Source organism: Astatotilapia calliptera, chromosome 7 (genome assembly GCF_900246225.1).
Source record: "Astatotilapia calliptera chromosome 7, fAstCal1.2, whole genome shotgun sequence".
Classification (NCBI taxonomy): Eukaryota; Metazoa; Chordata; class Actinopteri; order Cichliformes; family Cichlidae; genus Astatotilapia; species Astatotilapia calliptera.
The window spans coordinates 26,898,283-27,042,461 of NC_039308.1; the positions used below are offsets into that span (position 1 = coordinate 26,898,283).

General features: G+C 40.2%; 1 protein-coding gene and 3 long non-coding RNA genes across 4 annotated transcripts; 2 read left to right on the forward strand and 2 right to left on the reverse strand.

Annotated features, from left to right (window-relative positions):
* Positions 1-4,917: 4,917 nt before the first annotated feature.
* On the reverse strand, positions 4,918-109,408 carry LOC113025907 (matrix metalloproteinase-17-like). Its single transcript, XM_026174149.1, has 10 exons — positions 108,835-109,408; positions 55,292-55,424; positions 54,944-55,079; positions 35,233-35,519; positions 22,372-22,548; positions 19,774-19,876; positions 18,040-18,122; positions 17,227-17,379; positions 16,636-16,893; positions 4,918-6,846 (listed from the first exon to the last, which is right to left on the reverse strand). Exons 1-10 carry the CDS (start codon positions 108,976-108,978, stop codon positions 6,521-6,523), a joined length of 1,800 nt encoding a protein of 599 aa, XP_026029934.1. The 5' UTR covers positions 108,979-109,408; the 3' UTR covers positions 4,918-6,520.
* On the forward strand, positions 68,224-69,201 carry LOC113025909 (uncharacterized). Its single transcript, XR_003272842.1, has 3 exons — positions 68,224-68,261; positions 68,958-68,981; positions 69,078-69,201. It is a non-coding gene; the product is annotated as an uncharacterized LOC113025909 (long non-coding RNA).
* LOC113025908 (uncharacterized) lies at positions 87,612-89,022 on the reverse strand. Its single transcript, XR_003272841.1, has 3 exons — positions 88,730-89,022; positions 87,951-88,039; positions 87,612-87,751 (listed from the first exon to the last, which is right to left on the reverse strand). It is a non-coding gene; the product is annotated as an uncharacterized LOC113025908 (long non-coding RNA).
* A 30,853-nt stretch (positions 109,409-140,261) lies between the features above and the next one.
* Positions 140,262-141,750, forward strand: LOC113025910 (uncharacterized). Its single transcript, XR_003272843.1, has 4 exons — positions 140,262-140,871; positions 141,029-141,181; positions 141,468-141,551; positions 141,653-141,750. It is a non-coding gene; the product is annotated as an uncharacterized LOC113025910 (long non-coding RNA).
* Positions 141,751-144,179: the final 2,429 nt, after the last annotated feature.

Consider the following 144,179-nt stretch of genomic DNA (forward strand, 5'->3'; position numbering starts at 1 on the left):
TCGTGCTGGTGTAGCTCTATCTATACTATTCATTTATCTTTGTGATTGATCAGTGTAGAACGACGTGGCTGGTTTGTCTGAAACACAAGAAAGAGAAAGAGGAAAAGAGCTTTCAATCTTTATTTGCACAAAGTAAAGCTGTTCTCCATCCTAACTAGCAGTAACACTGACCTTTGAAGTTACCCACATATTGTAGGGCAATACATACTTTTGTTTGGATGGCAGTGTTTTCACTGTTGCTAAATTGTATTTGTACTTCCAGTGATTTCAAATTAGGAAACTGAGTTACCACTCATGCAATGATATTAATGTGGTGTAAATGTTAGGTGAAGTGAGGCCTCAGTATCCACTATGTCCTCCTTTTTCAGGAGCTTTTCAGAATCCATGCTCCCAATAAAAGTTTTTTTTCCAGTGCAATGTTTGCCAGCATCCGGTAGAAGGCCATCTCTGTACAATTTATTTTCTTTTTTCTTTTAAGTGTAACATATGACATGTACAGTGCTGACTCTGTGAAGAAATGAGCACATTGCACTTAGTTTTCCTACAAGAAGGGGTTAAATGTCAGACTTCTTTACACTGAAAGAAAGGGACACATTTGAAGAGCTTTGCACTGGTTGTTAGCTGTAGTTGTAATGGATGAAGCTGAGCTGTATTTGGCTCACAACCTAAAACAAATCTGACACCCATAAATTATAATATGATCATGACATGTGGAATGTAACTCTGGACTTACGGAATGTTGTGGACAGGAACCCAAGTCAGAAAATGGTTTTGTATTTGTGAAGTGAATTAGCAATAAGCTCATGCCTGAACTAAACTTAGTCTATTCTCTCGGTTAAGTTGTTTTGACATCTCTTCTTTTTTACCAGCAGAGGGTAGCACAATACAATAATAGGTGGAAGATTTTCAGGAAATCCTACAGCAGGTATCACTTAATTTCTATATCTTTTCTTTTAGACAGCTGAAAAAATAGAAGTTCTCTCACAAGCATTTGTATTGCTTATTCAGCTTTAAAACATGAATACACACACACACACACACACACACACACACACACACACACACACACACACACACACACACACACACACACACACACACACACACATATATATAAAATTAGGGAGACTTGACTGAGATGCAATGTTGGAAACAAACAGACAAGCAGAATTATGCGATCCTTATTTTTTATGTGATCTTTTTCTTTTAGTTTAGGAATAATTTGAAATAATAGTGTCAATATTACACACGTTTATATTTATTTTCCCTCATTGTGTTGCAATTACAGTAAAGGCTGTAATTCATAGATCACATAATGACAAGAGCATAGCTTCTGCAAAGATACACAATGCACATTTAGCACATTTCCAGCACCAATCTGGTCGTAGCCTCATTTTAGACTTCAAACTAACTGACTGACTGAGCTCAACCTACGGGGCCACAGTCAGTGTAAACAGGTGCAAACACCTTCTAGTGTCATTTCCAATAAAGATAACCCTCCATGGCCACCAAAAGAGTATCTTAGATATTTAAATACACAGTTAATGCTCATCATTTTGTCCAGCTTGCTGAGGGCGTGACAGAGATAGATATTAGGATTTGCAATTCATGAATCTTTCATGGTCATTTAAATCCAGACTGTATGTGCTGAATCTGTCTAAGGGGTTTTATCCTTTATAAAGGCTGTTACCAGTTCAAATGCCTTCCATGCAGATTTCCATTGTGGTTCCAAAGCAACTGCCTAGGCATCCCATTACCTTGTACCATCTCCAGTGACTCAGATGTTGTTCCCTGTCAGGTGTTTAGAGGTCTGTGTTGTGTATTCAGCACCTGTGCCTGATTCAGTGGCCCTGCTCTGAGCTCTTTGATGTGTGTGTTGTGTGTGCGTGTGTGTGTGTGAGAGAGAGAGGACAGGCGAAATGCAAAATGGACAGCCCCAGTCCATTTTGCTGCTCCTCTTCCCCATGACCACCACCTCTGAGTCCACAGAGGGCTATCCTGAAAGCTAAAAACCTTCACACACACACACAGAAATAAGCACAAGCACATTTCTGTGTGGGCTTAGTCAAAAGCCGCTGGTAGGAGCCTGGTGGAGAATTTATAGTGAATAAGATTTCACACACTCTCCTCTCACACACTCAAATTAAACTCATAAAAAACAAAAAAACTTGCTTCACAATGCCCTTTTCTCCTTGCGGCATCTTGTCATAGATCTAACAACCAGCATCTCTTTGAACACAACCACCTATAGTTTTGAGGATGCCATTTAGAAATTGTGATTTTACAGGATGTTTCTTGTTGATTAGTACTTGGATCTTTTTGTTATGGGAGCATCATGAAAAAGAAGCTAAAAGGAGCAAAGAAAACACAAGAAATATGAGCAGTAAGAAGGAAGATGGTTAAAATCCCCAAACTCTCTGTTGTCAACATCTATTATAGTTCCCAGTTCTAAATTACAGAGTCACGATAGCTGTGCGTGCATAATTTTGCTGTCTGATGAGGGATTGTTGCCAGCATTGTAGATGCATCATAAACTGTATAAACGCTGAATGTAGCCCCTCATGTCAAAAACATACAGTCTATCGTCTGAAAAATGAAGCCAGTGTGAATATGCCCTAAATCTGTATTAATTTCTGTGGCCAGCAGGGGGCGACTCATCTATGAGATGACAACACGACTTCTCCTGGAACTCTTTCTGGCTGTTTGTTTGTCTGCAAACTCTTCCACCAGCATCAGGAGTTGGGCAACCAAGCTTGGCACACAGGTACATCTTAGGCCCCTGAAGGTTCTTATCTATATCAGATATTATGACCTCATCATGATCCCCAGCAACCACCTAGCAACTGGCTAAAATTACCTGCTTTTAATATTGATGTATCTACAACACAGAATTCTGTTGTTTTAATTTCACAACAGTAACATTTCATCTAACGCCACAAAAGCTGAATTATGAGATGATATATTACAACACATCATGTTGCCCAGCAACCACTTAGCAACAGGTTAAAGTGACCCATCTTTGGTACATAAACAACATCTGCCCTACGTGTTTGTGGTATGAATCACTAGTGTCAAGTCCTCTTCTGTACACATATTGTTAATTACACTTCCTTTTAAAACACAGCAGATTATAATGCAGGGTATGTTTGAGGCTTAGCTACAATGTGATTGAAATGGTGATATCACATGGGTGCTCCATAATTTGCTGTACCCTTTGCTCCTGACAGCAAGATTGCAATGGCCAAAATCCTAAAGACAAGTCTTCAAAGCAGGAGTACACAAATATCGCAGTAGCTACATACATTTTTTTTCATAAAGTCTGAGACGCACTCATTTTAGGTTTCACCTTCAACTTTTTAGAAAAATCGTCCATTGTTTAGATAAAATAGTTGAACACCTGGTTTATCACTCCTTTGTTTGTGAAATGAAAATAAAAAATTAGGCCCAAGTAGTAATTAACAGAATTGTGCTGCTTCTATGAACGACTACTGATGCAGATTATGTGCTAAATCGCTTCCTTATCTCTGCCATTGCCCCTCTGGATTTTAATTTTTCTCCCCACCTTAACATCTCTTTGTCTTTTCCTGTGTTTGTTGGTGATTATGATGTTTTTTCTGGGTGTCAGTTTGCCCTTTTCTAACCACTTTATCAGTCAACTACAGCAATCTGTCTCCACATGTTTCTCTTTTTACTGTATGTGCTCTTCCTGTAAATCAGACCGCTGCCAGGTCTCAGCTTTGCAAGCAGTTCATCCAGTCTTGAATATTTTAGTTACAGGGTTATTGATTGGTTCTGCCGGGCCCATCTGGAAGCTTAAGCAGTGAAAGTGCCATATCTCAACGGTAGAAGACGCTGCGTGGACGATAACTCCTAGGTTTTTTTAAACAACCATATTCCAATAATACTAAATCAAATACATCTGAATAGCCACTTTCATTGTTATCAGCCCAAATGGGACACACACACACACACACACACACACACACACACACACACACACACACACACACACACACACACACACACACACACACACACACACACACACACACACACACACACACACAAAGTGACCCATCCCTGCTGCATTTGCCTGTGGGTGCAGGTGCTCTCCTAGTGGCTGGTGAGCCACACCAGTTAATTAATACCACTGGAGTGTGTCAAGAGAAGGGAAGGAAAAATGCTGTTGTTGGCAGAAAAGTGAATGAGTGACTTTTTAAACTTTTAAACTTCATTTTACCTCAAAACAGACTAAAAGTTACGGGTCTGCATTCTTTGGGGTTGGACTGCATCCGTAGCCTTTGGGGGGAATACACAAACAAACATTCATACAAATGGAAACCCTAACACAGGCGTGGATGTTTGAGCCTGCGTACTGTATGATGAGGATGCTGGTGAAATGCATGTACGTGTATGCGTGTGAGTCTTTCAGGACTAGACAGACTTGACATCCTGTTGACTTTGATCTCTTCGCTCGAAGTATCTGAGGTGGTAAATATTTTCGGATTTGTGACATTTTCTTCCTCTGATACTCTTTCCTCAAGAAACACGGATATACTGCGTAATCCTCTGTGCCAGCAGATCTCTTTATAAACCCATTTGGCGTAAGTGTGAGGTGTGATTTGTTTTCCTGATGAACAGCACTGACCATTACAAGAGAAGACACATTTAAGAACATCAGACAGAGGGGGAGCAGCTCCCAGTTGGTGTCTGCAAGCTGTCATGTTACCATCGTCTGTCTTCAAGCCTGGGCTTTTCTTCAAAAACACAAAAATAATTACACACTCGGTCCACACAGTAGCAGAAATAAGCACTCAAAATAACACAGGGCACTCGTGTGACAAGAAAAAAAAAGAAGTCATTCACAGATATGTTTTTTATTTTCCTATAAAAATATTTTACAATAGAAAACACAGCTTAAAATATACACAGTCCACTTAGTGATGCAACAGCTGCAGAACCCTTCAACTCAAATATATCAGTCTATAGGTAAATATATCTTTACAGCAAGAATAAATTCAGCGGGGCTACAGGGAACTGTCAGTCACCAAAAAAACCACTCTTTGAACTCTATGAGCTGATCAAAGTAATGTAAAAGATACTGAATTATAAACTGATTTCAATAGTAGATACAACTAAACTGAGTGGAAGGAATGCTTATAACCCAGAGGTGAAAATGAGCAGCTGTTCCTCACTTAGTCCGATGATTCAGGCATGGAAACTGGTCCGTCCACCTACTCATCCATGCATCCGTCTACCTCTCACAGCAGGAGTAGGAGCATTCAAACATTAATGCTCGTTGCAAGCACACGAGAGCACAGGATGTTCGTATGTGTGCACGCAGTGGGGTTTATTAAAAGGTCGGTTCCACAAATAAAAAAAAAATCATGTTTACCTCTGGTGCTATGCTGCCTTGCAGGTAGTTTTGGTTTTATCTCTCCAGTTTGAGTAAAATAGAGATGAATGGAAAGCAGCAGTGCTTGTGAACACGCAGAAAAATGACTTACTTGCAAATTCAACAGTAGTGTATCTTTTCAGAAAGTGTTCCTTTTATTCTGAATAATTTACAGGTCTTGTTGCAAACTGGAACTAATTTTTAACACCAGAAAATCACTGTGAGTTCTGTAGGTGGTCAGAGCAACACCACCATTATTATTTTGGCATAGAAAATGTATTGTGGTACTAAAATCTGTGTGTGTGATGTTTGTTTTTGTCTCTCTGTGTATGGACAGACTGCTGCATTGTCCCCAATTTCCCATTGGGGACAATAAAGTTAGCAAAATCAATCCATGTACATAGCTGGTTATAATCTGAGTTTGAATATAAAAAGAAAACATGGTTTAGGTTATTTAAAACAAATTTTGGGCTGATAATGGATCAGTGCTCATTTTTATAATGGGTGTATTCCTTTGCACTTGCCTTCAAGTCAAAATAAACTTAGTATGTTTGTCATGTGATGATTTGCTGCTGTAAACTTAAAAAACATTTCTATTCACTTACAATTTTTCCTTTGCAGAGATTTGGCCGTTAATCATTTGCTGAAGCTGTTTTCACACATGCACTGTGGCCCTGAACTGAGCACAAGCATTTTACATGGATCAGACAATAAACAGTCTGTACCCAGCCAGCTCACTAAAACAAAGTCCATGCGATGTCTGATTAGGTGCATGTGAGAATAGTACATGTAACTGACCAGTGGATTACAGTTAGTTGGCTTTATGTGTCCTGCTCCCTTTCCAAAAGCAGAGTACCTGAAGTATCTGTTTGCTGCATGAAGAAAAATTATGACAATGCACCGGATGAATCTCCTCACTTCTTCTCTTGTGCATGTATGAAAACAGCTTGTAAAGCACTGAAAGCTGGGTGATGCCCATAAGAATGACTGCTTGATGGCAGTGCCCCTTGAAAGTCATGATAAATAAATAACAGCAAATTTAGAGCAAAAAGATACTAAATTATATAAGAAGAATATTTTCCAGTTGTTGGTTTGTTCACTGGCCCTCTGTCCCATGCTTTAGCATCATAGCAGTTCAAAGCGGAGAGCCAGCGAGAGCGTCCAGAGAGGCGGCAGCAGCCAAACGAGGGACGGGGATGGGCGGACGCCTAAAGGCGAGGCGGTGTCAGAGGTGCAGGAGCACACCTCGTATCCGTTCTCTGCGTGGTCTGGGTGGCGGTGCACGTTGACTCTCGTCTCTGTGCTTTTGGGCTGTGTGTCCGGAGAGTCCGACTGCATCTCTGTGCACAACAGCCAGTCCGTTGCGATGAGGCGGGGGTATCCTGCCTCCACCTCCATGTCGCTGCCTGGCACTCGCCAGTACTCCTTCCCCTTAAAGAAATAGGACGAGCCTTCGGAGACACAGATTAGAAGGTGGGGATTAGTGTGTGTGTGCATGAACTACAGATAAAAGAATACAATACTAGACTTTATACTAATGGCAGTTCAGAATTGTCTTTGCTCTTCGCTCAAAGCTCAATAAGCAGAGAACACATTAAACACCAAGGGCTATAATTTGTACCCAGCGTGCTAAGTGTTTATGTTTAGCATTTTCACTTATTACCTTGCCCCACAGTACATCTGTTTGATAAACCAGAATGTGTGTGAACCAGGTGTCTACATCCATCATGGAAAATTATATCATTTAATTTAATATAACAGCTGCGTTTTCCACCAGTGTGCCTTGGAGAGGAAACTCCGCTGCAGTTTACAAACTTGCATGGACCGTAGCACAAAAACTATAAACCTGTCTCAGAAAAAATGACATTTATATACAAACTAAATGACCACAGCAAAAAACTGTGGAAAGAAATGCAAATTTGCTTGATTTTAACAAAAATATCCATGTGATATGAAAGACGGCATGCTTATTTATGCAAGTTGTCTCCTGGAAACTCTGGTGGTCATACTCCAGCCATCGCTCCGATTACCTTTGTCAGCACTGAAGTAACTGGTGAAACAGGTAATTTTTTAAATGTACTTTCATTTCAAATTTTATTTAAGAGTCATGAATCAAACCAGTAAAAATGGGACTCATGAAAATATACATGGAAAGTATATAAGGCAAAAACAGAGTTTGTATAATTCTAATGAAAGTCAAATATTGAAAATTTATATTTGGCATGACCACTTTTACTCTTCAACACACCCTGAAATATCTTAGGCAGCTTCATTCAGAGCTCTTCTCTGGATGCTGACTGCCTTTTCTTTCTTTCAAGATGATCCTATATAGCTACAATAAGAGATCTGGGGGTGTGGGGAGGCCAATCCATGACTGACAGTGTGTGTTTTTCTATCCAGGTATGCTTTTACTGTTGTAGCAGTATGCTTGGGATCATTTTCATGCTGAAAAATGAAGCTGTCAATGTGCCAATCAGATTCTCTCTACATGGTATTGCATGGTGGATCAAAATCTGATGGTACTTTTCTGGATTCATAACACATTTGATCATCACTGTTGTACCTTTCTGTCCTCCTCTGTAGATAATCAATAAGATTTGAACCAGTAATTACAAATTTGGATTCATCATTCCAAACGACCTGTTGCCACTGATTTCCAGCGCACTTTTTGTATAATTTGTCACACCTCAGTTTTTTCCTGCCTTCATTAAGAATGGCTTCTTTACAGCCAACCTTCCAATCTTCTATTTTTGATGAGGCTTTAGCAAACAGTACATGGATCAACAGAGGGGTCAGATGAATCACTCAGGTCCTCAGTCAGGTCTTTGATGGATTTACTGTTTCTTGGAGACTTTCGTTTACTGTTCATCTGCAGTAAAAACTCTGAAAGAGCTTCAGAAATCCTGGAGAACTGCTGCTCAAGATCACTATAAAAAAATTACAAGAATGCCTGGTTCCTTGCACGCAAACTATGTACTATACTTTCATATTAGATATTAACATGTGATCCTTTTGAAGAAATAATTAAGTAAAACTGACATGCACTGGGTATGTAGTATAAAGTGGATTTTGTATTTGCCTTTGCTGTTCAGACCATAGCAATGCCTTATGGGTGCTCTTGACATAATAATTGAACTGTCAGTTGATTGCTACTGATATACCCACCACTGTGCCTGTCTATTCACTACAAGGCACTTAAGTTAATTAGAGTCACCAGAATACCAAATGGGCATTGGCACTGTGCTTCTGATGTAAATGCCACTTTGCTGAGTGCCATTATGACAAATATTTTCAGGGTTTATCAGATGTGGTATTATGAATGATAATAACATACAAAGTTTGTGGGCAATATTTTCCTCGCACGTTCTTTTTTCTTGCTCTATTTCTGATGCGGCTATAGTGAATGCACTCATTGAAATTGTGTTCATTTGAGACAAAAAAAATTGAATTACAGAATTAAATGAAAAACTTAACACCTCCGAATGAATGCATTAATATGTGCTTAACGTTTGTAGTTTACAAACTCATAATAAGCTTCCTGATCTCCCACAGACTGAATTCGTTATCGTGAAGGCGCCCACCTCCTCCAAGGCTGTTCACCTGATTCCTATGAATTTTTTTTATTAACCAGTGACTATGACAAACAAGCAGAGGGAAGTAAACATGTGATAATGGTGTGGCTCATTAATAAGTAAGTGGCAAGAGATAAACAAGTGAAGGAGTTTGAGCAAAGTGAAAAATGTTTTCCCATTGTTAATGGCCTTGGAGCTCGCCAAGTGCAGAAGAGCTCCAAGAGCTATAGCTTCATAACTCCGGAGTGAATAGTGTTTGTCTGTGAATGCTTATTCAGACGTATATATACCTAAACCGCATCTTATTCTATCACAGTGTGTGAGGAAGTGTTGGAGGAAGTGGGGAAATGAGAAGAAAGACAATAACAACAAAAGATAAGGACTTATTAAGGCATATAGGACCTGTAGCCATAATAGAAAATGCTTGATATTGTCTTCAGAACTGCTTTAATTATTTGTGGCATAAAGAGAAAGTGCCAGAAACATTCTTCAGAGATTTGGGTCCATATTGACATGATAGCATCACACAGTTGCTGCAGATTTTTCAGCTGCATATTCATAATGTAATCTCTCGTTCCTTCACATCCCAAAGGTGCTCTACTGGATTGAGATCTGATAGCTGTGGAGGCCATTTTACTTCAGAGAACTCATTGTCATAATTGAGAAATCAATTTGAGATGATTTGAGCTTTGTGACATGGTGTGTTATCACCTCAGGGAACAGGTACGCTGTGCTCACAAAGGGATGGGCATGGTCAGCAACAATACTCAGGTAGGCTGTGCCATTCAAACGATGCTCAGTTGGTCCTAAAGGGTTTAAAGTGTGCCAAGACCATATCCCTCACAGGATTACATCACCAGGAGCAGCCTAAAAAAGGCAGGAATTTATCCATATTTTCATCTTGTCGATAACAAATCCAAACTAAAATTCACCAGTCAAGCTTCTTTCAATTTCCTAATGTCCAATTTTGGTAAGCCTGTCTTGGCCGACACGAGTGTGGTGTCGTGCTGCTGTAGTCCATCTGCTTCAAGGTTCGACGCATTTTCTGCATAACTTGGTTGTATTACTGTTGCTCCTGTTTTTATGCGTATACTCATTTTGAACGTCAGCAGCTCGTGTTGAACATGTACTGTGTTGTTGCCATGTGATTTGTTCATTAGATATTTGTGTTAATAAGCAGCTGAATAGGTGTACCTAAAAAAGTAGCCAGTGAGTGTATATCTGAAGTAATGTACTGCCTGCATTGCTGTCACTTACTGTATGTTTTTGGTTATTGCACTAATGTTCATATCCATGCATTGTCCTTAAAAATGCATGCCAAACAGCTTTCATGTCAAACACAATTTCTGAAGTGAAATAAAAGGATGAGTGTCTGTACTCCCAGGACGCTTTGCCTCCATTTTCTACATTTTCTCAGGTCGAAACCTAGATGGAAAAATGTGGCAAGACCCACAGCTTTTACAAGAAATCCTCATTCTTATAATAGTGCTGCTCCTGAAATAAATGCTTTTGCTTTGTAGTTTGTGTTTGTGTTGGGTAATGAGAACAATTAAAATGCCTAAAAAGTGCAACGCAAGTTGATGTGGCAGCTGTGCTGGTCTAGCAGTTTTCCTCTAAGTGGGTGAAGGCTCACAGCACCTAGTAATCCTTTTCCTGTGCATAATCATGAGGATGTATTCACACTTAGCTGCAGCATAGTACAATAAAGAGCCCAAGATGCACTATCGTGCATGGAAACACACCTATGGAGTTTAATTCTTCTGAGTACTCCCAATCTTTACCCTACCTACACAGCCAAATTACAATCCTAAAGCAGCTCTCTGTTTGCAAAAAGCGTAGGCCACAGGGTCTTCACCTTTCAAACATGTCCTCACTTTCTAACTTTAAGTATCATTTTGATCTTCACAAAGAGAATATAGTACACATTCTACTTTCTCCTCTGTCACAGTTATTGGAAGATCAAACTTGTACAGTAGGGCTTAATGTCACTTTGTCTTTTTCAACTTGTTCTTTCTTTCCCTCAGAGATCAAGCGTCCTACAGCTGTCAGAATCTGGAGAATACACTTCATGTCACTGAGTTCTGGCTAATAATACAGCTTCTTTGACTGAAGATGAGTCATGAGCTGTGCAGAACAAATAAAGTTCATGAAGACAGTGAACCCTTTAAGTTTCATCCACCGTTATAGGTTATATAAGCTTGTGACTCTATGCAGACTCGTAGTAATTTTCACCTATATAAAGGGTGTAAACTAATTAGGTGATTTATATGATATGTTATGCCAGTAACTTATCTTGAAGGACATCTTCTGAAATATGTGAATCAAAGGATGACGCTGTTATACTTTTGTAATTAAATCGTGTAAAAAGATGAAAACCCACAACACATTCCTCAAGCTTCCCAGTGAGTCTCTCGCCCCCAAGGCCATTAATGCTCACTAGGCATGTAATTTCTTTTATTAATCAATTAAAAATACTTTAACTTCCTTTGTGCTGCTTAGCAAATCTTTTCTGAAACAGGAATAAATAGTAATATTTATTCACAACCATTTTTTGCTGTGTATTAGAACACACTAATCGGCACTTGTGTACCTTCATAGTGTCAGTGAGGTTGATTAAAGATGGACTGCCCTGCCAAAGTTCATGATAATGATAGTGCACGTAATGGTGTGGCTCTCAATTAAAAACAATTAAAACAGCTCCATGGACCAAAGGAATGAAGCATGTCAGAGTGTCTTCACAGTTAACACCTTTAGCTACTATTGTTTCATTAGTTTTGGCCTTTTCATTAACAACAACAACAACAAAATAAATAAATAATGCATGTCTGACATTATGCAATGAACTGGCAAAACTGAACACAAATATAATTGGTCTCATTGGTCTCATATTTACCCTAATGACTGCTCTTGAGTAAATGCTGCTTTTAGTCACTGCAATTCTTGGCTGTGTAATAATCCACACTTATCAGCATTTATGTACCATGATAGTTTTGGTGAGGCTGAAAAAATAAAGACTGCCCTGCCAAAGTTCATACTCATATTCCCCTGATTGGCAAATGGTTAGTTACTTGGTGAAACTGCTTGTTAAGAGGTAGATGGGGTTCCATCAAAAGGCTCACAGACAGCATGCAACACACCGACTTGTCCCTAAACACTTGCCGACTGTCTGTGAAGCCTGAAAGTTGAAAAGCGCACAACAAAGCAGAAACAGATCATTCGATAGTGACCACATAACAAGGCTTTTGATGAGCTGTTCAACAACAGCTGGGGAAAAGACAATTTTACTTATCCAGTGGTCTCTAGGCCTGTGCGACTAAGGCCTTAACTCAAGTTGATATTTTGACTCTACTAATTTGACAGTACTGCAGATATAGTGTTAGCTGGTTTCTGAGAACTTGAGTCTAAGATCAAATCCATAAAAGGCAAGACTATTCCTGAGTGCTGTACTGATGTCAGCAGCTATGATTGTTTTTAGAATTACAGAAGCATTTATAGACTTTATGTCCTCTTTCCCTCCATTTTTCAACCATTTTCTATGGTTTTACTGTCATTACCTGTTTTTTTAAAATTCGTATCACGTGAATGAATCTATATTTCTAACAACTTTAATATCTTTGTCCTGAAGTCTTATATTCTCTATTACTTACACATTCTTCGAGTATTTCTAAATAATTTTTATGGCAAGATGTCACCACGTGTCCTCTTTCCTCTTTGGTGTCGTATCACTCTCTTTCCCTTTGTCTGTTTCAATCTCTATTTCCTGTCTATTCACACTGAGATGGTGAAACAAACCGAGAACAGGCTTTGATGTGACTTCAATTCCCAGGTCCCATGGTTTGTATATGTGCATTTAGGCAAATGGGTTTCCAACTTGACTGCTTTTATCTCAAAACGATAAAAACAACAACAACAACAACAACAACAACAACAACAACAACAACAACAAAAAAACCCTCCAAAACAATCTTCATCCAAGCAAGTGCTTTAGCACCATTTAAGAATTATGAAAATTGATCAAGGCACACTACTGCGACTATAAAAGCAAAAACCAAAATGGATTTAAATTTGGCAATTTTTGCAAAGATAGTTGGATCTTCTCCCCTGTGTCAGCCTTTCAACTTGAGTTTCAATTTTAGTAAAAGGAAATCAGAGAGAGCCAAATCTGCCAAGTAGGGTGGGTGGCAACCTGTAGATGCTTCACAAGGAGACAGCATCGAAGAGTATGGTCTGTTTTAGGTTCATAACCACCCCGTAAACTCTATCTAGACTAACCTGTTTACACGTGTGAACACCTTTCATTCACAAGTGTTCTTTCATGTAAACTGCACTTGCATGGGGTGGTGTAACAGGGAGCAGAAGGTTTGTTTCTTGTTGAAAATTCTGCAGAGGAAGAACAAGTACCCTTATGTGTACACACACACACACACACACACACACACACACACACACACACACACACACACACACACACACACACAAATATACAAACATGTGGGTAAACTCATCAAAGAGCTCAGAGACCTCCGAGTCTACAAGCTTGGAAGACAGAACACAGACCACTGACAGGGAAAAAAGAGCTTTGCTGTATTTACATGCGCTGCAGGGTTGGTTAGAGACATCCTGGCTTCCACTGAGCATTCTCAAATTTTAAAAATAAGTGTCTGCTTTTTTGATGGATTTTCAAAATCCAAAAACACTCTCAAGCACCATCCAGAGCCTAATACACTGACAGAAAAGAACTGCTGCTTTTGTTTGAACACATGGTGTTCAGGCGATTTTACAACTCTTAACCAAGATGCAGGAGTGATGTGTTGTGACCTTGAGTCAGCTGGTACAGTGGAGCTATACAAAGTGATTACACTGGGCAAGCTCCAAGGTTTGACACTGCGAATATGAAGCAGTGTTGGCAGACAAGACCATGTGTGCAACGTCAATAACAGATAAAGGTTAAAAAAACAAACAAACTCCCAACCCTCTATTGACACATGAAAAAAATTAAACAAATTAATAAACAAATGCAAATGTTCTTCTAATCTGTATCCTACAGCCACACCAAAACAATCATGGATGCATCCAAGGAATGCCAAATATAAATAAACTAAAATCAAATAGGAGCAAATGGTGGAACAAAATGCATTGCGTGAATAATGAAAACTCTTAAAGGACACGTATTAGGCTTTTGATTTGTCTCGGAATCTGAACACTTAATCCCCAGAACATGCTTAAATTTTTAAATCCATGGAACATGCTTCACTTATTCTGAAAGATCCATGACAGAAATAATAGATCACAAATTGCACCGCAGGTTACAGGAGTCAGCTGGACAAAAAACAGCCTGGATGTTACAACATGACTGGCTGTGAGTACTCCAGAGGGCAGTCTTACATTATTCATGTAAGAATGAAGCATACATTTTAAGACTGAAGAATAAGCAAAACAAAAGGTTTTGGTAAAATAACCATATTCTGCCAAACGACACTTAAATTCAACGACAGTGTTGGCAGATGGCTGCCCCTCCCTGACTCTGGTTCTGCTCGAGGTTCTTTCCTGTTAAAAGGGAATTCTTTCTTCCCACTGTCACCAAGTGTTTGGCGTATTCTCTTTATTATTGTAGGGTCATTGTCAAACAATACTAAGTGTTCTGTCGTGGGATGGAACCATCTAAATAAAATGTAACTGAAATTGAATAGAATTGGTAATGCACACTTGCAGGTAGTTATTTATGTAAAATATAAAGATAATGAGGAATTTGAAGCTGATGAGGTGAGCTTGGAAACATTATTTGGGAAGGGTAAATTAAAAAAGTCACAGCAATTTGTCTACATTTGACTTAAAATGATAAATGTTAACATTTATAATGCAAAAGAAGAAGGTAAGACAGGACCAAAATCACAAGGATACTCTCTCTGTGAACTACAAAGCTGTACATTTGATTTTATAGCAATCTATAATATCTCTACAGTATTTTTTAAAAATTAAACAATGTGGTTTTTGCCTTCAGACCTGCATCAGTTCTTTGGGGTACAAATCCAACACGGGGCTAGAAACATACCTCAGAGATTTTGGTCCATATTGACATGATAGCATCACACAGCTGCTCCAGATTTTTTCAGCGCCATGATGCAAAATTCCCATTCCACCACATCCCAAAGGTGTCCTATTAATGGCTACGGAGGCCATTTGAGTAAAGTGAACTCAATGTCAAATTCAAGAAACCAGTCTGACCTAATTTAAGCTTTATGACATTGCATGTTATTCTGCTGGAATCAGCTATAAAACAAATACCTACACTGCGTGTAAAGGGTATATGCTCAGTTGATATTAAGTGTCCCTAAGTGTGACAAGACATAAAAAAAAAAACCATTACACCACTACCAGTCTGAATCATTGCTACAAAGCTGGATGGCTCCATGCTTTCATGTTGTTTGCACCAAATCCTGACCCTGCCATCTGACAGATCAGGATTTACTGAGGCTCATGACACTTTTTTTTGTTACATAGTTGTATTGAAGGCAATGCTAACGTGTTAAGAGTTTGCTTTTTGCATATGTTAAAGAAAAGTAAAGGGCTCCTAATAGAGGGAATCAACTAGGAACCACAACATTGCGTAAAAAAAATCCCACGACGAACTATTCAGTGACATTTCAAGACATACTTCTGAATGGAAGTGGTGGAGTGACTGGCTCAGTGAATGACACTGCCATCCTTATGCCAATAGCAAGGCCTAAAATTTCATCCAAGACTTGAAGCTGCATTCCTAACTTGCCTAATTGTTCTGTTGTCTCATATTCTTCTCAAACTTTATTCCGGTCTAAGGACTTCCCCTGAGAACGGTGTTGCATAGTCTTGCCTTAGGCTTAGAAAATAGCACAGCAGACTACTGGTTTGATGCTGTGGTGGAGTGTTACGACTCTATTTTTCTCAGAGAAATGTAATCATTTTTCACTGAAAGAAACTGACAGGCAATTCATCATTTATATGTTGAATCTAATCAATCAGAGTGTCTTTATAATCAATTTTTAATCAAGACAGAAGCGGTCAAAAATATGTCACTGGCTTTACTCTGAGGACATTCTGACTCTGGGTGATTGATTAAGGTGTAGTTTTGATCATTTTTTTTGAGGATGATGTAAACAATTTGCTTTGCAGATTTATTATCAAACATATGGTTATTTCCTTAAAGGAAATAAACTCTTTAGTGTTTTTCTTAAATTTCAAATTATCATCACTCACTGTAAAGCACTGCAGAAAGAAATTTTAGGTTCTGCGTCTTCTACCTCTAGCTCTGTCTTAGAGCACTTGAACACTTCAGTGTCTAAAACAAAGTGCTCAGCTGACTTTGTTTTAGTTGAAACTCTTGGATAAGGACAAGATGTCCATGTCAAATTTCACAGTAAAGTAAATGGTTAACCAACTGGTATGCATACTGTGCTATGCAATTCTAATCAAAGTCACATCATTATTCTGTACATGCAATCCGCTATCTATCAAGGACATGCACTCACATGCACCCACACATACAACAGTGCATCCATCAGGGAAGGTCTGGGGTTCAGTATCTTGCCCAAGGACACAACTGTGCCAGTGTCAACTTTGCCTCTCTTTTTCATCATTTTATCCACATAAGATGGGCGGGCAAAACTGTGTAAAAAAAAAAAGATTACTTACCATCAGACCACCTCATGGCATCATCAAGTTGTGATGGCAGCCCTTTCCAGAGGTTGCTGTCCTTAGGGTAGCCCAGGTCCATTCGTCTCAGGTGGTCATCGTATCGCCAATAGCGGTTGTCCTTAAAGAAGTAGGTTTTGTCGTTGTGTAGCCAAACAAAGGCAGCGTCCACACCCTCCAACGGTAGGCCAAAGTCACTGATGGGACGAGGGTAACCTTCCTCCACAATATTGTCTTTAAATACCCAGTATTTTAAACCTAAAGAAAGTTAAACATAACGAGTTAAAACCTACTTACCAATATGATGTTTTATAAAGAAAAGACATCTGAGAGGATACATTTGAAAAGAAAATAATGAAAGGAAATAATTAAATTTAAAAAAAACCAAAACGCACACATATGTTTTTTTGTGTAGTTTTTTTGTGTAGTCTTAACCACAGTGGTAGCTCAAAAGTTGTAGCTTGTTTATGTCCTTCTTTTCAATACTTTAAATGTCATTGCCTAACTCCTCTCCTACTCACATAGACTTACAAAATACACAATTTCCTTAAAAATCCCACCTGCTCTCTTCCAATGTTTTTGATACTGTACCTTTAAAAAATACAATTTTGTGGTCCCCAGGCCTCTCGTACACTGCGTCCACACTATCCAGATTGGTTGGGAGGCCCCGCCAGAAGCGATGGATCTGAGCAGGACGCAGAGACACCAGGTGCTTCTCTCTTGTTAGTCGCCAGAAGTATTTCCCTATGAAGAACAGGTTCAAAATAAGAGGAACAACACTATTACTTCTGCTCTAAATGTCCTTCCAGACTTAATCATGTAAAGTGTACAAGAAACACAACAAGCAATGACCTACAAGTGACAAGGAGCAGCCCTAGTTTGAAAGGTTTGATATTTGTGGCAGGAAGACATAATACAATTATTAAAGGCTGCTAAGAGCTACAGATAAATCTAAATATTCTATTAATTATCTACAAACGTTCCATGTCCTTGATTTTAAAGTGTGACAACAAAAACAAATTATATTAAAAAGTTCTATAAAAACATCGTTAAAATTCAGTAGACTTTACTAACACTGCTACTGCAGAAGGTATGCAAGTCTGTTTCTTGTTTCCGTTGTCAGTGGGAGGCTAGGGGTCATTCCTCCAGAGGGCAAGCATGAAAGGGTGATGTAATTTTTATACTGAAGTCTCTCAGCAGGGCTCAACTGGCTCAGTCGGGTATCTACAACTACCACCTCGCTCTCATTCTCTTTCCCTTTCTCACTTCTTTCATTTGACTCTTTCTCCACTGCTGCTCTTTTGGCTAATTTCTCGTTTCTTTTCTTTTTTGTTTTGGGTTATTTTCCCTCCCCTCATAGCTCTGCAGCTTTGCATATCTCTTTCACTGTTTGTGCTGTTGTACCTTTGAAAAAGAAGGCCTCTCCTCGTATCTGGGCCACTGCATCAAAGTGACTGGTGCATCTGTCTGGGGTATCTCGTGCCAGCCTGAGAGAGATGGGAAGAAAGTAAGAAGGGAAAAACAGCGTAAAATGAGCGATAACAAGGATCTGCTGGATTCTAAACTGGACATTTATAAAGCTTTAGACCTCTAGCCACCACAGAAAATGTTGTATCTCGGTTCTAATGACTCACCTCTCATTTGCAAAAATTTCCTGTTGTGAAAAGTGAAAAAATTATTTGACCGATTATATTGCGTAGCTTTTTACTGACATGCGTCGACCCCTTCTGAGAAATTTTGCACAAGCTGTTCCTGATATCCTCTCAGGTGCCTGTGCGTGAATCACTGAAACCATGCTAAAAGAAGTGAGGTAGCTATCAGGCTGACATGGTGAAATCCCTCGGTGTGTTTATCCCCAAGGTTTTTAAGTGATTTAAATCACTGACGTGGCCTGCATGCCAATGATGAAGCCATTAGCACCACAGGGCTGAGAGTGAGAGCCTGCCAGGCCTTATATTACCAACAAAGGTCTCTATTCAGAACTCTATTAGCGCTACACCACAGTGCAGTGGTCAGTATTGGTGCCCTTGTCGGGCCCAATCTAGCTTTTTCCACACATCATGACCTGACCAAGGCAGCAGGAAACAATTAATGAAGCTAGTGGACGTCTGAAACTGGCGAGCAAACGCTGCTAAATGTTCATCTGTGGTGTTTTAGCATTACCTCACTGTGTGTAGTTGTATTTGTACCTCCACCCATCTGAAACTAACTAAACTCTTTAGACCTTCAGACTAAAGTTTCTTCAGGTTTGCTTTGTTTTTGGGGGCTACCCCAGGCTGGGGTTGAGTGGTTAGGTTGTGTGTGTGATGTGTGCGAGAGAGTGTATGTACTCTCAAAATGTATAAATGGACAAAATGCAGTCTAATTAAGCTTGATAACCTAAAGAAACTACAGGTTGATAGCTGCCCAACTGTCTTCTGAGAATTGCTTAATTTGATGGGCAAGGTTCCATGCTCACTCTTGGCTAATTTGCTTTTTGGTACCTTACAAGTTCTATCAAGTCTCCCCCTCCCCGCAAGAAAATTCTTTTTTACAATGAATGTAAGCCTGCATAGATTCATTACACTACGTCTCAGTGGAAGTAACAAAAACCTGATACAATTATAAAACAATCACAATGCAATTATGTACAAAGAATCATCCCAAAAACTGAAATCTCTTTGTAATGTGATTCAATCCAGTGAAATAAAACAAATGAATACCACCTGCATGAGGCCTGTGGATGTAAATTCATTTATTGTCATGACTTTAATAACACCATTTTTCCACAACTACTGTATATAAATAGACAGAATGCACATTGAGAAGATGGTTTATTTGCTTCTGCTGAGGCTTGTTTTCACTTCAATCAAAAAGCATTTCAATAAGTTGTGTCCTGAGATGAACTGTGCTTTGAGTTTTATTGACACAGACCCTCTGGCCATCATGCCTGCTTTACTAAATTTATGAAATTAAGATGAAATGAATACTGAAATTGGCTTTCCTTCTTCCAAACAATGCAGCTAATTTAGGTAAAAGAGACCTTAAAACAACTACTAAGGAATTAAGTGATTTTTATGGACTGCATTATTATTAGAGTGCCAGATCTATTTCTGTTGCATTTAAAAGATAACAGATACCTTTTATACTTCTACTTACATGACCGTGGACCTGTTTTCAGGAAGATCTAGCAGGACAGGAGGCTCGGCTGTCTGAGACGAACTGCCTGGTTGATTTGTGTGGGACACTGAGTCTCTAACACCTGGGAAAACAAGACAAACATATGTAATAACAATAAATCCCTTATACTATTTTTGATAATTTATTTAGTTTCTTTTGTTCTCCATTTGTGTCTTACATTTCATATGACACATTTTCAGTCCCATTGCCACAGGATCATAATGGCTTAATGCCATGGTGACCATATTTTGATTTCCAAAAAAGAGGACACTTGCACCAGTCATGAAGAACTTTAATAAAACTGTTTACTTAAAGAAAACTTTAACGTATTTAAACTATGCCTTCTCTGTGCAGTTAATGAATGGTGAAATAAAAAATGTCATATAGGCTTTTACAAGTCAGCAAGTGCAAAAAAAGAGGACGGTTGGTCACCCTATTAATGCCAATAATTTGGCATTAACATCAGCACAAAAATTGTGCACCGGGAACTTCGTGGCATGGGTTTCCAAGCACTTCCTGTGCAAGTGTGTGCAGGGATAGACAATTAGATAACTAGATAGAAACAAAAGAAGATTCATCACTCAAAGTGAATTAAAACTGCCCTGAGGGCAACCTATGTGGTCTCATACTATTCTAGAGGACAGTTTAAAATTGTAAGATGTAGAAAAAGAATAGAGCCCTTGAGTTCAGTTTGCACTACTGAACTCTATGCCATCAGCTTGATGGTTGCAGCTCTTACTGCAGTACAGAATGTGGATCACAATGGATTTTTTCTTCTTGTTCCAGGTACTCATAGGTAGAACACAGTCTGAACAAAACGGGTTAGCTTTGATTTTAATGACAGAAAAAAGTTGCCAAATCATTCAACAATGGAGGAGTCAAAAGTATGTATGACTAAAATAAATATGTGAGGTTACAGTGCTATCAGTGCGGACAGAAAGATATTTGTAGGACTGGTCATTGGTTGGTTAGGAATAACCACGGGGGTTGTGATCACCAACATTTTTTTGGATCCAAAGTCATCTCAAAATGAGGTAGTTTGATCATTTCCACGTATCACAATATTCCCCTTCAACAGGATTCAGCAATTCAAATCACACGCCACCATTATTTATCCCCGCACTTGATTGTGTTTTTCTAAAAGTCATCATTTTCTTTCTTTCTTGTCTCACTGTCACTTCCTGGATCAGGGAAAGGTTTGATGAAGTCACATGGCATAATGAGGTCCAATTAACTCCATCCATGTTTTCATTAAATCAATAACCTTGCTCTGCAGAGCTCATAAATTGGTGCCCCCTGCATGAGATGAGGCTGCTGTATCTTCAGTCTCCTGAGCTGTCACAGCCACTAGTTTACTGCGAGACAAACATAATTACAGCCAAGGATCATGACTCACGGCCAGCAGAGAAGGATTCTATGAAGGGTCGGAGACTTCACAGCATTGATCATGTTTGACACTGCTTGTTACTAATGATGATTCATCAGGTAAGCAGATAATTTTGTGAGTATTTACTGCAGCACATATTTCATATTAATGATGGGAAAAAACAAAACTATATTTCCAGTAAAGAGGCTTAGCCAGGAGCATAAAATTGTTCAATATAATTATGGAAATACACGAAACAGCTGACTGTAATAGGAAAAATAAATTAAGCAGTTCTGATTTAGGTCATATATTGTTTCAGGCCTTGAGTCACCCCTCATTTCTTTATGTTGTGCCAGGAAATGGGAAATAGGTGCAGTGACCTACTGAAATGTGCAAATATGCACCAACAACAGGTGCAGATGCAGGTCCTGTGTCAGGTCTTTGCTGCCTTTTTCCTTATTTTCAGGACATGACAGTGCAATTCATTTGCTATAGATAGTTTTTTAGGCCTGCTACTTCTACTTTTTTATATGTGCAATGCGTTGTTAAGGACACGCTGCACACTGTGCTGACACATGTCAAGTTCTCAGCTAATTCTAATCACCTTGTTGGTGCAAAAATGCCATTTTATGCCTGTTGAAATGTTGTCTCTTGTGTGTAACCGGGTCACAAATTACATATTGTTATAATTACACAAAATGTGTTCTAAACTCCAGGATCCCCAAGCCTGTAGTTATCTTCATTGTCAGTGAGAGCCCCTCCTCATCCTTTTCTTCTTCTTTGGTGCAACCCTATAAATTTGCAGTACCCCTTTTTGGTCTCTCCCCTTTTCTACAATTCCCCTGCGGGAGAGGTTGGTATCATTTATTGTCCAACACTAATTATATTTCTATCCACCCTGCCACCCTGATGTTTCTAATTGTGTGTTTTAGTTCATTATTGGCATCATTATGCCTGTCTTTACTTGCTGTTATGATCCTTTTCATAGTTACACAGCCAGTTTGCTTCAATGTTTATGGATTTGTGCTTTTCAGTAACACCTGAGGCAGATTCAATAAATGGAAATTTGTTAGGAATCAAAGTAATTTACTTTTCTGGCTCATCTCCCTGACACACACACACACACACACACACACACACACACACACACACACACACACACACACACACACACACACACACACACACACACACAGGCGCCTTTTACATACCATAAAGCTGCCAAACTCTGACTTTGTCTTCATAGGGTAGATCATATTTTAGAGGGTCTCCAACAGGGCCCTGGTAGTACGGTCTCATGATGGACTCCATTGCAGAGGTGTGGACCAGACCGATGGCATGACCAAACTCATGGACTGCGACTGCAAACAGATCCATGCCGTGAGAGTCTGAAAGAGACAGAAAGGAGATTACACAAAAAATGAAAGTAAGCGCACTGTTAAAAGCCTCGTTTAGTGAAACATAAAGAAGAGAAAGCAAACCTCTTTAGAAATGCACTCTAAAGGTCAAAGGTCACTATACACAACACAAGTAATGCTCTGTAAAATTGCTACTATTATGACTATAGTCCCTGTATTTCGTGCATGGTTATAGCCATTATTTAAATAATATACAAACCACATTTTTCTATATGTAAGAACTCGCTTTATCGTGCTCAAACTATTAGTTAATTTTTGTAACAGTTGACTAAAATAATAATAGACCACTCCCATTTGTTTTTCAAGTACATTTGTGGAAGGATTTACTGCTGCTTTGCATTTGATTTTATGACGAGATAATCAATTAATGTGTAATGTCACAGCTTGCAGATTGCTATAAAGAAGTTGTTCTAGGTCTTCAGCTGCAGACACTGATCATGTGTAAATGGATAATCTGCTTCTTCCTCCATGGCCAACAGACTGTTTTGATTGGTCACACATGTTCAATTAGCATTAGCATTCAGTGACAGAGAAGGTGGCATGAAAGACTTTTTGGTAAATTGCTTTGGAGAGATCCACAGCGATGGTCGCCAATGTGACCTTTCTGCTATGGGTCTGCACCCTTAATTGACCCTTTTCTTTTTTTTTTGTCCAACTTGTGGTGCAAATTGAGAGGCATGACAGACAGCTCAGGAAGCTCTGAGTGTTGCAGGTGTGTGGTATAGTGAGATAACTATGGTAATACTGCCTGAGTCCCTGGGCCGCCAATCAAAATCTTAGTGCGGAAAGACACCTAAAGAGGCTGCAGGCTATTAAAGCACCTTCCCTCCATCTTCAGCTAAAACATAAAAAGAAAAATCCTCCCAAACCCCTTGTCTGACTCTGTGAAGCAAGACAGAACCTGGGGCTTAGAGATTTAGATTTCCAAAAATATGAAGAGGTACCGTGTCAAACCAAGCTAGCTCAGAGTTCCTTGGTGGCTATGTGCGCAAGTCTGCATTCAGTAAACCATAGGTCGGCCACGGCCTGGGACACGCACTCGTGCTTACAGTATTCACCTGGGGTGGTCAGGAGGCAAATGCCAACTCTAATCTACAGAAGCACATGTTGCAGGTGAACAATAGGAAGGAAAGAAAGGGAGAGAGAGTGAGGGAGAAAGGGAGAACAGGGACTCAGAGCACAGTATGTACCATGTCATCGCATTTAAGGTCCACGTGAAGCAGACATAATAGACATAATGACTGAGGACAAAGTCAGGGAGGCAAGGATTGTGTGAATGCACCAAATTATTTTAGAAAAGCAGAGACTGAGACACATAGAGAGAGAGAGAGAGAGAGAGAGAGAGAGAGAGAGAGAGAGAGAGTATTCAGTATGGCTCTTCAGACTGTTACATTCTTAGGGATTCAATCTTTGTTCTTCCAGATTCACCACTGACCCATTAAGCAGCTTTTTTATCAGTCCAAATGCTTTCATGGCATGGAGCTGAGAATAGAAATTAATAGCTTCATTTGGTAGACCTTTCAACCCTCTCCTGACTGTCAGTTCTCCAGTCCACAAAGATGAGGATCACAGGACTCTGTTGCTTTGATCTTGGTCAAGAAGATCCATAAAAAACATCACAGCTCCTTAGTGGATGCCCTAAAGTCAGCCTATGTCAATAGCATGAATATCTATAATCAGTACTTCCTGCTGTCTTTGCAACTAGTCACAAATCCCTCACTCAAGATTTAGTAATTAAGCTAATTTTACTCTTTTAATGACCAAAAATAGCTTGTAATAACTCAATCATTGTCACTCATAGCATAAATACAACTATTTGTAACTGGACTATATGAATGCACATAGGAGACGTGTTTGCCACAAAACAGTATGCACTTTTAGGGTTAGCATAAAATACTCAGTGCTATTCTAGCTGGGTTTACTTTGATACGATCCTCTTCTCATCTTTTGCTAATTTAAACACGGTGAAGCTTATGCATAAGTTTAGTAATGAAAACGTGTAATCACTCACTTGCCTGCTTTCCTGGTTGTTCGACTGCTAGTCTGTTCTTTACACCACTTCCACTTTCCCACACTGTCAAAGTCAATACCGACATCATTACTCTAGCCCAATCATCCTCTTGCCCGCCTTCAGCGAGCCAATCAGCCTCCAACAAGTGTGCTTTAAATCTCAGTGCTCTTCTGTCACTATGAAAAGAATAATCTTAGAGATTCATTAATTTCTGTATCACAATAAATGTTATCTTTAAATACAGTTGACAATGTTTCCCCTTAACTTATCCATTTTATTAAGTGTCAGGTCAGTCTTTAGAGTTCAAACTGATTAGTTACATCTGGAAGTTGGGTAAATACCCTGAAACAACTTATTTTTGGAAAAGAACTAACTCATGTGTTAGATACCTGTAACTAGTTGTTAACATCAACACAACTATCTAATCAGCACACACACAACAGCTCGATGCATGTCGACATGCAGACACAGTCGAGATGACTTGCTGAAGTTCAAAGTGAACAAGGTGATTTAGGGAAGAAAGGCAATTTAAGTGACTTTGACTGTGGCATGGTTATTGGTGCCAGACAGGCTGGTCTGAATAGTTCAGAAAGTGCTGATCTACTGGGATTTTTCCACAGAGCCATTGTAAGGTTCACAAAAAAGAGAAAATATCCAGTGCATTGCAGCTCTCCAGATGAAAATGCCTCGTTGATGCCAGAGGTGACAGGACAATGGCCAGGTTGCTTTGAGCTGAAAGGCAACTCAAATAACAACTCATTACAACCAAAGAAGGACAAAGAGCATCTCTGAATGCATGACATGCTGAACCTTGCAGCAGATGGGCTACAGCAGAGGAAGACCACTGGGTGCCACTCCTGTTAGCTAAGAACTGGAAACTGAGGTTACATTTCTCACAGGCTTTAAAATTTTTTTAAAAACTGTTGTAATTATTGCTGTCACATTCAGATGGTAGGATCAGAATTTGGTGTAGACAAAGTAAAAGCGTGGCACACTTTGGGCCAATAGAAGCAGTTGAGCGTTATTAAATGCTACAGCCTGCCTGAGTACTGTTGCTGACCATGTTCATCCCTTTATGACCACAGTGTATCCATTTCCTTGTGGGTGATAAAGCACCATGTCACAAAGCTGTTTTGTTGAAAATGAAAATGACTTTGCTGGAGCAAAATGCCCTCCACAGCTACCAGATCTCAATCCAATAGAGCATGTTAGAGATGTGAAGGAGAGATTTGCATGATGGATGTGCAGCTGACAAATCTGCAGCAACTTTGTGATGATATCATGTCAATATACACCAAAATCTCTGAGAAATGTTTCAATCTTGTTGAATCTGTGCCATGAAGAAAAGGGGCCCAAGCTGCTTCTACAAAGTGTACCTAACAAAGTAGCATATCTGTATATGCCCCTCCCCCCCTCAACGCTTCCGTCATTTCCATGTTTTGCCTCGTGTTCTGTCAGTATGTTTTATTTCCCATCATTAAATTTCTAATATTGTGCTCCTAGGAAGTACAATCCTCTCTGAGGTTACTGACTTAATCACTAAAAAGGTTTTGCGAGGATGCACTTCATGCTCAGGACTTCCACACTGTCTGTAATGGTATTGGCTCACAGCCAAAATTCAGTCCACCCAGGCAAAATGCTACGCTTTCCCTTGTTTGGGCCACACCAGAAGAAAAAAATATCTCTCTAGCAGAGGTCAGAACGTTCTTCCAAATATCTGCTGCTCCTCAAGCTGACATCCATCACTGTAATCACACAGTGACATCACATTTAGCACAGAACACTGTAATCCCTTAATGACCTCCAATACGATCGGTGAGCCCCGAAAGCCCCGTCCACTGCTCCAGTTATTCAAACCGAGTTGTTAGTAACCAGACAAACTGAACACTCAGATAAGAGACACAACCACACGCAGAATGAAACTCTTTCTCGTGTGTTTTCCTTCTTTATATTGGTATGTTTTCTATGACACATTGAATTCTGATTCAAATACATATATGAAGTGAAGTGGCTGCTTTAGAGAAGATTTTTAGTTATATTTTGTTGACTCTAAAGGAAAAAATAAATAGTGCAATACAATACTCCAGTGGACAAAGTTTATAATTGCTGAACTCTTTCACACCATCCCACTGTTACGTGTACCTGTTCTAACTTTATCGTTTGTTTATTGTCTGTGGAATTTGATCCTGTTTGTATTTCCCGGCACTGAATTGTTCCGCAGCATTGTTTGGTGGGTTTTTTCCATTTTCTTTTCAGTATTTTACTTCAGTAACATGTTATTGTTAACATACATCAGTCTGGAAATGTGGTTTGAAAACCAGGGCACAGATAAGGCACGCTGTAATGTAAAGAGCAGGTTTAAAGAAAAAAAAACCTTTAAATTGCAGTTTCAAATAATGCTCTATGAATGTAATAGCACAATGTAGCCGAGAGAGACTAGAGTTTGATATTTTCAATGATTCTTTCATGTTTTCTGTTCTCTTGGAGCTTGTAAAGTATACACTTCCCCTCCTCTCTGCTGCCAACAAAACAATAGGAGGACGGGTAAAATAAAGTGTAACGATCATTGAAAAAGACACAACAAAAATAGGGTAACATGCCCAATATGCCAACCATTCCTCATACAGAAACATAAACAGTACACAGAATGTGTGCATGTATTCCCAACACACAAACACACACACACAGAAAAAAAAATTGAATGTCATGAAAAATTCACCTGCCTAATGATGCTTTTGTTTTAGTCAGGGTAATCAGTTTGTAGAAGCAGATTGCTGGCTGAGTGATAATTAATACAAGCAATCTGCTGCCTGTCAAAGCAAAAACAGCACTTCCAGACCTCCGCTTATTTGATCTCACCGAGATTCCACCTCTCACGACTCCTAATGGATGCCAGAACCATCCATCTACACAGCAGGGGTGAACTGGCCTGTTAAATGTGGTGCTTAATTTCCACTATTCAGCAGCATCATACACATTAGGAATTGGCCTTAGCAGACCCAGATTTAGGGTCCCGCTGAGAACAATGCACCGGGAGATGGGGGAAAGGAATTAGCAAAGGCAATTACTCAGATACGGATTTGTCTGATAATGTTCATTTTTCTGAAGACAATTACATAGCTCCACAATCTGCTGAAGCGCCAACACTCATTTTTTACCTTGTGGGCTGACCTAACACGCTTAGATCTTCCCAAGGGATTATCACGCCTCTGAAAAAGTTGCTAAGAGCAACAATTTATGATTCTGATAGCTTTGCCTGTTGTCTTACAAGCAGACGGATATGTAGTTCAGCAGTGATACCGGCATCAGCTAAGCAATGCCTTGGAGACAAGCTAGGCAAGCTGATGACGCTAGAGCGGGATGCAAGATAGCAGCAAGGGGGAGACTGGCAGAGTGTGACGTGAAGAAATTAAGAGCTTTTTAATTAACTTTTTTCCCTGAGCCTCACAACACCAGCCTGGCAGCTTCAATGTGTTAGAGAAGGCAATTTTAACAGCTAAACAAAACATTAAAATCTGGACGTGAGCTGAACTGTGCACCCAGCACCACAGAAGAAAAGAGAATTCATCGACTCTGACTTTCTTTGGGGAGCTGATTAGAGACATTCAGGAAGAGTTTCCTCTTTAGATGCTTAAAAAAAGTAGTTTGTTGCTTTACAGATGAAAAGTCTTAATGCACTAGATGCAAAGTTTGCTCTTGAGGAAATTCATCACAGTGCAGGAAAAAGGCCATTTTCTGTACACAATAATCCTCTCTGAATTATTTATTACAGGCAAAAATCAACGGCATTCCCAACATTAGCACGTAAAATATATTGTAATGCATATTATATATATATATATATATATATTTTTTTTTTTACTGTTAACACCATTATGCTTTTTAACCAAATGGATAGTTTTTTGGAGGCAGGTTATGAGTGAATTTGAGTCATAAAGGTGAGGCCCCACTGCTGACCTCTCCTCCTGTTGACCAAACCTACATCTACGCAGCTGCTGATGCCTCTGCCATCATTCCACACACACATTCAAACACACGCTCAAGCCACACTACCAGCATCGTCTGCTTGCCTTGCCATTGCAACAGCCTGGTGGGAGGTCTAATTGGAGCAGATTGAGCTGCTGTCCTGCAACATATGGTTTGCAGCCCTGACAGCAGAAAACAAAGGAGGGACATCCACAGAGGTCCTGGCCCCATCACAGACTCACCAGCTGGGTTAGACAGCCTCACACACCAATCAAATCACCATCTAAAGCCTCCAGGCTGAGGTCAAAATGCATCCCGAGGGTGCTGAATCTTTTTGTTCTTCTTCTTTCTTGTGGACGACAGTTATGAGAATGAAAATATGTTAACCCAGCATTATGGGTGAAATAAAAAAACACTCCAGTATCTAAGTTCAGATTTATGATGTATACGATTCAGTTCGTGCTTTTATGCAAGTCTTGCCAATGAATACAGCTTAATAAATTTCATATGGAAGCACAGTTATAACCCTCGTTCTCCAAACAACTTTTACTCAGACTTCCAAAACATCACAATTTTAGCCTTTAGCATCAGTCGCAAGTGATCTGGGAAGAGTCATTATTCCCTAGCAACTGGTATTTGCCAGGGCGATGCCAACTGCTTTCTAGGCCTGTGTGGCCAGGGCCTTATTTCTTAATTCACAACTACCGCAGTTAGTATGGGTTTGTGGACCACACAATGTAATGTACTGTAATGTAATTCAGTGCAATTTTTTAAACAGTTTAAAATTTCCATTGTGAATGCTCAAAAAAAAAAAAAAGAGCACTTTTGGACGAATGAGTATCTGAAGTTAGATACAATTTATCCACCATTATATAACAAGTCATCTGACAGGGGAAGGTACACACTGCTAATGTGATCCTAAATGCGTGGACCAATTTTTGTGCTTAAATCAACAACTGCTTTCAGCTCCCTAATGGGTTCAGGGGTGCACATTTCATTATTTTTGACACTTATTATTCAGTCTAGAAGTTCACTCTCAGTATAAATGATGTCTAAACACACACTGAATTTTTGGACTCTCAACAATCTGCCATGACATTTGGAGCTTCAGTACAGTTTCTTATTTGGTTTAATAATATACCAAACATAAGAGTATGTTTGCATTGTGTATCTTTGATGTTTAATGGAAAACCTGAACACAATGTAAATGAGCAAGAGGTTATTTGTGGAACAATTACAAACAATACTATCTAAATTAGTCAAGCACTTTTTATTAGTGTTATTGATTATAAATACAAAGTGATTATTTTTGTGCTTGCAGACTGCTTGTTCCCAGGCAACAGCCCATAGGAGCTACCCGCATAGTGAAGCATCTTCACATAAAGTATTGGTTTGTCATGTGCATATAGTATAACTAACATTTTCTGTACAGTGCATTTCACAAGATAATGTATACATAACCCCGAGAAGCACACTGATCGCATCATTATCTCTATGCGGCAAAATCGCTCCTATTGTGAGGGCAGGTGCTTCATAAATTCTGTTTGCTTACACTATTTTGCTTCCAGCCTTGGAAGAGGTTTTCATGTCAAAGTTTGTCATGAATTCATCTTTCATCCAGCAGATACTCTATTTGGGAATGCTGAGGGTAAGGTGATAAAAAGTTAGAATAGGTAGAGGCTGCCAAGTTGTGTGATTCTGTTTCTCCTGGAAGGGAAAAGGCTTCACTTGGAATTAGAGGAGGAATAATAGCATCCTCACACATCAAAAAACTTTTGGCACTCTATCTATTGGCCTCAGGGACGTTTTAGCAGATGGTGGTATACACAGCATGGCAGTAACAATTACTCTTCCCCTGCTGAGGAACTATTTGCAATTTTATTAGAAACAAAAGACTAAATACAGACATCAAATACCCACAAGGAGCAGATATAATTAGACAAATCAAAGTTAATTTGATTCCTAACATTTCGCTGGAACAAGTGAGGGAACACGAGTCTTCAATAACACAATTTGATGGGAGATAGATCTGTGACGAACTAAACTTTTTACCACCTGGAAACCGCATTTCATTTAAGGTGACTGACAAGACTGGTGGATAATTCTTTATGTCATCACAAACACTTATAGAATTGCAGAGACTACACGCCAAAACAAAGCTGACAATTCAACATGCACTACCACTTTACACAGTAAGTGCGAGTTTGCAGGTGTGTAATAAGGTCATATTTGATTTTCTCATTAACTTCTTTTTTTCTCAATCTTTACACAGCTACTTCCGTGTAACACTGTGCCTTCACCAGAAAGTATGCACTGGTTGCTCCCATTTATACTTTTTATTAAGTGAACTACATTCAGCATTGTCCCTGAAGGCATCCTGTATATACATAGACACAGCACTAAAGCTGGTGCAGTACAAATGCATTGCTGTCACTACATCGCCTGTGTAGACATTGTATAATAGTTTCTATGCCAAAACAGCCTGTTCTCATTCCTGCGATGTCAAATAATGCTGCTTTGTCAAAGCTGCTTGCGTGTTTCAGTTACGCACAACTTGTCCTTCGGCAGCCGTGCATGAGTCAATGGATTATGGCATTAGTAAAATAGATCTGTCAATCCCAGCTCGTCATTTTTCAACTTGAAGGGTTTCTGTTTTGAAAAAGCATGTTTTAACCCAAACAATAATCTTCCCCTTACATTAAATAAGTAGTGGTTTAAGTGTAGTAAACAAGTAAATGAAAAGAAATTAATCTGCAAGTGGAAAAAAGCAAAACTATGTGCAAAACGCAAAGCTCTAGATGGGATGGATCTGGTTGAGAAAACTGTGCCACACCTTCAGCTACCTGACTTTAGCGGTCTCTAAAACGCTACACTGAAAAACAGACTTGTGTAACGAAGACACACGGGTGGCATTTGACAAAAAACCAGCATGTGATGCCCAAGGTAGCGAAAGTATTGGTCAAGAAGTTGAGAGCTTGTTTAAACCTAGACAATTACTAGATTTAGGGAATTTTTCCTCATCCCAAGACAATAGACACCAGTTGTGGTGAGTGACCATTGGAGAGTGCAACCAATTTCACCCAGTGACGACTGGCAAAGAGGGTAGTGCATCAAACTGCCAAATGGCCATTGGTAAATAACCACAGCAGCCCATAATTTTCATGGACGATGCTGACTTGTCTGCAAACATTTGCCAACTGCTCACCAAGAGGAACCAACAATCAGTATTTTGAGTTTTGTGAGTTGATTTGTGTTTAAGTTCTGTTTAATCCTTTGTCATATTGTTTCCCAGTGCTTCTGAGTTTACTTTTGCTTTTGTTCCTCATTAGATTATATAATATTTAGCTGTCATCTTTTGAGATCCCTGTTTCACCAGTCAAATCCCTGTGTCTGTCTAGTCCCTCTGTGTTCTCTCTCCATGGCCTTTATTTAGTTCTGTCGAGTTTGCATGTCTTATTCCATGTCTCAGTGTTTGCTACTTCCTGCTTTATTTTGATAATCTTTTATTTTGGGTGTGTTATGTTCAGGTTTGCTTCCCTTATTTCATTAATTCAATTCAATTTAATTATATAGTCTCACATTAACATTTGCCTCAAGCCCCTTTATATTGTAAAGTAGAGAGTCTACAATGATAGGCATTAGTTAGATTCAGGCTACGTCCACACAAGCACAGGTATTTTTGAAAGGCAACTTTTTCTGTGTGTTGGGTATGGAAGAGGATTAGGGCCTGGAAGAGAATTTCCAGAATTCTGAGAAAAAACTTACTTTAATCTTAGATTCTGAGATTAAAGTCAGAATTCTGATTTTTTTTCTCATAATTCTGATTTTAATCTCAGAATTCTGATTTTTTTTCTCATAATTCTGATTTTAATCTCAGAATTCTGATTTTTTTTCTCATAATTCTGACTTTAATCTCAGAATTCTGAGAAAAAAGAATTCTGAGAAAAAAGTCAGAATTCTGACTTTTTTTCCTCAGAATTGTGGAAAAGATATTGATATTGAAGAATGATTCCACCTCACTGTCTGTCCACACGTAGGACTCATTTCTGTTTCTATGCGCCATCTTTGTTTACTCTTTCCCTCCCAGGCTTCTAGACTTCTGATTGGCGAACATTTCTACACGGTCAAGTCATTTTGGAGGATTGTGTGAAGCAATTGTGCCAAATATTTATCACATGTTTTCTACCCCCCCTTCTCATCAGTTTTTACTGTCCATTCATCTTTCATAAAGAAGGGACAGATGCAGGCATAGAGTAAAGGAGAGAGGAAGGTCATTTTAAGTTCAGTCATGCAGATGAAAGGACGAATAAAGAAAGCAAGTCAGAGAAAAGTAGAGTTAATGATTTATGCTGTCATTCGTGTGACCGTGCTGGGACAGTCCCTGCCTGATGATGCATTCAGTGGACTTGATTGCTCCATCCGCTTATTTCATCCAGATGAGAGGTCCTTTAATGCTTTCCCACTTGCCAACCTGATCTACTTTCTGTTTTTTTTTCTTTTTCTTTTTTTTTCAAGCTAAGGACGTTGGACGTAAAATGAGGATGATGCTAAGTGACTGGCATGTTTAGGGAACTTGACCTTGTGGCGACTATTTTGAAAAAAATAGTACACACAAATATTTAATTTGTGAGGGGACACACACACACACACACACACACACACACACACACACACACACACACACACACACACACACACACACACACACACACACACACACACAGCATAGAGTCTGAGGTTTACACATATTCATAACACAACAAAGACACATATGGTTCAGCAAAAGTGCAACAAGAAGAAAGGTGAATGAATGAACATATGAGTGAATAATGAAAAAGTGAATGTAAGTGGTTTTGAGACAAAACACTGGGCGAGATTTTCCAGAGCTGTCTAAGAATGACGGATATCTCTAATATGAGCTCATTTATTTTTGATTGGCAAAGCTGATTGAATTCCATTCAGAGCCACTGTCAACATGTCCTCATTTCAAACTCCCACATCTCCCTTGGCGGGTAATCAAGCACTTTGAAAACTGTTTGATGAAAGAAATTTGGCCAGATCATTCAAGAGGACACTGCATAAACAAATCTATTAAACCACACAATTCAGAGCAAGAAACACACTGGATGAACATGTTTCACTGGCTAAATGTGTGGTGGTGACAGTATTAACACATCGGAAAACAGCTAATAATCAATGTGACTCAGGTTAATAATCCATTTTGATAATGACTTAAATAGGGAGTGAACTGAAACAGGACAAACAAACAAATAAATAATGATGAAACACGATATACAGCCAGTAAATAATAGAGTGCCATTTTTTTTTCCTTTGAACTGAGGTGAATGCAGAAGTGTCAGAGTTCAAACAGCCAGTAATAAGCAAATTAGTTTGATGTTGATTTCTAGAAGGTTTACAATAACCAGCAAATTGCTAATCAGTTTGGCAATTATAAACAAGTGGCAACATCCAGAGCCCTGTACTACAATTTGATTTCAGTATACACAGGATGTCTTCTGCTATTTGGCTTCACTTACCCTAACATTGGCAATTAGGATAAGTGGTCACACAAAGCTGGTTATCAACTTGCTAAGTCAGTTGCTAAGTTTATTGGCAGGAGAGCAACTGTATAATATAGCGTTAAAAGGGTGCACTTTAAGCACCATGTTTGCTAAAACGGCTACTATGTTAATAAAGTTTAGCCTGTTTGAAGGAGAGTTTTAGTTGGTGCTCTTTCAGATGTAGCCTCAGTAGTGTTTAATGGTGTGAGAGCAATGATTAAATATAGACTTCAAATGTTGGGTTAATCTACAGCAACTTGAATATAGGTATCTTGCTTTATGATCATATATTAATGCATATAGGACAACAAAATATCTGTAAAATTGTTTTCTGCCTACAGAATAAATAAATATTGGAGTAAGGTTGTGTGTAAGAATCTATATTTAATAATGATGGTTATCAGGGGAACAAAGAGACATTAAAAACTCTACTGTGCAGAGAGATCCGTGTGGTCTTCCAGGAATTGTGACCTTGTTTTCCAGATAATTGATTGGTCAGTAGGTTCATAGTAAGAAGTGATCCACCTACGTAGTAGAGATTACATAGCGCTATCCCTCAAACTACTCAGATAACATGAAATCAAGGAAATAGAAAGTGGCAAGAATACCTCATACTGCCACTTACCCAGTGCTTTGTGTTAACCCCTTACAGAAGAAATAAAAACATTTAGGCCTGGTACAAAAACTGTTTTTTGACATCAAAGTAATTCCACAGTTTGGAACCTGCAAACACTGGTCACCTATGTTTGGCAGTCAAGATCTTGTAATAACCAGCAGAGATCGAATAACCAATGAAAGTAGACACCCAGGCACTGAAGGGGCCCTTGACGTACAGTACTTTGGCAATTTAAAGTAATGAGCAAGAGTACGATTTTAAAAATCAATAAAGTATTTAACAGGCGGGCAATGCAAACTGAATAGATAGATTTATAAAAAAAAAGATCTATAAGTAATGAATTGTTTGCCTGAAAAGCCCCTTTTTAAATTCAAACATTAAACTAATTTTGAACATTAAAAAAGGAAATTAAAGTGTCTTATTTTGTGTTGCTGGCACCAAATAGTTTATAAATATAGCAGATGCCGCAATTTAAAATAGCATACTGCAACTTCACTTACCTGGAGATCTGAAGGTCCAGGCTTCGTCATCATCAAAGTGCGTATCTCCAGCCGTAAACCTCTCTCCAGGGAAAAATGCATGTGCCACTGTGCCCCCCGGCCCATCAAAGGGGTATCCATCATTGTGGTCAGCCTTGGTGAAGTCGATCTGAATGTCTGCATTACTTCCAGCCACCTCGTGAAAGTTAAGTGGTGCAATGTCGCTCCAGACCTTCAAGGCGTAGTACATGAGGGCTCGAACAGTGTCCCTGCCCAATAAGGCAGAATCCTTAGGGAAAGTCCGCACTCTGAGAGAGAGAGAGAGAGAGAGAGAGAAAGTGGAGAAAAGAAGTATATCAAATATAATGAAGGAGAGGGAGAAGAACTGTGTGAAAAAGGAGTTGAGGTGACTAATGAAGAAAATGGATGGGATGCTGACAAAAAAAGTTGATAATGGACAGGGTAACTGTGAGAAGGAAAAGACTAGACCTAGCCACAGCTATGTATATACTGATACAAGGGTGGATCCTCATTGGTACAAGTCATGCCTGTGAGCTAAAAGGTCAACCTTTTATTACTCTTGGGTGTTCATGACATATAGATGGGAGAGCCCTAATTAGGTAATCTCACACACATTTCTAGCTTTACACACAGTAACCTGCCCACCAGCTGTTCAAACCTTCAGTTTATGAGGGGCTACCAATCAAAACAAAGCTGCCTTTAAGGGAAAAGTGAGGTTGTTTCACTGGCTCCACTGAAATGCTGCATTGAGCTGTGACTCATAAAAAGCTACTCTAATGGAGTTCAGCATAAAAATACAAAACTAGAAACTAGCATAATAGGCCCCTTTTGAATTAAAACTAACAATCTTGTTTGAGATGGTATCCTCAGAAGTAAAATGAATAAAGGACTGGTGAGTAGGTGATTAAGCACACGAGGAAAATTTGAAAAAGGAAAAAGAAGCACAAGATGTAGGGAGCTCTGGACTGCCTAAGAGCATGAAGATCGACTAAATAATGTCTGCCACCTGCACAAAAAAATCCTGATTCTGTGATTTCACTGGAGTGCGTGTGTGTGTGTTTTAAACTTAAAAAATAAATAAATATATATATCATGGTTAGATGCTGCTGCCACTTATTACGTCCCAATATCTGGAGAATACAATGTGCATTCGCGACATTGGCATCAGCTGTTGGGAACACCTTACAAGCCTTACCCTGTTCTTACATTTCTCTATTCTTCATTTACCAATCAGTATAACATCTCTGAAGTCATTCCTTTCTGATAGCTACAGTAGAAACAGCACAGAAATGAACAGAAAACCACTCAAATGTCAAACTAAGTTTGCCCACCTCCTCTCCACCCATTTCCCCTTTCCTCTTCATTCTCTCATTGTCTCTACGATCTCTTTTCTTTTCTTTCCATCCATCAGCCTTCGCCCCCTCCTTCATCTCTGCTTCTACATGATGCACTTACCCTCTTTGTCCCTACAAGCGCACTTTGTCTAAATACAAGAAGCCATTTTGCCATTGCAGGCTGCTCTAGGAAATTTAATCAGCGTGTGATACTGACAGAGTATAAGAAGAGTGAATGCCACCTTATCCTCCCATTACAACTAGCTTCAGGCTAGTATCATGGATAAGTAAAGGAATAACATGCCAATACATTATTTATTTATTTATTTATTTTTATTTGTGTGTGTGTTACTGCTGCATGTATTTTCTCTTACATCATTGTGGAGAAATTATGGCACATTCCTGTTACCATCCTCGACGCCCACAGCTTATGCACAGCTCTCTTAAGGTCCCGCCACAACATTTCAATCAGCACGGTGGTGCAGTGGTTAGTACAGCAAGAAGGTCCTGAGTTCAATTCCACTATCAGGCCAGGGTCTTTCTGTGTAGAGTTTGCGTGGCTTCTCTTTGAGTACCCCGACTTCCTCCCACAATCCAAAGACATGCAATTAGTGGGGTTAGGTTAATCGGCGATTCTAAATTGCCTATAGTTATGAATGTGAGTGCGAATGGTTGTCTATCTCTATGTGTTAACCCTGCAACAGACTTGTTGACCTGTCCAGGCTGTACCCTGCCTCTTGCCCTAAGACAGCTGGGATAGGCTCTAGCCCCCCCGCGACCCTGAATTGGATAAGTGGACTTTCTGTTGTAGATTTGCTGCTGTCCCTGGAACCCAGTTGAAGCTAAATTTTAGCTGTCAGGCAGATTGCCTTACATTTAACTCTTTAATACTTTGCACGACCATGAGCTACTCTGTATACAAAGTCAATGATGTGACACAGGACAGAAGCAGTAGTCAGTCACCTGATCTTAACTCAATTGAGCATGCATTTCACTTGAAGACTAAACTTTGGACACGAAGGCCCACAAACAACAGCAACTGAAAGCCGCTGAAGTAAAGGCCTGGCAGAGCATTAAAAAGGAGGAAACCCAGCATCTGGTGATGTCCATGAGTTCAAGACTTCAGGCTGTCATTGTCAGCAAAGGGTTTTCTGTCATGGTCCCTGTGCCTGCCCAGCCAGCCCAGTGTGGCCACAAATGTTTTTGGTCTGTTTTTTCCATCCCCTCTCTTGCTCGCCTCGGTTCCTCTCTCCTGTCTCTCTGTCCTGGCGGAGCTCAGATTGAGCTCCCGCCTGTGGCCCACACACCTGCAGCTGATCACCTGTGATTCCACATTTGTTTGCCATCTCTTCTTAAGGCAGGGGCACTGAGCTGTACGTCGCTGGAATATTGAGGCACTCTAGTTAGTATTGCCCGGTTCTGCAGAATGCAGTCGTTTCTTGTGCTTGCTTTGGAGTAACCCTCGTCTCTGTGAATAGGTTTCCCGGGTCTATCTCGTACCGTGACCCCTGGACCCCTGAGCGTGAGAGGAACTGCCTGGTGTGTAGGGATGGGTACCGGTATCATGATGGCACCGGTTCTGACATAAACGGTAGTAACCAGACCAAAAAGCAGCGCACATTTTGGTGCTTTATTTCGGTGCTTTTTTTTCCTGAGCTGTGATACACTTTAGATTCTTGCCAATCATTTTAGATTTCCGAGGATAGTAGGCGGGGCCAGGTACGTACGTTCTTGTAGAGCAGAGCTACAGATTAAAAATGCCCAAGGCAAAGCGGTCAAAAGTCTGGCTGTACTTCACAGCAAAATATGCAAACTCAGCAGCCTGCAACAAGTGCTTAAAGCCGCTCTTCTCTGCGTGAGTAGCTTAATATTGTTCGTGTGTAATTCACGTTGAGTAGGCTAACCACGTTATTACACTAATGCATGTAAGGTGAACTAGCAAACATCATCATAGCTACATGCGGCTGTCTTCTTGTTTGATGGCAGATACTCCCTTCACCCTGGCCAAAAAGGCTAAAATGACCAAAGAAAAAGTGGAAAACAGCTAAACATGAGAGGTTTTTGGACAAAGTTTGTGTTAATTTATTTATTTATTTTTTTCCCATTGTTTAAGCACTGCTTCCAGCCAAGAGTGATACCATATCTGCCCTATAGCTGCAGAAAAGGCTAACATTGTTATCTTTTTACAAAAAACAGCTAAACATGAGAGGTTTTTGGACCAATTGTCTGTTCTCCATTCTTTAAGCACAGGTTTGAGCACCGTTTAAGCACCGGCACCGTTTCAAAAGTACCGGTTTGGCACCGGTATTGGATAAAACCTAAACGATACCCATCCCTACTGGTGTGGAGTTGGTGTTGACAAGGAGCGGAGCGAATGTGAAGCCTTTGTGTTTCCCAGACCCTGTGGACTTTGAACCACAGTGTTTATAGGGCACCCGGTGTGGAGAAATAAAGAACTGTTTAAATCGCATCTCTCAGTCTGTGTATTAAAAAAGAACATTTTATTTTCAGTTATTTAATTTGTCGAATTACTTTTGAGCCCCTGAAATTTAAGGGATTGTTTAAAAAGGAAAAAAATGCTTTAGTTCCTCACATTTTTATGCAATCTTTTTGTTCAAACCATTGAATTAAAGCTGAAAGTCTGCACTTCACCTGCATCTCAGTTGTTTCATTTTAAATTGGGGGAAAAAAAAGTAAAATTAGAAAAAATATTTAAACACCTAACTGTATTATTTTAGATAGACCTCTTGAATAGTTTTATATAATAAAGTCCCAGTTTTCCATGCTGGGAATTTCCTTGAGGCAGGAATGACATGTTAAAGAAGACGATTTGAAAATGCAGATAGGCACACATCGTCGTGTGAGACAAGCTCTGGGTAACACAACTTTTACACGTACCTGCGCCAAAGCAAAAATGACCATCTGTCAGACCACCTGCATTGCATTCATTTGTGCTGCAATTTACATGAAAGAGGAAACAGAATCCATAAAAAGGCAAATGTGGGTAAATATAAACCATGCCGGGGAAGTTGAAGGTGAACACCTTTAGAGTGAGCTGAACTTCAGCGGAGCTGTGGCTTTTCATTAAATCCTGGATAAACTGGCTTACAAATTAATTCTCCTTTACTCAAGGGACACCACACTGTTTTTCTGTTTGGATGATGTTTTAATCCACTTATAAAAAAAATCTCCACCACAGATTTAAGAAAATAGGCTCAACTGGTCCTATGAGGCATGAAATTAAAATTGCTTCTACATCACATACTATAGATTTGATCAACACGAAATGTCCACATAGGCAAGAGATAGGCAGGTGACAGGGTGCACAGCGAGGGAACCTACTTTACTGGCATTATGAGGGGAAAAAAAAGATTTTAATTAAAATCAAAGCATTAGTCAGTTTGTTTAAGCTATATACTTATACTCTAGTTTTTCTTTTAATTTATTTCTGACAAAGTGGTTGCTCAAGAAAATGTCCGTCCAGACCAGCCTTGCTGTTAGTGCCAGTTATCTGGACTGCTGCAAGACACATAAAGGCTTAAATCTACAGGATTACAACTGTTCTTTTCCAGAATCTCAGTGTGTTACTTGCCCCTCTTGGCCTCGTCTGCCCTTTATGCTGCAAAAATCTAGCTCCACAACAAAATCCTTGGTATGTATGAACAGCTTAGACAAGCTGATCCAGTTATCGGCCTGCCAAACTCACAATGTGACAATCACTGTAAACATTTAGGTCACAAATAAATTCAGAGATGGAGCTTCTGTCACTACAAACAATTCCAAGAAAGAAAAAAAAACCCCTCTATTGTCATTCCCATCTCTTCTTTTGTTGAATTTGTCACCTTAAAAGCCAAATCTCCTGTCAAGCAAACCTTCTGTTTGACATTTGTTTCAGTTCATACTTGAATTCTTTATGATTAAGGACTTGCTGATCGATGATGACTCATTCCTCCGACTGAATCGTTTCCCCTTTGTTTTGCTATTCAAGAACGGATGAAGAACAGTGGTTCATTATGATCATTTTTAAAAGTTCATTCATTTTTCTTGTTTTTCTTTTCTCTACATTCTGGGAGCTCCTGGGGCAGTTTGTTCTGGCAAGTCCTTCGTAGCCACACTTTTCTATTGATAATGGGCTTCTGGCATATGGCATTTTCTCACATTTAGTGATTTCAACAGCTTTGTCTACTGTCCATTTCAAGTATATCTCAGTCTCATTCAGCCTTGCTTTTAAATTCTGTAATTGCTACACCAAATAAAAGGCCTGCGGTGCTCTGAGCCCTGTGAATTAGAAAGACACATACTGTTTGTCCTCTTGTCTGAGCACTGAGGCTGCTGTGTGAATTCCTGCCAAACCTGACAGCTTATCACAGAAGTTTGAACGTTAATACATACCCTCTACAAATAAAGTTGTAATTCAGGTGAGCAATGCTGACTAGCAGCGTGTTTGCCAATGTGCAATGGGAGTCGGACAAAGACACTGCTCTTGTCTCCAAAAGTAAAACGTGTGCTTGTGGACTAAACTTTGTTAAGCATTAAACAACTTAAAAATACAATTCTACATTTTGTTTTTAGTAATTTCACAAAGTGACAAACTATTTTATTTCAGAAGTACACACTGTCCAATCTTCAAACAAAAGATACGATAGTGAACAGGATCAAGGGAGGGAGTGGATAGATGATCATCATCATAAGAAAAAACAGACACAAACTATAAGGGAGAGTGAGCAAAAGGGAGCATAACAAGCAAAAACACAGCAACTCTCCTATTACAGAAATATTTCTGACAACTCCCTGTGGCTTCATCTTCCACAGTTCTAACTTTAGTCAGAGTCAAGCAGCCTATTCTCTATGAGAATGACGAGTTCCTTATGTTTCAGCGTTTCTCGGGGCTACTACACTCAGAGGGATCAGTGATCACATAGACACATTTCCATCTCTGACAGAGATGTCTCCTTTCCTCATCCACCAAAAAATGTTCCTCACTACAAAAGCTTTTTAAAAGCTGCTTCTGTTGCAGGCTTGTAAGGCAGCACGGAGGTGCACGAGAGAGGGAGCGTGCATGAAAGAGAGCGAAAGGGAGGAAGCAGATTAGATACTATCCTCTTAATGCCGGCGATACATGGGTGTGAACTGAGGAGTAGAAAATTAGAGGTTTGAGGATGTTTCTTTTCTTTAGCTGGCAGTTACACCAACTTAGCACAAAATAATGAAGTCGTCACTGATAAATGGAAATATTTAAGAAAAAAAATGGTTCATGTTAATGTCTTTGTAATCTTGCAAAAATGACATTTACATTAACTGAGAACTGATGGTGAAATGCGAGTTCTGCACAGAGCAGACGCAAGCTCCACAACTGGCCCCACACCCTGCAAAATTAAACCCATTTTTAAATTATTTCCCTTTGAGGAACTGGCTAGTTCCTCAAAGCATTCAGAGAATAATGATGATAATCAATGAACCAAATTTAAATAAGGTAATCTTCCCTGGCATGTTCATACTACAGATGTCATGCTGCCAGACATTTAGTAGCTGGTCACAGTACACAGTAGACTTACATGGTTCTTCATATCCAATTCAATACCAAAACAAAATGATCATCCCATGTACTCAAACATAAACTCCTTTATTAAAAACTCATTGACATGATGGCAAGACAATTACTATAGTTGTTAACATTATATTTAGTTGAAAAGACAGAGTGAAATTTTAATGATTATGACTGGAAACATTTTATCCAATGGTTAAAATGTTGATTTCACAACGGCAGTGCCAGCTGTAGCAAACATTGGAGGATAACGTGAGAAGGAAAATATTTTGAATGTTGTTTCTGAGAACGGATACTTAGTCAACTTGAATTCTTTAAACACATCTGGATGGTGGTCTTCTAAGTGCTTCACTAAATTGGAATATTTTTCTCAGTTAGTCCAAGAAACGCAGTAACATCATTTGTACATTGCCTTTTGCAAATCAATTTTCACACCCTAGTTACCCCCACCTCAAATGCAAAATACTTCCATATCCAACTCTGGCTTTCTTATCAGCTGTACTAGCTGCCATCTTCCAGATGTAGTTTGTGCTGCGCCATTTGTTGTTTTTCTTTGTACAACGTTAGATTAGAGTACGTATGTTCACATTTTGGACAGAGAGGACAGATGGTTTGAAAGAGGAGTGAAAGAAGCCATCTATGTCCACTGTGAGCGACCATCTTTGAACAGAGGCGGGGGTTTACGACACCAACTCTCTGCCATCTATAATCCAGTTTTGAGATCCCTTCCCAGACGCCTTAACGCCCACTCACATCCTGGGCCATCTGACCTCAGGAATTCGCATGATAAGGTGGGGCCAGGTTTCACAATGAACACACCCGAAACTGGCTGATTGGGACCCACGCCCAGTTTCCCACCTTGGCTCAGGCGATTAGAGGATCATCAGGGGGTCCTTTTGTCCCTCTGTGGGGGTCACTCCCACTAGGTTTATATCTGGGACTCTCCACCATTTGACCTTAGAACTGAAGAAGCTTCTCGGATGAGAGGTGAAACGTCTTCAAGCAACTTAAAGAAGTCCAGACGCTTTTCTTTGCAAGCTCCTTTGACTACGATGACCTGGATGACTGAGAACCTTCACAGACAGTACGTATGTAACAACTCTTTAGTTCCATGTATTGTTTGTTATTGTGTCTGATTGGCAAATTCCAGTTAGGTTATATTGCCACCTATTGACAGCTTGACAGCTCTTCAAAATTAAGTGGAAAATCTCTATTTTGCAAAAATACTTTTGTACATCCAGACATGCAGTATCCTCTGCAAGCGCCGCTCTGACCACCCACATTGCACGCCCCGCAATTTCACTACAAGTATGTGCATTAACAGCAACTTCTGTATCAACTGGCTAAGATTTCACCTGGAGGACCATCTTCAGTGATGACAGCTGGTCTGTGGCTAAAATCGAGCAGTTTGCAGCAATTTTCTATTGAAGAGTCCATAGTTTCCAAGCCAGAAGGCAGTGTGTCAAATGTGGAGACTAGGAAGGTGCTCATCGGTTGCGCACTGTGAATTGCTGGCCACAGGGAGAGACTGTCAACGCGTTCTCACGTAGCAACCTGAGGCGTCTGAGGGAGAACATTCAGCAGAAACAACTACAACTGCTTTCCATCCTGCCATTGCGTGCCTGCACAAAGCACATTGAAAATGCAGGAGTTTTTTTTAAAGTTTTTTTTTACGGACATCAGCACATACAGTAACTTAAATTTCTTTTTTTGGACTTTGTCCACTAGCAGTAAATTAAAAATAAGGTGGACAAAAGCAGGGGCCAGGTACTGCCTCTTTTTAACTTGGTAACCTGGGAGATTCATGGCCAAAGACTGGCCCATGTCATTTTCTCATGGTAGAGAAATGTATTTAATTTTTTTTAACAGTTTCTATCATAATAGTTCACAGTTTATTTGTGCTGCACAATATAGGTAATTTGTCTTAATAGGCTAAAATTAGGCTGACTTATGAAATGACTTAATTCTGTAAAGACTGTCCCTTTACTCATGGCCTCTTTTTATCGGGATCAGAAGCATTGTGCGGGCATATCAGCAGCACTGATGCTCCAAAAACATGCCATTAAAAGTTGTTATGCAATATTACACAGATCATACTGGGACCTTAAAACAATGTTTTCCTCTTAATATCTCTGATTCATTGGTAGAACCCATCTGATCGACTGTGATGCAGGGGTTGCACTGCTAGAAGAATTGAAATTGTGAAGAAAATAAAGTAATTGTCAAAATAATTTTTCCCCACCAAACTGGCCCAAGAGAGAGGAGAACGTGCCCGGTGGCGCCAGAGTCCGGCAGCCTTGCCTCTGTCAGTGTGCCCTAGGGTGGCTGTGGCTACAATGCAGCTTGCCATTGCCAGTGCGTGGATGACTGGATGTGTGAAGCGCTTTGGGGTCCTTAGGGACTAGTAAAAGCGCTATACACATACAGGCCATTTACAAGGGTGGACGAAAAAAAAAAAAAAGAGATATTAAAAAACCAAAAATGGATGGAAAATCAGGTTAGGTTTTTGATTTTTAGAGGCTGATTTCCTGAACCTTTTGATCACACCTCCTCCTTTTTGATAATTCAACATAAGCCACAGGTTATTGGAAGTTTCCGGATTACTGGACTGTGGACTTTTAAGTCTCTAAGGTGGTGGAAGAAGATAAAGGAATTGGGACCAGAAGGAGCACATTGTGCTTATTGCAACGAATTAGGAATACCTGATTAAGGCTTTGAAATTTGTTGGATGGACAGAAGGCTGATTAAGTTGAGTTAATTTTCATGACTAGGTTAATTTCATGGCATAATTTGGACCTCCATTTGACAAATAAGTAAGAGCAAACTAGACTTTGTGCAGGGAGGTGTGTATCTGTGTCCATGCTGTGTGTGTTAACCCAAACTGATACAGGCAGGCGCGCGCGCGGGCACACACACACACACACACCTACACACACACTCTTATTACATTTCACCTGTTTGACTTTTAATTTCCGCATATTTCTTAAAGACCTTTGCAGGCAAAAACACAGAGTGATGATTCAGTTGAGGACAGGCAGGGAGGAAAGTGGAGCGAGATGGCAAAATGCAGAGTGAGGGAGAGAAAAACATGAAGAAACCTCTAACGCTCTTTTGCTGTCCCCCGCCTTCAGCCTCTCAGCAGGCTTTTACCTCCTGTGGTTTTGCTGCTCCACAGAGACATGAGCTGACATCAAAAGTGATGCTAAAAAGTACATGTGCACGCAAACACACAGGCACACACACCTAATATTCACCTCCTGTGCTCCACTACCCTCCGTAGACATAAGCTGATTACCCTGCAAATTGAAAGCTCATATAGCAGATGGTGATTCATATGCATTTTAGATGCACACATGTATAATGTGGCTCAAACACTGAGACACAGACTCACAAAAACGGGAAAATATTCCACAGACAGACTCAGACTGTGTATTAAACCAAAAAATTCTTAGATATATATCTCTTACACACACACACACACACACACACACACACACACACACACACACACACACACACACACACACACACACACACACACACACACACACACACACACCATGTCATTTAGGCTGAAGATGAAAGTCACTAAATTAAAAGGCTCTGCGTGAGTCTACCCTCTTCCAAATATATCGGTCTCTCCCCCTTTCAGTCTGCATCTCCCTCTTTTCTCATTCTCTTTCTTTCCTGTTTGTTGCAGTCACCGACTCTACGATGCTGATGTGAAATCTCAGTCCCTAATAGGATAACGGTGTTATAGTTATTCTTAAGGATCTACCAAGCAATTTCACAGGTTAGTGGCCTCAAATGCCAGGAGAGGGAAACAATTTCAGAGAACTTCGCAGTGCCAGAATTATGACAGGTTATAGCTTTCAGTGTTGTGATTTCTTTCAGTCTCTTTTAACCAGCTTTTAGTCTAGATTCGATCAAGCTCTTTTCTATAATCATCATTATTACTGATGCTTTTAATCCTGTTTTTATTCTTTGTCATTTCCATGTTTATCTTTTCAATTTATTTTTTATTTCATTCTTTGGTTTGTGCGTCTTGTGTCCTGTGACCATTCATCAGTGAAGCCCTTTGAACTGTGCTAACCCGTATGACAGGTGCAATAGAAATAGAATTTTATTGATTCATTTGTTCTGGGAGGCACGTTTGCTCTACAGTATAGGCATTTCTCATATATGTATATATAAGACCAATGCAAGGTGCATTCTGCCTGGGCTGAGAAGACAGTTTATTACTGATGGCATTCATTCCGTCCAGCAGAGTAAACCTGTGTTTGTGCAAACACCATGTACAAACCCCCCTCCCAAAAAACTTTGTTTTAAATTGAGATTTAATTTATATGTCTTCTCGTCTCATACAGACTATCCGTGAATTGTGGTATGGGTGATCTGTGTGGGAAGAGAGAACGGTCTTGGATCATCATGCGATGAGTTCAGAGATCTTTAAGGATGCTTAAAATTGATTAAGAAGTTTAAAGAGCCTTAAACTCCCACCTAACAGATTGCATGTCATGTTTTAATAATTTTCTGATAATTTATACATAGTTATATATATATATATATATATATAAACTAAACTATAAAAACTATCTTATCTTATCTTATCTTAGTTTTTATAGTTTAGTTTATATATAGTTTCTAGCAACCAACCGCTTCTAGGAGGTCAGTGACCAGTCTCTAGGTCTGCGAGTCTGCAATCGATTTCACAGTGACTGCCAGCAATCTCCAGTAACCACTGACAACCAGTCAGGAAATAAACATTTTTCCCTAGCAACCACTGGTTATTAGTTGGTGACCTACTGACCTACTCCAAACCTGTGCTACTGGGGTCTTAATATGTAGAATGGAATTAAGTTTGCACATATTTCTCGCATCTTTGTCACTTTCCTCCAGTGCCACCACTGTTTGGAATCTCTTTTGTTTTTTTTCCATTCTCATGATGAGTACTGCCGATGAACAGTAGCATTATATGTGCAGATTTCTTTTTTCTTCTTCTTCTGGTTCCATTTATTAAAAGAAATAAAGATTTACTGCTGGCTGAGTTGTGAAGGGTGTCCGAGGTAGTTATATTTAGATGAGGAGGAATTCAACAGCATGGTGTCCTAAAAATATGGAGCTTTTCAATGCTTGTAATGTTAGTGAAAGCAAATCCTGTCCTTTTCTTTAATATTTCGAAGCTGAAATCCAACCACATCTTTATCTTGTATCTATCTTTTAAAAACACAGCTCTAAGAATCAAACAAGCTCTGTCCAGACTAGTGTTTTAGCACAATGTCAGGAATAATCTCTGTCTCTGAAAAGATCACAAGATCATTCACATGCACTGGGTATGCTGGTGCAAGAAAGCAGATGACTGGTTGACCAGATGTTGGTTTGCTTGATTTGGCATCATGGAAAACGTAGGTTAGGAGTCATAGCAAAGCAAATAGGGTGAGATTATCTACTGGCAGAGGAAGGCTAGGAATGGGAAACTGATCACCCCGAAGGAAGAGGAAAATCAGTAAAAGTATGTGAGAATAATTAGTGTATTTTAGCTATGAGACCCATTAAGGAAAAGTGAATGTGGGTGTCAGCATTTTCACTAGATCAGCACTGTTTCTAAAAGTCTTTATTTGGATGCTAGGCGTAAATGTATAAAAAGTTACACATTTTAAAACTAAAACAAATTAGTATGGCTGTACCCCAAGAGGACATAAATATAATGATGATACATCGCAATACGTAAAGAGAATGATGCCATTGTGGACCTACATTCATTTTTGTGGTCATTAAGGCTGTGTTTGGGCTCCTACGCCGCTCGTTCTTGTACTCTGTTCATTTACTTGATTAGAAAGATGATAGTGCAAGTCTAAAGAGATGGATGGGAGTTGGTGACTTTGCAATCCAATAAAATCTAGCTCCATGATTTAATGAATGTAGAGGGGGAAAAAATGCAATCTTGCTCTTCATGTTTGCCTCTTCTCTTCTTTGTTATTCTCATCATCCTCCCCATTTAGTTTTTTGTTTTTTTCTTAGCTCTGCTCAGCTCGCTACACCTATCTGTTTGAGTTATCAGTGGGACTGCTAATGACTGCCTGGCTGTCTGCTGTGATAATGGGCTAACAATATGAGGTAATGAGCTAACAGTGAGCTGTTACACAACTAGGCCGTTGATGTCTATAACATACTTGGGTTGAGTGAAGCGTGGTGTGTCGGCGTGTGTGCAACAGAAAAAGGAAAGAGGTAAGCAGGAGTTAAATTGGGATTAAGGGCTCACGCTTAGCAAAGAGGCTCTCAAAGGAAAAAAAAAACACATAGCCAAAATCACTTACTCATTTCTATTGTGGAAAAATGCATTCTTTAATTCTAAGAGGCTAAAATAAATAGCCTAGCCCCTTATCTTTATTCCTTTGCATGAAGTATCTGACACCCACCTCTCATCACCTACTCCTAGCACATTTCCAGAACATAATGATATGAATGATGTGTGTGAACAAGCAGGGGAGACTGTGAAGTGCCAGTCAATCAGATGCCGTCAATGTGCTGAGGTGAGCTAAATCAGGAGCGAGTGGGCGAGTCTCTGCTTCTCACTGTAACTTTATGTGACGTTTTAATTAAAGAGTCCATATATAACGGTGAAGACCTTAGCTTGATGAGGGACCCCGAAAGAGTCACAAATGAAATGCTGCATATAATGAACGTGTATGTCTATGAACACCAGTAGAAAAACCAAAGTTCTGTTTAAGCATTAACCGTGATTCCTTCGTTAAAACTTGAAAGGATGTGATTAATATTAATATAGTCTTCAGTAGAAACAGATACTGCACAATCATTGTTAACCAAGCTTATGATTTTGCAGAACATGAAACTCCTGGACATATCTCAGTCGTGGAACTTAAAAGCTATAACCATTTATCAAAACCATTTCTTTCTGTATGGTGATTTTTACTGTTTGTATATCAGCAATATCAATAATAACAATAATAATAATAATATTTATTTATTGATGTTCTGTTGCTATTACAAGCAGTTATTTCTTGCTTTTGCATATTGTATGACAAAGACAAAACTGAACCATTACAGTCTTAATGCAAGTACGGTAACTGTGCATTAAATATGGCAAACTTTACTATATTGTGAATCACTTTTAATTTAATTAAACAAAAAAAGCTATATCCACGCAGGAAAAAAATTCACAGCAATGTGGCGACTAGAGACTCTTTAAAAAAGAGAGAGAGAAAAAAAAAAAAAACAGAATCAGCATTGAGTGACTAAAGAATAAGGATCCCATATCCTGGGAAGGATACTGTTGACTAACATATAACCTGGTTGTAAATAAATTAGAAGGTTACCTAGGTAACTAGATCACGGAATGCCCAATTACGACCAGTCATCAGCAACAAAGTTATTTGTGGCTTAAGGAGGTACACACCCCAGCCTATCTGTTCAGTGTGTGACAGCTTTGGACCCGTCAAGAGGGTTCGTTTGAGTACTGTGATCGCTGGGTGCTGTCTCCTGGTGTTAAGTGAACTGTTTCCTGACCACTACTGAACCCTAATCTACAACTGCCTGGGTAAAAATCTCTTTATCAAGACCATCCATCCATTTTATTCTACTTATATAATTGAGGGGGCGACTGGAGCCCATCCCAGCTGTCATGGTACACTTTGCCAAGGTTATAGATTGTCACAGGTAGAAACAGCCATACACACAATTACAGTAAACTTAATCCCCTGCATGCCTTTGCATATTCTCCCCTGTGTCCCCACTTCCTCCCATATTCCAAACTCCACAAAGAAAGGCTGCAGACTGGATTCAAATCTAGGACCTTCTTGCCGTGAAGTGACACCACTTCATCCATACACCACAGTACTGGCTATTGTTAATGCCAAATATGTGAGATGGACCAGTGCTTCATAAAATAAACCCCAAAATGCGAGTATGAGAGAGGAGCTGAGCTGCGGGGACAAATTGATCCTGCTGATTACTAAGTGCAGTGCGAGCACAGGCCAGCGGGTCAGTGGTGAGGGGGGTATAGCCGTGACTGGTGTGGGTAAAGGCTAATTTAAGCTTTCTCCTGAGGTAGCTGTACAATGGACCATAACATTTTGAGTTACTGAGGTAAGCCAAAGGAATTTTATAAAATATTATGTAATATTATCACTTTTATTTTATAATTGTACTGTTTTGTTTCAACTCATTGTTTGAAGTCCCTTAGACTCCAAAGCTGTATGTTTTATTTAATGATCAGGTTTTTTATTTATTTATATTTTCCCTTCAGATATCTTCACCTTTACTTTCTTCTTGCTTTATTGAAATGGAATATGTAAGAAGAACCACTTTGCCAAAAACACGATGTTCTTCTTCTAGGTTATTTTGACTTCTTGTGAGCAATGTGTATATTTATCCTCTTTATTTTTAGTCATCTGTGTGGTTAGCATTTTGTTGTTTGCTCTGCTCAGATTAATGTAACATCAGTAAAGATTTCGCCCATACACAGTGACATTCTCACTGCATGATGAAATAATTCAAATTAACACTGCATGCTGCAACATGTAAATTTCAGATATATAAATATTATTCTTTCTTATTTCTTCTGTTCTTCTTGGCAAATAAACATTTTATATGACTGTCACATTACATCCAACCCATTAGCTGATAGCCACACATTCTGTTATTCACTCATGAAATCTAATAAAGCAGAGGTACAACAAATAATGTGATAAAAAAACCCAACAATTTTCTAAACCAAGCAGACAGGATATTTCTGTGCAAGCATTACAGCTTCAACCGAAAACACCCAATAGAGGGCAGTTTATGCAGAATTTCAATACTTTGTTATGATAAATTACTAAAAATCTGCACCTTAAAATCTCTCTGGATCTGCACTGACTGCTGTGAATACAAAGGTGTTTTATGGGCTGAAGTCGAGGCTCTTATTTCTGAGTAGAGTGAGCTGATGTTTGATTGACAGAGGTGCAAAGAAGAGGCAAAAAGAAGAAAAAGACAGTTAAAGCCCACCAGGAGAGAGACATGCACATACACCTGTGAGTATGTGCATATTTTGTATTTTGTCTATGCTTGTGTGCTGGCTTTCCGTGTTTCAAATTTCATGTGTGTATTTCATATTATGCACACACACTTTCCCACACAAGAGATTATGGCAGCTCAATGTTGAATGAACGCTGATAGTGTGGGTAAATCACAGACCAACCATATGTTTCACTGCTTCCTCCTACACGGTCTAACAGTATTCTCTGGTTCCTCACATGGTCACGGATGACCAGACCAACTTTATTCAAAGGCAGCCTAAAGAAATACTCTCCTCTTTGCTTTCTTTACCAGTTCTAGGGTTATTGTTTATTTATTGGGTGGCTTGCAAGAACCCTAGCAAGACTCTGATGGGAGGTGTTATGAATTGTATTGCATTGATTTGGGACCCACAATGCAGACTTGAAGATTAACTTAAAGTGAACAAAAAGCAACCCTTTACTGAGGCTAAAGATAGCAAAAACCTACCAACAGAACACACACATCCAGACAACAATACAACATAACAAAGAACAAAGGCAAAATCAGGCTCCAAATGGAATCACATGGGTCACACCACGGTAATGATACACAGCTGAAACTAATCCCAAAAAACAAGACGGGAGAAGCAAAACAGAAACATTTGGTGTACACAACACACGGTTACCAAAATAAAAGAGGATGTAATAAGACAAAGAAACACCTAACACAGAAAGAAAGATTTGGGGGAAACAAATAAAACAAGAAACGAAATACAAACTGTGAACATAACCCACATAACTAAAACTAATTAACAAAATAAGAGTCTAACTGAAAATGTTAAGTAACAGACATTGAAAGTCCAAACTCAACACTGAGTCAAAGACACAGGACCATGACAGCAGGTCAATGGTTACTGTTATCCTCAAAGCATTTGAAGTATTTCTGTTGACTGAAACCAGCATAGCTCATCACTTCTCCCATCTATAGCCATCCAAGTAAGGTTCCACTGCAGCTAGTAATTCAGTGAAAGTCACTCATAGGGTTTTTGACTTAAGATTTGCTCTTATTTACAACATTAAAAAAAAATCTAAAGGCTACATTGATCAGGTTCATTATGTTTCAAAACATTATTAGAAATCACTTCAATACCTTTTGGACTCAACACAAAAAAGCATCACAATTTAAACTACAGAATTTTTTTTTAAAGCACACCTAGGGCATTATCCACTCTTGTTGGATGGCATCTTCAAACAATTTTCAGTTTCCTGTTTACCTAAATACAATACTTTATAAAACCTCATAATTCATGACAACACAGGGAACGCCTGAATTTAGCAACAGTTAAAGGGAGACTTATTGAGCTTATTTCTAGAGTAGTCGGAGTGCAAAGGTTTGGTATGCCTAAAGCGATGACCATGATGAGGTAAGCACATAACTTAGGAAATCAAGTGTTCAGAGTAGTTTGAAGCATACACTTTTGGCTACTAACATTTCCATTTCTAAATATACTTTGGTTTCCTTGTTATTTTGAAAAAAAAGAACAGCAATTATACACTGACCAGCCACTTTATCACATAATTAACAAATCACACTGCAGCAACTCATTGTATTTAAACTTAACCTAACCCAGACCTTCCCAAAGTGTGGGGCCCGCCGCAGAGCCATGGCACCGTATGAAAAGGAAAAAAACAAAACGCTTGGACACTGCTAGCACAGGGCGCCCACAGAAATGCAAAGCAGGAGATGAAGCATAGCTGAATAGGTTTCCAAACCAATTTCATTCTAGCCAAAGACTAGAAAATATGGTGAAGCATATCTTCCCTTTGGTTTCACCTGCACAAGTGCCGAGGTAGGTCTCCACTGCAGAATTGGTTTTCCCTTGGCTCTTCAAATCACGGACAAACAGTATCCCACAGTTGTTTATGTTTTTAAACCCATTTTGTACAGAGAGGCATTTTTTAAAAAAATGTATTGATAGCAATGTTGAATATTATTACACAGGAAAACAAACAAACAACTACACGTAAAATAATCACACCGTGATGCCTCTGCCTTTGTAAATGGAGGGACAGTAACTGCGTGTAAAACCTGAACACAGCCAGATTAACAGTAACAGTATTTTGTCTCTATCTGCCATTCTGCAATTCATCTCATGTAAACAAAAACATGGCGCACAGCGTGACGTGAAAAAAGGCACATACCTTTGACGTTGCCTGACGAACTCTGTATTCCTCGTCCACACGTAAATGCAAAAAATGAGTTTAAAAAAAAAAATCGCAGTTTTCGGTGATTCCAAACGCTGTTTACGTGTGGACGAAACAGCTGCGTTTTCAAAAATACTTCTGGGGTAAAAGCCATGGTGGTGTTGATCTGATCTATGTATAAAATGTATCTGTGACGCATGAAGGGGCGTCAGTAAATCAAACCCTGATGCTATAAAATATCTGTTTATGCTTTGATTAAGTCGAGGACTACTGGCTGTCTGCGTACAGAGTGTCTTCCCACACGTGTGTTCATTAAAATCATTGTTGGACCAAGAGCTTCTGGACCAAGGGTGGTTTGTACTCTCCTTCCTCAATTTTGAACCTTAACACCGTGTAGGTGTGGATGTAGCGTAAAAGAGTTAGTAGTTTATTTTCTTTCTACCTGTAAGTTATTGCAGATTACTTGTATTTGCATAATTGTTTACTAAATGTTTGAGGTGTGAAATAAACCGCAATGGAGCAGAATATGGGTGTGTGTGGTTGGCGGATGTGTTAGTGAGTGGGGGGTGGGGGGTGCGAACATTTTTCATGTAAAACAAAGGGGGGCCCAGCAAAAAAAGTTTGGGAACCACTGACCTAACCTAATTAAACACTCACACTCAGATGTATGCAGCGGTGGAAACTCACTATCTTGGCCAAGGACACTTCAACATGCAGGCTGAAGGAGCCAGGGATAAAACCCACCAACATTATGTTTGGTAGATCGCCCACTCTACTTCCTGTCACACAGCCCAGATCATCTCATACCAGTTTCTTGAACATGACAATGAGTTTGAGATCTGGTGACGCTGGAGGCCTTTTGAATACGATCTAATAGAGCACCTCTTAGATGTGGTGGAACAAGAGATGTCCATCATGGATCATGCCAGTATGGACTAAAATCCTTAGGAATATTTCCAGCACCTTGTTTAATCTATACCATGAAGAATTTGGCCAATTCTGAAGGCAAAAGTGGTTCCAACTGAGTACAAATAACGTGGTAAGTTTGGATTTCCTACAATTTGGTTCTGAAATTTCTGTGGTTTTAACTAATTAATTAATTTGCAGTGACTCTTGATCACATTTAAATCCACATAACTAAGTCTAACTACAGTTAGACAGATATAAGACAGATTTTTAATGGAAAACTCTTTTAATTAGAGCAGCACTACACGGTTAGACCATTTAATGTTCTCTTAGTGGAGTTTAGTGTCTGTATATACAATTTTTATATTAACTTGTGGTATCTTGGTGCAATACTGAGAAAACACTTTAATTGAAACATCTCATGACAAATTCTGAGGAATATGTGTGCATCTTCTGAGAGGACAGGCTTGTTTGATGTTGGTTCAAGGTCTCTAATAAGAATGTTTTACAAAATGAATGTGCCTTCAACTAAATTTAATCTAAAGTGTAGAAGCCTTTAGATCACAAGAAGCGTCCTGTAATCTATCAAAAGATGCACAGATGGAAGAAAATGTTTTTTCCCTAATGTAGCCTAATACTAAACACTTGGTCACCCATCTATGTATGAATGTGTGCATAGTACCTTGTATCGCTATGATAATAATAATAATTTTGATGACCCTTACCTCCAGGACAAATGTCTCTTATTCCATTTATTCTGAGGAGTCAGGCTTCGTTTCCTGCGCCCCATTGTGCCCTCAGCTTCAGACACATCTGGGAGAGAACATCTGGGTGTTTTCATTAGGCCCAGGGTGGCTTGGTCTAAAAACAAATAGAGAGAGAAAGAGAGAGAAGGGAGAGAGAAAGGAGTTTGATTGCATCAGAGAGGTGCTGATTCAACTATATGAAAAATTCTGTGGTTTTCTTGATTGGATTGCATTACAGGATGTCATTAGTTATTCAGTGCATGCTGCCTCCATCCAGCAAATGTGACAGATTTCACACAGCCGCTTCAAACAAACACAGCATCATACCCAACACTCCAGTCTCTCTTAGCCCTCCAAATTTCTGCATGGCTTTGATAGCGTTGGTCAGGGCCTCCTTGGTCTGAAGCTGGCCAGTCACGGGATCAGGTGGCGGGAGGTACCCAAACTTACTCAGCCAGTCCTGGAAGGGAAACAGAATACATCTGAATACAGGGTACATCGGGTCAACAGAGTTTACTCCAGATACTTCACAGATATTAAGTATCCTAAAGCTGCTATGAAGGTTGGAGGCTCTTTGGGTTTTCTGCTTTAGATATTGCACTTTGATATACAATCCTACCTGGACAATTGTTTTGCATAAGTTATTTTTTTGTTCCTCCATGAGCATGTATATGTTTTGGTAAACACTGATCAGTGAAAGTCTAATATTAGCAAAAAACTGATCCACTTTCTCAACCATTCACCATTGTGCTTTAAAAATGTTGAAATATGATGGAGTCATTACGATATACCTCTAATTATTTATTACATACTTGTTGCAGTCCTCTATATTTTGCAGTAATGGAACTGAGTAAGACTATCATAATCACAACATGTTATGATAGTCTGTATCAGTGAGCTGCATATTGATTTTGATGTAGCTGAACAGTTTCATCAGCAACTATAGTCAAAATATAATATATACATATATACTAAAATTTATGTATAAGGACATAATAAACAAAACATCTGGTCCATAACAGGTCTTAAAATTAGCCAAATAAACCTGAGATATACAATAATACAACATATTACACCGTGTCATTATTTATTTGAGAAAATTATGCCCGTGTGTGAAATATTATGTACACCCTTATTGCTTCCATATGAATTAAGAGGTTAAGTAACAGTCAGGTGCTGCTTTAATCAAATGCACTTGATTAACTGATCATTAGGACGTGTTTACAAAAGCAGTTTGCTGGTCTGGAGCAATCAGGTGTGTTTTATTACAATGCCAAGCAGGAAAAACACCTCAGCAACGATCCTAAAGAAGCAGTTGTCAGTGCCTATAAATCTGGGAAATGTTATGAGGGAATTTCCAAGCAATTTGGAGTCCATCATTTTAAAGTGAGAAAGATTATTCAAATGTTGAAAACAAAACAAAAAAGTAATGGACATCCAAGCATATTCACCCCAAGCAAATTCCCAACTATAAGACTTCTGGAACGGATGAGAGTCAGATGTTTAATCATGATGAACAGAACCACATTGGGTAAAAACCAAACATAATATATCAGCAGAAACACTCCATACTCTATCTGTCATGGTCTCCGCTCCTCGTCAGCTGACAGCCGTCAGGTGCTTTGTTTTTGTTTACCTTTCTCTCTCACCTCTGCTCTCTCTTTCTCTCTCGCCCTCTCCCATTCTCTTTCTCCTGCCGGGGCGGAGCTCAGTATGGGCTCCTGCCCCTGGCCTACACACCTGGAGGTGATCAGCACACCTGTCGGTGATCATGAGAGATTGGAACCCTTCTTAAGAGGGCGAGTCTGCTCTACTCGTCGCTGGATCGTTGAGCCTTCAGCGTCAGTCGTCCTGTATTTTATAAAGTCAGTTTGTGAGCATGTCTGAACCAGGAGACTAATGTTTTTTTTTCTGCCTGTGCATAGATTGCCTCTGGACTTGTTCTTCCCCTGTGCCTGGCGACTGAACGGGAGCAAGAGAGATAAAGGAGAGGAGATGTGCTAGGACTGAATGGAAACTTTCCCTTCCTGGACTCCTGCCTCTTTCACTCCTGGACCCTGGAACCCCGGCCCCCTTTTTCCTTTGACACTATTATGTGTATATATGAATTCCACTGTAGGAAACACTGTAAATAAATGCACCTTTTGAAGACACTAGTGGTCTGCGCGTGAGTCCGATCTACGAAACCTGACAGAACGATCCAGCCACAACATGGACTCAGCAGATCAGAATACCATCGGTCAGGCACTGGCTGCCCAAGAAGCGGCGCTGACTCGCCACGAACAAATGTTACATCAGCTGCGAGGTGAGATCGCTGCACTAACTCAAGCTGTTTCCGGTTTGACTACGCCAGGGGGAGTACAGCCAGGGACCTCCCAGCCGGCTCGCCCTGCCCAGCAGGAGACACTCGCGGCGGCTACGGCCGGTCCCTCATCGGCAGCCACCCCATCCTCTGACGGTCCTCTGCCTTCGCCTGAGCCCTTTTCAGGGGAGACAGAGAAGTGCTCTGGCTTTCTGGCCCAGTGTTCATTGATTTTCCGCGAACAGCGGCGTTTTCATAACAATGACGGGGCAAAGATTGCGTTCTTGGTACAGATGCTTCGTGACCGGGCTTTGAAATGGGCCCAGGTCGTGTTAAACTCCAACCCGGAGATCTCTTTTGAGAGGTTTGTGATTAACTTTAAGACTGTGTTTAATCAGGGCTCTGGAGTCGAGGCTGCGGCGCTCCGCCTCCTTAACTTTAAGCAAGGTAAGCGGAGTATGGCAGATTATTCAATCGACTTTTGGATTTTGGCAGAAGAAACCGGCTGGGGACCGGATGCGCTCAGGAGCACATTGTTAAATAACATCCAGGAAGATCTGAAAGATGAATTGATTATGCGGGACCTACCCACTGCTTTTGACGAATTGATGTCGTTATGTATTAAGGTGGATGAGCGGCTACGAGCTCGTAGGAAAGCACAGAACTCCAGTTCCCAGGAGGCCGCAGGGCCGCGATGGGCGGAGGCTTCGGCCGATTACCGGTCCTCCCGGACATCAGGGGGCGCCGACGGAGAGGTACAGCCCATGCAAATCGGCAGCTCTCACCTAACTGCTGCAGAACGTCAGCGACGCATCACGGCCGGTGAGTGTCTGTATTGTGGTAATAAGGGACACATGATTGCCTCCTGTCCGTCGCGAGCAAAAGGCCGCGCCCACCAGTGATGGTAGGAGTACTGGTGGGCGGTTTGAATCAGGATAAATCTCCTCCACGTTTAGCCCTGCCGGCTAAGCTTCTGGTCCATTCCGAGTGTCATTCACTTTCTGTGCTTATTGATTCTGGAGCAGAACAAAATTTCATTGACTCTGAACTAGCTAAACGACTCTGTGTGACTGTGGAGTCACTACCCCACGCCTTACGCGTCACGGCTTTATCAGGGCAGCGCCTCCCCGACATCACACACATCACTGAACCGCTCACCCTCACACTGTCTGGCAATCATTCGGAGGAGATTAGTTTTTTTGTTTTTCACCCCACTCAGACGCCGTTAGTTCTCGGTCATCCCTGGCTCCAGCAACACAACCCCACGATTAATTGGCAGAAAGGAGGCATTACGGGCTGGGGAGAGGAGTGTCATATGACTTGCCTTAAGGCTGCCGTACCTCCTAACAAATCTGTCACCGGCCCAGAGCCACCGCGGTCTTCCGACTTAGCAGATGTGCCGTCTGTTTACCACGATCTCGCTGAGGTGTTTCGGAAGGACCGAGCCCAGTCGCTGCCACCCCATCGGCCCTATGACTGCGCCATAGACCTGCTGCCGGGAGCTCCCTTACCAACCAGCCGCCTCTATAGCCTCTCGCTGCCGGAACGGGAGAATATATAACTGAATCTCTCGCTGCCGGCATTATCCGGGCCTCTTCCTCACCCGTCGCAGCAGGTTTCTTCTTTGTGGAAAAGAAGGATAAGACCCTCCGACCCTGTATTGACTTTCGGGGACTCAATAACATTACGGTCAAGAATAAATATCCACTGCCTCTGCTCACCTCCGCTTTCGAACTTCTCCAGGGCGCCGTCATTTTCAGCAAGCTGGACTTGAGAAACGCTTACCACCTGGTCCGGATTCGGGATGGCGATGAATGGAAGACGGCGTTTAATACCCACCTTGGACATTTTGAGTATCTGGTCATGCCGTTCGGCCTCACTAACGCACCTGCAGTATTCCAGGCTCTGGTCAATGATGTTCTAAGGGACTTTATTAACCGATTTGTGTTTGTCTATCTAGACGACATTCTGATCTTCTCTTCCTCCCAGGCGGAACACGAGACCCAGGTCCGGCTGGTGCTGCAACGCCTTCTGGAGAACCGGCTGTTCGTCAAAAGCGAGAAATGTGAGTTTCATGTGCCCTCGGTTGCCTTCCTAGGGTACATAATCGAGCGGGGAGATCTTCGACCCGACCCTGTGAAAGTCAAGGCTGTTGTGAACTGGCCAGAACCAAACAACCGTCGCCAGTTGCAACGCTTCCTTGGCTTCGCTAACTTCTACAGGAGATTCATACGGGACTTTAGCAGGATTGCCTTACCATTAACTCAGTTAACCTCTCCCAAGCTTGCTTTTCAGTGGAGTGACGCTGTCCAATCAGCCTTTCAGGAGCTCAAGAAACGGTTTGCTTCAGCGCCCATCCTGGTCCAACCTGATACCACTCTTCAGTTCGTGGTAGAGGTCGACGCATCCGACTCAGGGGTGGGGGCCGTCCTTTCCCAACAGAGGGAAGGTAAGATGCACCCTTGTGCCTATTTTTCCCGTCGTCTCACCCCTGCAGAACGTAACTACGACGTGGGCGATCGGGAGCTCTTGGCGATTAAGCTCGCCCTGGAAGAATGGCGGCATTGGCTGGAGGGCACCACTCAACCCTTCGTGGTCTGGACCGATCACAAAAACCTGGCCTACCTTCAAACGGCGAAACGTCTCAACGCTCGACAGGCCAGATGGGCCTTGTTTTTCACCCGTTTTCACTTCTCCATCACCTACAGACCCGGTTCCCGAAATGTCAAGCCGGACGCTCTCTCCCGTCGGTTTTCCGCTGCTGACGAAAAGGCGGATCCGGATTCCATTCTGCCGGCAACCTGTACTATTGGGGTCATCACCTGGGAGATCGAGGCGGCCATCCGGGCGGCTCAGATAGCCGAACCGGATCCGGGAGGGGGGCCCGTCCACCGACTCTATGTTCCGCGCTCTGTCAGATCCCAGGTTCTGCAATGGGCTCACACGGCCCGGTTCTCATGCCACCCAGGGATACATCGCACCGTCAAGTTTCTCCAGCGGTACTTCTGGTGGCCCTCACTCACCCAAGATACTCGGGAATACATCACTGCTTGTACGGTCTGTGCCCGAAACAAACCATCGAACCAACCCCCGGCGGGTCAGCTCCATCCGTTATCCACTCCTTCCAGGCCATGGTCTCACATAGCACTGGACTTCATCACCGGGTTACCTCCATCAGCAGGTAACACTGTCATCCTCACCATAATCGATCGTTTCTCTAAAGTGGCTCATTTCATTGCTCTGCCTAAGCTTCCCACAGCTCTAGAGACTGCACGCCTACTCGCCACTCACGTCTTCCGCCTGCATGGGATCCCGGAAGACATAGTGTCCGACAGAGGGCCTCAGTTTACTTCTCGGGTCTGGAAAGAGTTCTGCAACTCCCTGGGCGCAAAGGTCAGTCTATCCTCGGGTTATCATCCTCAGAGCAACGGCCAATCCGAGCGGGCCAACCAAGAACTGGAGACCGCCCTGCGCTGCGTCGCCTCCACCAATCAAACCATCTGGAGTGAGGAGTTGCCGTGGATCGAGTACGCCCATAACAGCTTGACTGCCTCTGCCACCGGCCGGTCTCCATTCGAAGCTTCCTTGGGATATCAGCCTCCTCTTTTTCCTGCTGTGGAAGGTGAGCACTCTGTACCCTCCGTCCAGGCTCATCTGCGCAGGTGTCGCAGAGTTTGGCGGGCAACTCAAGCGGCCCTACTGCGCACGAAGGAGAACAACAAACGCATCGCAGACCGGCACCGGACTCCAGCACCCGAATACTCTGTCGGCCAGAAGGTATGGCTTTCTACCCGCTTTGTTCCGGTCAGGACTGAATCTAAGAAACTTACACCCACCTTCATTGGCCCTTTTGAAATCTCCGCCTTGGTCAATCCTGTCTCTGTGAAGTTAAAGCTCCCTCGCAATATGAGAATCCATGATGTTTTCCATGTTTCACAACTCAAACCTGTCTGGTCCAGTCCTCTGTGCCCTCCTTCCAGGCCCCCTCCTCCCGTCCGGCTTGTGGATGGCTTGCCGGCCTACTCCATCACTCGCATCATGGACTCTCGGCGCCGTGGGCGTGGCTGTCAGTATCTGGTTGACTGGGAGGGTTATGGCGTGGAGGAGCGCTCCTGGGTCCCTCGGGCGGCCATTCTGGATGTGCCCATGCTCCGGGAGTTTCACCGCCTGCATCCGGACAAGCCTGGTGGGTCGCCGGGTGGCTCCCGTTGAGGGGGGGGTACTGTCATGGTCTCCGCTCCTCGTCAGCTGACAGCCGTCAGGTGCTTTGTTTTTGTTTACCTTTCTCTCTCACCTCTGCTCTCTCTTTCTCTCTCGCCCTCTCCCATTCTCTTTCTCCTGCCGGGGCGGAGCTCAGTATGGGCTCCTGCCCCTGGCCTACACACCTGGAGGTGATCAGCACACCTGTCGGTGATCATGAGAGATTGGAACCCTTCTTAAGAGGGCGAGTCTGCTCTACTCGTCGCTGGATCGTTGAGCCTTCAGCGTCAGTCGTCCTGTATTTTATAAAGTCAATTTGTGAGCATGTCTGAACCAGGAGACTAATGTTTTTTTTTCTGCCTGTGCATAGATTGCCTCTGGACTTGTTCTTCCCCTGTGCCTGGCGACTGAACGGGAGCAAGAGAGATAAAGGAGAGGAGATGTGCTAGGACTGAATGGAAACTTTCCCTTCCTGGACTCCTGCCTCTTTCACTCCTGGACCCTGGAACCCCGGCCCCCTTTTTCCTTTGACACTATTATGTGTATATATGAATTCCACTGTAGGAAACACTGTAAATAAATGCACCTTTTGAAGACACTAGTGGTCTGCGCGTGAGTCCGATCTACGAAACCTGACACTATCAGATATATTGGTGGAGGGGTGATGATTTAGCCTGCCACAGGAGCGGGGGACCTTGAGCGTTTCTATGCATCATAGTATTCAATAGTCAAAAGTGAAACTATCTGTATGACAGCTAAAGCTTTGACCTAAATTGTGTCACACAACAGGACAATAATCCCAAGAACAGCAGTAAACCTCCAACAGAACGACTGAAAAAGAAAAGAATCAATATGTTTTAATGGCTCTTTCAATGTCTAGACCTAAGCTGTGGTGGGACTTTTATAGAGCTTTGCATAAATAAAACCACAAACCACAATGACCTGATACAACATTGTAAAAAACACAAAAACACAAAAACAAAAGACCAGAATCCCTCCAGAATGATATGAGAGACTAATAAAGTCAAACAGAAAACAATTACTTCAAGTTATTGCTGATAAAACGGTTACAAGCAACTGACACTGGGGTGTACTTAATTATCCACACACTTTCTGCATTTTGGCTAATTCTTGTTAATGCATCTCTATTTATCTTGGGGACCAGTGAAGTGGCTGCCAATCAGCGCACTCCAGTCAATTTGAATAGATTTGAAACATCTAAGATGTGACAGATGAAAGCATCCGAGCTGCAACTTGAGTACTCCTCTATTCCCTTCTCTTTCGCTTACTTTCCCACCAGAGCTCTTTTGTTGTCTTGGCACCTTGATTTTTTTTTAAATTATTATTTTCCTTTCTTTTGTCTTATCTCCACTAACGCCTCCTCCTCCATTCTTCTGTCCGGACATACAATAAGAGATGGCAGATTTGAAATAGGTTTTTGATCAGCACTCATCAGAGGTGAGTGACAGAGATCGATAGCGAGGTATCTTTTCTGTACCGACAACACTGGGAAAATCCCATTAACTGAATGACTTCGCTTTAGTGAAGCACTTTGCTCCCTGATTACTTCCCTCCTCATCCTTGGCTTTGCTTTCTGTCCAGAGGACTTGGAAAAAGTTTACAGGGGAATTGAGCTGACCCTCAACAACAGTGCAGAAGATAAGAAACAATAACAATTTCCCGAAAGGATGTAATGTCATGGGTAAGTGGAAGAGGTCAAAGAATTTAAAATAGTTAAATTGACTGTGTGACTCAAGAGACAATATCAGTGGTGATTTTCTCCCATAAAAAAAAATCAACCCCATAGGTCTTTAGTGCAATCAGCTTATGATTGCCTATAGTTACCTTTTATTTCCAGTGGCCTTGTGCGAGGCAGGATGAGTCACTTCTACAATTGCCCCAGAATAAAATAAACGTATTTATGTTCAAGTGACAAAGCCCCCTAAGGGCCACGGTAATTATGATGGGGCAAAGAAAGTAGCAGAAGGCGAGGAGAGGTTTCTGGAACAATTTCACCTTCATCTCATGTGCAGCGAGAGGAGGATAAAATCTAAAGGGGTTAAAGCTCCAGGAAAACTTGTGATAAATAGAATAAATTTATAACATGACCAACAAATTTTGGTTTGTGGCCTTTTTTATGACCATGAAGGGCAAAGAAGGTACTCAGATCCAGTAGACAACTGTTCACTTTCAGTTTCAGATGAAAAGTCAGCATTTTGTGATTTAACCACGACAGTAACCTATTATAACCTTAAAATAACTATTAAAATTAAATTTAAATTAATAAATGTTTGGTTAACTGACAACACAACCTTTCCCTAAACACAAGCCGACTAGTTTGTGCTTAAAACCAGCTAGATTTATAAACACACTGTTTTAACTGCCAAATTATCTGTAGCACATCTGTTGTCATCACATGAGTCCTATCAGGGGGTGTGAACAAGCAGTTCTTACCTCCAGTTGAAATATATATCCAAAACAAAACCTGCCAAAAGCTACAGATTCTTTAATTTGTCAAGGCTCACACCAAAAGAAACAAAATCCCCAAAAGAACCACCGAGCTACAGCTTTTAATGACAGCTGTATTCCAAGTAAAAGACACAAAGAGTTCAATTGCTCATTTGCAGTTTCTTGTGTAATTCTTGCATTAAGCCTGTTTTATGTTGATAATATCCTCCCAAGTGGTACCAAATAAATGATTTGCTAAAATTGCAATGTAGTTAGTCCTCGCCTTAGCCGATAGGGCTTACGGCAATCTTCCAGATGTCTCAATAAGGCAAATAATTTTAAAAAGAATAAATAGTAATCAGTAAATAATAAATAAATATGTTACAATGTACAGGTTTTAAAGGTTTTACAGGATTTAAAACTCTTGACAGGTTAATTCAACTTTATTTCAGAAAGAAAATTCAGATAGTTGGTATTGACCTTAAGTGCAAGCGACAAAAATGTTTTACGCTTTTGTTATATACTAGACACCAAGAAGTTGAATAATAAGCATATTTAAAGCGACAAAAAAAGGGTAAAACTCAAATTCAGCAGTATCCATAGTACTCCACAGCTCTAAAGCTAGACACAACAGGAATAAATTCATGTAAATTGTGGCAAGTGGTGGGACATCTCTTTGCAAACAATGCAAAACTACATACCAGCAAAAATCTATTCATAGCATAAACCTTGGGGATACTTTTTTTTCTTTTGATTGGCCAAATGCTTCAAGCATATTTTGCACCCAAATGTTCTACTGTAAATGACTGTGAGTGTGCAGAACACTTACTCTTCTCACTGTTAATAAACTAATATACATCTTCTAAATAGTTGTGTACTGTAAATACACTCTTGAAGGTTGCACCTAACCTGTCCAAGTTACCTGTCCAAACAACAACAATGACAACAAAAAAAGACACACACAAAATGAAACTGTGTAAGGACTGGATAACAACTTTTGCATACAGAAAAAGAAAATATTCAAAGCTAAAAGATGCAATTGCAGCTGTAAAAACAATGAAGGAAGACAGAGAACAGCTTAATTAATTTAAAACACATTTCAAATTTAATATACTGAAAAAACAATCACGCTACTTCAGCCTTAAAATAAAGAATCAAGTGTGGGAGAATAAGGGAGAATCTGCCATGCTCTCCAAATCTCTGATTAACTCTAAAAGGACAGATGACCCTTTTCTTTAATATCTAATGAAGCTTATGCACAAGTTCAATAAGGAAGATCTCTAATCACTCATCTGCCTGCTTTCCTGGGTGTTCAGCGGCTAGTCTATTCTTTACATTGCTTCCATTTTCCCACGCTGTCAAACTTAGCGATGACACCAATGAAATAGTCCAATTATCTTCTTGCCTGCCTTCTCCGTTACATTCTGCGGACTTTAAATTTCAGTGCTTTTCTGCCATTCTGACTCTCATTTGTTCCACTCGCATACTGCCCATTTCCACCTCGTCCTGGTCACTGAGAGCTCCATCCAAGCCTCCATCATCTTCACCACCACCAGCGTCTAGACTCCAAGCAGTCCTGCCCTGATTCAAGACAGCTGGGATTCTGTTCAGCTGTGGTTGGTCGTCTAATTGACAGTTTAAGAGAACTTGGTATCCCAAATAAATCATCTGCAATTCTTCCAAATGATCTCTCCTATTAAAATGAAGTTGAACATAACATATTGCACCTTATTTATGACGCAAACAAGGTGATTACAAATGAAAACAGGAGGTGTGATCTTGTTTTGCATCTTTTTGATGAACAACACAGAAGAGCACTTGCACTGGTGGAAACTGCCACATTACAAGGTAAAAACAGCAACAACGGTGCTACCCACACTATGTCACTGCCCAGGCAATCTTGGTATTGTAGTCCTTGTAACAACCCATCTTAGCTACACCCTCAATTCTGAAGACTGGCAACACTATTAGTTTTAAGCCTAATTTAGCATCAGATTTGACAATTGCAATTATGACAATTATTGATCTTGCAAGCAACCGTAACATCACCTCACCCTCAACTTCTTATCATTACTTAAAAAGTAATGATAAAGGTTGTATTACCGTACTATACCAGCGTTGAATATAGACCTGCAGTCTTGGGTGGTCTCATTATTTGTCCAGCTAATGCAGTATGCTTTGAATTCTTGCATTTGTGAGTTCTACCTCTGAGAAACTTTCACCATCATTTCCATTTCAGGTGTCCTCTGGTTCTGACAATTCCTCTTCTTGTTCCATGGCACTGTCAAAGTCTATGGTTTCCTCAGGGATATCCCTGTACTTTGTTCTGTCAGATCTCAACTACTTTATTCTACAACACGCTCCCGCTTGTGTAATGATGTTATAGGATCTTGGTTCCTCTCGGACTCTCACAAATAGAATGCCATATGTTGACTGTTCCCATGAATACTTTAATGCATACCTACCTCTCTGAAGAGAAAGCACCAAAGCTGTTTTATTGAAGCACCATTTCTGCTGTGCCTGTCTGCTCATCTGAATTTGATGGGACCACTGGTGTAAGTGTAACTCTGGACCACAGAACGCTGCTCACAAGGAGCTTTGCAGGTGAAAGAGTATTCCAAAGAGTAGCCCAGTGGACTGGTACCTTCCCTATAGTGTGTTGAATGCACACATGTCGGCATGTTTCTTCTAGCTTTACTTGTGAGTATCCCTCTTTCTTACTGAGGATTATGATGTATGCAAAAGTGCTGGCTCTGCATGACTTTGTTCATGTCTTTTGAGTCCAAGCACAGCTGATGTGGACCTTTTTGCACACACGTCCAGGCTGGTAACCCATCAGCTCTTTCCTGAGGGTGGTGGCCTCTGATGTACCATGGTGTTAATTCTTTTGATGAGACCTAATTTCACATGTCTGCACCCAGTAGCAGTACAGTTGATGCCGTTGTGGCAAAACTAAACCTAACACGTAGCACAAGCAAGCACAGCTTACCTGGAGACTCCTTTAAGTCTGCTGTGTGCCCCTCCAAAATCTATGAGCACTGTGTCAACCTACTGTAGTTCATACTGCACTTCCAGTCTATCTGCAATAGTCCGTGATAGCACATTAGCGTCAGCACCAGTGTCCATCTTAATGTTGACAGTCTGTTCTCGTATGGGCAGATTTGTGAACCAGCAAGTTTGAGGCCAATTTGATGAATTTTTCCTATAAACAATGACTGTGTTTGGACTGATGGCTTTGCCTTGCTGACACTTTCCTCTATGGCAGGCTTTCTCGTTTGGCTCTCGGCGAAGGCAGTTGCACCTTTTCTCCTCTCCTCCTTCCCCTTATCTTCCCTGCTTAGCCTCTTGTGTCCTTGTCTTGTCTCGTGTGTATTACTTTTCCCTGGAACAGTCTCTCACAGTCTGTTCTCTAAACCTAAAAGAGAATTATGGATTTGATCAACTTGTCTCTTAATGCCATTGACACCCTTTTCTCAACGAGAAGTCTGGGCTCGGGAGAGCCCGAGTGCCCTGGAGGGACTTTCCCTGCCTGATACACGATGGACGGGTGGCAGAAATGGAGGATCGTGTGCCTTGCGGGACTGTCGATCGAGGATGCTGAAGATATCTACCTATTCGGAACCATGATAACAGGGTTCTTGCTGATCGGAGCTGGCTTGGCCCTGACTTATCAGAGAATTAAGAAAGCGGAACCGGCTGTTCAAACCCCCCCAAGGCTGCCCACTGGGATTGAAATGATGGGACGAGGCGCTACTTCTCAGAACGGGCTCATTGAAAGCAGCATGGTTAAGACCTTGGAGACGCTTACAACTGCCGTGAATACTCAGAATAACACCTCCGAGCGTATAGTGGGTTACATCAAGGAGAGGCCTACGGTGGCCCCTAGAGACAAAGCACGTACAAACTCCAAAACACATGCAAATTCCAAAACACATGCAAATTCCAAAACACTCACAGGGTGAGTTAATAAGAATCCGACAAGCTAAACATGGCAGCCCTTTGTTATTTACAAAGAAAAAAGTGTCATATATCGGTGTGTGGCAGGCAGGAAATAGGACCCAAACGCAAACTCACGGGAAAACAGAACTGAACTCAAAATGCAGCTTTATTGCTGACAGGTGACAAACGATAACAGAGATACAAAACTAAACTGGGAAGAGCTAATTGTAACACATACCAGAAGACAAGGGCTAAATGTGAACAAACCTTTTTTTTGTACATTTTTGGAACATGAACAGAGCATTGATGTTCTTTATTAATGTGACCAGAAAGTCATTAAAATGTATTATGTGGTATTTGTACTTATTCACAGTTTTGGAGGCGAGAGACGTGCTGAATGAGAGCCAGGTGTCACAGGCTGGGTCTCTGACCCAGCGCTCTGAGTTCATGTTTGTATTTGTCTCATTTTGTTATGTGATTAGTTTTTGTGTCATTTCCTATCTGTCTTTAGTTTGGGCAGTTATTGTTTATTGTTCCTCTGGTTTTCTATGTTTTGGGTTCTTGTATTATTCATCACGCATTGTTAAGTTTGTATTGTCATGTCTAGTTTTAGTGTTTCCTGTTTTATTCTGACAGTGTCATGTGTTCTTTGTTCATTGTATTTAGCTTTCCTCTCCTGGTCCTGTCATTAGGTTTATGTCAGTCAGCTGTTCCCCCATGTGTCTCCACTTCCCCTGATCACCTCATGTATGTATTTAAGCCCTTTGTTTTCTGCATGCCATTGTTGGGTCGTCTGTTTATTTTGACCTTAGTCTTAGTTAGTTTTCCTCACCCTCAGTCATAGTTATGGTTTTCGTCTGTCAGTTCTACATTAGTCATAGTCTTTGCCTGTTATTTTCCACCACAGTTATAGTTATAGTTTTTGGTCTTAGTACCTCTTAGTGTTTTGTTTCTTAGTGTTTTGACAGTTTGCTTTGGTTTCCTGGTTTTCCCTTGCCGTTATCATTAAAGGATCACTTTTCTGTTCAAACTTACAACTCATCGTCCTCATCTGCTTTTGGGTCCTGTTTCATCATACATCGGCGCACCCCGCCGTGACACCAGGAGCCATGTGACTCTTATGTTAAGGTATGTGCTACAGAACAGAATGATGAAAAAAGCCATTGTGGAAACTCTAAGACAGTAGTTAGTACTGTTTTTTTTTTTTTTTCCTCTTCTCCTCAGGTTGGCTTGTTTCCAGATTCTGATCCCTTAGAAAGACAGAAGACTCAGATGGTTCCCCGCTGTAGGAACACCATCTTCTTACGAACCTTTTACTTGTAAGACTTTATCCAGTTGCTCATCTTGCATTCCATCTTCCATTCCATCTTCCATCTTGCATTCAATTCCTGTTATTTTGTCAATTCCTGTTATTTTGTCAATTCCTGTTATTTTGTCAATTCCTGTTATTTTGTCAATTCCTGTTATTTTGTCAATTCCTGTTATTTTAAACACAAATGCAAGAACAATCATGCCACTGTGCGATGTGTTCACAGCAACAAAGGACATACACCCATGTGTGTTGATTTCTCCCTAAGATGGCAAACTGAAACACTCCAAGTTGGTGACTTTTGGAGATTTATTTCCCTGGATGATTGAGAATGCATCAGACGAACACAAAAGGAAGTTCACAGCTTTTAGCAGCTCCCCCACCCCCTCATTCACACACCCCCACTCCCCTCCCCCCAGAATTCCCAGGTAACAACCTAATATACATATGAATGACTAGCCAATTTAGCTTCCACTTGGCTGAAGCTAAAACCTAGCTAAAAGCCATTTGGCTGGTAGGAGGGTTTTAAAGGTAGAAAAGCCAAATGGCTGCTCTACGGGGCTTTAAAGGTCATACAGAATAGATATCAGAGCCTTAAACAGGCTGGCTTCTGCTAAATGGGTCAAACTGGGCAGAAAGTATACAAACACATAACATCCTTATAGAATATGATGTAACACTATAGATCAACTTACCTCAGAATATATAAAGCATATAAACAATTACAGCAATATGATGCAACAAACACAGCAGTGCTACTAATCCAAAATACTCAAAGCTTCATAGAACTGGAACAAACATTTATTTTTAGGTCCATTCTGCTGCTGATACATACTTTAGGTTTCTGAACATTACACTTGTTGCTGCCTTTCATAGTGTGTAACTTGAAGGCCCTGAGTACTTTCTCCCACACTGAAAACACTGGAATGATAAAATGATTTGAACATTACCTAATAAGACTGATTCAGGACAGACAATTAGTCATTTTAAACTTTTCTAGCAGTACTTCACAAACAGGGAACAGTCTGTCTATTCTCTCCATCTGTCAGCTGCTGCTGGCTCTTCCTCCTCCTCTTCCTCACACACTGCTGAGTTTGTCCTGGTGGATCATCAGGGGTGCAAAGCCTCACAGATGATGTGCAGCAGTGGGTCCTTCAGTCTGTCCTCACTCTGGACACTTGCAGTTGTCACACATGGAAATCAAATGTGTGATAAGCTGCAGGATTCAAACACAAGTGTGACTTATAAACTCATGTTCATACTTTTATTACACAATCAGAGAGAAAGAAACAGAGAGCGAGTGCAGGACAGACAGACAGGTGAAAGTTTCAGGTGTATACACTGCTACAAAACAGCACAAAAGAAGGAGGATTTAGTGTTTGTGTTATTACGAAACAAGAAGAGTTCCCAGATGGTACAGTGAACACATGTGTGACTCCTGCGATTAAAGCATCTTTCTTTCAGCTTAACAAGTGAACCGTCAGCTCGTTCAAACACACGTTAAAGTTCGTTTGGCTCGACACCACCGAACAGAGGCAGCAATATAGCACAGCTAACATTAACAGTGCAGTGAATCCTGCTTGTGCCGTGATATTCAGGACTGCAAACCGAGCAGCATCACTGACTTACAGCTTGTTGTGTTTGTGGATATATGACTGACTTTAATTATCCACAAAATCATCACAATCTCTGTAAAATTAAGGTCGACTATATATATATTTTTTAAAGTGAAGGCTTTAAAACCAAGTTAATTCTGAAAGTACAGACATCGCTAATGTCACATAACTTTCCCGACATGTGGCCAACAATAATGGTTTAATGTTCTTCATTAAAAAAATATTTGCGCATAAATAAGTGACATAATATTCAGTACTTACTTCTGAAAGTTTACTCTTCCTCCGCTCCGCTTCCACCGTTTTTTTTCGGCAAAATTATCCACACCACCACCGCACTATGAAGTCTGGGATATGTTGGGCCATGAAGGCTACACCGACCCATCCTTAAAATTCAGGGAAATTAAGCATGCATTTGAGGGCCGCATGTAGAGCAGCCTTTGAATTGGGACAGCCTTCTCTTGTCACTGTGACGTAATCGGCCTTAAAATGCGTGTCACTACCCGATCCGTACCGGAAACCTGATCGGTACCCCGCATGCGCGAAAGGTGTCTACTTCCGGTCGAAGCATTTTACGATAGTTACATGTCAGAGTATCTGTTAAGATGTTAAGAATAACAAGTATCTCTTAAAATGTTTCCGATAATGAAACATTTAATATAATGTAGACAAAAACCAAAAAATAAAAAGATAGTGACAGATTGGAACTCCCGATCCTTACTGCGCATGTGCAAAGTCGGGCCGTACAAATCGGGTCTACCCGATCTGTACCGCGCATGTGCAGGGGTTTTCTTCTTCTTCTGTTCGTTTAATGGCAGTTTACTCCCCAGTGTAAGAGGATACCGCCACCTGGTGACTGAGCGAATGAACCCTATTGTAAACTGAATTAGCGTCATTACAAACGTGTGTTGAATTTGATTTAGTGATAGTCGAGTGTGTTTATGCTTGTCTGTGTGGAGAGGATTGTTGGAATAGTTATGATGATGTCCGCTATCACTGTCAGTTGCCAGTAAACACTTCATCTGGCTGCTGAATCTTCACGTGACATATTACAAAGTCTGTATTATTAACTCTGTCATTAGGCACCATTCTTCTTATTTTATGGCGCTGTTGTTCAATCGGGGGACGCTCTCTGTTGAGGAGAAAAGCAAAAATTTGTTGCGGATACGGATTATCCATTGTTTAAATGTCCCGGTAGTCGAAAAGGAGGCAGAGCTGCTGAGAAATGCTAAGAGCTAACTGGGCGCTAACCGTGTCAGTGAATGTCGCAATGTTGGCAAAGAGAGGAAGTGATGTAAGATTTGCGCATGCGGGGTACCGATCGGGTTTCCGGTACGGATCGGGTAGCGACAATGCGGCCTTTAAGGCTGCAAACCCCAAATCCGGTCATTGGTACTTCCTGGCTTGTGTAGTTATTAGGTAACAAAAGCTCAACACTGCCCCTAGCGTCCTGGAGCACTTCCGTTGTGTTTTGGAATTTGCAAGTGTTTTGGAGTTTGTACGTGTTTTGGAGTTTGCAAGTGTTTTGGATTTTGCAAGTGTTTTTTAGTTTGCAAGTGTTTTTTAGTTTGCAAGTGTTTTGGAGTTTGTACGTGTTTTGGAGTTTGTACGTGTTTTGGAGTTTGTACGTGTTTTGGAGTTTGTACGTGTTTTGGAGTTTGTACGTGTTTTTTAGTTTGCAAGTGTTTTGGAGTTTGCAAGTGTTTTGGAGTTTGTACGTGCTTTGTCTCTAGGGGCCACCGTAGCGGCCTGCTCAAAATGACACCTTTGAGTGAAAGTTGGATTACATCGTAGAACAGCTCACTGCAGTTGTGAGTTCTCAGAATCGGCTATCTGAGCAAAAGATTGACAACACCACGGAACGGAAGTTTGATACCATCATGGGGAAGCTCGCGGTTCTCCAATGGGAGTTTGAGAGACCAGTGTCGGAGTGTTAAAGAACAGCTTTGAAATTCTCCTGAGCTGCTCGCATAAAAGAAAAATCAACAACATCAACATCATAATGCGGATACCTCCTTGGCGCCAGCTGTGGGCTGAAGGCTGGAGCCGAACAAAAACTGCCTGATAACGACTGTGTTTTGACTGTTCTTCCCACTCTATGCAAGGCCACCTGGGTTGGCTGGTAGACTGTTTACTTAGCCTGATAGGGCAAAGTGTTCTTCGCCCTATCAGGCTATCAGGCTAAGTAAACAGACTAAGTAAACAACACAGACATCCCCATGTGATGTCTGTGTTGTGTGTGTGTGTAAGGTCGGGGGCGGGTTCATTCCACTACAGGGCAACCTGCCACTGCATGTGGCGAATACAATTTGAACTTGAACTTGAACTTTACTGCTTGTACAGTGCTTGTGCCACCTGACGTGACTTTCCTGTGTTGTTGTTGACGTCCTTCTGCACAATCTGCAGATTACCTTTGTCAGGTCGAAACAAAGGTTGTGGCCAGTAGCGGGTAATGTAGTCTCCTGTTTATCACACTAAACACAGGTTTGTCCGTCATCGTTAGAGCTTCAGTTTCTTTAAATTCAGTTTTGTGCTCTCTGTCACAGTTCAGTCACAAATTTGTCTATTCATGCCCCTTCCTCAAATTGATGAAGCTAGAATTAATGTCTTTTAAATACAGTGTTCCTCCTTGAAATACAAAAAGCTTAAATAGCTTTCAAAATATTGACAAAGCGTCTGGATCTACGTACATGATAAATGACCAGTGTGTTGTATATCCCACCTTCTTGGCAGTGCAATGAAGAAGGACAGCTCTTTTTGAGATTCAGACCTGTCACTGAGCCCAATTTTTCCCCAGATTCCCAGTCGAATCTTACAGCAAATCCCAAACAAGATCCAGAACAACTGCAAGATCTCCATGCTATCATTCACTCACTGGCTCAGAATATTGTGTAGTTCTTCATTTACCATGCTAAAGCAAGGAGGCAGAATATATCTTTAGTTCTACTTTATGAACAACACAGAATGGTAGTGACACTTTAGTGGCCCCCTACACACACTTTACACGGCAACAATAATGGAAAAGCCAGGCATTCTGGGTATTGTAGCCACTTTTTTAAAAAAAAATACAGAACATAGACAGATAAACAATACACATGTAAATATACACTTACACAAGCATTGTGTCTAACACCGTTGTAGCAGTGTGCTGCATCACAAGTAAGAGACCATTAGTAAAATCTTTGATGCTATGGCTGTAACTCGTTTGCCTCATGTTTGCAGCATTGTTTTGATAGCTGTGTAGTGTTCTGCATAAAATAGGAGTGTGTGCTCCTACTTTTCTTAAAAAGGAACTGTAAACCGTATCTGAAGAATATTCTGTGTGTCATAAAGTTCAACAAACTGCTTCAAGGGGCAAAATCTTTTTGAAAACTTCTATTTTTTCACTGTCATTATAGTATTCTTGAGACTGTGGAAGCAAAACAGTGGAGGCAAATAAAAGTTGTCAAGAAAAAGGCTTCAAAGATAAGATAAGATAAGATAGAACTTTATTAATCCCTCGGGTGGGTTCCTCTGGGAAATTCGACTTCCAAAAAAAAGCACAGCAACGACCGAAGTTACAGTTACAGAATTGTTATATATATATATATATATATATATATATACACACACACACACATATATAAATTCCAAAGACAAATATAAATAAAATATACAAAGGGGATAAATAGAATAAATAGGAATAAAAAATAAAAATACAAGTGAATTGCACATTTCAAGTATTGAGTCTATTGCACTGTTGACTATTTACAAAAAGTATTGCACAAGGTATTGTACAGTGAGGTGAAGAGGCACTACAGCTTAGTTGTTCCCCCCTCCTTTGTCCTCCTGTTTCCTGTTTCCCCTCCCTCTCCCCTCCAGAGAGGAGTTAAACAGTCTGATGGCGTGTGGGACAAAGGAGTTTTTAAGTCTGTTAGTTCTTGTCTTGGGGAGATTCAAAGTCATCTTGAGAAGAATTTAATCTCTCTGGCAAAGATTTCTTAACTTTATTAACCATTTAACCTTGAGTCACACTTATTTGAATCACCTGCCTTATTGTATGCACACCATGTCTGTAGGATAAAGGCTTTAAAGTGACAATTACATTGGTTGAGATCGAACAAAAAAAAAGGTTTTGCAAATCTGTGTCTGCCTTTTAATCTGTTTATACTTCAAATGTGTTTGTAAGTCAGGTTTTAGTGAAAAAAAAAAAAAAACATCCTGAAAGTGAAGGCAAGCTCAGCTTTTGCTCAGATCTGCCTATGATCAGCAAACTCAGATAATCAATCAAAATGAAAGTCAACTCTGCACAATAGAGCTGGGACAAAAAAATCACCAGGCATCCCGTTTTGATCTGAATTATGTAAAATTAAAGAAAGATTTGTAGCCGTAATGCAATACTGTTAATTAAACACACTACAAAGATCAGTGAACACCACAATCAAGTAAACGTGATAATGACTAGACGGTCACAACAGCACAGCATGTTCCTATTTTAAATTCAAAGTTGATAAGATACAGTGTTCTTTTGCTATCCGACTGCCTCAGTCATTCTTCAGATGCAATAAAAGACAAGAGAGACACACACTCCATTGCATACAAACAAGCTGCTTTTCAGTGACAAAGAAATATGATCATCAGTGTTGCTGTGTGATGAGTCGAGTGGGTCGCACGCAAGATAGTGACACCCTTAAATGATGGGACAATTTCTTTTCTATGTGTAATCTGAGAGCACGTACCGAAAACAGTGACAGTACATTCCACACCCAAACACAAACAAACAAAACGTTATCTGCTTTCTTCATGTAGTGAAGTCACAGCACCGGCTCTGCTGCAGTCCAGCAGCACTGGAGCTGGTATTCATTCCCTTCAGCTGGACAAATGGTTGCTGACATGGGGGCTTGACCCCATGTCCCAGCTCAGGCCCAGGAGGTCCATATCACTTAGGCTCCTTGCTTCTCAAATAACCTACTCAGTGTCATTATTCACTTTGCTTCTCCAGACCTTTCCAAAAATAAAGTATTATGTGCTAAGTAATTGTAGTAAGTGCTATCTTTTCCCACACTTTTCCTACACTCTGGCCACTTTACAAGCATAAAGTTTAATGCAAATATCTAATCAGCCCGTCATTTGGCAGCAACAGCAAATTGATTTAGGCATGTAAATATGTTCAAGAAGACCAGCTGAAATTCAAAAGGAGCATCAGACTGAGGAAGAAAGATGATCTCAGAGAATCATCCAAAAAAGAGAAAATATTCCGTGAGCAGCAGTTCTCTAGGTGAAAATGCCTTGTTGATGCCAGAGGTCAGAGGAGAATGGCCAGACTGCCTTGAGCTGAGAGGACAGCAACAGTAATTTAAACAACCACTTGTTAGTGGCAAGCTATGCACAACATATTTAATTCTCAAGCAAATAGGCTACAGCAGCAGAAGACAACTGGGTGCCGCTCCTGTCAGCTAATAACAGGAAACTGAGGCTAGAGTCTGAGTATTGATTTCTGCAGGACATTTGGATGGTAGGCTCAGGATTTGACTCAGACAACAAAAAAGCATGGATCGATCCTGCCTTGTATCAACAGTTCGGGCTGTTGGTGGCGTAATTGTTTTGGGGATTCTTTTTTTTGGCACGCTTTTCTTGGCTGTTTAGTACCAACTGGGCATTGAATACAGCCTACCTGAATATTGTTGCTGACCACAGTGTACCCATTTTCTGATGGCTCCTTCGAGCAGGATAAAACACTATGTCAAAAAACTCAAATCATTTCAAACTGCTTTCTTGAACATGACAGTGTACTTAAATGGCCTCCTCACTCACCAGATCTGAATCCAACAGAGCATCTTTGGGATGGGAGAGCTACATCATTTATGTGCATCTGGCAAATCAGCAACAAATGTGAGATGCTATCATATCAATGTGGAAATCTCTTAATTTATTCAGAATAATATGCCATCAAAATTTGAAATGAAGTAACATGGAGCTAGAGTGGGAAGCACTTCCTGAACTGAATTCAAACAATACTATGCAGCTTACACAAAATCATGTATTTTCTGCTTAAAGTCCTTGTAAACAATTTCTTAATCAGCTCCTTACCGTGAGCTTTTGGGTCTTTAAACCTTAATTGTTGAGTCATTTCAGTTTAGTAGTTCTGTAAATTGTGCAGACAAATAATCAAAACTTTAAAGGAGTCGGTCTTCAGGGTTAAACTTTATATAAAAAATTGCCATTTTGTGCATCCACTACTGAGCAGAAAGATCCGAAAACATGCACCCAGTTTGTTTTCTCATTTCGCTGCATCAACATAAAGTATTATCAATCTAAGCAACACTTCCTCACTGTCAGTACGACATATACTTATATCAGCCTCTATACACTTCATGGGAGATGGAGCTACACTGATGTACTTCACAGTGGTGCAATTAACCAGGCTTAGACTTGTCTAATGTACCATCTACTACAAGAGCTGTCAGTGCTCCCAGCTTGTAACTTGAATGAGTGATGTGACTCTCTGACTTCTTTAGTCTGTGCTTACTTCTTACGTTTTTTCACATCATGGATACCTTGAGTCCAGTGGGTGGCTGGTGCAATCATATAATGTTAAACAATAGAAGGCTCACAAATTCTACTGTTTTTATTGGGGTTGATTCTTCTCTATGATATCGCTTGGCATTGTTTATAATTAGTAAGCAGGAAACTGTTTCACAAAATCTGTGGCATGAGATAATTTTCTCTTCTGTTGATTTTTTGAAATGTAATGCTAACTGAAGCAAACACAATACTTATGACCCAGCATGTGAGAGCCCACAGGCTCATAATTCTAACTACAATTTGCCAAACATTTTTTAAATGTGTCACTAATTATGATCAATGCAAGTAGCTTCTGAGAAAAGGCCTCTAGTCATTTTTTATTGGGCTGGATTTTGAAGTTGCATGTTGATATAAGAAATTTGATACATGCTAGAAATGAGGAGTGGCTCAAAACTTTTGCACGGTATTCTATTACTAAAAGACTTTAAACCATACTTAATTTATCCATGGTTTAAAAGTCAATGATCTTTGATTAACTTATGTTTCTATGTATATATAAATATTTGCACTAACACATTGTACATTTTCATACATTTCATATAAACAAAATAACAAACAGAACTTTATTTAGTACTGCTGTTCCTAACTACACTTGCATATTATGGAATTAAAAATTAAATGATAACTAAACAGAAATATTTGTATGCATGTGAAAAGAAATTTTTGATAGAGATGCAGATCCAAACTCTCATTAAACTTCCAGCACATGTGCTGGTAGTTTAAGACCCATGACAGAAAACAAGATGAGGTACAATGTATTAAAGGATTCTGGACATATTGAACACATGTTAATTTTGAACCTAAATTATCTTCCCATGACGTATGGCAGGAAACTGCAGAGTAAAAAATGCTTTGAGATTAAACAAACACATAAATCCACAAAACCAATGTTGCAATTATGGATCTAAAAAGCATTTAAGGTAGTTGATTACCTACCGGAGTATAGACTGTCTCCAAGCTGACGCAGTTCATTAAACCATGTATGCACATTCCTTACTTAAAGGCTCATGCATGCATTTAAGCCTCTTATTTGTAACTACATTAAAACATTAATTTAGCAGACACTTATCTTCTGCCATTACAGGATCTGACACACACTTAGTCTGTGCTAGAGAGAGAGAGAGTAGTGAGAGAATGTTGCATTGAGATCAAAATAGCCAACATCTGTTCTCATCTCATTAAAGTTTATGTCACTAGTGTGGTATTGACAGGATATTACAGCATGATGTATTTTTAGTATTTATGTTTAGAGCTTGTTGGAGATGGGAGTCTGTACAGTCTGACACAGAAAATAACCTAGATGTAGCCTAATTAAATGACTGCGAACAGAGAAAAACAAAGTGAGACAACTGCTCATTGTCTTCCTGAAACTGTGCTGCTTGTTCAAGCAAAGCAAAAGTTGGTGCTGCACTAAAAGTCAAGATTCATGCGCGTGAGGAATAATTTGGGCACATAATTAAAGCGCAGCCAAATTGCTGATCTGTCAGTTATTAGTGAAGTGTTTGAAACAGCAGGGGGTTGAGACAAAAAGGCTGTGTGGAAAGATGGGAGAGGACAAGTGAATGATTTTGACAGGAAAGCTATTTAGCTGGTTACATGTGATTTCACTTTCATGTGTTTTGCAGCAGAAAGACATTCGTCTCACCCTCTAGATGGATGGACGAAAACTAAATTCTCAAAATAAGCTGGCTTAATAAAAAGGTACTTTTCTCCTCCCTCAGTTTGGACCTTTTTCATACAGAGCACTTTTTATCACCTCACAACTAAACATTTCTATTTCCATTTCCAATGTTTGACTATGGTGGATAGCTGTTAAAATGTGATTTTGTGTTTGTGTACACAGAAAAATATTGATCATAGCTCATGCCTCATGCTGATTCTGTACACTGTTGGCGAGTCTCCTATGGGGCTGGCTGTTTAACCTTCTTTATGGCTCATGTTTGCTTCCCATTCCCCACCTTGTGAACGGTGCTGGTCGACAAATATGACGCTTTTGCAAGGCACGCTTTGTTGTTGTTTGATTAAGTTGTAACCTCACATAGGCGCTGCTGTTGCCACAGCTGGGCTGGAGACATGAGTTTACAGTCTTGTTGGTTTTTACTGCGACTTTAATGATGTATCAGTACAGAAGCTCAGAGACTGACAGAAAGTACAGCAGGAGATGTTGCAAAAGCTTAAAAACATAACACTTTCTTGGAAAAACTCAAATTATTTGCTTGCGGTTTTGACTTCTCCAGTGCTAGCGGAGATATTATGTTTTTTTGAGTGTGACTGCTATCGTAGTGCAACAAGTACTTACACCCTCAGTGCTTGTATAAAGGGTACAGTACTGTGGCGACTTCTCTGTTTGCATGCAAAGCAATCAATGTGGCAGCTATAAACGGGCCATTAACTGCCTCTCCAAGGCGCTCTGGAGCCCACCACTACCTCAGCTCCTTGTTTTCATACCGTTTTTCATCTAATTGTTATCATACGTGCTACCATTTATGCCATCTATGAACTGTCCTGGGGGATCTTGCTGCTTTTAAATTTCTATATATATACACCTGTGGAAGGCCAGAGCCATAGCACTGAATATAAATTGGTACAGAGGGAATAACAATCTTCTTTTATCTAATATGATGAAAAAGAGAAGTGGGGGGAAATGGACAAGCTCAGCAAAGTAAACAAGCTTTTGAACTCCTTACCAGATGTTGGCTGCAGTGTGCAGCATGTCTGCTAAACAAAAAATTTATTTTTTTTTTGTGTGAAAAATCTTTTCATCGACATCCTGGAAACACAAGTGTTTCTGGACTATGATTGGCCTGTGACATCACATCCTGTTTTTTTGCGCCCGTATTGTTAGGCTGTCAGCCAGCAGTCACACATAATGAGTTCTGTGACGATGGTATCATCGCAACAACCTCTCTCCAAGCAGAATCCGTTTTGCATCAGTGCATCTGATCTCCTCTGCCCCACAATACCTCCCTGTTTAGCCATGGTGAACAGCTGCTGAGTCCCTTGATCTTCAGCCTCACTGACAGGAAATGAGTCACTGGGAGACATTTAACCCTTCAACCTTATGACACTCGAAGGGTCACAAAGTAGCACAGTCTATTAATGTGTTTACATTGTTTCTTAATAGCGTGAGGATGAGGTCAGATCTGTGGCACACCTCTTGGACTTTTAAAGGTTAGAGAGAAAAGCGTGAATTTACACTAAATGTAAAGTGGTTTTTTTTTCAGATACGATCATGCAAGTCCATTAATAACTGCCAATTAAAAATGTTAAAGTAAGCATCTTCTTGGGTTCCTAATTCTGCAGCTGAATAAATAAGTAGACTTAGTGTTGTTTGTCAAAAAAACATGACAGAAAATGTTTCATACACACGATGCAAAAGTCATAAAAAGCAGAAAAAGGACGTATCTACTGATGTTTGAAGATAGTGATGTGGATCTTCTTTAAGCTACAGTCACACTAGGGAAAAGAGTGATTGGAGACTGCTGCACGCCCAAAATTATTGCAGCTGTGTGCAATTAACTTGCAATCTCTTCACCTTTTAAATGGCCATTTCAAAGACAGGACCAAGTCTCAGACTACTCGCAGTCAGTTGGTTTCTTCAGCTTTGTTTTATTGCCATTTTATCGCCATCTTGACACAACAGAGTCAGTCTGCTATCAATTTTTGATTGAACTGGGACAACTTGGCACTTAAATGCAATCTGTTTACGATAATACTGCAATTAACTGTGAAAAATCTCAAATCTATTGCCGTCTGTTGCAAACCTGTTGCCCTCTACATCAGTTGTGTAGTTTTGTATTGGAGCCAAGTGCGGACTCACCACCAGTTGTGACTGTTTCAGTCAGACTGGCCAGAACTTAACAGCGGGCTAATTTATAATTCCTAAATTTCTACACAGACAGGCACCGGCGGTTCATTTCCTTTATCACCAAGAGCAGTGCAAATTTTCAGCTTAAAAATGAGGGCACATGTAAGTTAAGTGCAGGTTTTAAGCATTTGTTTCTCTTTGAAAACTATGTGGCTGTTCAGAAAGATGAGAAGAGGCTGACAGAGAATCAATATGTTTATAATATAAGAGTGAACTCCTCTTTTACAAATTATTGGGGGCTGTGTGTGGTCCTGAGAACCAAGACTCATGTGGAGCGATTTATGCAAAAATGTTAATGTAAAATCTGTGTGTAACAGCTGACATGTATGATGTGTAGAAGAACACAAAACATTTGATGTCAGACCCCAAGCTGTTAAAATGCCTTGCTATGAGGGGGTCGCTGAAGAAATGTCACGTGTGTGGTTTTTTGGCTTAAATGGTGATGATGTTGCAGCTCCTGTGATGGACAAACAGAGCAACCACACTCCTGAGTGAAAAGATTAACCCTAACCTGACTGTCATTCACTGCATCATTCACAGATGAGTGAAGAGCATCACAGAACCGAGACATTTTCACACATTTATTAACTTATAAAGAACAAATATCTGCTGCTGATCTCAGTGGAACAACTTGCCTCCTCGTCTGTATGGAGATTTACAAATGTAGGTTTTAAAAAATAGGTAATGTACTGAAGACAACAGCAGGAAAGCAGAAGAAAATCTGTTATCAAACCAGATTGTTTTCTTAGGAACTTACTGTAGTCTAATATTAATTCTTTCTGAAAACATTCTGTGCTGTTGCATTAAGTAGCACAGCTGGTCAAATAGCACTGAGTGGATGGGGAATTTCATTCTGGCATGTTAAACGGGTTTGTATTGTTGCGTTTGTAAGTGTCTGAAAAGCAAAGGTTGAAACTGGGAATATTGCACATACTAATTTAACTTAAACTTACCCTAACTTCAACATATTATAACATTCAGACATTAGTCAAACACATACCATGTAGTCACATCTATAGCTACGTTTCGACTGTGTGCGTTTTGACACATATGAAGTAACAGAAAGAATAAAAAGAGAAACAATAGTGAAAGATCACTGTGTAGAAATGTGACTAAAAGCCTGAAACAGAGTGCAACGTGCTCAACCTCTGAGTGACCACTTTTAATTGCAAGAAAATTACAGACAATCATGTGTTAATTGCTGGTGATCATAACTTGTCTGCAACTCATTTGTCTGCAATGCTTGACTCAGCTGGTTGCCAACTGGTTCTATTCCTATATAAAAATAAGTCTACCTAGCACCTATGTCATTTTGCAATTAAATCATCCTGCAGCAGCAAAGTAACTGTGGAGGACAATTTTTCTTTCTGTTTTGAATCTACTAGACTGGACTAAACATAAGCAGCTAATGTAAATTTTTATATGTAGAGGTTTGTTTTTTTTTTTGCCAATTTGGGATTTTACCAATTTGTGGCAGTTAATCCTGCTAAAATACAAGATACCAGACTCCAGCACCCTCTTTTTGTCATTTCATTGCCATCCTATCGCAGTGATCGTTGATAACAAGTGATCGTAGACCTGCTTGTTGTCTTCAAAGTAACCATTTAAAGGCAACAAGATCGCAAGTTTGTTGCATGTGGTCAAAAATATTTTTGGTCATGTAGTAGCCAAAAATGATCAAATTCACTGTACTCCTCGAAAGCAAACTAGTTGCTACTGGCAGCTTTTAAAGATGTGTTTTATTGTATCCCTTTCTTTTAATCTTGATAGGTATGTTACCTTGAATTGAATCATATCATGATTTTCTTTTGCATTGTCTACTGTGTGATCAAAGAGTAATGATTTGCTATAAAAGTTATAGCACCTACACTGAACCAAAAATAATCACAAAATACGTTGTACTGGTAGTGTCTTTATTTTAAAATGACCCCTTTCTCGATGCACATCCATTGCCCGACCGGGCTTATTTTCACATTTCCAATTCAGAGAGAATCTCCACAGACATGGACATCAAATGTGGTAAATATGGCCATTATGTGCAGTGTAATTGCATACTACAAGGGCTACATATTGATATTTGATTGGTAGCAATTTCAAATAACTGGCAAAGAAATACATGCACAGGTATTTAATATCATTTTTGATTTCTCAGATTGTGCTCCCTTTCTTTAGTGCCACAAAACATTTTCTACAAGTCCCAAACCACATAGCAAAAGAAAATTCCTGATGCGTGTAATTATTATGAATATACAAACATTTTGCTTGAGAAGAGAAATCTACAGTAGTTAAAATCAGGATCTGGGAGGTAAGTTCTGAGAAAAAAAAACAACCCAAAAAGATCTATAATCAAGAAACAGCTTTGACTAGACAGAGATGCTAATCTTTCCAGTCTGTAAAAAAAAAAAGTCACTTAAAAGCAATATGAGACTATAAATGTGTATCACACAGATGTGAATGTCTCACATCAAACAGTCTTCTGCCTCTAATGTTGCTCTCCAATGAGGACATTTCTTTCAACTGAATTTCATCAGAACATCCATGGGTTCTGCAGCAGGCGCTAAGATGGTATCATTATTCAAAGCAGTTGTAACAGCTTTAGCGTTTTATAGCAGGAGCTTATACTGAGAGATAGTTTACTTAAAGTATTACACTGGGATGATGTAGGATCCAAGGAATGAGAGCTTGCTTAAGTGTATTTGACTGAGAAGCTCCTGAAACCATTCCAAAGGCATATCCTGAGTGTAAACACAATTTACTGACGAAATTAAAGATTTAGTCTCATTTGTGCAAACAGATAAGATCAAAGAGGGAGAATATAGGGGGATAGAAAGAGAGGGAAATTGGGGATGACATGCAGCCTGAATGACACATTTAATTGAACAGAAAATTGAGGCTGGATTGCCAAGCAAGTAAAGGAGTGAGAATTAATCCAGGCCTGCAAATCATCCGTCTATTTTAATGCATTTTTTTTCCTCAGCTCACCTTTCCTCTCAGTGAGCACTTACCCCTCTCATCTTTTTGCATGTTTCCATGAATATGTTTTCAAGGTTTATAGCTTGTTTAAAATCCTCGAAGTGAAGCAGCATTTTTAAGGGCCCATGCTAAAACTACGCATCGACTGCAGTTTTCTTGGCCAATTACAATTTCAGATTTCTCCCTAAGTTTGACCTGCTGATAACGATTTCTGCAAATTCCAGTTTCCTCTCTAAGATATATAACTGACTGTACATATAAAGAAGTTAAATAAAAAACCAACCAAACCAAAAAGCAAAACAAAAAATAAACCCAACCAACCAACCCCCAAATTTTTAATAGTAAAATAAATTATTACATTTTAGGGGGAATGACCCGCCAATTTCCGGGGGCGAGGTCACTGAGGCAGTTAAACAACTCCTTGGTGGCAGAGCCCCTGGTGTTGATGAGGTCCGCCCCGAGTTCCTGAAGGCTCTGGACGTTGTAGGGCTGTCCTGGTTGACACGCCTCTGCAATGTTGCGTGGAGATCAGGGGCAGTCCCTGTGGACTGGCAGACCGGGGTGGTGGTCCCCATCTTTAAGAAAGGGGACCGGAGGGTGTGTTCCAACTACAGGGGGATCACACTCCTCAGCCTCCCTGGGAAAGTCTATGCCAGGGTGCTGGAAAGGAGAGTTCGTCCGTTAGTCGAACCTCGGATACAGGAGGAACAATGCGGTTTTCGTCCTGGTAGCGGAACACTGGACCAGCTCTTTATCCTCTCCAGGATACTTGAGGGTGCATGGGAGTTTGCCCAACCAGTCTACATGTGTTTTGTGGACTTGGAGAAGGCATTCGACCGTGTCCCTCGGGGTGTCCTGTGGGAGGTGTTGCGGGAATATGGGGTGTCTGGCCCATTGCTACGGGCCATTCGATCCCTATACAACCGTTGCAGGAGCTTGGTTCGCATTGCCGGCAATAAGTCGGACTCGTTCCCGGTGGGTGATGGGCTCCGCCAGGGCTGCCCTTTGTCTCCGGTTCTGTTCATAATTTTTATGGACAGGATTTCTAGGCGCAGCCAAGTAGTGGAGGGCTTTCGCTTTGGTGGCCTCAGAATCTCATCTCTGATTTTTGCAGATGATGTGGTTGGACATTAGTTTAGTTTTTTTAGCTACATCTGGTGAAGTTGTGGTAAAATGCTGGTATTAGCCTATTCGTCGTAGCAAGCTAGCCTGAAGCTAATATTTGCTAAATTTAGGGACACCCGTGTCTCTTCAGGAGTTGGAGGCCGGTGTTCTAGGAGCGGATCTCAGGATTTCAACAGGCAGTGTTGGGCAGTAACATAATACATGTTACGTATTTAAAATACAAAATATGAGTAAATGTATCCGTTACAGTTACTGTTCAATAGGTGATATTGAGAATACAGTTAGTTTGTTGAAATAAATGGATTACATGGCGGTATTTTCCTGTTTCATATGTTAGGCTATGGTCTCTATTTTTGGTAATTCCACACCGGTGGAAACCCAAACAAAACACGCAATAAGAGCCTCTAAAAATTATTATACAAAAATTATTTAATATGAAGGCAATAGCAGAGTGTTACAGGCAACGCCCTAAACAATGTAGCCTCATGGGCAGTGTATTCCGTGCTGCAGGGAGAATGGACTGCCATACCTGTTATGTGTCTGTGAGCGAGGGAGGGAGAAAAAGGAAAAGTACGAGCTGTCACGGAGCAGAAACAGGAGCTGGAAGCATGTAAATATAATAATAACCACTGCAGCCAAGAAGAGTGCCTGAGGAGCCCAGTTGTAAGTAAGCTGTTAAGGCTCGACTGTACACCGTGTTCGTGTTTTCCTCCGAAACAATAAGCAGCCTTTCAACGCCTCTCTCTGTCTCTCGCTAGCAAACTTGACCCAGACAACAAAGTAAAGCTAGTTTTCAGCTACGAGCCCGACACGAACCGGACATATTAGCCAGAGGTCCCTTTACTACGGTTCGGAGCCGCTGACCTGTTTTATATACGCGCTGAATAGTTTTCTACACGAGATCGCTGCAAAAAGTACAGCCTTACCTAATGTCCACCTACTGTTACTCATTTATATTAAGATTTTAACATCTAGTTGGTACTTCTATAATCTTTGGTGGAATACATTTTAAAATTAACCTTCCCAACACTGTCAACAGGTTAGCACCTCATACCACAGTGCAGCAAAGCAGTCTCATGAGTGCTGGGAAGGACAAGCCCAGAACCCAAAACAGACAGTGCAGGAGATGACAAGGTTAGTAATTGTATGGTAAAAATTATACTTTGTTATCTTGATTGGCAAAAGAAAAGTAAATACAAAATCTGCTTCTCACATTTAGGGCATTTCCAAGATTTTTTTTTCCCAAAACTTCTTCAATTTCTTTTATTACAGCTGTCCTGTGCCAGAAGTTCTGTTGACCCACAGTGAGAGGCATCATTTCAGAAACACCAGGAAGACTGAAACTCGTCGCCGGGATCAAGCAGGGCTCGTGATCTTCACCAGCAGCTCCCTCACAAGAAGGATAAACCCAGCATTTCATGAACACTGATGGAGACCTTTGCTTTGTGTAATGTTAGAAGTACTCAGATAATCCTCAGAGGGTCTGGACTTTTACATAATATAATAGAATAGAATTCAACTTTGTTGTCATTGCACATGCACAGGTACAGGGCAATGAAATGCAGTTTGCATCCATCCAGAAGTGCTTTAGCCATGATATAGATATATTACATATCTATATTATTGCTAATATATATTGTAAGTATATTACAGAAATGGGTCTATTATGGTATGTTACAATGTACATGGTATGAAGTATGTACAGGCTGTAGTGAGTACAAACTATGCACAGGCTATGAACAGGATATAAATATGAAAAACTATACAGAAATCTGAGATATACAGTTATACAGAAATGTGAACTATGCAAGTTATAAACAGTTGTAGGATTAAAAATTATATGTACAGAATGATTATTTACACAGAACTATACAGTAGTGCAGTTAAGTAATAGCTATAGCTATAAGCTATAGTAATAGCTTTAAGTCCTGTAGAAAGTTAAATATATGTTGTGCTCACTGGTTACTCTGGTATGAATGACTCTGAATTACTTTATGATAAATAACACACCATTGTCAAAAAACAGTGAAAGAATTCCAGATCACAAGTTTTTAGTTCAAATATAAGTAACAACCATTGACTTTAATCAGGTTTTATTTAATTGTGTCAGAGAAAACATCATGTGCTCTTCATGTAGCTGAGTACATTCAGTGTTTAAAACAGAAGTTGTGCAGGTCTGAGATCAGCAGTTTTCTGAAACACCAAACTGAGGTACTGTTAATGCTGATGTATAGTGACACAGTTACAGGGGTGATTAATCCTTTTGACTTTTTGTCTTTAAATTTATCAATAAAACAGCTGCAGCTTTCACTGACAGCACATGTGGTACTTTAACCTTTGTACTGTTTTCTTCAGTTAATTTTGGAGTTACTACAAAGATTGAAGATATAGGATGATCTGTCTGCTGTCACTGGGTGGTGCTGAGGTCTAAATCTGAGGACAGCTCCTGTAATCACAAACAGAACAGAATCATCACAAACTGAAATATAAAGTTTATCTCTCAAATCTGAAATAGAGCTGATCCTTCTCCGTCCTCACACACTCGGGATCTGAAGTTGTTCAGTCCTACAGTTCTGCCGACAGCTTTTTATTTTTTTTATTTGTTTTAAAGGCCTTACTAACACATTTTCTAATATCATGTTTACCTTTGAGTTGTTGATGCTTTATAAATGGACATCTGCAAAGATGAGATGATGGAGCAGGTTTCAGTCGAGGTTCAGTCTGCTGCTGCATCCTGGTCACAACATACAGAGGTGTTATCAGCTCAGTATTGAACAAGAAATATTAATGTTTCAAATTATTTGTCCTAAAGGATGCAAGCTGTACAGAGTACTGAACATGTGACTTTGTGAACATAATTCATTAAAAATAATTTGGACAGTTTTTTAACCTGAATATTTGTAACAAACTCCGTAAAAATAAAAAAAAAAAATAAAAAAAAGCTAAAAAAATAACCAGGTGAAAAATGTAACATTTTAACTAAAGCTGACAAGCGGAAGTAGTTGGTTTCAGTACATAAGTATCGGGCTTTGCTATTTAATCCGTAGCTATTGACTAATGAGGGGAATTTAAAAGTTGGCTTTAATGTCCTTCCACATGTGGAAAGCGACAGAAAACATGCTGCTGTTTGCACATATTTAATAATCAGCTCTGCACAGGAGCAGAAGCAGAGTCCAGCCCGTTGCTCTTACAGTATAATACTCATAATAAAAGTACAGTAACCGTGGTTAGTCACCGAGCAGCCCGGTGCGTTTCTCTTGATTTCTTTAGTCAGGGTAAATTCATTCACCTGCACGGGGTAGCTAAACGAACTTTACAAAACATGTTTCCCCGACAGCCGAGTGCTCATTTTAGCTAGCTAGGTCCTCAGGTAGCTAGCTAAGGACCTAAATTACGGATTAGCTTACAAACACATTTAACTTACCAAAAATAATGCGGTGGGGCCTCAGGTCCTCCTGTCCGGTAGTCCAATTTACTGAAGAACACCTCAGGCTGTCACTTTGAAATAGTCGGTAATGTAAACGCTGGACCTCTCGGCATCTGCCATTCCCGAACAGACACGTGCGAGTTTGTCCGTGACCGCAGTCGCGTCGTCAGTGTTTTCTCCAGTCATTGGTCAGCATTATAATATATGCAAATACATGCGGGTCGGAATCCCCGCCCCCCAGCGCGCCCCCGTACGCCAAAACAGTGCCAGCAGAGTGAAACTGAAAAATGGTTTGAAACCGAAAAAAAATGGATTGAAACCGAAAAAAAAAATTGTAAGTGAAAACAAAAAAATTACAGTTTCAATTAATTGTTTTTCACTATCAATTTTTTTTCGGTTTCAATACAAGATTTTTCAGTACATTTATTTCAGTTACAATATTTTTTTTCGGTTTCAATATTTTTTTCGGTTTCGTTTCAAGGTGGCATCGTTCTGATTCCATAAGAGCGTTGGATAGCTTTAGCTTTTGCCTTTGTCTGCTTCTTTAACATTAAGCTAGGTGAAGGAGATTTGTTGCAGGTGGTCCACCCCACGGTTTACTTTGGCAAACTTTCTGTCTTCATTCACAACTAAGAGTTTCCTTGCTAAGATCATGTTAGTGTGTGGAAATGAGTGTGCACATGGTTGTTTGCTTCACCGTGGAACGCTGACAGGCCATTCAGCTGACCACGAACATTGGAAATCTTCCCATTTCAGTCCATGGCTGGTTGACTTTTACATCGCTAAACCATTAGAAAATAAAGATTTGCTTTGTCGTTTGGTAGTGCTAATACTAATCTATCTGAGATAAATTTATCTGATAATTTTTATCTGACATAGGTAATAGCACAAGTGCAAAATTTCATGGAAACAGGACTTTCTCTCAGCAGAGAAGGACGGCCAATTTTATGTATGATAAGCTTCACTTAAAACAAGAGGCAGCCCTACTTAAACTGAATCAGTGAGTCAGTCATGACTCGAGCAGTTTGAAGTGTTGCTCTGGTCACCTCTACCAGTGTGCTCCTGGTGCTTTGTCAAAAATAAATGTTTCTCAAACATTGGGTAGATCTCAGTGCCGTTATCCCAGAGATACATTGTCACAAGACACTAAATATACTTGAAGTTGCTAATTTGATTGTAAATACAGAAAATACAGAAACATTTCAACAAAGAATTAGATTTTTCTGGATTGTAATATTTTTTGTATAGAACTATGCATGCCTTCATTTTCCTAACCACTGATGCAAGCCTTCTTGCGGGGAGGTGGGAGTGCACGAGCCTTTCCCATTTGTCATATGGAAAGAGACGGGTTACACACTGGACAGGCTGCCTGCCCATTACAAGCCCTTACAGAACTATATATGAACAGTTCATTTGTAAAAGCCTCTAAATGTTACCTCCTTCAAAAGTGAGAAAAGGCTATCAAGCAAAAGCTCTCACTGCGTAGTATACGATAAACAAATGTCATCATTTCAAATCTTACTAAATCTCCCACTGAGTCTCTTCCAAAACATGTTTTGTTTTTTCCTGGCAGAAACTTCAATTCCCTTTGTCAGCCAAAGCTACTATATCGACAACACCACTAATCAGAGGAAGCACATTAGATCGTGTGACACTCAAACAGGTCAAGTCCCATTTATCAGCATGTTCAGGCTTTTATCATAATGTTGCTTGACAAGTTAATGTATAAATTTGTATCTTAGCTCAATTGATATGACAATAGTACACTCATTTTTAGTTACTCATACTGGTTATTTGTTTCTCAATTATTTTTGACTCCTATCGTTTTTTTATATTAATTTAATATTTATCTTTATGAATTTTAGGCCCAGGGGGTGGTGCAGATTTTGTGGAATATCTTTAATGCCTACGTTTAGCAACAAAGTGTGCTGTTATTTTGTGTCATTCGCGGTTACTGCTAATCTGTTTGTGATTATTTCTTTCATTCTTCTTCTTTCCAGCTGCATCTTTAATTTTCCACCAATTTCCTATGTGTTGTGCGAAGAGCTGGACTTTAAAAAAAATCATAAAATAACAACAACAACAATAATAGTAAATTTAAAAACAAAGTTCTGTTACTAAAGACAATCAAATTTTTTAAAAGCCAATGAACAGACTTAAGTCACATTACTGAAAATAAGAAATTTAAATTAGTTACTAACAACTTTTTCAATGAAAAAAAAAAAGAGCTTGATTTAAACCTTATTTAAAACCAAATACGTCAGCCTTTGAGGTTTTTGCCGCTCCTATATATGCTCGCTAATTAAATGTTTCCCATAGGAAACTGCAGTAAAAGTCTTTCTTTATTTCAGTAGTTTATGAACACTGGGACAGATGTTCACAGACCAGTGGTTAGGTAATTAGACAGTTGTGACTGTCGTAAAACACTTTAAAGCTATTGTGAAAATTTCATTATTAGCTACTTTTATTTGATTCTGTAAGAGTATGTGTGATGATTTTAGCTGTAATGAAAAGCATTCAATATCTTGTTGCAGAAGTAAAAGGAGCGAGATATGTGGTAGCATTAAATTAAAGTCCAGCTTAGACCACTCGCCTCTTTTAAAAAGCTGAGCATTATTCAGTGAAGATCACAAGAACCAAAAACAATGAGGCTTATATACTGAATGGACCTACATCCACGCCATGACTTTCTTTGTATACCTCAAATTATCTGGCCCACTTGATATATTTAGCACTATTTATCCATATACTATGTAATTTCTCCAAGGGAGCCACAATGGATCTGGCACATAGCACCACCTCTGCTAAGAAGAGATGTGACAAAAGCTCTATAGGAAGTAGGCGTCAAAAAGATTACAGTATATATAAGCTCTTAAACCCTTTCGTAAGTGGATGCTAAAGAACAAATATTAAAAACAGATTAGTAAGTACAAATACTTAGGAATAAATTGTCCTTTTTTATTTATTGTAATTCTAGCACTGACCTCTTTTTAACAAGATCCATTTTTGCTACAGAATATCTTTCCTGCAAGGAAAAAAGAGTAAAGAAGAATCCAGAGTCAGAGGGTTACAGCTCTGATCATAGCCTGGACGCTGCTGCCAAATGTCAAACTTGAGCTTGAATGATTTGGACTCTTGACTAAATGGCTAAAGACAAGCCATTCATTTAATTTTATTTTTATTTTTAAAAAGCAAGTTTCCTCTTAGAAACACAAATACCAAGTCCAAAATCAAAATTAACTGGCATATTTCTTGACATTAGCACAAGAAGGCACAAAAAATTTGAAGAATACTGCTCCACTTTGTTTTCAGTTAAAATGGTTTATAATTGAACTGGATTGCAAAAATTGTATGCAGTGAACAGAAAAGACTGAAAATGGAGGCAAGGATGGCATTCAATGTAAGATTCCACAGCTACACACTATTTTGCAAGCAGATGGCACACCCGCTACCCTGCTGAAACACTCAATCACTTCACTTCAGGAAGTATTTTTGCTCTGGTGAATACACAATGTGCATATAATGGGATACAAGTCTGACTAGTTGAAAGAATGTGGTACATTCTGATGGATGAGCTTATTCTGACACCAAGTTTCCATTCAGTTGGAGGTGTGAATGTCATTTTCCCAGACACTTGGGAGGAAAATCTGTCCTAATTTGCATGTTTGTATGTGTGAGAGCATGGCAACAAGGATTAAAATGTGACTGTAAATGAATCATTTAATCCCTGGCTTAAGGACAGCTCACTATACAAAAAGATGAGACTGAACCACTGTCTGTTCCTGGAGGAAGAAACAAGAAGGGTGCAGAGACAAGAGTTGTCTAGAGAAAGAGGTATGGAGACAACAGTGGAGAATACACAAGAGGAAAGACATTAAGAGGCACAGAATGAGTCAACAAAGTCACAGAAAAAGTAATACAGAACATAAAAAAAGCAGACAGTATAGATGAGAAAAGACTTAAACGAAATTGGACCCAAAATGTGATATATTTTCACCCTTCTGAATCTGTATTCATGAAGAAGAAAATACAGGTGATTGGATGGACAAAAGACTAGTGTGATACATTTATATGAACTGCAATATGTTGGGTTAGTTAGACAATAATCAAGCATATGTAAACACAAATCTATGTGTAAATTATAAGCAGAATTAGATAAAAGGCAGCACAGTCTTGCACTGACGTCTGGTTCAAATCCACTGGTGGGCTCGGGTCTCTCTGAGGAGTTTGCATGTTCTCTCTGTGTCTGCGTGGGTTTTTTCCAGCTACTCCAGCTTCCTCCCACGATCCAAAGACGTGTATGTTAAGCTAACCGGTGAGTCTAAATTGAATGCAAGCATGAATGGCTGTTCATCTATCTATGTTAGCAGTGCAATAGACTGGCAACCTGTCCAGGCTGTAGTCAACCTGTCACACTATGGCAACTGGGATATATACAGCATTCCATTTGAAGATGGAAGTTGGAAATGCCAAAGTTTTTCAGGGCCAAAAAAAGAACAACTGCAATGTGATGTATTGTTAATGATCGATGAATGGGTTGACTGAGTGAGCAAAACAAATCCTGTTTTCCTTGCTTTTCTGACTACTAATAATGGAACATGGTCAACCCAGGAGTCATGGAATGGAAAATGCATTAATGGGTTGTGTTACGAACTTGTATGTCCATGTGTTTGTTTGTGCAGGTGCTGTGTTTTTGTCTATGTTAATTTAGCTGTGCCAGGGCCCTGTTCCGATTGGTACGTGGACTTACTGCCCCGGTGTGATTGGATCCAGCTGGAGGACCCGCCCATTAAAAGGAGGCTGGAGTGCTACAGCGGGAGAGGTCCTCGCGTTTCTCCTCATCACCCAGCAGTAGTCCTGTGGTAGCCGCTGGCTGCAGTATACGCTTGAAAGTTGTGGAAGTGGAGTGGGTAGGGGTGAGCTGCCATTTCTTTTGATCACCCGTTTTCTCCTGTTTTGAGTTAGTTAAGGAGGTCAGACTCTGTCTTTATTTTTGACTTTATTTTGGTAAGGTCAGGGGTGCGGGATTTGTGTAGGTTTGTTTTGTTTATTGTTTTGGCCTTGGCTCACCCTGAAGTGTTGACACTCCCGTTTTGGTTCTCTTTATTCACCTTGTAAATAAATCACTTCACATTTAACGGATTTGTTGCGTGTGACTGCTTGGGTCTTGGGGAGGGAAGCGAGTGCCTCATTCATGTTATGGCCTGGCCCTAGACGGGTCGTAACATGAATTGGGGGCTCGTCCTCTGCCTTTTTCTGTGGGTTTTTGCGTGTGTTTGGTCTGTTGGCGGTTTTCTTGGGTGTGGGGTGGTAGGTGTGTGGAATTATGGAGTTTTCTTTGGATGATTTTGTTACTTCGCCTTCGTGGGATAGAATTGTGAAGTGCAGGAAAGCGGATTTGCTTATCATTGCTAGTTGTTATGATATTCAAGTGTCCTATGGTGCCCGCAAAGCGGAGGTTAGGGACGCTTTGTGTGCAGAGCTGGTGGAGCGAGGCATCCTTCCTGCCCCGCAGGCAGCTGTAGAGCAGCCTGATGGCGGGGGTGTGAAGGTGGCTCCGGAGGCTGAGCCGGGGTCGGATGCCAAAGGGCCTGTTAACGTGCTACCAGCCGAGGCGGACTCTGATGCGGCTGAGGCGGGCTCTGACACGGCCGAGGCGGACTCTGATGCTGCTGGGGCGAAGCCTGAAGCAGCTGAGTCTGGTACGGCCGGGGAACCCCTGGCGGGGCGGTCTACGGAAGATCTCCGTTTGACCCTCCGTATTAGGGAGGTGGAAGCCCGTGCTAAAGAGCTTGAGGTACAAGCAATGCACCTCCGTGTCAGAGCTTTGGAGCTGGAGCGAAAGCCCTCCACATCTGCCTCTAGTCATCCTAGTACGTCCACCGCGGTCCCGACAGGTTTTGACATCACCAAACACGTTAAACTGGTTCCCCCGTTTCGTGAGGCCGAAGTGGATTCCTATTTTAACGCTTTTGAGCGTATAGCGGCCGCGTTAAGTTGGCCGAAGGAATTTTGGCCGCTGCTGTTACAATGCAAATTGGTTGGCAAAGCCCAGGAGGTGTGTACCAGTTTATCAATTGAGGATAGCCTGGATTATGACGTCATGAAGAAGACTGTGTTGCAGGCATATGAGCTCGTCCCAGAAGCCTACCGTCAAAAATTTAGGAAGTGTGAAAAAACCGCCAATCAGACATTTGTGGAGTTTGCCCGTGAGAAAAGTCGCCTGTTTGAACGATGGTTGCAGGCCAGTAAAGCACAGGATTTCGAGGGGCTGAAAGAGCTTCTTTTGTTAGAGGAATTCAAAAAATGTTTGCCGGACCAAGTAGTTATTTATCTGAATGAGCAAAAGGTGACCTCACTTGCTAAAGCGGCAGTGATGGCTGATGAGTTTACTCTCACCCACAAAACTATATTTTCAGCCGCTGTCTCACAGAATATTAGGGTGGGACAGGAAAGGAAGATAAAGTCACCAAAGATAGGACTGAAAGATAGACAGGAGGATGGTGTTAATCGCGACTGTTTTTATTGTCGCGAACCCGGACATCTGATCGCTGTCTGTCCTGCGCTCCGGAGGAAAGAGCAGCGCAAAGGCTCTAGAAATCCAGCGGGCGTAGGTCTCATCAAAGTTGTCCCTTTGCCTAAATCGCATTCCACTCTCACCCGTGATTTGCACCATGTGGATGCAGAAATAGAGCCACGTTTTAAACCGTTCATCACGAAAGGCTTTGTTTCTGTGACGGGAGAAGAGGGGGACAAAGTGCCTGTTACTATTCTTCGGGACACAGGTGCGCATCAGTCGTTTATGTTGGATAGTGTACTACCATTGTCAGATAAAACTGCTTGTGATTCGGATGTGTTGGTTTGGGGAATTAAGATGAGCGTTCTTCGGGCGCCGTTACACAAAGTCCATTTACATTCGCCCGTGAAAACGGGGCATGTCAAAGTTGCGGTGAGTTCCCAGTTGCCGATTAAAGGGGTTTCGTTTATTTTAGGAAATGACTTGGCTGGTGGGACAGTTTTCCCACCGCCTGAAGTGGTGGAAACGCCTATTTCTTCTGTCACTGAGGTTGCCGCCCCTTTGTTAAATGTGTTTCCTGTGTGTGCAATCACTCGTGCGCAGTCACGCAAATTTGATGACGTTATGGATGTTGCTGACACGTTTATGGCGACGCTAGACGAAAGTAAATCTCCCAGCCGTGAGAGTGGCAGAATAGCAAGCGGAAATGATGTGACAAAACTGATGCCAGAGCTGGATGAGAAATTGAATAGGAATGCATTGATAACCGCTCAGCAGAATGACTCATCACTGGCTCCCTGTTTTCTATCTGCAGCTAAGAGTGCAGGAAGTGAATCACCCACTTCTTATTTTTTGCAAGATGGAGTTCTTATGAGGAGGTGGTCCTCTGACCGGTGTGGTTTGCCTGGTGCTACGCAGGTGGTGGTGCCGAAGCCACATCGAGGGCAGGTGCTTAGCTTAGCGCATGATGCCAGCATGGCTGGACATCTTGGGGTGAACAAAACATATCATCGGGTGTTGCGCAACTTCTTTTGGCCAGGGTTGAAAGCTGATGTGGTGGCATATTGCCGTACCTGTACCACATGTCAGATGGCGGGGAAACCTAACAGACCCATTCCACCTGCTCCGTTACATCCTATTCCAGTAATAGGTGAGCCGTTTTGAAAAAGTAATATTGGATTGTGTGGGTCCCCTGCCAAAAACCAAATCCGGACACCAATACATACTTACAATAATGTGTTCAGCAACAAGGTACCCAGAGGCAATTCCACTACGCACGCTGAAAGCAAAACCGGTGATAAAGGCACTACTTAAGTTTTTCTCTACTTTCGGGCTTCCAAAGGTTGTTCAAACAGACCAAGGAACGAATTTCACCTCAAAAATGTTTGCACAGGTCGTGGAGGAGTTGCACATAAATCATGTAAAATCCAGTCCATACCACCCGGAAAGTCAAGGTGCTCTGGAAAGATTCCATCAAACCCTCAAAGCTATGCTGCGCAAGTTCTGCGCGGGGTCGGATAGAGAATGGGATGAGGGTCTGCCGTTATTGTTGTTTGCAGTCAGAGAAGTCACTCAGGAATCCTTGGGATTCAGTCCGATGGATCTGGTGTTTGGACACGTGGTCCGCGGTCCCCTCCGCCTTCTGAAGGAGAGGTGGTTGTCAGAAACTTCTGAAACTCAGCATAATGTTCTGGATTATGTTAGCGGACTTCGGGAAAAGCTTCACCTTGCATGTCAGTTAGCTCGAGAGAATCTGTCACATACGCAAGCTAAAATGAAAACTCGCTATGATAAAAAAGCTGTTTGCAGAAGTTTTCAGCCGGGTGAGAAAGTGTTGGTGTTGTTGCCTGTGGTAGGGTCCAGCTTATCAGCTCAGTTCGCTGGCCCATATGTGGTGGAACAAAAACTCAGTGACAACAACTATGTGATCCAGACCCCAGACCGCCGGAGAAAGTCTAGGGTTTGTCATATTAATCTGTTAAAATCGTTTCACTCGAGGAGTCCTTCGGGTGCGCCGTCTCCAGTGTGCGCCGCTAGTACTGTTTCTCCCTATGAACCCTCTGATGACGGGCTACTCCAGAAAAGTGAAGCGCTGGGTAGCGGCCGGTTGAAAAATTCGGAGATCTTAAATGATTTAGACACATATTTAGACCACCTGTCTGAACCCGCTCGAGCTGACATCACTGATCTGATAGAAAAGAACTTATCACTTTTTTCTGATCACCCTCGTCAAACTGCGGTCCTGTGCCACGATATTGATGTGGAAGGACATAAACCGATTAAGCAACATGCTTACCGAGTGAACCCAGTGAAAAGGGCGATAATGCAGAAGGAAGTTGACTATCTCTTAGAACACGGTTTAGCCTTTCCGAGCGCCAGCGCATGGAGTTCACCGTGTGTGCTAGTACCAAAATCCGACAACACTCCTCGGTTTTGTAATGATTACAGGAAAGTTAACGCTGTTACCAAACCTGATTCATTTCCTCTTCCTAGAATGGAGGATTGTATTGATAGAGTGGGATCGGCATCTTTGGTAATCAAACTTGATTTGTTAAAAGGTTACTGGCAAGTACCTTTAACTCCCCGAGCCTCTGAAATATCTGCTTTTGTCACGCCAGATCATTTTCTCCAGTACACGGTTATGCCGTTTGGGTTGCGTAATGCACCCGCTACTTTCCAGCGCCTTATGGCCAAAGTACTGGCGGGCGTGAATAACTGCGATGCCTACCTGGACGATGTTGTCATTTACTCATCCACCTGGTCTGACCACTTACAAACACTCTCTCTTGTTTTCAGCCGTTTTCAGGAGGCCTCGCTTACGTTGAACCTAGCCAAATGTGAATTTGGCAGAGCCACCATCACATATCTGGGAAAACAGGTGGGTCAGGGACAGATACTGCCTGTGACCGCGAAAATACAGGCGATCGTTGAGTTTCCAGTCCCACAAACGAGAAGGGCGCTGCGCCGATTTCTAGGAATGTGTGGTTATTATAGAGGGTTTTGTAAGAACTTTGCCACTGTCGTCGTTCCTCTCACCGATTTGATCAGTCCGATGAAGCCTTTTGTGTGGACGCCTGTTTGTCAGACTGCTTTCGAGTCTGCGAAAGCATTACTGTGCAGTTCCCCTGTTCTTACGGCCCCGAATTTCATGTCCCCTTTCAAGCTCGAGGTTGACGCTAGTGCGGTTGGTGCAGGAGCTGTCCTTATGCAGGAAGACCATTGCGGCGTGGATCGCCCAATTTGTTACTTTTCAAAAAAATTCAACAAACATCAGATGAACTACAGTACCATTGAAAAGGAAGCCCTTGCCTTGTTGTTAGCCCTACAGCATTTCGAGGTGTATATCGGATCCAGCTCTATCCCTGTTCAAGTGTTCACTGACCATAACCCATTGGTTTTTCTCTCCCAGATGCAAAACTCAAATCAGAGACTTATGCGTTGGTCCCTTCTTTTGCAAGACTTCAACCTGCAGATCAAGCATAAGAAAGGGACGGAAAATGTCATCGCGGACGCCCTGTCAAGAGCAATTTTGTAGTTTAGGAATTAAACAATAGGAGGATTGTTTAAATCTTATGGAAGGGGGTGTTACGAACTTGTATGTCCATGTGTTTGTTTGTGCAGGTGCTGTGTTTTTGTCTATGTTAATTTAGCTGTGCCAGGGCCCTGTTCCGATTGGTACGTGGACTTACTGCCCCGGTGTGATTGGATCCAGCTGGAGGACCCGCCCATTAAAAGGAGGCTGGAGTGCTACAGCGGGAGAGGTCCTCGCGTTTCTCCTCATCACCCAGCAGTAGTCCTGTGGTAGCCGCTGGCTGCAGTATACGCTTGAAAGTTGTGGAAGTGGAGTGGGTAGGGGTGAGCTGCCATTTCTTTTGATCACCCGTTTTCTCCTGTTTTGAGTTAGTTAAGGAGGTCAGACTCTGTCTTTATTTTTGACTTTATTTTGGTGAGGTCAGGGGTGCGGGATTTGTGTAGGTTTGTTTTGTTTATTGTTTTGGCCTTGGCTCACCCTGAAGTGTTGACACTCCCGTTTTGGTTCTCTTTATTCACCTTGTAAATAAATCACTTCACATCTAACGGATTTGTTGCGTGTGACTGCTTGGGTCTTGGGGAGGGAAGCGAGTGCCTCGCTCATGTTATGGCCTGGCCCTAGACGGGTCGTAACAGTTGAGAAAACACAAAATCTGTGTTTACTATACAGAGTTTACTTGAGATGGGTGCTTAGGTACATGTCACGGCGGGGTGCGTCGATGTATTTTTTAAACGGACCCAAGAGTAGACACTGCAGGAGACGGAGCTGGTTTGCAAAACAAAAGCGAATCTTTATTAGGGCTAAATGAAGGCAAACAAGAAGAATGCTAAGGGGAAAAACAGAAAACGACAAAACTACACTGGGAGCAGACTATGAACGCCTATGAAACTGTGAAACCTATGATGCCTATGGTGTGGAATAACAGACAACCTGACAATGAGTGAACGGAAACACAGACTAAATACACACTATCAGGGGGAGTGGAAACACATGAGGAAACAGCTGACACAAATGAACCTAAGGACATTACAGGAGAAGTGAATCTAAACACAATGATAAAGACACAACAGACTATTTTAAAATAAAACAGGAAACACTGAGAACATACAACAATCAAAGAATAAAACGAAGATACACAAAACATTGAGTTACAGACCCAGTACTATGACAGTATATTAACTTGCATGTTTTTTGACTTATTTTAAGCCCAAAAGATCAAGATCTGTGATTTATTTCCTAGCAAATAACGCCTTTATTTCCCCATATTTCCCATCATGGCATCTTATCTTCTGGCAGGCTTGCTGGCCAGGTTCCTGTGGTTGCAGTCCCTGATATCATTCAGTTCCTTATGCAAAAAGAAACTTGTAAGGCATCAGATGGACTCTAACTTCCACTGCAGCTATTTACAACTGACCATACTTTTGCTCCGGAGATCTACTTTTGCTTGAGTGCCTCTCTAAAAAGAACCTGCAGCACATGGATATTAGTTCACGTGCCAAAATGTCAACCTCACCGAGGCAGCAAAGCAGAACAACGACTACTGTCATCAACTGCAGTCCAAGACTGTGAAGTTTAGTGAGTCTGCAGGGTCAGGGAAACTCTGATTATATTGCTTAATGTTTTATTTGATCGAGTTGGTGTCCATGTACACACTGGAGAGAATGCTAATTATTGCTTTATAATTTACTGACAAAGTCACAATATAAGGTGCTACTTAATTATTTCTATAAGAAGGTATGGGGTCTGCCTCCATACATGTGCTTGCATGAATGCATATCCACCCTCATTACTGCAACAAACAGAAACAAATTCTGTGGGAAATGCTTTAGTTTCATATGATAAATTATAAAAGGGACACCTACACACTGTTTGGAATGATGCCCACAATGGCTTGCAGTTTTTTTGCATTTTGAAGAATGCTTTTTGTCAGAGAGTGTGTGTAAACCTCCTTGCTGAGACAGCCACCGGCTTGTCACAAAATCTTGTTTACTATGAGAAAAATGTGCTTAATTTGTGCAACTTGTACCTCATTTCTGAGAGGCCAGAAAGATGCACCTGTTTAAACACAAGTCTCTGCATTCTTTTTTCCCAAAATGAGCAAATTTCAGTACAAAGGGTATTAATGGCAGGCCTAAAAATTACAGTACAAATTAACCTTCACTTTATGGCAGAAGACAGACGGTATGTACTGAGTGATGCCAAAGTCAATGAAAAATCCAGCAGAGTTAAAGAGGAAAATCTACTCAGTACCCAAAACATTTAGTGTAATATGTGTCTTTCTCCTCACTTCCGAAAACAAATCTATTACAGTTTCACTGTTAGAAGTCCACTTCTCATGTTTTTTCTCCCTAATATGGACATGCATCAGTAACAGAAGGGTAGATAACCTTTGTGACTGAATGGGGTAGTGGGAGATGGTAAAACGGGGATGCCAAGTAGAAAGAGGACTTAAAATGTCAGCAAGAGATTAAAGATAAACAAACTGATGGAGCCAATTAAAACAGCCCCCCTACAACTGGAGCCTAATTTAATAAGCATAAGTTTAAGTGTCTCCATTGAGGGTAAAAAGCCCCCAAACCTTCTTTGAAGTTCTTCTCTCTGTGGGTGCTAATGTGGCATGGCAATGAGAGAAAGCCCAACAGACACATGGACTGAATAAAGCTTAGCCAGTGTCCCTTGATAGTGGGGATAAAAGAAGGTTACACACAAATACATAACAGACCTGACAGAATTAGACTTTGACTTGTTTGTTTCTATGGGTTAACCTATACACCAATTATCCACAACACTAGAAACCCACTGGAAGGTTGAGTGCACAGCACGAATCATATTACAAACAAATGTTCTGCTGGGAAATCTTGGATCCCGGCATTCCTCTTGATTTAACTTTGACATGCAATATCCACCTTAATATTGCTGCAGACTCTACACGAGGAAGCCAACATGGAAGTGCCAAAACTGCAGCCCACTGAGGCTGACTGTAAAAGTAAGCCCCAAATCAACAGTGTTAAAATGCATGTTTACAGCCTGGTACAAGACAAGATTTTGGATAGTTTCCCACTTTTAAAAAACTGTTTGGTCATTGGATTTTATTTTTTTTAAACAACTCACTTGTGTTCATTTTGTTCGAGCTTAAAGATGGAAGGTGCGGCTGCTTTGATTGACGGGACAGCGTCTGTGATGCTGTAGCCTTTTGGAGTATTTCAAATGGAATCTCACTCAATAAACATGTCCTCTCATGGCCTTACTCCAGTTTATGCTCCAGATGCTAGGTGAAATTCGAGTATTTGATCTGTGTCACATGGCACTTTTTAGCAATTATCTGTCTCTATGCATTGCACACATCCAGTTGATGGATGTTTAGAGAAAAACACTTCCTCATCTGTGCAGCCGAGTGATGTAAACATGTTAAGTTAAAAATCTGAAAGCAGCCTTTGTTTTTGTTCCTTTTGCTTGCATCAACTTTGGGAAATCTCAAACTATAACAGAAAGGTCATACGGTGATATGTAATTGCCTGTCATTCAAATAATCAGCCATCAGTGTCACATGTACACCATTGTTAATCTCTGTGACCTTTAATGGTATGGAAAATTGTCAAACAAATCCACTTTACATGAGCTAGGAACTGTATAATAGAGTGGCATTGCATCAATATGTTTGCTCTATGAGCAGGTAGTATGCAAATTCATCTATGTAATTCCATTTTAAAGTTCAATTCAATTCAGTTTTATTTAAATAACACTAATTCAGAACAACAGTTGCTTCAAGGCAGTGTGTACAGTAAAGACTCTACAGTATTAGAAAGACACCCCAACAGTTACCAAACTGTTAGTATGTATATAAGTTTCACAACAATTTTGTGTCTGAAAAATTCCGAGTTTCATGTCACTTTTCTGCAACTTGCTTGGTGTGTAATGGCCTTATGCCTATTGTAGCAGTTAAAAGGGATGGTTCATAGTCACCTGACTCAGTCCTACATTTAAGCTTGATCAAAAAGGAACATTTTTAAGCCTAAGCTTGAAAGTAGAGAGGGTGTCTGTCTCCTGAATCCAAACTGGTAGCTGGTTTCACAGGAGAGGAGCCTGATAGCTGATGGCTCTGCCTCCCATTCGCCTTTTACAAACTCTAGGAACCACAAGTAAGTGCAGTCTGAGAGTGAAGTGCTCTATTAGGACAATAAGGTACTATGGCGTCTTTAAGATAGGAGGGGGCCTTAATAAGTTCAGAGATAAAGGAGTGACTATGTATGTAAGGATGTATATATGGACTGCCCTGGTACACAATTCATAAAGCCATGAAAGAGCTGCCGCATGTTTCTATAGTGATCCTTGCAGTGATGTCTGTTTAGCTTTAGCTGAGGAATGTTGGCAACTGGCATGTCTACATTAAGCATGCTCATTCAAAAATACACACAGAGCATGCACACACGTGCAAGTGTGTCCATATCGCTGTGTTTGACTCTATTTTTAAACTTGAGTCCGAAACAGCAAAGCTCTGTTCTTACCATAAACCCAAATGCAAAATTAAGCCCACTTCAGAATGCGATTCAAACAGTCAAATAAACTGCAATTTACAGGATCACGAGTGCCTCTTAAAATTCTGCAGATTGTTACTGGCTCATTATATTCACTTGATAGGAGTTTGAGTATCAACAGTGGACTAGAGAAAGTAGGTCTAATTGCCAGTGATATTTGGATGGAGACGCAGCTTATCTCTGCCACCCACTCAATCTCTCTTGGTCTTCTTCCTGCTCCTGTAATTCTCCTCATTTTATTTGGACATTCAGACGAATAGGATCATGAACCCATAGCGGTCTTGAAGTTGACTGCAAAGATGACAAACATTTGTCCTCATCCAGTCCCTCACCTTTTCTTTATTTCAACCATCTATTTCACTTGTTCAGAAATGACAACTGCTTTGTAACGACAAATAATGAGATCACTAGTGTGGCACTGATCAACACATACACACACACACACCGATCTATACACATTTTATAAAACAGAAACACACAAACAAGAAGAAAGTGGCATTCACATACAGACATAACCACATTTATTATAATTCTGCCAATTTCTGCAAGCAATTTCAGAGAAGCTTTGTTGTTCCTTTTGGGTTTTCTTGATCGTGCTAGTAAAGCCGTCTATTGGCAGTTCAGTTGGCATGGCTATGGATTATTTTAGGTTTTAGCATGTGAGCCAGCATAACACCAGAAACCACTGTAATTACAAGATGTAGTCGGCCCTTTGAATAGCAACAGCAACCAAAACCTTGATCCGGTCAAAGACAAGAGGGAAGGCGAGGCCCCCGAAGTTAAAATAGAACTGTCCACATGGAGTTGATTTGAGGTTTTCTATATGGGGAGCCCTGGAGAGTGCCTGCACAAGTAATGAAGTCAGTTCAAACCAATCGCGTGCAGCTCTGTTGTGGAAAACATCACTCACTTGCCCACAATATTAAATCCATCACTACTGTAAAACTAAACAAAAATAGATGGGAGAGAACTACTGTGTTGAGACTAAGATATCCACCCTTTTCTGCTGAAATAAAAAGCAGATAAACTGATAAGATCCAGCCTGGAGTGCTTGTGCCACCAACCAGTTCAATCATTTTACTGTTACATAAAGTCAGACGGCAGAAAAAGAGTGAATTTGTTTTGGTGCATATAAATCTGAAATGCACATGCAACCCACAAAAACACATCCCAGAGCACTAGAGGCTTGTTTTACTAGGATATTTTAGACTCGCCAGTATAGTTAGGTAGTCATAATTTAACTCAGAGAGTTACACAGAAATGAGCACTGGTTTTATGGACTCGCTTCCATTTTCTGCTGGAGTAAATAAAGATAAGTGTTTTGATGTGGTTGCATGACCAGCTGTGTCTTAATTTTCCCAAAATGTGTTGCAAATTATTCCACTGATATCTGATTACTTACATTTGAGCCATTGTCAGAGTCACTCTTTGTGAAACCAGCCAAAGATCAGGAAAATTCAGAACTTCATTATTAGAAAGGGATTTAGCAGTTTGAACAAACAAGGCAAGACCAACTATCACATTCATGGCTTAAATAATACAGACAAATTCATTTGCTGGCTGAAAACATTATGCAGAAGTGCTGCAGCTGCCACACTTAACTCCCACACCAGCATGCTACAGCGCAGCCAACAGAGCACCAGGGCCCTTAAGATCCTTGCTGAATTGGGCTCTAAGGATATTATGAACTCTGACAGTTTCCTCAGAAACTTGCAAGTCCCAAGAGAACTTTTACACTTAGCAAAGCTGCAATGACAGATTGGAAAGGAGCAGATTGAAGGACTGGTTCATTTCCACAGTATCTCCCTCTTCCCGAGAAGCCAGGAATGTGTTATATATTACATGATGAACGCTCTCTCTCTCGCTCTCTGTTAATCATGACACAATGCTGCACAGAAATCTACCCCTTGACATCAGAGAAAAAAATGCCCTTGTCCTGGATATAATCCCCATGGCGCAGTAGTACAGACATAAGGGTCACACGTCAAGATAGAAGTGGAACGGTAGTGCTAAAAGTATCCAAAAGTCGGGCATGATAGAAATGAAGTAGCATTTTACTTTTTCCTGCTTTTCATTCGATATCTGCTGTCTTTTCTTTTCCTTCTTTGTTAGTTTTTTTTGATAATATATAGCTGATTAGTCATTTCGGTGCACAATGCTTCCATCACTCCTTCCCTTGACTGTTTCTGCATCCAGCTTTCTCTTTGAGCTGCCTCTCTCCCTGGGCCGCTACGTGTAATCAGAAGAACCATGATGTGCTGGTAGAAAGAAAGCATCCTATATCTGGGTTGGAAGAAGAAAATTGAAGGAAGGAGACTGAATGACTGAGGGGACAGAATATAATACTGGTGAACTGCGCACTCATGAGAGGCAAAGAAAGAGCTAATGAGGAGTGTTGGGGCTGGGCACGCCGGTTGCATGAGAATTCAGTATTATGAGGTCTAGCAGTGAAGAGGAAAAAAGGGAGCAGTGGTAAAGAGGGTGGCGTCAACCAGGGTTTCCTTTTTTTCCCTTCTTTACTCAGTGGACAGAAGACCAGATGGTGCTCTCATTAAAGGAATTATGAAGCAAAATGAGAGTTAGAGGCAGTCTGGTAAGGAATGGTTATCCCATCAGGCATATACCACACACTTATTTGGTTTTATTGCTTAAAGACATGAAAAAATAAATAAGTTAACATTTTCAGCATTAAAAGATTAAATGCAGGAAAGTCACTTTTTCCACACTTTTACGGCATTAAAGTGTACTTAAGGTGCTTTTATCAACAACTTTTACGCTCACCACACCTAGCTTAAGACAGCTGCAATAGCAAGTACAATATTAGAGATGAACAGTTCCCAGAGGAAGTCAGACATTCAGTACTGGAGTAGAAAGCAGCCATCAGGATTAAAATGACATTATGAGTGGAAAACATAGTGCAGGGACCATTATAGCTGTTGTGTAGTAGTTCCCTCTTATGCTGAAATTGCAAATTGGTGCTCTGCAGTGATGTACTGGACTAGATAACAGCAAAGCTGAAAACTGCATGCCTCAGAGCTGTGCTTAAGTTTGTGGTGCAGTTAATTATGGTCACTGTGTACAGTGGTTACAAAGAGAGATGGATACATTCAGCGCTACATTCAGCACGACTAAAAGCCAAGAAATAGCTCTGAAGTGTAATGGGACTGTGGAGCAGTAGAGCTGGGGATCAGGACACGCTTCTGTGGGTAGATGGTTGTTTTTGTGGACCGAGTCCCAAATGTATAGCACTTATGAAAACCACTGGGCTGAGCCGGGGAGAAGCTATACTCAGACCCTCAACAACTAATTATCCACCTGTTTTTCAGCAGCTCAGGGTGATTTCATTCAATTCAATTCAATTCAATTTTATTTATATAGCGCCAAATCACAACATAAGTCGCCTCAAGGCGCTTCATGTTGTGATTTCATCAATGCAGGAGAAGTCTTATTTAAAAGTTAATCAACCAATCACAGGGGAGAACAGTGCTCATCTGTCCATCTGCCTACCCATGACCATCCTGAAGCTGCTTTCACATACTGAGAAAAAAATCCTGGTATTGCACACATGCTATATGCTGAAACTGTTGAGTCTATGGCGCTAACGTTACGATAGGGAATGACATGGTGTCAGAGCGTCGATAAAGGCCCAGCTTTCAAGCAAAACTTCTCCAGTGTGTTAATTTGTGTATTTATTCTGCTTCATCAAATTACAAATTGGAGACTTTGAGGTTCTGGAATGTTGATTAGAAAAATCAAGAAATGTGTGGATGTCACCTTGGGTTCTGAGACACTGTGACAAGTATGTCTTCATTATTTTCTCTAGACTTTTAGACATAACTAACTGTTTCGTTGCAGAAATTACTCCATTAATCAGCAATGAAAACAATGTGTCTAACCACTCCTGTCAGTGATGCTTAGACATTACCCCCACTACTATTTATAGGCTAAAAATTACGTAAACATTATAGTCAAACCCATCTAAAGCCACTCGTAGTGAAGCAGCTAACACAAACCTGAGGAGAGCCAATGTAAACACATGACTGATGAGGATAGTGCTTTAAGTAGCAAATATTAAACCCAACCAGTCATCCCCAACTCAAACCAGGATGGTTTAGTGGTAAGAAAAACTACTTAAGTCAAGGACACATTGTTCTGTTTCTCCTGGCTACATAAGAGACCAAGTATTTGTTGAGTATCAAGATGGCTTTAAGGTATGGCGACCAAACATTTGCAATTAACCCACTGTATTCTTCAAACCTGAGAAACTGAAGGTCAAAACATGTCTGTAGGTCTGAGTATTGAAGACCAAGGAAACAAAATGTTGTCTCCAAAACATCCACCAGGTAATATGTGGAACTGGTCGAGCTTGAAAACCAACCCTGAAAGTTCTTTGATAACAGACTTAATGTGCAATCTTCTCCATCACAACCACCAACAGCGACAAAAAAAGACAAACAAGCAGCTGGCAGAGACGAATGCAGGGAGACACAAGCTGAATGAACAGCAATACAATATGAATCCATCAAAGCTCGGAGGGATGAATCTCTATGGGGAGACTGATTATGATTTTATATTAGGCAAAACAATGTGGAGATAACAAGAAATAGTAAAACCTAATGAGACAGTTAAGTTGATCTGTAATATAGCCATTAATGTATACACTTAATTAGAGTGTCTCAAGAGTTCCTAATTAACAGATACTTGTTTAATTTGCAAGTCCGCAGCTCATTAAACTCCAAATATAAAGTGGAAGTATTGTGAGCCCAAGCTGCTGATGAAAATATTATACAATAGCTTTAATTTGCTGAATACAGTTCACTGAGAAGAATGGGGGTTTTTTTTTTTTGACTGTACCATGGCTTATTCATAAAACAGAGTGTAAATAGTAAAATTCACATTACAATTATGGACTTGTTCCACACTTTAATTCCATTTATCGCCACAGTAAACTAATGAAAACTATTAAACTAGCAGCTCACGCCAGTAATAGGTTTGCACTTTATCTTTTTTTTCCCTCATGCTGATCAAACTCAGCATGAGGAAAATATACTGAAGTAGTCTTTTAGAGGCATTACTGAGGAAAGGAAATAATGTCCTATGGCTGAGGTTGTCGTCGCGCTGGAAGGGAGCCCCGCTTGCCATTCATCAGTGGAGGATATACTTTGTCAGCATGCTGTGGAGGAGGTCGATATGCCGCCAAGGCAAATACATTTACATTTATTTATTGAACACCATTACAGGGACTCTGATTCCTGCTTTGGCAACAGTCTCCTATTTTTCTCCATTACAACCAGTCTGCAACGCCAGGCTACCCTAGGGACACTGGACCGCTTCGAGGTGTTACAGTTTCGATCAAATGGAAAGGACGGCATTCCTACATGCAAAAGTAGGGTAAACTGCTCATTTCCGAGAGTTGGTATGCCCACGGGAGGTCTGAAAACTTTCCACTCCCCATGCATGTCTAAAAACGTTAATGTAGCAAACTTCCTATCCCCGTGTAAAAAGATGGAAAACTTACCACCCCCATGTCCAGCTGCTCGGTACTCAGAGAAGGAGCCGCTCCAGCCAGAGGTAAAAACCACAATACCGGCATCACCACCACCAACAGCAGCATCTTAGGAGAGATATTCCTCATCCACTTGTGAAGAACCAAAGAAATCATGATGCCCTATGACAGGCTGATCCTGCAGGGCTCAGACATCGACCCCGGCAGCCGCATCCATTGGATAAATCGTACGCCGACACTCTGTGAAATGTGCCCGAGTCAGTCTACCTCACTGTTGACCGTAAGCACATAAAACACATTAAACCCGTTTTTTTCTCTCTCTCTTCGGTAGGGACGTTAAGGAATTTCAAGTTTTTGTTTTCTACGAAATAACACTTGTGATCACCGCCTAAGTGGTCACAACAAGAAGTAACAAACTGAATATTCTCAGTCTGTATAAGAAGTCCTTCACAGGTTATTTATTCCAGCAGCAAGACACCCGAGGTCCGCTCCGGATCGTGCACCCTCGAACACTGTGGAAAGAAAGCAGCTGTGTGCGGCTTTGTCCCGGGCAGGAGAGGAGATCGCACGTTGACAGGCACGCTGAGAGAGTGGATGAGTATTTGGCTCAAAGGATTCTGGGGAAGGAGGGAGAAGGGGGGAGAAGGGGAGTTCAGCGCCTTTCTCAGCCCACTTGGACTCTACTTAATGTATGACGCGCGTCGTGCGTAACGTGAAGGTCTCAGGGGTGGTTTGGGTTAAGACATAAAGCACAGTTTATCGATTTTGCTCTTTTATCCTTACACGAGAAATGTGTCAGTGTTAAGTGTGTATATTTCTTGGGCTAAATCCTGTTATGAAGCAGTAGCGTGAATTTGAGTTTGTCTGTGTGTTACACAAACAGGAGATCGAAGAAAGATGCAAAAGAGCGTCTTTTAACCATGCATCGTGGTAATAACATTGCAATACCAGTATGCTTGTTGTTCCCTGAAACGGAAATACAGCGATATATACTGGAAGGGTCAGACAGAATCTTTGAGATATTCGTATTTCGCAGTTGGTAAATCCTCTTAACTTCATGATTGCTCGAATTTCCTTTGGTGCCAGTGGATTAAAAAAAAAAGTGAATAATTTATTATGGATTAACTGCAAGTGGATGCATCGATACACCCGCCAGGATCATTTGCCTTTATTGTCATTGTCACAAGAACAAGACAGTACAGGCTCTCCAACAACAATTAATAATAACTAATAAATGATAAATAAATAGTAAAATTAAAATAGTAAATACAAATTAATTTTATGTAATTTAAAGCCAGGAAGAGTTGTGTATGCGAGCCATTAAGAAGTCTGATTGCTTGTGGATGGAAACTGTTTGTCATTCCACAAGTCGTTGCTTTAATGGACCTGAACCTGTTGCCTGATGGGAGCAGCTGGAACAGGTGATGGGCAGAGTGAGAAGAGTCAGTGAGGATAGGTAGCTGCAAACAGCGGGAGGAGATGGTTGTAATATATGGAAGCTCTGCCCCAATGATCTTTCCAGCAGTTTTAATGATCCTCTGGATGGCTTCCTGTTCTTCCTTTTGTGCAGCTAAAGAGCCAGGTAGCAACACTCGCAGCACACAGGCAGAAACTGACCAACAGTCTCTGTGGTAGCTTTGCTTTCCTCTGTTTCCTGAAAGAAAAGAGGCATTGTTGGGCTTTACTGATGGCCAAAGCTGTGTTGGAGTCCCAGGATAGTTTCTTGTGAACATTATCCCCAAGAACTACAAGCTGGTGACACACACCATCTCCTTACTCTTAATGTAAAGTGCGGGATGGTTACGCAGACCTGACCTCAGGAGATCCACAATCATCTCTTTTGTTTTGCTGATATTCAGGCAGAGTGTGATCAGAGCACCAGACTGTCAATTTATCTTTCTTCCTGTAAGGCCAAACACTGTGGTCTCATTCCCACTTTGGGGACTCTATGAATTTGCGGTAAGAAATATGACTTTTAATTTTAAATTTCAATTTGTCTGTTTAGTCTTAATCTTAGTCCTGAATTTGTCTTAATTGACAAAGAGTACATTTACAACACAAGACTTAGAGATAAAGTAATAATTAAGACACAAAGTGGGTTGGGGTTCACCATGACACATTTTGAATTATCTTGCTACAGGCCATTAAGATAGTAAACTTGGAACTCTTCCAGATCTCCTCAATGTGCAGTTTTAATCACTGCTAATTAAGGCTAGGTGATCCAATTTTTAGTCCTTATTATTCCCTAAGTGTGACTTTATTCAACTAATATTTTAATACATGGCAGCACAGCAGTGTGGTGGTTAGCACTGTCGCTGTACAGCAGGAAAGTCCTTGGTTCAAATCATATCATAGTGCTTCTATGTGAAGTTTGCATGTGCTTTTTTCTGTGTCTGTTTGGGTTTTGTCCTGGTACTCTGGCTTTCTCCCCCAGTAACAAAGACATGCATGTATTAGGTTAATTGGCACATATAAATGATTGACTTATCTCCCTGTGTCAGTCCTGTAACAGATTGGTGACCTGTCCAGGATGTAGTCCACCTCTCATTCTGCGACAGTGGGTATAAGGTCCTATGACCCTGGATAAGTGAAAGTGAATGAATGGACAGATTGAAAATGCAATGGCAAGGAATGAAGGAACTTTGAGTTAATTGGCACATAAAGAGTTTAAAAGGGTTATTTGATTGGTGTTGGACAGGCAGACGTCATGGTTGCTTCTTCACTGCATCATCCATGGGAACATTTCAAAGTAGATCACAGCCAAGGTTATTCAGTCAGCTCTTTGACGCCACTGTGCCCTTTCAGGACGTCACAGTGGCAGCAGTCGTAGTCGAAGCAATCATCTAAGTAGTAATATTATTGATGCAGATTTTCAATTAAACCATGAGCAGTAAGTGTTCAAAGAGTTAAAGAACATGGGACTCAATAAACATATCAGCAGAAGTTAGGTCAGTGAAGTAGAGAATCTGCATATGTCTCTGAAATGCAAAGATGTTTTATTTTGTACCCCTCATTACACTTCTATTTTCACCATTTTTGAGAAAACATCAGAGAAAACACAAAACAATTTGCTGCGCTACAGAGATAATTATTATATGAAACAGAGGTATGAGGCAGTTCCTTTCTTCTAAAAAAAGGCTAATGCACTAATTTATTTCCTTTGTGTTGCATAATATTTAAATCCACCAGGTATTGTAGGTGCATTATTGTAATGACCAGCATACTGAGAGCACATTTAACTAGTTCATATGCAGCCTGGTCACTCGATGTAAACAGAATAAAGTATTTGAACGCATTTAAATGACTGATGCTTGTTTTTATTTTGTCGTGCTCTTGTTCTTGGTAGGAACGAACACACTTGCACATATACACACATTTATTCTCATACATTACAGCAGTCATTCGTCACTGGTCCAGAGGGGGAAAGACATGAAAAATATATTTTTGCTCAGCTGCATTAAGTTCTGCTGTGTTAGAGCTGCTTCCAGTCCCAGTCAGACTAGTCATATTGCCACAACATTATGATAATTGTAGCATCCGAATATTGTGTCTCACAGCATGCCTGCTGGCAAAAAAGAAGCTTCAATCATCTGGTTTTATATTAACAGAAGGTTAAAACATCCATTTACTCATCTCAGTCTGCTGTGCACATTTTACCTGAAGTGTTTCGCCATCCTCAGACTCCTTCCCAGAGAAATTTAGCTCATTTCCTTGGTCAGATCGCATAATGATAGGAAGAGCCATTGCCCACTGCAGACGTGGACTGAATTGAGTTTTTTGGCCGCTGCTACTGTAGCGTGTGCATTGTAATATTTATTGTAGAACATTGTGCCAAATGGCCGCAGACCTTTTGAATTCCTCAGGATAAAACTCAACAGACAAGTGCATTGTTTGATGGCATTGAGCAGCGAGGCGATTGTTGTTGCGTGCCTTACTGCGTTGTTGTGTGATCAGAGAGACGACATTTGATCATTCTTATTAAGTCATGTAAATGATTTATCTTTGTCTATTGCGTGTGTGTCAGACCCTCTGTGGTCTGTTTCATAACCTGTTGCAGAGATATTTACGCAAGAGTAAACTACATTACAAAAAAAGCAACATTTTCAACATTACCATAATCCAAATAATTAAACAAATTATGCTTGATTTGTTTCAGACTTATAAAAAAATACATCTTTTGATCTGCTGTCTTTCTAAATGTTTACCATTTTGTTGAAAATGGTTAAAAATCCACAGTAATACTTTTTCCCATCTCCACTGACCCGCCTGATCTATTTAAAGTTCCAGAGCCAAGACTGGAGTTATACTCGGAAATCTCAATTTCATCTAAACAGCATCCATTTGTCACATTTTTGTTCTCATTCTGAGCAGGTTCTGCTGCCTTGCTCACAGTAATCCGGAGTAGCAGTGACGAGTACAAGACTGTGGCCCTTTTTGAGTCTTAAAAATTATTTTATGTGGCATTTAACACATAGCTTTTGATGCACCACAGGAACACTGCATAAATAATATACACACGTAATCTGGTTAAATGTTGATATTCACCCCTGGGAAGGTTGAATGTAGTAAACTCCATTTAGCCTGCCAGAGTGCATGAGCTTTACTGTAAATAATGCTTCTGATTACATTTATTTAGTTAACAATATCTCCCTGGACAGTAAAATCAATCAAGGATATGTTATAATTAATCAATCATTGTGTGTTTGTGTGTGCATGTGTCGTTGATTCAAATGCGTCTCTCTCTATTTCCACATCTCTCTTTTTCCTCCTCCCCTTCAAAGTCTGCCTTACCCAATCTTTCTGTCACACTCTCGCAGACTTTGATGTATAGTTCTTGTAAGTCCACAAACGCTGGGGGCAGCCCACAATAAAATCTACAGTGAGAAGACATGAGGGATCTCCCGCAGACTTTCTCAGCCCTTCATGCACGCTTTCTGTAAGATGCTTGAGGACATGCTCCATAATTCATATGATTGTGTCTTTTAAAGTACGACTAGTAGGAGAAGCCCAGAAGTGTCCAAAAACAAATAAGCATAAAGGAAACAGAGTTCAGGTCTGCATGTAGATATATACAGCAGACACAGGTCATTTATCAACTTTCAGCTGCTTGGCCTGTGTGAAAATATTTTCACCATATTGTGAGCTGGCTGGTCTGCACACATGCTCATTGACGTTTGCCGATGGATGATTACTGACTCTCTTTGCTAATCTTCTCTGTAAATTCTTCTTCTGAGTTCTTCTGTAGTCCTATTGAGATGGGTTTTCTGAGCTAGGATAAAAAAAACCCAAAACAAAACCAAAAATAATAGTTCAAAGATACTTTTTAAATTATTTTAAAATTACAGTCAGAATGCTGGCTATATAGTACCAGGAAAAAGTTGTGAGGCTACTGCGTATTTTTAAATATTTTGCTAGGAAAATGGAAAGGTTCTCCATACTTCTCAAGGCTTCTTGAAGGACATTCAAAGTAATGTTGAGGTCCTGGCTCTGGGGAGGCCAGTTTGTGGCTGATAGTATTCACTTGTGTGCTTTTCTATCCAGTTATGCCTTTATTGTCATACAGAAAAATGAAGCTGGTGCCAATTGGATGCTTTCTAGGTGTTATTTTTAACAGCACTTTTCTGCATTTATAATCCCATCAATTTTCCCACACCAAACCATGAAAACACCTCCACCATGTGTTACATGTGGCTACAGATGACCTTATCTCTCTCATGACCTTGTCTGTATATACTGACAATGGTCAGTAAAACTACTGTTTTCAAATTTGGATTCATCACTCCATCAGATCTGTTACCAATGATTTTCAGTCCAGTTCTTGTGTAATTTGGTAACCTCAGCCTTTTCTCCCTATTTCCCTTCCAAAGAAGAGTGACAGCCACCCTTCCACTGAGGCCATCTCTTCAGATGAGCCTTCAGCAAGCAGTAGATGAATCAACTAAAGGGCCAAATGCATCTCTCAGGTTCTGTGTCAGGTTCTGTGTCAGGTCTTTGTCGGGTTTTCCCCCCATACAAGTACAACGACTGAACTGAAAATAAGTGAAAAAGCAGCCAATGTCCGAAGAAGAACCTGAAAGATCTTCCAAAATCTGAAGAAACATTGATCTAGACCACTTAAAAAAAACCCAAAACAAAAAACAGCAAGAAACTCTGGCCTTTTGGAAGCAGAATATAAACAACATGGGGTGCCACTCTCCTGGAAAGAGCTGAGGAGAGCCCCAGATGAGGGGTCACTCAGCAGCCGCATTGACATGCCTGTGAGCCAGCTGTGCCAGAGTGACTGAGCCCCAGGCCGAGAGGCCAAGGGCACCCCACCCCCGAAGGGGCCAGAGCAACCCCCAAATGTATTAACTGACTAAATAAATTGAAGTAATTGTATCAGAGAGTCAAGTTTAAGCTCAACATTACCTTCTCTGTGTTTAAAAGTTTGAACTCCAATATGACCTTGAATTGGGATGCTACCAGAGAGAATGTGTCAATGATGCTGGGGTCAATCTGTATTTACTAACACATGTTGAATCTATATTTTTAAACATTTCAGAAGGTTTAAAAAAAATGCAAAATTTGTGTTTTTTGGGGGGGTTTTTTTGTTAGCACGAATTTAGGCATTATATATCCCTTCCAGTGCTTCGTTCCCCTGCTAAATCTCCCTGCTATGCATATTTTAGGGACTCTATTGATAGATTTTGAAGATTGAGTAAGCAGTTATAGATAAAGGAGATTACACTCCTTCTCAAAGGCTCAGCAGGAATCACACACACAGTTTCCCTACGAGATTCTGCAGGTGTCACAAAAAACAAACAAACGTAAAAAAAAAACGTGATTATACCAAATTATTATTTCAATTTGTGAAAGTGCCTAAATGTTTCTTATGCCATTCTGTTTCCAAGTAACAAAAGAGTCATTCAAAATTGACTGGTAGTTGGAAGAAACTGGATAAGTAGAGAGTTCTTGGCCAGTCTTACCATTCAGATTTTTCCCAATAGTAGCCCATAATTTTAGACTGTGTTACAATGAGATTTTGCTTATCATAATGTGATAGTTAAGGCACTGAAGAAAACAAAATAGCAGCAAGAGAAGCTGGACAGTTATTTTCCATTTGTACCTGGATTGGATGTGTAGTTTGCTCATCGCTCTGGGTGCAAAAGAATAGAATAGAATAGAATTCAACTTTATTGTCATTGCACATGCACAGGTACAGGGCAACGAAATGCAGTTTGCATCCATCCAGAAGTGCTTTAGTGATATAGATATATTACAATATATATTAGCAATAATATAGATATGTGAGTATATTACAGAAATGGGTCTATTATGGTATGTTATAATGTACACGGTATGAAGTATGTTGTGAATATTCTATAACTATAAGTATGTACAGGCTGTAGTGAGTACAAGCTATGTACAGGATATGGACAGGATATAAATATGAAAAACTATACAGAATATGAAATAAATAACTTTACAGAATCTGGGATATACAGCTATACAGAAATGGGAACTATGCAAGTTGTAAACAGTTGTAGGATTAAAGATTATCGAATGTACAGAATGATTATTTACACAGAGCTATACAGTAGTGCAGTTAAGATAAGTGAGATATAATTCCTACAGAGGCTATATAAAGTGCTAGTGGTTGTGAGTGGTGGTTCAGTCCATGTTATTATTGTGTTTGAGGGTACAGTTGTCCATTGTGGGTGTGTGTATGTTCAGTCCATGAGTTTAACGTGGGTCAGATGTCAGGAGGCAGAGTTCAGGAGTCTGACAGCTGTGGGGAAGAAGCTGTTCCGGTACCTGGTGGTCTTAGTCCGGAGGCTCCTGTAGCGCCTCCCAGAGGGCAGGAGGGTGAAGAGTCCATGTGATGGGTGACTGGGGTCTTTGATGATTTTCCCAGCCCTTTTCAGACACCGCTTCCTGTAGATGTCTTTTATGGCAGGAAGTGGTGCTCCGGCGATGCGCTGGGCAGTTTTCACGACCCTCTGCAACGCCTTCCGGTCCGAGGCAGAGCAGTTCCCGTACCAGACTGTTATACAGTTGGTCAGGATGCTCTCGATGGTGCAGCGATAGAAGTTCACCAGGATGTCTGAGGACAGGTGGTTCTTCCTCAGAGTCCTCAAGAAGAAGAGGCGCTGGTGAGCCTTCTTGACCAGCTTGGAGCAGTTGGTTGTCCAGGTGAGATCCTCGGAGATGTGGACTCCCAGGAACTTGAAGCTGCTCACACACTCCACAGCCGTCCCCTTAATGTGGATGGGTGGATGTGGGTCAGCATTCCTCCTGTAGTCCACGATGAGCTCCTTGGTCTTCTCGGTGTTAAGCAGCAGGTTGTTTCTGTCGCACCACTCAGCCAGACGATCCACCTCCTCCCTGTAGGCGGCCTCATCGTTGTCACTGATGAGGCCAATCACCGTGGTGTCATCTGCAAACTTAATGATGGTGTTGGAACCATCAGCAGGTCTGCAGTCGTGGGTGAAGAGGGAGTAGAGGAAAGGGCTCATCACACAGCCTTGTGGTACACCGGTGTTCATTGTGATGGTAGATGAGCAGCGGTTATCCAGCCGGACATGTTGGGGGCGGTTGGTCAGGAAGTCCAGTAACCATTTGCAGATGAGGGAACTGATACCCAGGTCTGTCAGTTTCCTGATGAGTTGTGAGGGGTGGATTGTATTGAATGCTGAACTGAAGTCTATAAACAGCATTCTGGCGTAGGTGTTGTTGTTGTCCAGGTGTGAGAGGACAGAGTGCATTGCGATGGAGACTGCATCCTCTGTGCTCCTGTTCCGGCGGTATGCGAATTGGTAGGGGTCCAGGGTGGGGGGGAGACAGGATAAAAGGCATAAATAAGTGTGATTGTACCATTCCTTCAACAGACCTTGGGTTTTGCAAATACAGTATACCTTCTTAACATGTGTTTTTTCTTATTCCAGATAAAACAATAAATGTCATCGGATGTTAAAAAAAACAACAACAAAAAAACAAATCAAAACACAAAAGAGGATTTAAAAAACAATAATAATAATAGCAAAATAGGAGTATTTTGATATAGAAACAAAACATTCAAGAGAATCTTCATTCTGATGGGATTAATTTTGCTGGCCCTGCCCAGTTACTTGTTTGGGCATTTATATTTTTTACATTTTCAAACTATTCTTCTTCTTCTATTAATTGCTGTTAATCTCTATAAAAATGTTGTCTTAAATATGATTAACTGTTACGTAAACACATTAAATACACTGAGAAATGAAACTGAGTTATTGTAACAAGAGGACAATATAACAGCAATAGTTAGTAATTAAGTAAGCTTTTCTTAAACACTTACGTAAGCCCTATTCTGTTATTTAAAACAATTAAAATAACTTGCTTAACTACACTTGTTATATATACTGCTACTTTACATAGAAAACTATTTTGAATACTTTATACTTTTACATAGCCTAGACATTATTTGAAGGGGATTTACCTGCATGCTTCGATTTTATTGTCTCTCCTGTTATATCCCCAAGTGATTTAGAATAAAGGTTTTGGCTGGGCCCATGGATGTGTTCTATCACCTGTAAATAGTTATGAGGTCAGCCAGGATGTAAAATAAGTTGATGATTCTGTACTGGACCCAAGAAGGCCCATAAATCGTTTACTTTTTAATTTGGTTCTCCTGCAGCTCTACCTTGCTCTAAAAATGCAGTGTTACATTATTTTCTGTTAAAAATCCTGCATTAAAAATACACAAAAAATATATCTGAAGATATACTTTCACTCATTTCCACTGATTTTTAAGATGCTTTAACTAATTAATACCGGCTGGTGGTTGAATCCATAACATTTTATAATCTGACTGCATGTTTTATTATGTAAATTAAAAATCAACAAAGTAATTAGTGATAACAGCTGTTAAACTGATATAGTCAAGTCTCTCACTCTTATCAGTACTTGAGGAAATGCTTCTTCTGGAACTGGTATTCACTGGAATAAATCAGGCTTTTGGGGGTTTGGGGGAGTAGGCTTGTTCTAAGTAATAACAGTGCAAACACCTAATTTAACAGTCTTCAAAATGCTGAATCAATCTTTAACAGACATTAAATTGTAATCGAATTTTGATTCCAATATTGATTAAACACCATTTAAAAAATGACACAAACTTAATTTTAAAACTAATTGTATGAAGAAGAGCTGATTGTTGTACTTTTTGGTCCTCTGTTCTGTTCTGCTTGGGAATCTAATAGATGATAAACGGGGGAGCACTGATTGACTGCAATTGAGTTACAGAAAAGACCCAACAAATGCATGGATGAATCAGTTTGGCTTTACTTAAGATTTACTTAAACCCTTTCATGTAAAAAATTGTTGTTGTTAACAATCATAAACATCGCTATTGATTAAAAGCCAAACAAGATAAAAAACAAAACAAACTAAATGATGGCATATACAATGGGCTCTAACAATAAGATATGGCATTTTGCCACATGGTGTTAACTCCAACTCTGCATTCATCCATTCAGTTTCAGGACAGCAGTGTAGGCAGAAATACCCAGACCCACTGTCTCCAGCTTTTCCAGAATGACACAGAGATTTTCTTAAGTGATCCCTGGAACATAATATCTCCATTTGCTGGGTTTGGCCCAGGTCTTTCCCCGGTAGGAGAATGAAACACTCTAACACTAGAAGGCATTGGTCAAACCATCTCAACTGTCTCCTTTTGATGTGGAGGAGTAGTAGCTTCTCTTCTCCTGTAGGACCATGCTCCCATCTCAGAAACGCTTCAGTGGAAACTCATTTCCAGTTCTTGCATCTGCATTTCTATTCTTTCACTCACTATCCACAGACCATGGCATAGATCAACCAGTTAGCAATACCTTGGCCTTTAGGTGTAGTAGGCAGAACAATGCTTTGCTCTCCTGAGCGTTTTGACTGTTTGTCAGTTACTTTAAGGCTGACTGAAGTCTTCAGGTTATGACCTCAAGAACATCTCCTGCACAAGAACTTTTGCTTCAGATACTACCTATTAGCTAACTAGCTAACTATAGTAACTAACTAGCTAACTAAATCTGAGCTAATTCCATTTGCTGGAAATCCAGACCTTAGCCAGACTGCTTAATTTCTATTCCACATTTTCATTTGAAGTTAAATTCATCACTCAAACAATGCAACATAAATGGTAGATAGATTTATGACAGACTGGCTTAAAATCATGTGGCAGCTTTTCAAGACAGAAACACACTCGGAATGTTCCCTTTAATCATCCCGTCTTAATTAATGACCAGATTAATTCAGTTAGGGGCCTAAATTGGCTTTATAGCATTATCCTACAGTATTCAGTATGGGTTACATTTCACGTGAAAGAACAGGGGAGGTTTCAGTTGTATGAATGTGATATTCATATTTAATTTATGGATCTCTCCAGCTGGTTGGTTTATACATGATGCCACACACTGTGCAGCTTTTTCTCCTGAGAGATTCTGCATGTGTGAAATGTATATTGATCTCAATATGTATTTGTAATTAGTGGCAATACTACGATTAGACGATTGATTAAATCTGTAACAGGCCAGCTGTAGCACAGTATAATGAAATCTGATTATGTTAGCTGAAAGAGCTGCATGCAGACAAGCTACACCGCTGCTGTAAAAAAGATGAATGTCAGAAGGTGCAACGTGTCCGCCTCCTTCTTCTTAGTCCTCCTGAGTGTGAAAAAAAAGGAAAAAAAGAAAAACAACATATATTGGATAGTGAAATGAGAGGCCAAGAGGTTGGGCATGCAATACATACACATCTTTCCTTTCTTTTGTCCATATTAATCAGACTGGAGAGTAATCCTGATGGTTCCTTCCGCCCGAAGGTTTTGTGAGTGTGTCCTAGATTGGAAGTGGTTCTCTGAAATTGTGCCTGGGGCTCATCTACACCTATCCTGAGGTAATCTTTTTTCTCATCCGCCATGTCCATCCAGCTGCACACGATGGTACCATGTCCTGCATGGAAAAAAATTAAAAAAACCCCCAACTTGTTCATATCTTTCTACAAGTAAATAGAGATTTTTGTCTCAGCACACCTCTGATTTTTATGTTTAATTCTAAGGAAGCGTTACTCTATGTTCTCTGTGTCACTTTCCTGCTCTCCTGTTGCACAGGAGTAGGGTCAGTTCCGCTTTTCCTTCAAAGTTAATAACTGTCAGCAAAGGAAGGAATAGTTAGCATTAACTGGTTTGTCACAATTGAGTGTTGCCGTGACTGAAGGACAGAAATGCATTCATCTACGCCTTTAATGTCCTCCACACATCTCTCAAGGACATTCTGTCAGGCAACATTTGTTATTGCACATAGGCGTTGCTCTGGCGGACTCTGCTATGGACCACCAGCGCAATACAACAGCTGTCTTCCCAAAAGGTTGTGTTAGATTTGTTGCTGAAAGAAGCCTGTAAAGTTGTTTTTTTCTTCTTCTTTTAATTGCTTTTATCTGTTATCACACAATAACACACAGGACAACAAGAATCATTTTAATGTGTTTTATTGAATGTGAAAGAACATTGTGGAACTACTGGGATTTCTCATACAACTGATACAACAGTTAAACACTGTCATCGCTGCTGTGTCATTAAAAAAATCCTCATAACTACCATCCATAATTATCAATGTGAATATAATATTGATTTAGATTTAGAACACAAAACATAAACAACTGCTTTTTGGAAACTAGTCTGTGCATTCGAAACAGTAACAGGAAACCTTGCATGTGTTTCCCCACACTCATAGAAATGGCAGCTCATGTGCTTTTATAATCATATTATCCCCCGCCCATTAATCTCTGTTTTAATCTCAGTAACCTTGGAATAAATGGATTCTGTGATTTTTATTTTCAGATGATTCTGAAGTTACATTTCAGGTGCAATGAAATACAACTGCATGTATATAGAACTTTTTTAGTCTTACTGCACCCCCTCAAAGCACTTTTAAATACAAGTCACACTTTAATTATACATTCATATACATTAATTTCATATTAAAATTGTGACTTAACATAACCTAATCTAACCCAGTGTCTTTGAATTGAGAGAAAGCCAGAGGAAACCCATGCAGGATTAGAAAGAACATGCAAACAGGCACCAGCTGGGATTTGAACCAAGAACCTTCTTCCCATGAGAAAACACTGCTAATCCTGCTGCCCTATTAAAGAGTGTGTGTCTGTGTTCAGGCAGCATTTCTCAAGACACCCTCTGACCTCTGTTCTTCATGTGTACTATATACGTATTATCACTCCTACCGTATTTTTCGGACTATAAGGCGCACTTAAAATTCGTTAATTTTAAGCTACGAAGCCACACCGCTTCATGGATTGTCGGAGCATTATGGGTACCGTAGTCAGGAGCTTCGTGGAGTAATCCAGGAGAAAACTCTGCTTCATGTCTCAAAGTCAAACGAACACTGTGGCATCACTGAGAGTTAAAAACTGTCTAAATTCTTTCATCTTTAATAAAATGATCAGTGTTGCTGCTTTATCAGTTGTAACAATAAAGTTTAAGATCCAGGCATCCATAAAAACAGAATTTATTAAATTTATCGGAGTGGAAGTTACCAGGAAGTTAGCTCGCTAGTTTCCACCTAAACATGATGTACCATGTTCTGACTGAGAAATTTCTGAAAGAATTAAAAGGTACAGCTCTGCTATCACTTCCAACATAAATGAAGACAGGAAACTAAACAGCAGTGACTTTTGTAGGGTTACTGAAATTGGACTAGCTGGTGTGGTAATGGTGGTAATGATGTGCTACGTGATAGCTAGCGACACATCTATGTTAGCATAACATAAACACAGTGAAGCTGGAGGATGAACACTAACTTATTTCCTCTCGATGAACGTTAACGTGAGGCTTCCAGATGGTTAGGGACAAATACAATCGCATGGCAGGATGCTGTAAACCACAGGTGTCGAACTCCAGGTCTCAAGGGCTGGTGTCCCGCAGGTTTTAGATGTGTCCTTGATCCAACACAGCTGATTTAAATGGCTAAATGACCTTCTCAGCATGTCTTGAAGTTCTCCAGAGGCCTGATAATGAACTAATCATCTGATTCAGGTGTGTTGAAACAGGGTGAGATCTAAAACCTGCAGGACACCAGCCCTCGAGGCCTGGAGTTCAACACCTCTGGACCAAGCTTCAGTCAGGAGAACCACTGAGATAATCCATCCACAATACGAGGTTAGTCATGAATATACTGCAACAACATGGGAATAGAGCAGCTGCGAGAGAATTCACCATTAATGAATCAATGGAACAGAAGTGGAGGAAGCAAGAAGAATGATTTGAGTAAAGTTTGACTTATCTGACTGCGCATTATAATCCGGTTCACCTTGTGGTCCAAAAAATACATTATGCTGTTTTCACTGATTCAAAATTCCCTCATGATCATTTGAAGACCATTAGGTTTGTCTCTCTGCAGAAACCTGGGCAAATATAGTAGAAACACAGACAGTTCTCATAGTGTCAAAGTACCCGGTGAACTCTATCCATAGAAAATGCACAGACATGGCATATACACTTTCAAGATTCCATAAAAAACACAAATGTATTTGATTATATTCATCCTTGTAATCCTAAATTTCATCTGAACAGATGTGGGTCAAATTTAACAAAAATTAGTAGCACCTGTACAAAAGAATAAAACAATTTTTTGTGTGCATGTTGGATCACTTTAGGAAATCCATCCATCCATCCATCTCTTTCATTTATGCAATTCAAGGTCTCGGGGGACTGGAGACCCCATCTGTCATGGGGCAGGAGGCAGGGTACGCCCTATACAGGTTTCCACTTCATCCTGGGCTTGAAACCACCAGCTGGGGCCTTTGTGTGCCGAGTTTGCATGTTGCCCCTGTGTCTATGTTGGTTTTCTCTCTGGGTACTCTGGCCTTCTCCCACAGTTCACAGAGATGCAATTTGTGATTGCATATCTCTGTGAAGTGCTTTGAATGTATAGATTTGAATTTTTAAAATATGACTTGTAACTTTTGAGTTGCCAGTAAGACTAGAAAAGTGCTATCTATGTACTTTACATTGTTGTTCAGTGCTGTGATATGTAAGTTTTCATTTTTTCTGTACTTTATTGTACCACATTGTGTTACTATTGCTTGATATTTTCTCACACAAAAGGTAAATAATAGTTTTGTCTGTGTGTAATGTAGAATGTATCAGAATATAGAGTATTCACTCTGACACACCATCTAAATAGGTCGACCTCCTTGGTTTTACACACTGTCAAAGGAACTTGTCATTTTGGTGGCGACGGCTTTTTCCAGTGATACAAAAAGGTTCTGGATGAATTACAGCAATCTGCAGCACATGAGCTGTTTGGAGAAATCCAAAAACAATGTTTTGAAAAATGTGCCAAAGCATTTGGGAGCATTCCAAATTTAAAACCCCCTCTCTCATTCTTATTCGCTTGTTTTTTGTTTTCAATTTTATTGTGCCTTAACATCAAAAACAGTTATGAAGTAAGAAATCAAGAAACTACTTCTAGAAACATGTTCCATTTGCAGCATTAGAGAGTGACCCTCATTGCACGTAGAACTGGGAAAAAAGCAAGCTGTTAGGGTAAGACTATTGTATTTAGAAGATTAGTATTTAGGATTTAGGATTTCATTCTTGAGTTAATCTTCCTTAAATCCCATCATGGCCATTCAGTCTAAATAACTGTTTGAACTGGAGATCTCAAAGACATCAGTTCTCCAAGCAACTTGCTGCTGTTTTTACTTAGGGTCTACTAAATCAAACACAGTAGATTTAATTTTCCCCCAACCCAGAATGAAGCTGTTATCATTAACCCACTTTAATGATAGAAAGCTCAATCCTAAGATGTTCTTGTGGACATTTTAGGTCCCTCAGCCCAGCAATAATGGCTAAATAAGCATGAAAACAGCTTATATGGACAGTTTGTGATACAAAGGGGGGAAAGTCCTCCATACATGAGCATGGGGTACCTGAAAAGTGAAAGGTCAGCAGGTAGTGAACCATTAATTTCTTGTCTCTGGTAGTTTTTGATGAGATAAAAGAGGAAAATTACCCACAGGTAGGATTCATCAGTATGACAATCCAGAGGTCATAGGAATAACTATGGTTATGCACTGTTCTTATGTCCTCTTTATTTGGCATTTTCTAGTGTTAGATTGACAATATATGCAGATTTTCTGAGCTACTGGGAAGTCAAAGCCTATGCCCAGTCAGTCAAACAGCTATGTTATTCTCAGCTGATCAACGACATTGTTCATATATATATATATATATATATATATATATATATATATATATATATATATATATATATATATATATATAAACACCCAGCACGCCCCTGCGGGCGGTTTATCCTTCAAGCTCGGGTCCTCTACCAGAGGCCTGGGAGCTTGAGGGTCCTGCGCAGTATCTTAGCTGTTCCCAGGACTGCGCTCTTCTGGACAGAGATCTCCGATGTTATTCCCGGGATCTGCTGGAGCCACTCGCCTAGCTTGGGAGTCACCGCACCTAGTGCTCCGATTACCACGGGGACCACCGTTACCTTCACCCTCCACATCCTCTCGAGCTCTTCTCTGAGCCCTATATATATATATATATATATATATATATATCTATATATATATATATATCTATATATATCTATATATCTATATCTATATATATATATATATATATATATATATATATATATATATGAATAAAATAGTAAAACAGGGTCAATGACTGTTTTTCGTTTTTTGAGTAAGAATCTATTGGGCACGACAAACTGTTTTGAGGCGTGTTTGCTTCTTTGAGATGTTCACAATGGCTTAGTTTGAGATTGCATTCTTTTGATTTACACTTTATGCAAATTTTGTTCCAACTTTTGTTTTTGTTTTGGAGTTTTGGTTGTAGAACACTGAATGTGTGTGAGGGGTTGTTTGTTACCCTTTCATTTAAGAAAAGGTCATACAAGTATGGCTCAGATGCATAAGCTTGCTCACCTGCAAAGGCAGTTAGGGACTCATTCACTGGTAATTATACGAAATCGGGTTCAGCTGGCCCTTGGCTTACTGCAGATAACAAGGTATTAGAGATGATGAAAGGCCCAAGAGATTGTACGAAGTCATGCATAAGAGTACAAGTCCAACTGCCAGACTTGTGCAGAGACACTAATTGGGTGTAAACATTAGGAACTGGAATGGAAGGGTGAGAGATGACATTAAAAGGATTATCACAGCTGTAGCTTTGGTAGGAATTAACTAGTTCTTATTACAGAATGTAATTATGCTTTGTCAGGTTTAATGCGAATATCTGTGTTAACCTTATGGTCACTGCGGTGAAAATACCTCTCCAGAAAATAAACAGAAAAAAAACCATACAAAATTTCAAATGCTACATGGTTAAAAACATTGTGTTTGATTTGATCGGCACAGCCCTCTTCAACACAGTAAAATAAGCAAACTAGATTCCTCCCATGACTTTTAATATCTTTTAATATATGACTTTAATAACGACTTTTACCTTTTTTCCTGATTACTTATTTATAGAAACATAGCACAGATGAGTGTGCTCTGCTTTGAGCTTTCAAAATATTCAATTTCTCCCTTTGATTCCTCCGTTAAATTAACATTAATGGAATAATCAGAGTGCAAGTAAACAAACTTCACAGCGTTTCTCTGCTGCTTCAGAGAACGAGTATTTGCAAGGGTCCAGATTGCGGCTGAGTGACTTCCTTTATTTTTGAGATAATTTTCAATCTTGTAGAAAGGAGTGACTGACCAGCCATCTGCTACTTTTTTAAGTGTGCCAAAAAATATTTATTAATATGAGATTTTAGTCAGTTATAGCTAAATATTTCTTTGCACAAGTTTTTTTAATAATAATTTTGCACACAAAACATTTCATTGGGTCTGCACAGTTGTCTCACAACAATAAAGTCCTGTGTTTGAATCCAGTGGCCAGCTGGGATCTTTTATTGTGACAGTTGCTCTGATATGTAGAAAACCTGCATTTGATGTTTTTCAAATTCAAATTCAAATTCAAATTCAAATTTTTATTTGTCACGTACACAGTCATACACAGTACGATATGTAGTGAAATGCTTGGACAACTGCTCGTGACCTAAAGAAAACAAAAAAGGAAAAGGCTATGAATAAGATAGGAAATAAATATGAAAAATTAAAAAGGGTAAATTTAACTAGGAAGGAATAAAATATAAATTAAGGTTAAAAATGAAATAACTGTACAACACAAATTAGAATGAAGGGTAAATTTAACTGGGAAGAATAAGATAAAATATATAAATTAAAGTTGAAAATAAAATAACTGTACAACAAAATACACAATACACAATATAGAACTATATAAGAATGTATGAAGAAATCTAAATATAAATAAATATATACACAATAACAGCAGCTGTACAAGTATTAACCGGAAATGAAGAATATAGTGACCAGTGTTGTGCAAAACCAAAGTCCAGAAAGTCCAGTGTGTGTGTAAGAACTGTATGTGTGGGTCAGTACTGTGTGGTGGTGTGATTGAGAGACCGTATCGCCTGCGGGAAGAAGCTCCTCCTCAGTCTCTCTGTGTTGGTCTTCAGGGAGCGGAATCGCTTTCCTGACCTCAGCAGAGAGAACAGTCTGTTGTTGGGATGGCTGAGGTCCTTCACGATCTTCTTGGCCTTGGTCCAGCACCGCCTGCTGTAGATTGAGTGCAGGTCAGGGAGCTCGGAGCGGATGGTGCGCTCAGCTGACTGCACAACCCTCTCTAGAGCTCGTCTGTCCTGCATGGTGCTGTTCCCGAACCAGGTTAAGATGTTTCCCGCCAGGATGCTCTCTATGGTGCACGAGTAAAAGTTCCTGAGCACCTTGGAGGGCAGCTGAATAACATCATGGCAAGCAGATCGTGTGCATGACTGGCCTTTGCGATGACATTTTAGAACTGTTTTCTGTCACAGGTCACTTGAACATTATTTTTCCAGGTGTAGCTGAGCATATAGCAAAGTGAATGCTTGTAGTTTTGCTTAAAAAATCACTGGGAAAAAGTAGCACACTATGGGACCCTGCTAAAAAAAATAAGGAAAATTAATCATGTATTTGTGTGTAAATGTGTACAGTCAGAAAAGTGACCAACATTGCAAACTTTCAATACCATGTGAAAACACATAGTGTATCCATTGTGTATCGAGGAATACAATACTAAAGATGGTTAAGAGCCAGATGAATTTCTTGCAAGAGAAAGAACAAACAGAACTGAAATAATGTATTATGCTGGGACCAGTGTTCAAGCTGCTGGTCTCTTAAGAGGAACTACAATATCACTTACCTTGGAATCTTCACATACTTGACGTATAATGTTTTAAACAGACAAAATTTGTTTGAATCATGGTCCATAACTTTGTATATGCGGTAACTGCATGTCCGTGCTGTGTTTATTGGTACAGCTGACAGCTCTTGCTAAGTGTCTGTTGGAGCTAAATTCACAATGGGGAGCTGAATGAATGAGGATTATTTTTATTATTCTTTTTTTGGCACTTCAGCACGGCAGATCTAGCCAGCAACAATGAGCTGGGTTTTTTTTCCCCCTTTTGCTTTGAGAACCTGCAGTCCCTCTGATTGGTTCCACAGCCAACAATGAAAAATATCTCCCTCTGTTTGCTTTCTTTGGTTCCAGCAGATAACCTCCTCATCAAGTTTTCTGTCTAGACCTTGTAAAACATCAGTAGTCCCTTTTGTGTGCATCCTTGTTTGATTTGCTTCAGCCCTCTAAATCTTATTGTCCATCTTGTCTATCAGACAGAATAAATCCTGACATTTTTGCCCTACTTAATTGTCTGATTAGTCAGGGCATGTCACCCTTACTTCCACACCTGTGTCTGGGCTTTAATTTTTTTTTTCCATTTTGGTCTCTGCTATCACATAAACTGACACAGACAATTTATTTTGGTTTTCATGCGGTCTTGGTACAGTTTGAATTCTTAGAGTCTGTACATTACTTTTTTTCTCCTCTGTATACTGGGTCTTTGAATTTTGTGTTTTTATCTTCTTTGAACATCCTGATAGGAAATGCTGGGGTCAGAAATCAGACAAGCCTGTTATTTATTTGTAGTTGTTCACCTTCTCTGTTTAAGAGTCGTATTGTACATACACAAGCTCTCATTGTGAACCGAAAGAGCTGCTTGAGTGAATTAAACATCTGGATCACATCCTTGCTTCTCTTCCCCACAGTGTTCATAAGGAGCTAGTTCAATTAAAACTGAGTATAGTATGTATTTTGTTACAAATATCTACTGACTATTGCCCTCTTATTTACAATGGGTCTCCACAGCTGGTGCCTCTGTGTGTCTATTTTAGGAAGCTTTTTACATCTGATGTATAGTGGCCCTGAGAGGTCAAATCCACTGTAACCTAAGAAAATACCAGCAAAAAGAAAAACACAGAAACCAGGACAAATCACAAGGAAAGTTTGATAAAATGCAATGGAAGTTAAAGCAAAACAGAACAGCTGCACTAAACACAATGAAAAAAACAAGGAATTTGTCAGTGTTGTGAGGGAGAAATAGATGCAGGGTAATGTGTGTTTCAACTGTGCAATTCATACGATACTGTAGATTACCCAGTACTGCTGACCTATATGCACTATGTGAGTAGTAGTAGTAGTCGTTACATAGTGGAGACGTGTGTTTGCTCATTGGGAAGAGGTTGTGTCTCTGTTGCTTAGGGCTGCTTTGCCTACGTTCTACCTCTCTCTGTGCGAGAGGAATTTGGTAATGTTATTGCAACTTTCTCATTGGCAAGACATCAGGACAATGTTGCTTACCTCTACTTCACCCACGGGTTTTCTCTGTCTGCTTGTTCCTACTAGGGAAGTATTATGTAGTATGGACATTGTTTTCCCACTGAAGAATGTAGCACTAATGTAGCTTACTGCTAACATAACATCTAAATACTTCTATAGTTACATGCTAAAGTTCAATGTGTGGGCTATTAGAAACCTCTTTTCAGTATTAAAAAAATGACTTATCAATCTTTAGTTCCATAGGGCATCCATAGCTGTAAGTGTCCCTTCTTCAGTTGCCAACTACCCATTAGTAGACTATGTCCTAGTTCCTCAATATGTGACCTTGTGCTTCAGTTATGTATTGTTCCAAAAATGACAATGTTGCCGCTACATTATCCAGCTACACTACTCATGCTTCCCAAATGATCTTGAAAATGTCTGCTTCAACACTGCAAACAGTAGTGTTGAAGCAGAGATAATCAAAGTTGCCCTGATGCCTCACTAATGAGCAAATGCTGATGGATGGTGTTGTCTGGGTAGTCAGCTTCACAGCTGTTCTGTCATGCTATCGTCTCACCTAGATCACTTCTGTGGTGTTTTGTGAGCTCTTTGTTTTTCTTCTTCTGTTCTGCTTTACTCAACTTCCATTGTGTTTTGTGTGCCTTGGCAGAATGTTTCTATTTCCCTTTCCTGAAACCCTCTTGGTTTCAGTGCATTTAACCTCTCAGGGCCACCGTACAGATGCCCTTTCTGGCACCACCCCAAAGAAAATGTTTGCTTATTGTTCAAATGTATAAACTCCTATAGTATGGAGCCACAATATTACAAAGATGAATAATAAGCATATTATCTTATTACAAGCCTGTCAAATTTACCATGTTACTTAATTGAAAATGAAAGTAAAAAGGACTTTTTTTGTGAACATGGGTATCTACATCTCAAAAATAGCCACTCTTAGTTATGGTGTACCTCAAGGCTCAATTTTGGGTCCAGCCTTGTTTGCACTGTATATGTTGCCACTGGGGTCTATTTTTTCCACAGTATAACCTTTAATTTCACTGTTTTGCAGATGACTTGCAGGTTTATTTGCCTTTAAAAGCACAGACAGGGCCAGACTCATTTTAGCAGTGATTACGTTGCCTTGAAGACGTTAAACAGTGGATGTCCTTAAACCATTTAAAATTAAATGAAAGCAAAACAGAAATTGTTCTATTAGCAAATATATTGACAGTGCTCTGGGCCCTTTATCCTCTCATTGTAAGACAAATGTTAAAACCCTCAGTGTGTACCTTGATGGTTCCTTTAAGCTGTGTAGGCAGGTGAGTGCAGTAGTCCAGTCTAGCTTTTTTCACCTGAGACAGCTAGCCAAGGTAAAGCCATACCTTCCAGCTAGTTTCTTTGAACTTGTTATTCATCTGTTCATTACTTGAAGATTGGACTACTGTAATCCCCTGTAGTTTTGTTTGGACAAGCCCTCTATTTATTGTCTTCAGTTGCAGCTGTTTGTCTACTGACTGGTGTGAAATGGGAAGGAGCATATAATCCCAGTGTTGGCCTCCCTACACTGGCTTCCTGTTACTTACAGGATCCAATTAAAAGTTGTATTTTTTGTTTTTAAATCACTAAATTGTCAAGCCCCATCTTACCTATCTGAGCTCCTATTTATTTATGCTCCAGAAAGAACAATAAGCTTCAGTTCAAAACTAATGTTATCTATTCCACAGTCTAAACTTAAATCTCGTGACGACAGAGCCTTCTCTGTGGCAGGTCCCAGACTCCTGAATAGTCTGCCTCCAAATATTAGATCTGCACAAACACTGGAACATTTTAAGCCTTTACTGAAGACACATTTTTATGGACTGGCTTATAGTACACGTTTGCCCCAAACACTTTATTTAAACAGCCTTAGTCATTGTTGCTTTAGTTGTTTTTACTGTCTATTGTATTATTCTTTTTTTATATATTTTTATTGCATCATTGTTGTGCATTTACTTATTTTAGCTGCATTTTATTTGGTAAAGCACTTTGTGCAGCATGAGCTGTTGCAAATGTGCTATATAAATAAACCTGACCTAACTGCTAAAAAGAATATAATAGATGTACAAACTGCACAGTGTTTCATTGTTCTTTCTTCTTCTTAATGCACAACCCCCACTAGGGTTGAAATACCTGGGACGATCCACAATTTGGTTTTAGAACTGAAGAAGCCTCTTGGATGAGAGGTGAAATGTCTTCCCCAAACCTAAAGAAGTGCAGTCACTTTCTTTTCAAGCTCCTTAGATTGCGTTAGATGCCTTGTAGTACACTATCATTGTCATTAGATCAGATTAAGATGACTGCTCAACAGTCAAGCAGGCTACATTATTAAAATCATTACTTTACATTAGGGCTCCCCAAGTGTGCCAAGAACAAATCCCCCCACATCTTTATATTAGTACCACAAGCCTGGACTGTTCACACAATGCAGGTTGGGTCCATGGATTCATGCTGGTGATGCCAAATGCTGAACCCACCATCTGCATGCCTCAGCAGAAGATTCATCAGCCCATTTTTAGCGAGTCAGCCCACTGCAGCCTCACATTTCAGTTATTGGCTTAAAGAGTGGAATCCAAAACGATCTTCTGCTGTTGTTGCCCATTTGGATTTAAGGCTGGACATGCTGTGCATTTTGAGATGTTTTTCTGCTCATCACTATTATAAAGAGTATTTATCTGAGTTACTGTTGCCTTTTAGGCTGCCAAAAAGTCTGGCCATTCTCCTTGAATATCTCTCATAAAAATAGCATTTCTGTTCCACAGTGTCGCCATTTTCCACCCTTTTTCTTTTAGAGTTTTTTCACTTTATTGAGTAAACTCCTTGAACAACAGTTTTAAAATATATTCAGACTGGACCATCTGGCACCAAGAATCGCACCATGGTTAAATTCACTAAGAGCTGAAGTTGGATTCAAACACTGGCTTTAGCTAATGCCATGCATCTGTGTTAGTTTATGTACTGCACTGCTGGCGTGATTTTTCTGATTGAATTTATTTATAAATAAACATGTGGACAGGTGATCCTCAAGAGGTGCTTGGTGAATCAATGTTTTTCTAATGTACTTGGCACGAACTATAGACTTTATCTTTTAATAAACTCCCAAATACCAGTGAGTTCTCTTTTTGTGAACATTTAAGAAGACACCAGACCAGCAGAAAAGTAGAAAAAACGTTCTTCTATTGGTAAACACATGCTATTAACAGGCACACAAAGGACACAGTGCTGCCCGATTACTGTACGCTAACTTTTTGCTTTACTTAAAGATTTAATTTCCTGCCATTAAATACAGACAAATGCTTATAAAGCAGCGATGGAAAACATTTTTCTGAGGGAATCATTGTCTAGGAAACTAGCAATTTGTTAAGGTCAGACAAACACATTCAATCCAAGACACAACCCTGTTACCAATGTCAAAGTCTTGTGTTTAATCATGTGACAGAATTGTTGCCTCGATAGACTATGTTTCAATCTTCAGTCGGATATTGCTTCCTCTTTAACGAATTTCTATGGAGGAGAAATTCAATTTCTTCTGTTCAATCACGACAACCAACATACCTGCCAGAATCTAATGCCATTTTAGACAGCCATGCCTCAGGGTGCTAAAAACAAGCAAGCACTGGGCTTTTAAATTGCCCATGTTAAAGCTTGGCAATGCTTGACATTAGTGCTGCCCAAATTGGTTGATGATGAGTCTTTTCATAGCTGTCATTTTTTCACAAAACATGGATTTATTACAGTTAATAAGTTACTGGAAACCAGACCTGGCAAATTTTGACAAGTTACAACTTATGGTATACATCCTTCCATTGCCATTCTGCTTGGTGCCATCAGCTGGTGGTTATATTTATTACATATATGTATTAAAAATTGGAATCTTCCCTAGGATGCTGAATCAGATTTGGAGGACTGTAGACCAAATGAAGACGTTTAAACAGTGTTGGAGATTGTGACAATGAGTCTGGACATCTCACTCTGGGGACAGATGCACAGGTCAGGTGTTTGGATCATTTCCCTCGGTTGCCTCAGATCTAGACAGATTACTGCGTCAAGTTATTGACCAGGGGGCCGACTGAAGGACCTTTTCAACCCGTTGCAATCAGAATGTGTGCTCAAAGCAGCTGTCTAGGGTACACAGCAAATATTTCAAATGCAGCCAGAAGGAACTCCTCTGCGGGGCTGACCCATCAATAAGCCCTGTGCACCGTTATCTTAATGTTATTGATAACATTCAGAGGTCTAAATCCTTTACCCCCGGATCTCTGTGGTGATTTTTTAAAGGCTTGTTTTGAGGAGATCTTGTGAAACAATAATCTTAATTTGAATAGGACTTCCTTGCATTGATAAAGTCCTTGTGAGTAAATATAACTGCAGTCTTAGACAGTTTTCATCGATTTTTAAAGCGGCACTTTCCTTTCATTGCCGCACAATACTTTTTTGTGTTGCTTCAGATTCATGTTTTAGTCAATCACATTTGCTTGCAGTACTCTGCAATATAACATAATAACGGACCAACTTATTGAATGCAGTTATTGCTTTTAAGTTGGCTGAAACTATACTCACACAATGGAAAGAATAGAGCAAAAGGCAATATCAGTAAATAAAAAAAAGTTTTATGATTGATTTAAGGGAATAAAAAGACTTTTCATGGGGTGTAAAAGTACTGTAATGGAATACAAATGTAGACTGCTCTCAGCCCTGTCCCCTCAAGAAAAAAAAAGTCTCACCTTGTAAGGGCTTCATGATTTATTGCATAACATATAGAATAGTACATTTTTCTTTCCATCACTTCCTCAGTGACCTTGTACACTATTTAAAGGAGCTTGTGTCTTCTTCCTCTTGAATTTATGCTGGCTATGTTATTATATTACTGTACACCATTACAAACCTCTTGTAGCTGGATAGAGACATAGAAGGAAGCTGTGTGCAAGTGTGTATACCATTTTGGCTTGTGAGTATTTTACAGACAAGTGGCAAATTAAATCCTGCCTGAACATCTTCAAAATGCCTTGACATTGATTTTGCAAGTCTCTTGAACTCTTGCTACAAGGAGGACCTGGCATTATTCCAAGACATTCCCTAATTTGGTGTTTTGAAATCTAGTATTGGTCCAAAATCTCAGTGGTAATCAACTCAGTCGAAATATGGTGTCAAGGAAGGCTTTGGATTAACATATTTTTCATACTCACCAGTCCATTCAGTGACCCACTCATGCCATACTGATAGTGCCAGCCACATCCTGTAAAAAAACACACACAAAAACACCAAGATAGCAAGATAAAGTGATACAAGAAATTCATTCTCATTTTGCAGTGTTCCATAACCATGCCACAAAAATGCCCCCACCGTATAATAGCACCACCATATCCTCTTACCTGTCTGCATGTATTATTTCCCCAGATACAGGTTTTTACAAGCAATATCATTAAGCACGAGAAATACTTTCTGTTGTTCATAATTTGCAACAATCCAACTGAGATCCCATTTGAACACACTTCAAGAAAAGAGTCAAAGCTTGGGAAAAGCCTAATTTGTAAATATTTAACAGAAAATCATTTTCAGTTTTCCTTAGAACTCCATAACTCCCTGAGGTCTTATTATGTTGCCATCAACATTTTAAAAGATCAGTTGCAGTTTTGTTCCTTCACCGACTTCTGTTTGCTTGTTTAGATGGACTGCGGAGCATAGCTGTATCAAAGAATCTCAGAAAATAAACAAAGTGAGCAAGTGTCCTTACGTTTACTAAGGCACAACCTCCTTTAATATTGATTGCCCTTGAGAAACCCTGAGTTTTAGATGAAGCAATAAGCAAACAGCATGAAGACACTGAACGGACTGAGGATTTTTATGTGCCTGTGATGCCAGCTGACACTCTCATGGTTAGCCGGCAACAACACGATGTAGAGCTTTTAGGACAGGAGCAGGTTTGTTGCTGTTTGCTGATGTTGTAGAAATACTTAATGAGATTTATGCTAACCAAGAAGATGTTTCTATCCTGCACTAACAGCCCCCGAAGGAATCAATGTTCAACACAAAACACAAATCAGTCAGTGCTGTCAATTAAACAGAGTGCCTTTATTTGATAACAGAGTGTGTACATTGCAGGATCTGAAGTAATATTGCGCATGGTCATTTTGTAAATGCACCCTGGTTCAAATAAATGTAGAAAGCCTGAAAAACTGTAATTTTCAGAATGGAAAAGGAGCTAAATCACAACACTTAATATGAGATATGAAAAGAAGGACTTGCTAGTCTTTAAAATGGTTCATATACAGTAATATAGTTCAGAGTATGTTAGCTCATCATAAGTGATTTCCACATTATAAACATAAATTTTATGCACTTATATTTGCTCTGAAAACTGTTTTAATCACTAAAGAGATTGATTGGAGTCTTTAAATATGATTTTTAAAGGAACAACAAATAGAACAGAAAGAAAAAGAAAGAAAGCACAGTTAAGAAAACAACTGGTCATGGCTCTGGTTGTCCACTCTTTGCTTAATCACACAAATACATTTGGCGTTTATAAGTAGATGAAATTTCAGGCTTTGGATTCACTTGAGGACAGCGGATAAAGGGATGTGATCAGAGCTCAGTGATCACAGCAACAGGAAGCAGGGTGAGTCAGAGTAATGCCAGCAGAGCCAAGGCCAGAAAAATGGATAAAGGCTGCTGAATTCCTGCATGCCTGTGGGCAATGCATATACGAACACAGGAAGAGCGCAGAGCGGATCTAAAGATGGTCCATACCTCATGAATGTCTCACAAATGAGAAGCATCACAGTGAAGAATGGGATACTTGTACAATACATCCAGCATCCGAGGATTATGATCTTGGAGGACCAGATGTTCCTGTGCATTTATGGGTGTACATGCTGCATATATATATATGCATGTAATGGTATGTGGCAGCATCTATTAAATGCACCTTTATCCCTAGCTACTAAATTTGTCTGTCTAAAGAAGAATGCTGGGTTTTTTTTTTTTCAAAATTCTGAGATTGCCCATTTTGTTCTTCACATAATTACTTATTTGAGCATGAAACAGCCATCAACCTTCCTACCCCAGCTCAATAGAGATGAAAAAAATAAAACAAACAAAACAAGACAAAACCCCCCTCTCACATAGGCCAGCAGTGAAGCCTTTAATTTCAGCTGTATAATTGCCAGAAAGCTAAAACAGAGGAGGTGAGACACTTTTTAGAGGTCTTTGGAAAGGAAGATTGATTGACTTGCTGTGCATGTACTTTTAATGGGTATGTTTTCCAAGGTATCCAAATCCCATTAGAATCAGAATCAGCTTTATTGACCAAGTATGTGTATACATATGAGGAATTAGGCTCCAGCTATGGACAGACAAACATAGACAGCAGACAATACTGACAACATGACAAAGATAATGGATGTGCAATGGTGTAGAGTGCAGAGATGTTGGAATAGATTATAGAATAAATGGTTAATGGATGGATAAGTAGTTACTATATGTACAGTACACTGAAAAAATGGGAATTGGCAGGCTTTTGAATTTGCACAAATGAATTTAGTTAATGCTACACAAGCCTCTCCTGTTTCTCTTATTTACATGATTAAATAAAGTACCAGTTACTTGATTATAAATAGTACTGAGACTACTCATTTTTCTTGCATTGATTTAAAGTGACTAAATTAGAATACTAAAACCATTGTAATCATGTTTGACCACAACCGGAAATGATGCAATATATTCAAAGACAACAACTAAATGTGATTGGATAATAAGACCTACCTTATCCAATAAGACAACAACATAATTTAAGGACAGCGCAATTGACCGCCAGATTCTGGAAGACTGTTCAGCCGCATGCAACCTTTGGCACTGAGTCAGGCATAGTGAGAAGGTAAGTAATTTAAATACATTTGTTTTAGTTGGGTACGTTTTCACAGAATTGTTGTAGTGCATGCTATATGAAACGTAATCTGTAATGCATCTACATGTTGTTTTTACAGTGCTAGCTAAAGTTGGTATTAGCTTTGTGGCTAAAGCTGAAAAATATTAACGAATTGCACATAGTCGGGAGAAAGCAGCTGTTGTCAGTCAGATATGGAATTTATGCATGTGACAGAGAGCACTGACGTTTTTGATGGCTTAGCAAGTTAAAACGTCACTGAGAGAGCGCAATAGTGTTTGTGTTACTCGTGCTAGCTATGGCTACAGGAAACCCTGGTTTTATGTTAAAGTGCTTTAGAAATAAAGTTGGTATGGTATGGTATGGTACAGTGGGTAATTAGTCTGGCTGTAACCGTCAGAGTTTCAGAAGCTGGGAGGGCCACAGTGCCATACCTTAATTCTTGCTGATGACATGCACTCAAGTTATAATAAGCAACCTGCCACCTTAGACGTGGGTTTGAGAACCTGTACCCATAAATGCCAAATCATTTTTCCATTTAGTCATTGTTTTAGGTAGGGATGGGTATTGATAAGATTTTAACGATTCCGATTCCATTTTCGATTCTGTTTAACGATTCGATTCTTTATCGATTCTCTTATCGATTCTTTTTTTTTTTTTTAAAAAGGAGAACACTAAGGTCGATTAGCTCAGAGCTTTGTTTTATATCTTCTCTTTGAACAAGATAGAAATTTAGGAGTAACATGGCCTTACAAACCCAACAGTGAGATCTTGAGAGATCCAGCCTACGGCTCTTCAATGGGGTGTCACAGGGTCCCCAGGAAAAAAAAATTGTAAATGTAAAATAATAAAATAAATATTCTTGTGAGACATATCACATATTGACGGGGTCGGGTTATGTTAAAAAGTATAAATTGTTATACTTTGTTCATTGGTTCAAAGGTACCCCACACTTCTTTTTTTGTTTGCTTGTTTGTTCTGGTGTATTTTTCATTTGAACTGTTACTCTGCCAGAGTACTCATATTTACAAGATGGCATTGAACGCCCCATTGGTGTATCAGGAAAACTATTTTGTACGTATGTTCCTTGAAGGGGATTGAAGTCGTTCTTTTTTCCACCGCAGCGAAGGGCTAGGAGTAGGAGAGGAGCTGCTGTATGTTTTTGTTATCGAATCGATCTGATTGTGAAATAAAGCATATGCAGTGAGAAAGCAACTCCAGGAGTCATCCCTGCCTTAAAGCTGCAACATTCTTCTGTAGCAATAACAAAGTATAACATAAATTGTTCTGTGGCAATTACACAAGAATATCCAGTAATGTCCCTGCCTACAATTAAACACATTCACTTACCAAAAATCGGGGGCATCTGCTGTGGCAAATGGGTGCAAGCCTTTGACCACAAACTTAGACACTGCTCGGTGACATTAGTCTATCCTGGCCTGAAAGGAGACGCTACCGGTAGACTGCAGCGAGAACTGCCAGCGAGCGCCAGCCAGACTCTGTCTGTCTCTCTCATCATGGTCACCTACATGTACAGTAATGGCAGGTCTTGTAATAAGGCAGATTGCGCTAACATAATATGCACTGTTAGTTGATTATTTACCTGCCGCATTAACGGGAGAGGACGTGCAAACGTTAGCGCTGCTGCTGGGTTGAGAGTCACGAGTCCGGAGCGGAATTAAAAACGCGTGTCATCGCGTGTTTTGTGAGCAAATGCTTTTGCATATTCGTAGTGTTTCCTCCCTTAAATGAAATATCTACTTTGCAAGTTGCCCTGTTGTCATCGGTTCTCATAAAATATAATCAAACTTTTGAGCGTTTGAGCCGCTTAGGCGCCGTGTTTCCTGCCAGGTAAATGACGCTCCGCAACGTGGTGACGTCATTCGGGGCGACTGGAATCGATAAGGGAATCGTTTGCAAAAATGGCAAACGATTCCAAGGAATTGAAACAGTGGGAACCGGTTCTCAACAAGAACCGGTTTTCGATACCCATCCCTAGTTTTAGGTGAAGTGTCACTTACTTGACTATTCTATCGGTCATGCCCAAATAATACAGCAGATATCTACAAGGAGATAAGTTTGTTCAACAGACTATGTCTTATTAAGTGATGTATTGTGAATTTTCCAACATCGGCCCAAAATATATTAGGACCCTTTCCCCCCCTCTTTTTTTCTAGTTTGTGTAGAACATATGTGAGCTGCTTCTCAAAACATTATGTATAAATGAGGGAAAGATTGGTACTTTAAAGAAACCATTGATGCTCTTCTGGACTGGAATACCTTTCTTCAATTAAAATTAATGTTTTTTGTGATGGTGGAATTTTTACCTTTATGATTACAGAAGTCAAAACATCAGATGATGATAGCTTACCATCTAAACTCCCCATCTCTTGGCAAGTCTGAATTAGAGGGCTCAGGTGTATCGGCCTTTCTAGTGGATTTGCTTAAAGAGGAGATAGCTTAAGTCATTAGGTACATATTCCCTGACATTCTAGAGGTCAACCTTGCACAGTGTGTGACATTAAAGGGCATAACTTATAGAAATGGAATGGTACTGGCCCAAAGGGCAGCAGGTGGATTGCCAGAATACTGAAAAACCATATCTGCATTGTACCACAGCATATTCTACATTGTCAGAGAGCTTGGTGGCTGGTACAGAGAGCACGACAGAGCTTTTGAGCTCCGCCTAGTATCCACAAGAATATTCACTCTCGCTTCGCTCTGTGAACTCCTTGATACTAATCCATTGGTTGACTATGAGATTGGATCAGTCCACATTGTGACTTTAAAAAGGCATATAGAAATAAAAGGTGTTCATATAAGTGTAATAGGTTCAGTCGCATGTATTTCATTAGATAAATTCTTCTTTTTTATGTCTGATCTTTATAACTTTGAGTATTGGGTATGGATAGCTTTATGAAAACTAAACTGAAATGATTCTTTCTGAATGTCTGATATTTAATTCTTTTTTTCCTACAGAGTCCTATGGGGAGTCCTATGGTCCTAAAGACTGTTTTGGCTGACGGAACCTGTCGAAGGCTCACTCTCTAATGGAGCGCCTGAATCAACTGAGGATCTCATCGTTGAAGTCAAGAGACAGTGTTGTCTTCAGGGCAGTTTCAGACTTCAGTTTATGGATTCCTTGTTTGGGAATGAGTTTCTTAACCTTACCTCAGTTTCAGAAGTAGCAGACAAGGGGACTCTTAAAGCTATTGACATGTCAAAGCCCACCACATGGATATAAAAAAGAGTAACAGAGTTGGTGAAACTCAAGATGGAAAAGACTTTTTCATACAGAAGACATGAAGTTGTTCGTGATGCACCAATGGTGGAGGCTTTCATGGCAAGGTGGCCTGCTCTATTTGATTTCCATGAGGTAAGGTTTGCCTCATACACGGTGTTCTTGTGTTATTAGCCTAAAATGGTTAAGGCACAGTTGTTATTTGACAGCCCATTTCTTCAGCATGAGTGATTGAGGCCTTCTTCCAGGTATTAAACCTTTGAAGCTCATTTCTCTGTGCTCATGTTTTCAGATCAACGCTGAGTTTAAGAGAATTGCCACTATCCCCCCTCAAACAAAGTTCCTGGCTCAGCTGGATCTCCACTTGGACAACCTGGTGAAGTTGGTCAACAGAAGAGGAGAGCTTGGACTAATACTGAAAAGAATTGTGGCATAAATGGATAATGTAAGTGATAAAGCCTCAACATTCACTTAACATGATCCTCTTTGGATGAAATTTTACAATTGTGGAAGATTTCAAATGTTTTCCCATGATAAATTCTCTCATTTTGTATTTTTACATCTGCTTGTTTTTTTAACCTTCACTTTGTCAACTTATTATTAATTGCCAGTAAACCTATTATTAATTTGTGTGCCTTTACTTTAAAAACATTCATGTAAAGTACACTATTAAAACTTAAATGAAGGACAAGAGCTGAATGAAGATGCTAATTACATACATTTCATTTCAGTGTGAAGATGTTGATGCTGAGTGTGTCAAGGGAGTGTGTATCTACATGGGTGAAGACCCTGGCATGCTTATCCAGGAGTATGTGGTATGTACTTGTCTTTTTTTTTTTTTCTTTTTCTTTTTGGACTTTCCACAGTGTGTCATATTACTTACTTGGAAATGACTAACATGGCTTCTTTTTTACAGGGCATGGAAGAACGTGCCATCAGTGAGACTGTTGAAGACACCACTGTTTGAATTTATCTTCTTAAAGAGCAAGCTTCAGCAGATGAACAAGAGTTGTCCTTGCAAGCATCAGGGTGGCGAAGACTTTGGATAATGTAGCATTTGCTGTGATAATGCTATTTGGACTAATGTATGCATTAAACCTTGCCTACCCTGCTGACCTTCGCTACAACTTTGACGTTTTCCAGAAGGTTTTCATGGAACTGGATGGAGCTAAACTCTCTAAAGTTCTTGCTTTCAAAAACCATCTGTTTCATTGAAAAGTCAAAGACTGCACTTCTGCAATTCTTTGCAGTTTTTCATTTTGTGTTCAGTAACGTTATACTGCTTATGTTTTTATTGCTTTCCCCTCGTGTGACTGCAATGCAGGATAATTTTTCCTTTTGGTATCATGTTGTAAGAAATTTCTACTGACGATTTTTAGCAATATGTTCTAAGTCAACCTTAATGTCCTGCTTACATGTTTAAAATGAAGATTAAAATTCATGTAGGTGTTTGGTATTAGTTATGTAACAATGTCATTTAAGGCTCAACTTAGTTGAAATCTTATACAGGTAAATACATGTACAGAAGCTGAAACTGTTGTCAAATAACACACAAGTTATATTTGGGTAAATCTGTTTATTCATAAAAGCGTGTTGCTTTTTTTCAGGTAGCCTTAATTTAGTTTACATTTTCAATTGTGTAATTAATACAAATGTTATATGTAAGAGATGACGGGATCATCTATAAGCACTTTCTTTTATTTGCTGCTGAGGTCAGTTTTTTGTGAAATATTTGCAAATATATTCTCAAACTAACTTTTTCTTTTAGTTATTTCTGCAGGCTATCTTTAAAAATGTGTTAACAAGTTTATATGGATGCGATTTTGGACTTGTTCATGGCAGAATTGCTGCTTTCACTGCTGTTACAGTTTAATAAAGGTGAATTGTTCAGTAGCACTCACAGTCTTTGCCTTTTTTGTCAATAATAATCAGTTAATATTTCAATTGAAAAAATTAAGTAGGATTTAAAGCCATAATTTGTGTTGCAGGAACATAATTGCAATGTGTTTACATTACATAATATCATTGCGTACCACTGGCAAATAAAAATAAGTTGGTGTTAAACATTAAAATATATTGACATTATGCAATACATTTATATTATGATAATAGATTAATATTAGTACATCAAACATGATTTTTTTAAAGTAATCTGATGTAAATAAAATACTTTGATCTGACAAGCATTAATTACTTGAGGGAAAGTGGAAAATTAAGTCAGTCATACTTATTCATATTATGTGGGACCGATGTACACAATAAAATCAAGTAAATTGAAAGAACTTTTTTTTTCAGTGTATGTACATGAGGATTGACAATATATATGTTTTAACCTTGTTTATCATGTTCAGACCGTTTTTAAGACGTTCCCAATGAAAAACCAAAATAAATTAAATGACACATTTTTAAGAAAAAAAAAAAAAAATACATGATGTGCAAATGTGATACAGATAAAAGCTCATACTTGCAAATTAATACATATTTTTTATTAGAAGATTCAATAAAAACTCAAACAAACCACAACAACAACAACAACTGATGCCCTCAGGGGTCGGTGCGTTGGTGGTTCTTGGTGTCCGGGGCTGGGCGCTCAGGTATGTACCAGCTCACTCCCGGTGACTACTTGGCGGGGCCTGGTGCCTGTTGCTCGGTCAGGCCTCTTCCGGGGCAAAGACCTCTGGGCCTGCGGCTCGATTCACTCTGGCACAGCTGGCTGCAGCCCCCTCTGGCTTCTGCTCGGTGGCTACTGGGTGACGCCTCGTCTGGGGATCCTCAGCTCTTTCCAGGAGGGGGGCACGGATGCCCCTCCGGTGGTCCTCCTTGGGCTCTCACACTCTGGGGCCTCTGGATGCCTGGAGCCTGGATCTCCTCCATGCCTGCTTCATGCCCTGGGGGACAGGGCTATGGCTCTCTACATCCTCTAGCAGACCATTACATGGGGAAACCATTTGAATACAAGTGTGCTGATCCACACAGGTATGCACACGGGTGTTCACTGTTCATAGACATAAACTACACCTTTCTTGGCTGCTATTTCCAAGCACATTGTGCGCTGTCGGTCCTGCTTGCTACACAACAACATTCAATATTTAGTATTTACTGCTGTTTACACTTAGCTAAATTAACGTGATGGTGTTGTGTTTAGTATGTTGCGCTGTTTTTTTGCTTGTTTTCTATTCTTCTTCTCTCAACAGATGATCCAGGAGATTTTTTCCCCTCTTCTTTCTCTTTTTAAGTGCCCTTTCTCACTGTCCCTCTTCCCTTCTGTTTTTCTTTTCCTTCATCTTTCTTTCTCCATTTCCTATCCCTCACTCATGTCTGTCCCGTCTGTAACAACTGAAAATAAAATAAAATAAATAATAACAACAAAGGTTGATCAAATGGACCAATATGGCAAGGCCGTGATGATCCATTTGGCAAAGTAAATCCATTGGGTATCCTTG

Bases quoted from the DNA above. Each gene is read 5' to 3' on its own strand.
- LOC113025907 (XM_026174149.1), bottom strand. From the start codon at position 108,978: ATGATTTCTTTGGTTCTTCACAAGTGGATGAGGAATATCTCTCCTAAG. The intron at 19,877-22,371 runs GTATGTAAAAGG...TTGTTTTCCCAG, and splicing joins CAGAGTTTGGCAGCTTTATG to GTGTTAGAGACTCAGTGTCC. The intron at 18,123-19,773 runs GTAAGTAGAAGT...CATCTCTCTCAG, and splicing joins GAAAACAGGTCCACGGTCAT to GCTGGCACGAGATACCCCAG.